The 110,242-nt window shown below is 39.4% G+C and overlaps 6 protein-coding genes and 1 long non-coding RNA gene across 11 annotated transcripts; 5 read left to right on the forward strand and 2 right to left on the reverse strand.

The window, feature by feature from the left end:
• The first annotated feature begins 1,069 nt into the window (after nucleotides 1–1,069).
• Nucleotides 1,070–1,963, forward strand: LOC144082036 (uncharacterized). The gene is made up of 3 exons (XR_013303122.1): nucleotides 1,070–1,211; nucleotides 1,364–1,505; nucleotides 1,679–1,963. It is a non-coding gene; the product is annotated as an uncharacterized LOC144082036 (long non-coding RNA).
• Nucleotides 1,964–14,876: 12,913 nt separating this feature from the next.
• Nucleotides 14,877–16,312, forward strand: LOC144082168 (POU domain, class 3, transcription factor 4-like). The gene has a single exon (XM_077609081.1). The coding sequence runs from the start codon at nucleotides 14,881–14,883 to the stop codon at nucleotides 15,970–15,972; it is 1,092 nt and encodes a 363-aa protein (XP_077465207.1). The 5' UTR covers nucleotides 14,877–14,880; the 3' UTR covers nucleotides 15,973–16,312.
• A 5,924-nt stretch (nucleotides 16,313–22,236) lies between these two features.
• Nucleotides 22,237–36,351, reverse strand: LOC144082165 (ribosomal protein S6 kinase alpha-6-like). Its single transcript, XM_077609079.1, has 22 exons — nucleotides 36,057–36,351; nucleotides 33,892–33,951; nucleotides 33,672–33,788; nucleotides 33,519–33,600; nucleotides 33,344–33,424; nucleotides 32,089–32,168; nucleotides 31,403–31,509; nucleotides 31,173–31,210; nucleotides 30,739–30,881; nucleotides 30,370–30,440; nucleotides 29,978–30,066; nucleotides 29,724–29,788; nucleotides 28,989–29,091; nucleotides 28,719–28,843; nucleotides 27,636–27,755; nucleotides 26,587–26,676; nucleotides 26,327–26,485; nucleotides 26,091–26,252; nucleotides 25,883–25,959; nucleotides 25,673–25,790; nucleotides 25,391–25,531; nucleotides 22,237–23,648 (listed from the first exon to the last, which is right to left on the reverse strand). The coding sequence occupies exons 1-22, from the start codon at nucleotides 36,282–36,284 to the stop codon at nucleotides 23,520–23,522; spliced, it is 2,385 nt and encodes a 794-aa protein (XP_077465205.1). The 5' UTR covers nucleotides 36,285–36,351; the 3' UTR covers nucleotides 22,237–23,519.
• Nucleotides 36,352–37,453: 1,102 nt separating this feature from the next.
• Nucleotides 37,454–42,537, reverse strand: LOC144082167 (highly divergent homeobox-like). Its single transcript, XM_077609080.1, has 11 exons — nucleotides 42,376–42,537; nucleotides 41,521–41,665; nucleotides 41,061–41,207; nucleotides 39,814–40,959; nucleotides 39,686–39,736; nucleotides 39,126–39,272; nucleotides 38,691–38,892; nucleotides 38,531–38,607; nucleotides 38,241–38,339; nucleotides 38,004–38,126; nucleotides 37,454–37,933 (listed from the first exon to the last, which is right to left on the reverse strand). Exons 2-11 carry the CDS (start codon nucleotides 41,584–41,586, stop codon nucleotides 37,679–37,681), a joined length of 2,313 nt encoding a protein of 770 aa, XP_077465206.1. The 5' UTR covers nucleotides 41,587–41,665; nucleotides 42,376–42,537; the 3' UTR covers nucleotides 37,454–37,678.
• A 1,577-nt stretch (nucleotides 42,538–44,114) lies between these two features.
• On the forward strand, nucleotides 44,115–88,177 carry LOC144082281 (connector enhancer of kinase suppressor of ras 2-like). 5 transcript variants are annotated; one of them, XM_077609317.1, is made up of 24 exons: nucleotides 44,115–44,398; nucleotides 52,435–52,598; nucleotides 57,625–57,827; nucleotides 58,827–58,914; nucleotides 60,254–60,295; nucleotides 64,339–64,458; nucleotides 65,249–65,308; nucleotides 65,417–65,485; nucleotides 67,590–67,736; nucleotides 71,060–71,178; nucleotides 71,256–71,467; nucleotides 72,916–73,002; nucleotides 73,763–73,971; nucleotides 77,102–77,139; nucleotides 77,217–77,259; nucleotides 78,263–78,311; nucleotides 78,933–79,105; nucleotides 79,507–79,580; nucleotides 79,704–79,775; nucleotides 82,158–82,228; nucleotides 82,318–82,418; nucleotides 83,314–84,070; nucleotides 84,763–85,025; nucleotides 85,499–88,177. In XM_077609317.1, exons 1-24 carry the CDS (start codon nucleotides 44,335–44,337, stop codon nucleotides 85,706–85,708), a joined length of 3,435 nt encoding a protein of 1,144 aa, XP_077465443.1. In that variant the 5' UTR covers nucleotides 44,115–44,334; the 3' UTR covers nucleotides 85,709–88,177. The 5 variants fall into 5 exon arrangements, with proteins under 5 accessions (XP_077465443.1, XP_077465447.1, XP_077465444.1 ...); XM_077609321.1 differs by having other exon boundaries at nucleotides 83,470–84,070; XM_077609319.1 differs by lacking the exon at nucleotides 44,115–44,398 and adding an exon at nucleotides 49,385–49,532.
• Nucleotides 88,178–88,542: 365 nt separating this feature from the next.
• Nucleotides 88,543–95,643, forward strand: LOC144082817 (uncharacterized). The gene is made up of 11 exons (XM_077610248.1): nucleotides 88,543–88,622; nucleotides 89,250–89,345; nucleotides 89,418–89,543; nucleotides 90,164–90,218; nucleotides 90,457–90,555; nucleotides 91,426–91,517; nucleotides 91,606–91,710; nucleotides 93,077–93,290; nucleotides 93,420–93,695; nucleotides 94,885–94,983; nucleotides 95,185–95,643. The coding sequence occupies exons 1-11, from the start codon at nucleotides 88,611–88,613 to the stop codon at nucleotides 95,268–95,270; spliced, it is 1,260 nt and encodes a 419-aa protein (XP_077466374.1). The 5' UTR covers nucleotides 88,543–88,610; the 3' UTR covers nucleotides 95,271–95,643.
• A 7,973-nt stretch (nucleotides 95,644–103,616) lies between these two features.
• LOC144082926 (type-2 angiotensin II receptor-like) lies at nucleotides 103,617–105,872 on the forward strand. Its single transcript, XM_077610427.1, has 2 exons — nucleotides 103,617–103,785; nucleotides 104,253–105,872. Exon 2 carries the CDS (start codon nucleotides 104,296–104,298, stop codon nucleotides 105,535–105,537), a length of 1,242 nt encoding a protein of 413 aa, XP_077466553.1. The 5' UTR covers nucleotides 103,617–103,785; nucleotides 104,253–104,295; the 3' UTR covers nucleotides 105,538–105,872.
• Nucleotides 105,873–110,242: the final 4,370 nt, after the last annotated feature.

Raw genomic sequence — 110,242 nt, forward strand, 5'->3', positions numbered from 1 at the left:
TCCCTAAATACAAACTGCGAATTACTATTTAGTCATACTTAATGCCCTAGTAATTATTAGGCTAAAGAAAAGCTCCAAATTTCCCGGAGTTTTATTGTTTTTTGTTGGAGAACTTGTTAAGACCCTGACTGACATAGCTTCTTAAAGGGACAACACATGTACATACAAACTGTTATACACTCACACGTCGGCTCAGTGAAACTGCTCATGGCCATTGTTGGCTTTTATTGATGCGTAGAACATGTTGTTTTACCTTGTTTTGTCGCCGGTCTTTTGGGCGTCGGTCTTTTGGTCGCCCGTCTTTTGGTCGCCCGTTGTTGCGGTCGGGGCGACCAAAAGACCGGCGACCAAAAGACTGCAACCAAAAGACCGGCGACCAATCGACCACACACGGCGGCCATCTCTGCTTCATTTCAGCAGGGGAGAATATCTGACTCCAAAATGCCTTGGTGTACTCAAATGTAGTACCCCTATCTAACAGTGTTGAATAAAACTTAATGTTTTAATCTTTGTAAAAATTTTGCTACAGTTTAACCTTCATTTTCGCTGATGTAGCAAATGATGTGGTTGCTAAGTGAACCTCATGTCTCCATTCATTCATTCCTGAAGTAATGAATGGAATGCGTAGAAAAGTTTCAGATGGACTCTACGAATTGCTTTTCGACACAATCACTGTAGGTCTTCAGAAGTCCTTGCACGCCACGCAGGCTAAGTGTTAATGAGGGGAAATGAGCCAATGAGGCAGCCAAAAGTAACCTGCTGTTACTGTAACTAGGGACCCCGATAACACAGTAATAACAGGCTAATCGTATTTGGGTTCAGAAACCACAACATGCTAATTCAATTATCTTAATAAGCCCCCGTAGATAAAGAGCTTGTTTCGGCTGTGGTGATTGGTTGGCTCCTCTGGGGCTGTGAAGCTCTTCATTAGTTACCACAAAAAGAGGGAAACATTAGAAAAGGTAGATGTATGTATATGTAACTTGGATGATAATATTATTGGACCTACATCTGATTATTTTTCATCCCACAGAATGAACGGGAGGTTACTGCAAACCTTGCATTCTTCGTCTGGCCAAATGTTTCAAAGTTTTTCCCCCCACACGAGAAAGTGATACGCAGTTGTGAGAACATTGAACATTTAGAAGCAACTTCTGGCCAACTCCTTTTTGTGCACATGGACAATCTTCTTAAAGAGACAACAAAGAGGAGTAAGTCACTCATCCTTCAGAAATTTCTTTATTCTTTGTCACTACAAACACCCGACACAATGCCACATAAAACCAGTCTCCGTCTATTGTCCTGCTGCTGTGTGTCAGTTCACTCTTAGCGTCTATCTCAGAGCCGCCGTCTTTGTGTGAAGGAGCACAGGAAGGATGGCGCCATTGTTTCACCAGCCAAGGAGGAGAATGGAAGTGTTACAGTGGAGAGAATTGGCAGCTGAGCCCAGCAAGGAGATTCTCCACACAATATTAGAGAGAGGAATCACCCTGCTCAACCGTCAGGTTGGCCTCTGCTCGCCCCCTCAAACACAAACACAAACACAAACACACTCACATACACACAAACACACACAAACACACACATACACACACGTACACTTGAAATGGAAACACAACCATAGCTTCTTCCCCTTCGCTGTGAAATCTGCATTCACTCTTAACCCTTTGTTTTTCAGCTGACGAGCTAATCTGTTTATGGGTGTTTGTGAGGGCGCTTTTGTTTGCACCATGTACATATGTGCGCGCACACACAAGCGTGCACACTTTTGCCCGGAGCCAGCTGACGCCAGCAGAATACTGGAAACATCTCTGAGAGCTCACTTCAGCTCAATTTCTTTCTTTTTTGACTTCTTCATTTCTTGTGATGTTCTCTATAGAAATGTGTTAAATTGCAACATACACTATGCAAACACAACGAAAATAAAAAGTTAAGCATTACGTTTTTTCAGGTACCTGTCCAAGTTTCAAGATGGGCTTCAAATGCAATATTAGGAGAGGGAAAAATATCTAGTTCTTGGTGGAAGGTTTTTAAACACTTAAAGCTCAATATTACAACTTGAAATTTGATTGTTTTTAGTTTGAGTTTAATGATAATACAAGACAAACAAGCTTTTGTTAAGAACAGTAACTTATTTTTTAATCAATTAAAAAATATTACTGATCTCAGCCTGATTTAATGGACAAGTTATTTTTTTTATTATCTCATATTTCATGACATTGTGGGAAGAGGGGTTTCCTCATTGTTTTTTGTATGCAAAAGAGTCTATTAAAGGTTGAAAGTCTATTTTATTTTTCTATTTTCTTGTTGTCAAAAAAAATAAGTGCATTTTGTTTTATGTCCAATGTTTTATTCAATTACAGGGATGGCAGCTATTTTTAGAATTCCATGACTTTAAATTAGGCGTGACTTATTAAAAAGTTCATACACATTAATTATGACCTTCAAACATTTAGTGGAATACCATTTAAGTTACATTATACACCAACTTGCATTGATAGCCTGACAAAAGTTTACAATTTGTAGTTAATAAAAAAAATTCAGATCAATCAGATAGACCAACTACACAAACGTTAAAGTAACTGATGTTATATATTTGAAAATACTACGTCTTATGGGATATTTTAATCAAGTTTAATTGAAATTCATTAGATATTACGTTTGATAGTCATTACTTTTCCTGTATAATCCAACTAAACTGGCTGACTGTCGTTTTTTTCCTTCTTTCTTCCCTGAAAGATTTATATACATAGCTGATGAACTGGCGTATATTTGCGCATGTGCATCTAGATTGCATATTGAAGACAAAGTGGGGGATGGTGTACGTGATCAGCAGCACACTAAGCAGATAAGAGAGAAGGCAAGTGTCAAATAAGACAGCGGCAACGTAGGCAGAGGTAGGACTGAAAAGTGGTGTAAACAACAGAGCTCAAATTTAAAGAAGATTTGTGGGGAGGCAAAGGCCACGGATACAACAGCAATGTACAAATAGGCAAGGCAAAAGCAAAATGCAAACACTAGGCCTGCTGGGGCCTGTTTTTCTCCCCACACCGGCTCAATCCTCTTCGTCGGCGTCACACTAATTTGAGAGATTAGACAGTGCGGCTTAGGCGTCGCGAGCTCGCCTCTCTGAAGCGTCGCTTGTCTTTGTGTACCATTCTTTACACTTCTTTGATTCCATAAAAACATTATTATATGGAGTGGTGGTAAGACTCTCACTTTCACAATAAGAGCGTCTCACTTGATTCACTTGCTATGGGATATCCTCAAGTAATTATCTAAGAAGTAAACACTCACAATTCACTGGCTGCTGCTACTGCACCTTGTGCCGGCATTGGCGTTTATTGGTTGGCCTTATTAGATTGCTGATGCCTCTACCGCTGCTCTGATTAATGTGCATAAACACACACAAACACACTCACACAGACACCAGGCACGTGCTCTGAACACCATCTACCCTCTCACCAACTTAGCAGCGCTATTAGTAATGATTGAACCTTATCCAGTGGATGTAATATATTAGCAGGAAGATTATTCTGACGTTAAAACATGTTCCCTGTGCTGACAGCATCATCAATCACCCTCACCCTGCCTGTAGAAGACTCACTGGACATAATTGCTTCAGCATGGGCCTGGAGAAGGCATGAGGTGGTGGTAGTGGTGATGGTGGGGCTGGTGAGGGGGGGAGTTTGTGAGATTGAGTTTGTATTTCCTTGTTTTGATGATGCGATGAACTGGGCGATCAAGAAACTAAGCAAGAATAGAAATAAATGATGCAATTGTTTTCCTATTTCACATTTTCAGCGGACATTTTTATTACAATGCAGTCGACTTTTTTAAGCCATTCTTCTTACCTGGATGGACAACACAGTCTCATTCCTGGGCTGTATTTTTCATTTGTTCTTTTTTACTCTTAATACAAATGTTCAGTACAAAATACAAAAATTTACTTTTACTTTCAAATCCTGTAATTTTTGGAATTTAAACCGCACCTAACTAAAACACAACCACAATTTTACAAGAAGACTGTATTTGTTCACATGTATAAGCCAAACTACGGCTAAACAACAGGTGTTGTTGACATTGAGTTATGGGATATCTACACCAAAACACATGTAGATCATTAGTTTTTAAAATCCATAATTAACTTGTAATAGACTTTAAACTGCACAGTTAAAAGCAGAAGGGGTGTAAAGAAGTGTTTTATAGTCTCAAAACTACAGTATACTTAAATTGTTAAACATAGCTTAAATTTAATATGTACCTCTCTCCATCCTCTACAGTTAATACAATGTGAATTGAATGCACAATGTTATGAAACAGTTGTCATTCTTTCATAAAACACCCACAGGAGTGTTACCAATGTATTATTCTAAGGAAGACCCTGAAATATACAATAAGGTATTTCTTGGGTGTTAGTTTGGAAAGGTAGAATCAAAAATCAAAAAGCCTTTATTGTCATTATACACAGCTGCGTATAATGAAATTGGTGGTGCTACTCCACAAAGTGGAGTACAGATTCATAAAATTTGAAGCACTTCAATTAGAAAATCTAGTCTGCAGGGTATCACTGATCGAAAAAGAACCATTACAGTTTACAGTTGACAACATTTTGTATTGCATCAGTTGTTTGGATTTGTATGTGGTTTTGCCCCAAAATGTCTTCATGTAAGAATAAATATGTCAATTGCAGAGCCTGTTGTTTTGTTATTTATTTATTTTCTTTTTCACATGAGTAGTTGCTGATGACATGTTCAATTGATTAGCACCGATGAAGCAACAGATGAAGTGGCCACATCATCAGTTTAGTTTCTTTTTTTTAAAATTTTGCTTTTTTTGCTTGCTGGCTCAGGATAATTCCATTTACCACATGAAGTTAATTATTGCAGGTTTGTTTCCAAGTTTTAAACATGCATTATACTCAGTTTATATTACATTACTAACATTTGAAGTGGACTATAATTGTGTCCTTCTCTCTCTTTGGGCATGAACAAAACTAGAATAAACATCCAAACAAAGAATAAAATCATTGAAAGAAAATGGAAATTGGTCTAGTAAGTTAATTAAGTCAAATTTCCAAATATCTTATACATCCCATTACATTAGTACTTTCTAGACCAAATCCTGCTAATTTCTCATGACTGACTGTGTCATGACTTCATTTTAATCATCTTAGCTACTCTTCACGCAGAATTCACCATGTGCTGCTTGCACAAAGGTGGAAGAAACAGTGCCCTAAAACCCCACTGTAATTGTTCTTTTATTTAATAGAATATAAGCTATTCTGTGATGTGTCTTCTTTTTGCAGAGCAGTGACCATCGCCCTCTTGTCTCTCCCTCCCTGGCTCTAATGTTATGTAGTGATTAGTATTCTGCTCAGGCGTTCGGATGGAAAGCAGAGTGGCTGCCGAGAGGTGTCCTGAATCACATCGCTCATATTCCGCTAAGTGTGTGTTCGCGTGTGCGTGGGGGTGCATGCGCGTGTGTCTGTTGTCTGCGGTTGGACGTACACTGGTTTGAAAGAGTGAGTAGGGATTGGCCCAAATCAATCTCATATCAGCACCCTAACTGTTTTCTGTGTGTAAGCGTCACCATGCATTGTTTAAACACACATTTGCCACCTAACAGAACTGCTGCACTGCCATTTGTCAGTTTCCCCCCGCAGGGAGAGTGTGTTGAGATTGTGTGCTTGTGTTTGCACACACATGTCAAGGTCACCCGCGCCATTCTCTCTCCTAGCTGGTAGGCAGAGGCTGTCCATCCTTGTATCGGAAATGGATCCTTTTCATTCAGTCCTGGTGAACAAATGAAGAAAAATAATCAAGCAAACTCCCCCTCCAAAAGAGTCATCTGAGCGGTTGATACTGTCTTGTAAATTACGTGTTTATTATTAGCAGCCAAACGATAACTTGGCACACAGTTTTCTGAAAGTCCAAGCCAAAGGAAAAATACGTAATCTGGCCAGTCAGAGTTTGTGGATGAAAAGTAGTGTAATCTTTTCAAGATTACAATCACTTTATATCATCAATTTTGGGGGTTTCTGGAAAAGTGTGAAAAACACAACAACACTTGTCACACAACACTATGGTCAACCTCATAACTGCTGATATCAATCAAGTTGATGTGAGACTGAGACCAAAACAGTAGGTACAGCTTTGTGAATGCATCTTGGGAGATTTCAGCCCCCCTCTCAAGACTGGAACTACAGTACTATATAATCATAATCCATCCATCTGATTTAAAAAAAAAAGACCTTGTACTGGTCACCAGCCAATCACAAACAAACCATTCACATCTACAACAATCGACAACTAAAGGGTTCAAAGAACCAAACATGCATGTTTTTGGTATATAAGGGGAATTGAAGTGACAAAGGGACAAAAAAATCAGATAGGACAACTTAAGCCACGATAAAAATGGTTTTATCAACTATGAGTCGTGCTTGAAACAACTAGTTCAACATGCTACCGCAATTAGAATCTTATTGTTAGATTAATCACGCTTGTGCAGAGTCAGTTAACAGTGTTTTTTTACTTCATATACATGTTTCAATCATAAATCATCTTTATTTTTGTATTGTTTCTCATTAATGTTCATTCGATTTTGTGGGGTATACCTGATGGTTTGATTGGTGAGTATGTCAGAGTAGGTATACAGTAAATATTACCCATAAACACCCCCGAGCAACTGTATAACAGAGCTACCAGAGCTGAAACACAGTGGTTTGCAGTGCACATTTTAATTAGCCTTTACAAAAAGGTTTGAACTTGACACTATTTAGTCGGCACATTACCCTGCTAAATGGAGCTATTGGTGAATCTAATATGGGGGTGTGGGTATAAAGTTAATGATTTACAATAAAAACATTGTATTTGGTGTAGGTTCATGCAACTTTCACGACACAGATTTTCAAAGGGGAAGGAAGATTCCTTGCACAGGTACTCGATAAATATGTAGGAAAGGGAAATATGGGTAAAACCAGAGGCGGGGGTGTTCCATTAAAAGACAGAGCGTGTGTGTATGCATTAAAATGGAGGATTTTCTTGTCAGAGTGGCAGAGGTGGGGATTAGTTTAGGATCTGACTGAGACAGAGGAGAGCATGGCTGATGACTTTTGCCACACGAAGAGATGACGGAGCAAATGTGGTAGCATATACATCAATATCAGCACCAAATACATTATAGATGTACCCAGCAGAAGAAAATACATACAATAAAAAGCCATGCTAGATTTTCTTTGTTTAATGCATGACTGAGAGAAGGAAATTAATATCAGTGGATTGAATCCGCTCCTATGGAAGATCTTCATGCTCACCCAAACCTCAGGCTAATGCGCCCAAATAGATGCACACATGCACACGCACGCACACATACACACCCCCCACACACACACCATGCTGACAGACAGGCACTAAAATAACCTCTGTTCCAGCTGGTGGACTGCTGAGGCTCCTGCTGGGTTCTTTTAATAGGGAAAATTAGCCAAGCAGAAAGGTGGATCCTGTTTGTTATGCTCCAATGTCCCCCTTCCACACTGTGGGCCAAGGAGGCATCCTCTGTTGTCTCTCTCTCTCTCTCTCTCTCTCTCTGCCTCTCTGCTCTCTTGATGCCCTGTCTTCAGCAAGCGCTGATGCCTCCGTGCATCCCTCTCATGCCCTTATTTCAGGTACTGATATGAATACAGCGACTTATCCATACACTTTCTTATTTATTGTCTATGTTAGTGTTTTAGAAAGCTTTATATGCACCTTCCAGAAAGGAGACACTTCTAACCTGAAAGAATGTCAAAGCTGAAGAGTCAGTTACGTTAGGCACAAACAAGCGTTTGCATGAGACACGAGTTAGGATGAAGAGAGTGAAGGATGCGAGAGGATGCAAAAGAATGAAAAGCACCTTTGTTCTAGATGCCCTTGAGACAGCTGACATCACCAAAATAAGACCTTCTTTCAGGGGGAATGAGCGAGAGGAAGAAAGCAGGATTTGGGATACTGAACTAAAAGAAATGCTCGAGATCGTTGTGTGTGCTGTAAAAGATTGAGAAGCAATCTGGATGAAGTAAATAATCTTAACCTCTTTCTTTCAATCCAGGAATAGGCTAAGATGAACATTTTTAGAAATAATTATCAATTTTAATTTTACATATTGAAGCTTCATAAAAATCTACATAGTTGTTATTCCCATGTCCGGTCAGATTCATTCCAAAACATAACTTGTTCAGGATTAGGCCTATAATCAAGAAATTATAATGAAAGTTTACCTCATTAATTCCATGCAAAAAAACACATTTCCCCTAAGTGCAGGCCATCAATCAATCAATCAATCAATCAATCAATCAATCAATCAATCAATCAATCAATCAATCAATCAATCAATCAATCAATCAATCAATCAATCAATCAATCAATCAATCAATCAATCAATCAATCAATCAATCAATCAATCAATCAATCAATCAATCAATCAATCAATCAATCAATCAATCAATCAATCAATCAATCAATCAATCAAAAATCAAAATCAAAAGCCTTTATTGTCATCATACACAGCTGCGTATAACGAAATTGGTGGTGCTACTCTAAGCTTTTCAAAGTGTGTTTTCCCAGCAAAAAAAACATAAATAGTATAAAAGTATAAAAAGGCACATCCCAGCTAGTTGAATTCTAAAATATTGCACAGAATTCTAAAATATTGCACAGATTCTGAAATAATGCACAGATTCTAAAATATTGCACAGATTTCTAAGATATTGCACATTGTTATTGCACACCCAGAAGCCATGCTATTTAACTCGCTTGCAGGTATAGAAAAAGGAGGTTAAGAATGTTAAATTCAGTTTATGAAACCAGCACAATATTTAATTGTCCTCCTCAATTTGCTGCACTGGGGAGACTTAGATGAGCACAAATGCCATTTGTAATAAGGTAATGTGAGAATGTTGCACCTATTTCCTTCCCCAAATACAGTTCCTGTCCACAGGGGGTAGAGGGTCTCTTCACCCGTCTTACACGTCCAACTAAAACACATCACCACCCACACATCACACCGTTCATGACCACAAAAAAATACACACATTGGCAGCAGAAGACATCAGAGGGGGTCCATTCATTCTAAATCAACATCTCAAAATAAACATATTCTTCTGGATTAAATGTTTCCGATATTTGTTGTTCTTCCCCTTTGAGACTCCAGGTGGAATTGCTTTGAAACCAAAAATGGTGTATGCATTTCTTTGAACGGGAGAGTGGATGGAGGAAACGCTCTGAAAAGGGAACGAGAATTCCCTTTCGAAAGTTGTAAAAACATTTCTGCAGATTCTTCGGCCAGTCTCTCCATCTAACAAAGAAAGTGCTGTGCTGGTGACGAGTGGTTTCTTCCTCAATTACAAAAATCCCACTGCTACCCGGCATCCCCTGCAACATCAGGAAGTGTGTGTGCTCAGCGGAGGTCCACTGCTGGCATCGAATCACATCCGATTGGTTCAAGAGGTACTGATGCAAGCAGGACATGTAGTGGTTTTTTTCGTATGCGGTTTGACCACAGACGGAAGAGAAACGGTACACTCCGCCTTCGGAGGCCTGAAGGGGAAGGGGATGATGGTCCATTCTTGTTCAATTATGCAATTAATGTCAACCTATCGCACCGGAGATTATAGCCTGAAGCCCGCCAACCATGTGAGAAACTACTTGCATGGGGAACACAACGAGGCCATCTTGCAAGTCACCATAGTAACATCCTTTGCGCCATAAAGGATGCAGGTGGAACTTACCTGAGAACAGTTAATGACACGTTTTAGTACATTACAAGTTAATGACCGAACACACTTCAAGAGCAAAGGATGCCCTTTCAAGCTTGGGATAGAGCACTCAAAATATTAGCAGTCAATACACCGCCAAGTCTGAGAATCCTGCGCAATCTGATACTCTTCGATGAGCCATGCGCCAGCCCCCTTGCATGCTAATGCCGGGCCGCACAATAGGATACTTTGCAGTGTGTTTATTTTAGTAAAATGTGTAGCCCTAACTTTGTGAGGCAGTGAGACATGTGTTGTGGACAGTATTTTCACTGCGGTGTATTAGCTTTCTCTCTACCTTCCCACCCATGAACCCCCCCTCCCATCTGTGTGTGTGTGTGTAGACCCAGGAGACATTGCTCATGCATAATCACTGTATGTCTTTCTGATCTGCCTGTACCACTGGTGCACACAGAAACACACAATTAAGCAATTGTAAGGCAAAGCACAACAGTAGGATTGCGGCAAATCAAGCAAACCAAAGCCAAGGAAGTGTTGGGGTGTGTTTATTATTGCAAAATGCAGAACCCAATCATCCTTTCCCCCCATCTCATACAGGTTAGGTAGCATTCACAGGCTGGTACTAAATATGTATCATACATACAGACTTGCAGATACTATATTTCACACTATAAAGGATGGACTTTCAATACAATAGATTTGCACTCGGATAAATATACACATCTGCAGAAATGTATCATCCTTTATCATTCACTAACTCGTGAATCAAGACAAGATTTGACGATGCAGTGTGAGTGAATGTGAGTGTGTGTTCATATCTTCAGCCCTCCAGGGCTCAGTGGGCTAATTAATAATGAATCCCAGAGAGTCTGTGTTTGAAATGCAGATGTGCAACTGTCGACTCCGCCTGCTCCTTCAGAGGGACTTGTGTGTGTGTGTGTGTGTGTGTGTGTGTGTGTGTGTGTGTGTGTGTGTGTGTGTGTGTGTGTGTGTGTGTGTGCGTGTGTGTGTGCGTGCGTGCACGTGTATATGTATATTTGAAGAGGGGGGGTTGAGTTGTTGGGGGTGGGTGGCGTGTATATAGCTAGGTAAGATTGGTAGTCATCTAGCAGTAGCAACAAACAAGCTAGTTTTTACATTTTGCTTTATGAAAAAGAAAGTTGATCAAACGTTTTCTTTTCATTACGTTGAGTTTTTCAGGTACTTTCGTGTCACTTTCATTGATCGGATAAATCCCCTGCTCTTCCTCACCGGTCCAAAACCTTTTCAGGTCTCACTGCAGACGAAGAAGAGGAGTGGTTGTATGAAAGAGGAGTTGGAGAGCCGCTCAAGAGCATACATTATATGCTTAAATAGACTCTCTACTCTTTTTCATTGCTTTGTCTTAAAGTGGGGCGTTTTAAAGTTAACGGACGGAAATGTTATGGAGGTTTTAACCAATTGACACTGCTTTACTCACATAGTAACAATGTACAGCAGCTTTGCAAACACCACCTGTAACACATGCACACGCGGGATAAATGCCGTGACAAACATGGAGGTTAAACGAGGATATGTTTCAATTGAATTTTATTTAGCAAAAACAATTATTCAAAATAATAATTTTGTGAGCTAGTCTTTTCTGAGAAAGGAGAAGACAATCTGTAAAAAGTCTGTTAAGTGTCCGTTACCTGGGGCTTGCTTATTGTTTTGACTCAATTCAATTTGTAATTAACCACATAGTCAAATAATTTTATGCTTGACTTTGCATCATAGTTGGAATACTAATGAAGAATACACATTCAGGTTAAAGGTCTTGATGTTCTCTCTTTGAAGCTCCTCTTTGCACTTGTTTGGGGAAATATAATTACATTTTGGTAGAACTTCAATTATTCAAAACAACATTATCTAATAATTGCTTGCATTTACTGTCACAGCAATAACACAAAATGTCACTTTGTTTACACCTGCATTTGTCACAATAATTGAAATATCTCCATGATCCGCAACCATAACTATTGCAACAACACTAATCGTTAAATGTTTTACATCCTCAACATAATGGAACATCCAATGATGAGATATTTGGAATAAATAACTCCAAAGTCACGAGGTATGCAAAAATTCCGATTCTGAGAATTAAAGATATAGTTCTAAGCACCTTTAACAGATTTCACATGAGTAAATCTCCTTTTTTTAAAGAAACGACTGACTTCATGTAATGTTTAAATAAATACATTGATATATTTCTGGTAATTTCAGGCGTAACACTAATGTCATAATTTGATTTTGGGGAGAAATTGAGAAAACCAGCACATTTTATACACACTCAAAACAAAACAAAAAAAACTTGGAACTTTTCAAACTCCAACTTTTACTTTTCCCTCCGAGGTAGAAAAAAAAGTAACAAACATTCGGGTTGTAAATTGATGATGAAAACTAACACCGTATCAGTAGTGTTATGCTAAAATTTGTTTGTTTTAGAGTCATGCTGTTTAAACATGTCGCTGTCCTCAACGAGCTGCCATGCATTGATGGGGTATATTAATTATGTGTGTTTTTTTATTATTATTTTTTTTTTGGGGGGGGGGGGGTTCTAGCATGTATGAGGATGTTTGTGCAATGTTTTTTATTATTAATAAACCTATTAATGCTAGATAATGCCACCTTACTAGAACACACTCATTTATTCTTATAGAGAAGTGTTTTATCTCATTAGCGTTCGACCAATAACAACTGACAATCATAAAACACAACCTTTTAATTAAGTAGAGAGCAAGAAAACGAGCTAAAATGGGGTTCATTTGCAAAGAGATTTTTCCATTTGAACGCATTAATACATATAGGGTTGCACTCACAAACTTGAGGGGGTCAGCACTGCTTGGGAAAAGTTTACAAGGGTCGTGACACCCGTGACTGGGTGCACCCTTAGGCCCATTGCTGCCTTAATAGCAGTTTAAACCTTATGCAGAACTATATATGGTACTCAAAATATATTTTTAAAAATGAAAAATAGTTATCTGATCGTGAGCAATCGCAATTTAGAACATTGTTTTGATTTGGCAATGTCAGAAAATAGAAATCATTTAACATTTACAGAGATTTAAAAAAAACGTGAGAAAAATACACACACAAAAATCAATATGAACAAATGCCCTCTCTAACTCCAACACTTCTATTAATGCAGCACACGCATGTTTTTAAAACACAAATATCCAATAAAATATTCGCTTGCAGAAATATAATTATTATCGCATGTTTAGATTTTTTCACAAAACTTGCGGTGGTGAACGTCGCTCAAACGCGCAAAACAAACAGTCATAAATAAATGATTAATTCCATGAAGAAAGAATAAACAGGAAAAATTACGACTCATTTGCTTGTCTTATTGAGCAGTAATGTGCACCTTGGTAGGAGAGAGGCAGTCAGTGTAGCAGGGCTGTCTCGGGTTATCTGTGAATGGGCTCTTTATTGGAGGCGCGGAGCGGGGATTTGCCTTTTATTCGCCTCACTATGGAAACGAGCTCGACGGCACAAAAATGTTGATGGGAATAAAAGGAATCAGCACGCGGAGCGTTTCTAGAGAAGCATCTGTTACACTTAGAAACTTAGACTATCGAGAGCAATACAACCCCCCTCTTAAAGCAGCACTCCTGCAACCACTTTAAGCCAACGAAATCCACACTTTAAAATCGTTGGAAGCAGGTGTTATACGCAAACAAAACCCGCATTCATTTCGGGGGGAAAAATATTGAAATGCCGTTTTTTGTTTTGTTTTTTGTTTCATCATCAATCTTGAACGTGCGTCCAAAAATAAGACCACTCTCTCGTTAAAGGAAATTATGAATTCACATTCAAATGGCGCATTAATTTTGGGGAAAACGGAAAATAAAATTGAACTTAGACACTGACTCACATTCTGAATACTGTTCCATTACATCACGTTTTTTTGTGAAACATCAAAGTTCGCCAAAATTTCTTTTTTTTCCAGTAGTATTGTTATTATTCCCAGTGCAATCGAGCTATAACGCATCTTACTCGGTGCCCCCGAGCAGTGATCAGTCAGTCAGTCAGTCATCAATGCCTTGCGTGTGTCCTCCGTTAGTGACCGTGAATTGTCCATGTCCAGCCGTCCTCGGCCCATGTCCTGTCCGCCAATCCCTCACCTGCTCCGGCCGTCCCCCTGCTCGTCTCCCCTTCTTAGCTCGGCTGTCTTCACTGACTTTCTGGTGGCTGCAGCCTTCTTTTTATTTCTCCTAAATATATGAAAATGTATGCAAATTTAAATCAAGCTTAACCTGGGAGCCCCATGCAATATATTTAATGCAATTGCAAAGCAATAAGGAAGCTGGCACACATTCTTCAAATGGAAATTACAGTCATCTGCTAAGTTAGCTCTGTGTAAAAAAATATCTTGCCGGGTTCTAACAAGAAAGAAAAATGTATATTTGCATCAGAACACACGTTATTGCGCGTTTAATGTGAGGATTTGATTGCTCCTGAGGTAGCAAAAATAGGGACTGTTTTGGGTGTAATTTTTGCAATTTATGACTGATGTAGATTTTTTTTTTGTAATGTGATGTATGACATGCTTGTAATCTAATAATTGTGAAAGGATCCATGTGGTGTGCCACCTTGTAGTCCCGAGGAAGTGTTTACTGAGAGTTAATGATTCTCAGCGCAAAAGGGGTGCAGGTTTGATTGCATCTTGGAAAATTAAGTGTTGGCACGTCTGGCAGATGCCGCTGGAGCTTTAAAACTCCTCCGCGAGCGCTCAAGGGTGACAGGAACGGCGTTAAATTCACCGCGTGGAGCAGTTGGAAAGTTGGATTATAATAAACAGGAAGTGTGCTCCACGCGCACATTGTTCCACAAACAGACTCGTTGGAGAAGCGCTTGGACTCACTTCCGGTTCGATTGCCCTTAACCCTTTCCTCCCCACGGCTCCGGCGGTGGGAGGTTGCGCGCCGTGCCGTCATTGGTGGGAAAGGTGTCGTCGCGGCGCCTTACTCGCCCCCTGAGTGGTGGGTCTCGCTGTCCGTCAACACCCGCTCGGTGCGCGGAGACTCCAGAGAGAGGGGTGGGGGGGAGATGTCAGAGGCTGAGCTGAAGCTCACTTTTAGTATCGCCAGTGGGGTTGAGCAGCCAGCATGGCCACAGCTGCCTCCAGCCCCTACACTTTGCTCGGCTCGAGTCCCATGATCCACCCGGACAGCCAGGCCATGCAGCCCGCCAGCCCCTACAGAGGCCACCAGAAACTCCTGCACAGCGACTACCTGCAGAACATCCAGAGCAACGGGCATCCTCTTGGGCACCAGTGGGCGAGCAACCTATCGGATAGCAGCCCGTGGTCGGCCTCGATGGAGCAGCAGGACGTCAAGCCGGGCAGGGAAGACCTGCAGCTGGGCATTATCCATCACCGCTCGCCGCACGTCGCTCATCACTCGCCACACCACAACAGCCATCCGGCAGCGTGGGGCACCCCGGTGTCGCACAACTCGTCCATCAGCGCCGGGCAGCAGATAAACATCTACTCGCAGACGGGGTTCAGCGTCAACGGCATGCTGGAGCACGGCGGGCTGACGCCTCCGCCCAACCCGTCGGGCCAAGGCATGCACCCGGGCCTCAGGGACACGCTCAGCCCCGAGCACGGCGACCTGGGCGGCCACCACTGCCACGACCACTCCGACGAGGAGACGCCGACTTCGGACGAGCTGGAGCACTTTGCCAAGCAGTTCAAGCAGCGGAGGATCAAGCTGGGCTTCACGCAGGCCGACGTAGGCTTGGCACTGGGCACTCTCTACGGTAATGTCTTTTCCCAAACCACCATCTGCAGGTTCGAGGCTCTGCAGCTGAGCTTTAAAAACATGTGCAAACTCAAGCCGCTGCTGAACAAGTGGCTGGAAGAGGCAGACTCGACCACGGGCAGCTCCAGCAGTATAGACAAGATAGCAGCTCAGGGGAGGAAGAGGAAGAAGAGGACTTCCATCGAGGTCAGCGTGAAGGGGGTCTTGGAGACACACTTTCTCAAGTGCCCCAAACCCTCTGCGCCAGAGATCACGTCGTTGGCGGACACGCTGCAGCTGGAGAAGGAGGTGGTCCGCGTCTGGTTCTGCAACCGGAGGCAGAAGGAGAAGCGGATGACGCCGCCAGGGGAACTGCCGCCGCCCCCGCCGACCCACGACGGGTCCTATTCCCACGGCGGGACCGCGGGGGACACGTCCTCGTGCCACGACCTTTGACCGATGCCCCCCATCCGGGAGGGATTAGGCCCGAGTCAGACTCCTCCAGAGCCAGAAGACCTCCCTCCTTCCAGCAGGACCGGAGATAAACCCCTCGGCCTTGGCCTCTTTTGAAAGCGCCACGAGGGCATCATTTCGCATTTCACGACACTGCGTGCAGGAGCCGGTCAAAAATGTTTGGATATAAAGATACAAAATGTGCCTAGAATCTACCAGCGCCTTTAGTTTTTTGTCTCCATAATCCGACAAATAGGACTGCTCTTTTGCTTCCTATTTTTCCTCCTTTTTATTGTGGCATGACACAAAAGATTTTCTTAGAATTGTTTTTTTCTATGACACTTCTTTTGGGCACCACGTATAATTAATTGTACCTTTCACTCGAGCTCACAATCTTCCGATGATATTATTTTGTAGCATACTCGTATCTGCGATTGATATTATTTTTGCAGTTGCAAATAGACCCTCAATCCAGTGGTATGTGCAACACAATAGCACTTCAAATCTTGTTTTTTTTTCTTTTGCCCCGCCATTGTGGCCTGTGTAGTTAATCAGGCCTCTCTCTCTAAAAAAACAAAAAACAGCTATTTATAAATGATTTGTTTGTTACTTTCATTCATCTTCGACCATTTAAACTGTGTAGACTCTGAACAAGAGCCGTGAATAGAAAAATGGGTTTGACGCTATACACCTGCCTATAATTTTATTGTACGTTCACTATCCAAATTTTATAATATTAAATACTCCTGTTATTGGTTTATTTCACAAGTATTTTTTCGAATATTGTACAGTTTTATATATCACCCTTTTGAAGTCGTTAATTTAAACAAATGCTCTTAGTTATTCCTGCACTTATAATTAGCAATGTAAAAAAATATTTTCAGTATAAGATTGAACTGTTTCGGCTGTTTTATTCCAAATTTCGATGACAGCTCAAGTAATTATTTATTTTCAGTATAAAGCTTGTATTATGTTTTGAAATAAACTATGTATGTTGTAATAAACAATTCCTTGCTACAATTGTTCCCTGTCCAAAAATAATGTCAATAATAATACATTATTTTTATCATAGTATTACCACCATCCTCCTCATTATTATTATAATTCACAATTACAATATAAAATGTACTTCTAAGTAAACTTAGTGAACACTACTAATTAGTCGTTATTTCAAGTAATGAGTTAAATAAACAATTAAAACCCCAATGTAAAATTCTACATCAACAGCAGCGTCTCCCTTTGCCTGTTATGCATGTTCAAATTATGATTTCCTTTTAAGATTTTGATGTCCCTCACTGCTGTAAAATTTTGAGTGGCTCGATGGATTTTTGGCCTTAGGCTGGTCACAAAAAAAAGAGAGAGCAAGAGAGAGAGAGAGAGAGAGAATTCATTCTGCATGCAGTTCCTCTGAAATGTTATTGTCAAGGCCCTCTGCCCTCCTTGATCGGACATGCGTGATGTATCGGCTGGGCCAGTGGGCCTGACAGCGCGTGCGTAGACACGCGGTGACACACGCACAATCACGCACGCACAGACGCGCGCGCGCATAGAAGCAGATGAATCTCATTTCAAAGACTACAGCTCCGTATAATTGGCCATGCGAAAGCAAAATAAAGCTATATTCCTGAAAAAAAAAACTGATGCCGGAAAATAAATTAGGAATGGTTTTGAAATAAGTAAATGCAGCACTGTTTAAATGATTCAAAAATAGAGCTGGGGAGGGAGGGTAAAGGAGGGGAAGGGGGGAAAGGGTGCTAGGCCTTGCCTTGAAAACAGAGAGCCTGACTGGAATACTAATGTGTCTTGAATTTATGCATCTCCTCAGTCTGCGGCCCTGGGAGGGGGTTGGGGGACACAGCATAAGAGAGGGTGAGGATGGAGGTAAAAGGGACGACTGTGACAATATAAAAGAAAAAAAAAATAGAAAAAAACAGTGGCTAAATGTTTTGGTTGTAAATGCTGAGTACAGTAGGGCGGTTTGGATGCGTCTGGGGTGGAGAACAAGCAAATGAGCAGAAAATCCAAAGTTTTGAAAAGAAACTATATCTTTGCTCCTTTGGAAGGAGAAAACATCGAAATTCTGTAAGGAAGCACATTTTTAAAGATTAACTCAATATCTCACTAGTGTGGAAATGATTGACTTTGGGAACAGGTCAAGGGCAAAAAATCAGGTGCATTTCAGTTAAAAAAATATATCAAAATATGTATCTGTGTGTGTGTTAGCCAAAAGTCATGAATTTATAGTTTTTAACAGTATAAATGTGTCATCCAATATGTTTGATTTTCGATTAGCTTAGACTTTCGATAAGATACTTCAGATTGAAGTGATGACTTCTTGATAGGATGGAACAAATCATTGATTCTTTTTTTTGTCATTGCTTTAATTAAGCACAGACCCATTTTGATCTCTTTTTAAAGTCAGTATTTTTCTACCTCAGTTAAAGGTTAAAATCATGGAAACCAAAACCTATTCCAAATATTTTTTGTTTGTAATGTTTATCTAATATAGACCACTGACTAAATAGGGCCAAGGTAGGTCAAATCCAGTAAATCATAGACTTCACATTTGCAAAGTGAGATTTAAGTTATTTTAAAATTAGAACACTTTCCAGTATCGCATATAGTCAGGAAAAAAACACACACACACATGCACACACACTTACATATATGCATATATTACTAGTAAATTATATGTAACACTGCTCACTTTTTAGAATTTGGGGAAAATCTAACAGAAATGCAAATTGATAATCAGTGGAAATTAATGTAGTTTGTGCATCTGGTTTCACCTAAACATTTCCATTCCACTCTATAGTGTGCATTACTATATATAGTGCTAGCACAGGCTCCATGCGTGTCAATGTGTAAGCATGCATGCATATGTGAGTGTATTGTCCCAGTAGAAACTAAATGATTGGGTGTTGAAGGGACTTCTAAGCATCCAAATTCTGTTTCTGATTCTGAAAACTGCTTTGGGTTGTTTTGGACTTGTTGCGCAGAAATCATTGACCCATTTAGGCAGCTTGTCCGAACAGTCTGCACTCCCTTTTGCCTGTGAGCCATACAACTACTGTTATTTTGTCAATTAAAGAACATCAAAAATATGAAAGAGTGCACAAAACTGCACCAAACCACTAAAATCTCTTTTGGATGATACAAATTGTACCCATTATTCCATTTAAAGTATCTTAATAACTCTGAGTTACCAATTTGAGTGGAACAAGCTGCTGCTGCTACCACAGTGTAATAGAGTTTTATAGTAGTAGCTATGTAAATAATCCCCCAAGCAGCTATTTACTATTTAGTTTGAATTGTTTCTATTCGTATTAAGGGAAATAGTGGTTTTAAATTAGTCTCTGTGGTCATTTTATTCCTAAACTATGGTGCATGATCAGTTTCTTAAAATCTTATATTTGGGCGCGTGATACTTGGGCTGTGTAATACAAAATATTCGGCCATTTTTTAAAACAAATAGTGTATTCCTGCAATACACAAATGTTGTGTTTAAGGCAACAACTGTTACATGATATGGGCTAAGGACTTCTGCCCATTGCATTTTTACAGTATATGGATATTCCTTTGTGCACTGAGATACATTGGGGTTCAATATAATCAGAGTACATCATCAACTCCTAATGAATCCAGATAAAAAAAAACAGCAACTTTAACCACAAATCCTTGGTACTGAGTATTTTGAAAATCCTTTGTGCAGACTCCAACGAACCGTTGCTGTCATACTACAGCAGAGTAGCAATTAAAGGGCACAATTCCGATACCTTCAAAGTCAAGCAACATCTCTGCACTTAAAGGGGAGTTTTCGCCATCCCATTTACAGCATGTTTAACAAACACCATGCACGTCGTAACGTACACAAAACACAGGATACACACAGATAAGTGAGGTCAGAAAGGCCTGTTTATGGTTGTGGGAGAGTAAATCACAGTATGTGATATCTTCATTTGAGACAAGAGGGCTGATCACTGCTTGTCCTGCTTGTTCCACATTAACTCATTATCACACACGCTCGCTCCATTAATTCTCTTGCTTTTATTAGCAGCAAGAATGAATGCACCCGCACGCACGCAGGCAGCCGACCAGTATCTACCTCTACCTCATGTGACAGCTAATGGCTTCATTTGGAGCAGTGTGTTAATTGGCTGAGTTTGGAGAGACTCTTGTTAATGAGGATAAATAGATTCACACCTGAGTGGGGCGCTACCATTCACAGCATCACTGTGGGAAATGTGAATGACGTATCCAAAAGTGGGCTGCAACACTACATCATGCAGTCGAAGTGACGTAGCCTGTCCCTTTTTACTTCCTCCCAGTCTGAACTCCGTTATGTTTCCTTGCCAGCCAGACTTATTAGCAGAGTGCTTGATTAGCACCAGGAGGCCAAAACAAAGAGCAGTGTGTCAAAGCAATTAGCCTCACTGTTTACCTCTCAGCTCCCAGGCTGCAGATGCATTATCCAGGAGAGAGAGGAGGGACATGGAGTCAACTCATATGGCCACAGAGAGAGAGGACAACAGCTGGTCCATGGGCAAGTGTGTTTGCGTGCATGTGTGTGTGTGTGTGTGTGTGTGTGTGTGTGTGTGTGTGTGTGTGTGTGTATGTGTGTGTGTGTGTATGTGTGTGCTCACTTGCATATATAATGATGGTAGCATTTCCTCATGCCTCTATCCATCTGCTTTCCAGCCCAGATCCCAATCTTCTGCTGTCTATTCAGGCCACAAACACACAGATTTGGTCAGACAAAAGAGCAGAAAGTGGTCATTTACATAACATACAGGATGCAGAGTAAAATATGAAGGGGCCGTAAGAGACATTATTCAGGATTAGTCTACATCTCACAGGCGCTATTGAGGCGATCGTAAAGCTTGAGGGAGCGGGGATTCAAATGGCAATACTATTACTGAAGGGTGAAAAGGTCATAATTCAACACATTTTAAAAATAAATAATTAAAATGAGCAAGGAGTAAAAAAAAGGGAGCTTTAGATGCCTCTATGGTCAGAATTAAATTTGTATTTATTTGTTTGAGTTGATAACTCAACCAGAATCCCTCAAATTATGCATTCACAATTTTTTTTTTAAAAATGGCACCTATCTATAATGCCCAAACTAAGAACACCTGGTTTAATACCCATGAAACAGTCTCCCATCTGCTTAACTGAGAAGGCCACACACCTTAATTGAACTCTTGAAAATGTATATAGTAGTATCGTAAAGATGAAGAGGGATCCAAAACCCTAAAATGCAGATTATCAGAAAGCTGGTATAAAAACTGTAATTAATACAAAAAGGGGCCACATAAGGGCATTTTACTATAATAAACTTTTTTTTAAAGCTCTTTGTTTGAAATATTTGATGTCCGATCAGATGAATGTAAGATTCAACTTAAAAAAAAAAAAAAAACTGTAATTAATACAAAAAGGGCCACATAAGGGCATTTTACTATAATAAACTTAAAATAAAATAAAACTATCCTATCAGATGAATGTAACATTAAACTTTTATTTTTTTAAATTGTCATTTAATTCAAATTGTAGAAATAATTGGATTTTACTTCAATTTTGTCTTATCTTTTTATTCTCACAGACTAATCAAGTGTCCAGTGATCTATTTCAGAATCTCAACGAAATTATATCTCAGATGGCACTTCTGCAAAAAATGCCAGTCATGTACTGAACAGTGTTACCACCTAGTGGCGTATTCAACTGTGTGCATATCTTGAGGAAAAAACTGAAAAAAATATTCAACAGTACATTTTAACAACTAATTAACATTTGATAATGCCCAACCTCATTAGGTCACATTGTAGGTGGAGCCCATCCCAGGTGACTTTGGCATAAAGACTGTATTCAAATCATTTTTGAGTTTTGAAGATAAACTCTGTGGGAAAGCCCAAACTACACACACAAGGCTTTATGCATGCATGCTCTGAAGTGTGTGACAGATTTGCTGACCAGTTCCATGCTATTTTGAAATGATACTTTGCAGACAAGTATATATTTTAGTGACTATGTATACATTCGTTATACTTGAGAAGTACCAGACATGTCACTGAAATTGCTGGAATTTTTTAATAACTGGGGGGTCTGGGGAGGAATAGATATTATGTTGGGCTGGTAGCCTAACTTCCACAACTGTGTTTGGAAAAATGGGCAGTTTTTCTACACTCTGACCAGCAAGTCTTCCTGTTGGGGTGTACTTGGCACATCGACTTGTATTTTGGAATACTACAATGAATGTAAGATCACCGTGAATGCATGTCAATAATGATCTTTAATGCCAATATATACAGAACTTGAAAGAAAAATAGAATCTTAAAAATCAAATAAAATAAATACAATATGATACAATTTTCAGAATGTTTTTTTAAAGAGATATCTATGGAATTTGTTTTTTTGATTCAGCCTCTCTGGTTTGAATGGGTGCATTTCATTCCCGCCAGAGAATTCCCAACAGCTCCCACACATGCTCTTCATCTTTAGAATATTCACTGTACATTAAGATATTATATACAATCATTTGCGAATGAACTCGGTACACACGGACAAAACTAAAAAAATAAGTATAAGCACCATATGATCCTATTTTTTCTTTCCATCCAGAAAGGTTTGTTTTAAATCTAGTGCTGATATTTTGCACGCTATTCACTTTTCATCAATCAAGCATTAAAGAAAAAAAAAAAAGAAAACCGATGCAGTAAAAGCCTCATTAATAGGGGCCACTGTATTAGTTTAATCCAGGCGTACCAAATAAATTAGCAAGTAATATATATGTCTGTGTGCAATTCAGAACTTCTGTCATAGTCACCACAATGTATCACATTCATTTCAAGACATTTTGTCTCTCCACAGCGTCTTTAGACCACTTTTGATACGTACATGGTTAGCACCACAAACAAAGTAAAGGTTAAGGAAATACAGCATCTGTCCACACATGCATTTATACTGCCAAAAGTGCTTGAAGATGATTTATATCATTGGAATTCATCACCACCTCAAAAAATTAATCAAATTGATTCTTGTCAGCTTTGAGTATGGAAACTATTTGTGACTCTCATTTACTAGTCATCTAGCACTCTCATACCTTTTTATTTCATAATGGTGGAGAAAAGAAAAGTGGAAACTCAATCAAGGAAGGAGAAAGAACTGCAGTGGGAAGGATGGCAGAACAGAGATGAAGAGCAGTGGGAGGCCTGGGGTGGGCACAGTTTACCGAAGCAGCTTTATATCAGCCAATCACAGTGAAGTAGAACGTCAGCTGGTGCATTTCTTCCCGGGGAAGAAAGAATGAAAGGCGAGGAGGGCAAGTGCATATGAAAGTTGTGGAAATAAATACAGGTCTGTCTCCAACAGTAACAGATGCAATTGTCTGGTCTTGCTTTTGAACTGATCTTTGCAATTGAGCCTTGTCAAGTGGGCATGTGCATGGAGCCACGTGTGTTGGTTTGGTTAAATAAATACATTAAAATGGGAGACTGTAGAATTGAATGATTGAGGTCTGTATGGTACCATGGGGGTCCGTGTGTGTGTGTGTATTTCTACATATCCGTTGAGGTGAGTTTCTTCATGCTGCGTCGTTGGGCTAAACTGGATGCAGCTACGGGCTCGAGAACAGGCTCCTGGCTTGTCTTCTGGCTCAGCGCTGAATAAGTGGCAGCCATAGCTCCCTAGAGCAAGGAAAGGAGGCTAAAAATGAACTAACTCATCTAATATTTGTTTTATGAATTCACAAAACCCCCAACATGGTTGTCAATACATTGTTCGATATTTACAGCGTTAATGTACTTTTTTGTAGAAAACAAATACAGTGGTACCTCGTCATACGACCGCTCGTCATACAAAATTCTCGTCTTACGGCGGAAATTTCGATCGAATAATTCGCCCGTCATGCGATCAAAATTTCGTGATGCAACCAAGCCAGGTCTTTTTTGCATATCTTTCGTGTATAACAATATTTACGAGCACGGAACGATTAATTCAGACGAGTTTCTCCTAAGACCAGGAAACGCGCAACACGCATGCAAAAAGAGGGCTTTCTGGGTAATGAAGTACACTCGTGCACACAACACCCATAGGCAATGGCAACCTTTCTCAGAATAAAACTTCATTACCCACAATCAATACGGGGGTAAGCTCAACTATTGTATTTCCTGTTATTCTTTCTAAGGAAAGAAGCTCCCGCGATCGTTCTTTAAAGACTATTTCTCGTTCGCAAGTGGTCGTGCGTTATCCTATTGGGAGGACATTTGTGTGCATCATTTTGGGAATATTTTGAAGGCAATACAACAGCAAACAGTTCATCGATAGCGAACGTGAGGGTGGAGGCGTGGTAAACCGCCAACCCGGAAAACAAAGGTAACAAAAGATTACAACAAAATTAGAATTCAGTTTTGTGTAAAGTTACATTCAACGTATGTTTGAGTGTCTGTATATATTAATCCAAGTTAATTTAAATTTGTTTGTTCCGTTTACGAGTGCGTTGTCGTGGAAAAAAAAACGACCCCCCCACGCCCCCAAACGTCTCTGTCTCCCGTCGGCAAAATCTGCCCAATTTTAGTTAGATTAAACACATTTTATTACTATTAAACCACTAGTTATGTGTTACTTTGTTAATAGATGGCGAATTAGAAGAAATAAAACATTTTTTCAAATCCAATATCCTGTTTTTGGTGTTTTTTCAGAGGGCTGGAACAAATTAATTTGTTTTCCATTCATTTCAATGGAAAACGTCCGCTCGAGTTACGAGAATCTCGTCATACGAGCTCAGTTCCGGAACGGATTAAGCTTGTATCTCGAGGTACATGTACAGACTATTGCAGAAGATATTACTCATTAGATTCCCAACTCAATTTTCCTGTCTCTAGGTTCCATCTAAGTGGCGGCCCGGGGGCCAAATCTGGCTCGCCGCATCATTTTGTGTGGCCCGGGAAAGTAAATCATGAGTGCTGGCGTTCTGTTTTAGGATCAAATTAAAATGAAGAGTATAGATGTATATTAAATGTCCTGATTTTCCCTCTTTTAAATCAATAATTCTAATTTTCTAATCATTTTTTTCTGTGTTTTTAGTTCAAAAATCATTTTGTAAAATCTAAAAAAATATGAAAAAAAGCTAAAATAAACATTGTTTTAAATCTATAAAAAACGGAATATTCAGGGCTTTTAATCCAGTTCTTTTAATCCATTTATTAAAAAAAGTCTAAATATTATAGCTAAAATGGTCTGGCCCACGTGAAATCAAGTTGACGTTAAAGCGGCCCGCGAACCAACCCGAGTCTGACACCCTTGATCTAGAGGTACAGTACACAAAATAGGTGGAACTGTAAGTATAAAACTATTCAAATCCAATGCTTGACTGTGATAAGTAAAGACATTGCACAGAAATTTACAATGAGAGGGTTGGACCACTCACCTTGACTAGGTGCGGTGCATCATGGCGCGTAAGCTGGAAGTGTGGCAGTGCATCTCTGCAAGAAATCCAGGAATGCTTTAGAACCTGCTCTGCTGTGTATCGCTGGTGAGGATCCACATGGAGCATGTGGGACAGGAGGTCCTGCAACATTTAAGAAAAGTGGTATGTTTTCCTTCACAATGAGCATGTTATTACTTTTAGTAGCAACTTTTAGACACACCACATAAGATATTAACACGTGAAAATATTTACAAATGTGGATGCCAATTAAGACTCTTATACCTTTGAGCTGTCTGATACCGAATCCCAGTTACCACCTGTCAAAGAAAACTTGCCAGAGCCTATTCGAAGAAGAATCTCCTCTGGTGTGTCATTTGGGCCATTTGCAAATGGGGTATACCTTAACACGAAAGAATAAAAATTACCAACTTGCTCAAATGTGAAGTTAAAAGCACAATTGTCATGTTAAAGTTTGTCCTGTTTTAGTCTTACCCAGCCAACATTGTGTATAGCAGAACCCCAAGACTCCATATATCACAAGCTGCATCATAACCTTGCCGCATTAGTACCTGAATATGAAGACGTGAAAAAGACAGTCCAAGATGAAGTACTGCCAATGTAAATGACTGACTTCATCATGCAGGCTGACCTATTACCTCAAGTGGTACTGGTATTGTCACTTTTCTAAGTAATGGCTCACCTCTGGTGCCACAAAGTTGGCGGTATAACAAGGTGTAAGGAGCAGGCCGTTGCCTCCTCGAAGTTGCTTTGCAAAACCAAAGTCACAGATCCTGATTGAGTCTGGATTTCCAGAGTCATCCATGTACAGGATGTTGCTGGGCTTCAGGTCTCGATGTACTACCTGACAAAAGATGATGTAAACATATTGGACCATCGCTGACCTCCTAGTGTGCTTCTGTGGATGCATGTCCTCACCCCTTGGCAATGGAGGTAGTCAACTGTCTTGGTGATGGTGTAAAGCACAGCACTGGCCTCTCGCTCTGAGAAGAACTTCTGCCTGAGGATCTTGTCTAGAAGCTCTCCCCCTTTCATCAGCTCCGTCACCAGGTAAACATACCTGCCCTCATCATATACCTGGCACATTTGCATGCAACAATTGCCTGTCAGCATATTTGACAAAGTATTCCACCCTTAATAAAATAAGGAAACGCCATCCAAACAAATACTGTACTGACATCCTTTAGCGTAATGATGTTGGGATGCTGGCCGTATCGCATCAGGATCTCAGTCTCCTCAGAAGGGTCCCTCTTACTTTTGTCTATAATCTGTGACATTAAGAAACAAATTGCTTGCATCATGTACGTTTTTGACCAATCCTTCTCAGTTGGCGTGAAAAACTGACATCAATGGCTGTGCTGCCCTCTACTGGAAATCCACATCACTAAACATATTTTCAAAACAGAAATATGAAAGCAACTAGTTTTGCATGTATATGCTTTGGTTCTCAACTGACAGCAAAAAAATTACTGAATTCCAATATTAATGCGACTCCCAAAGGAAAATAAATGACATCCCTCACATACACAAAAATGGATTTGAATTAGAGTTTTGGTCATGTGCAGGGTCCTATTTCCTTCACCCAGGACAGAAGGTCTTAAGTATGAACAGCGTAGTATTATAAAATTTCAGGGATCAAACTGTGCAGTCCTAGTGGCCATGTCATTGGTCCTTAAACAGGATAATGGCCCAAAACAAGGTTCTATGAACAAAACATTAAACTATAATGGCATAATCCTCCATGAGCCACAATGAAACGCAAATACAGTTGAATATCAGTGTAATATATTATATCGCGGGCAAAAATATCTATAAACAGTGGCAGTGGGATTTAGAAAAATCATACTTTTGTACAGCTAAATATTAACTTAATAAAAACGGTGCCTAGTTTTCCTTCACTGCTCAGCAAGTTTAATTTTCTATTTAGTCAGTGACCATTTAAGGGTATTCTTTCTTGGCCAAGTTGTGTTGATGGTGAATTGGGTAAGCACATTGCAGAATAAAATAACACAGATTTGAGTCTGAAGGGGGTTAATGACTCCTCTAGCTGTCAATATGCCACATGCTTACTATGGTCATGCACTTTAGCACTACACTGCTGTGAAACATGACAGGTGCCAAATCAAACTGTGGTATGTTTGAAAACATGTGCCAATATGTGTAGCAATGTGGAAGTGAGTCTTTTTACTAAAAAGCATTTTAACATTCATTGGCAGCAACTGGTCACCTTCACAGCATAGTCCACGGCAGAGACTCTGTGAACACAGCGTTTACAAATTGAGTAGGAGCCAACTCCAATGTCCTCCTGCAGTTCATAGAGATCCAAAAATTTGGATCCCCCATGCATCTGAGAGGACAGAAAAAAAACACGATTACTTAGAAAGCATGAAGTTGCTTCTTTTTATAAAGAGTACATATTATTATTTTTTTCTCTTATATATATTTATTTAAAAAAAAAATGTGTTTGGAGTTCCTGGATCCCCATCGTGTACACTTAGTAACCAAGTGAATCTTTAATAAGCTGCCTATATATGAAAATATATCTGTGAGCAGGCTGTTCTGCACTCCCTACACTGTCACAAAACAGTGATTCTAATTAATCCTATAACCTCCCACACAGAGTGCAGTTCTTCAGCAGTGTCGTGCTAAAATCAAAAGGAGTTGTCATGAATAGAGCAGTGTTTGTTTGCAGGTTTAACATTAAACTCTGAAAATCCTATGGTAAATTTTGTCTAGGTTGTCGACAGGAATCGTTTTTTGCAATTTATTGATGGAATGTTTGCCGATGATCCAAGTTTATTCTGTGGATGAAATTTTGCATAATAACTTGATTGTTTTAAAGGAATCTGAATGAGAGATAATCAAAGAATAATTCAGTTAGAGGCATGAGTGACAAATTATGATGCCAAACATGATTGACCATAAAAAAAAATGGAATTGGGAGTAACGTGATCAATGTATGCCTTTGAAATGTCCAAACAGCCCTCAGATGATGGTGCTTTGTTAGTTATTACAAGGCAAAACTCCAAGTACCAATTTACTCAGAATCCAAAGGAGCCCAAGTTCCTCTAAACTTTGACGGGGAAAAAAACCTCAGATTTCATGTAAAAGGATTTCATGATTCAAGCAATGTACCATTATAGTGAAATATTGTTTTAACCTAATCGCTGTGCTATAAACAGCATGCAATTAGATTAACGAATGTATGTGTTGTTGTTGTTGTTGTTTTGGACATTTTATGGATAGGTAGATTTGGGTAGTGCATGTGCACACACACACACACACACAAGAAGGGAATGAGTAAGTTTACCTGCACTATTGGGAGTATACTGAGAAGCGGGGAACTTTTGTTTTCATCCATTGGCGTTGGAGCAACAAAACTGAAGCCTTTGAAGAGCTGGTGGGCATTTGCACTGGGGGGGATACCTGGGGAGTCTAAACCAAACAGCGATGCTGTATAATACAAGACGACGAATACACAACCACCCAATAAATTATGTAGTGACAGGTATGCACACACAGCAGGATCGTTTTCAAGCTTACAAGCTTGAACCGAGAAGGAGTGTATAGGAATACTTACCCTTCGGCGTCTTTGCAGTGAACTCGGGATCGAAACAGAACGTGTCGTCTGGTTTACCAGCCGCAGGCTTGAATGGGGGTTGCAACTCTCTCCTGTATAGTTTCTGAGAAAGGACACATTTTAGTATTTCAGGGAATTAAGGATCAGAACCTACCACTGGCTGCCTCTAATCTGTAAAGATAATGTGTCAGAAAAGTTACAGTACAGGTGTCACAATACCTACAGCATATTTAAGTGTCTAACTAATCCAATTTTCTGGGCTTTCAGACAGGTTAATCCAGGTTTTTTTTACTATTGGACTAAATTATCAAGAGATCCCCAAGGGCTCAGACAAACAGCAGTTGCCATTAAAATGTTACAAACTCCTAATTACCGTCACAGTAAAGATTCATTGTTTTGTGTCCACAGAGTAGAAAGAGCGTGTGAGACAAATCCTGGACCTTTTCTGATATATTATGAGAGGTAGAAAGGCCAGACTGCTCTTTAAAAGAACCCATTCCTTTTCCGCTACCATGATGCATGGCCAATAGCGGTCTGCTGGCTGATGAACACTCACACAGTGCTATTAGTGCACACAGCCAGAACTGGCCATCTGCCTAGATGCGGACATACAGGGTTGGCAAAGACAAAGTCCTGGGCAAACTGAACATTTGTGAGGTGTGAATCTTCAGCAGAAGCCAGTTACATGTGTGTTTGTGTGGGTGGGAAATTAAAAGTGATTGTGTGTGTGCCTACATTCCAGTCAATGGTGGAGAAGAAAGCATGGCGTTTGATCTCTTCCACACCGTCGGGTCCAGCCCCTGAAGACAATGATCAAATAATTGGCACGGTCAGGTTGTATCGCGAAAGGGGATCAACGCTTTCACACGTTTCTTTTTTTCTCTGCGGTACGCCGGATGCATTTTAATGAACTGCCATGCAGTTAACAGGTTCATGTTTGAAAACATCCAGGTTACAGGTGATTCACCAGTAACTGGATTACTACTTGCCTAGTCTGTTCGTGGGGTTTCGCTTGAACAGCATCCTTAGCAAACTCTGGGCTTCCAGACTAAGGAACTGAGGCATTCCTAGCTTTGCTCTAGAATGGAAGAAATAGAAAAAGGAAAATATGTACCATAATGCAACTGGTCAATGAAACCTGAAGCTATTTTTTGTCACCTAAATTTCCCTTCCTTGAAAAAATAAGAAACAATCAAGAACAGTAATTAAAAAATTGCATTATTTAAAGATTAAATAAACCATTATTGGGCCAAGTAATTATACATGCAATACACAGACCCACACGTATATATACACAAAAAAACTCTAGTATATTTATAGATATAGTCTCTCATTTTTCATGCACTGATACTATTGTTAATGGTTCTAGTTCACTACTCACTTGAGAATCATGTTCATAGTCTCATTACGGTCTTTCCCTTGGAATGGTAATGTTCCTGTTAGCATCTCAAACTGCAAAAAATATGGGAAAGCAAAAGTAATACAATAACTATAAAATGAACTAGTCAGTTAAAATAAATAAGATTGCGATATGTCTCAGCTTTAAGCAGTTTGATTGAAGATATCGAGGTGAATTTATTGGCTTTCCACTACCACAATTTCTTGAAATAAGGCATTTTTATTATTATTATTTGTTATAAACTATCTCCAGCAGTAGAAATTATTATTAACCAGGTGCATGTCCAAAAAAAATCAGTTTAAAAGACTAAAATGTTTTACTTGATAATGATGAGCTAATATTCCTGCATACCATTAGTACACCCAGCGACCACCAGTCAGCACTCTGTGTGTGTCCTCTCCTATTGACCACCTCAGGGGACATATACTCCACTGTACCACAGAAAGAATAAGCCTTCTTGTCAGCATCCACTGACTCCTTGCTCAGGCCAAAGTCTGTACACAATGACATCCGATTATGTGTCATCTGGGCAAACAAAAAAACATGACAGTCCCATCCAGAGGTTGTAGATCAAATTAAACTGTACATCTTTTGAATATCTCCTTTCCAGTCATACTAAGTTAAGCTGCTTAAAAACAAACAAACAAATGAATAAACCCTACATTATATTCCGAACATTTTTATTTGAGGATATTCAAGAATTGAAAGAAATGTGTATATTTTAACAAAATACAGATGGTTACTAAATTTGCAATAGAACATTTTACACAGTGTAAAAAACATACCTGTTAACTTTACATGTCCAGCTTCGTCAAGCAAGATACTGGGGAGAAAGCAGGACATTTTTTGTGATGGAAAGAATCATTTAGACAAACAAAAATGCAAACGATTAAATGAGATTTTTTTTTTTAAACTCAAAGTTCATTCAAAAAAAAGTGTAAGTGTGTGACACTTTGTGAAGGGTTTCAGGTAGTGTTTATGTGTGTAGATCAGAGAATAAAGTGGGATCGCATACTTCTCTGGTTTGAGATCTCTGTAAACTATCCCCAAGTTGTGCAGGTGGTCAAGGGCCAGGGCCAGTTCTGCAAGGTAGAATTTCACATCTTCCTCTGTAAACATAACCTGTTAAGAACTGGACAGAATTACTCTCTGAACAATTCAAAGTGCAAAATACGTCAGAAACGACAAATAGTGTGGTTACTATATGTTCTCAGAGACTCAACATTTCAAGAAGGTAACTACATTCTTTATGCCATTGATCTGATAGGCAAAAACTTTTGTTTTGCTCCTGAGACAAGCTTTAAAAAATCTCATTCAAACACGCAACCGCACATCACTTGCATTCTTTTAGTGAAACCACAGAAAGCACTTGGTGAGGGCCACAAAGTGATATGCAATTAAGACTTAAAAAGCTGAAAGCACTTGTCGGAAATGCACTCATAATTTGATTAAATCTGAACACAAAAGAGATGTGAATTGACAAGAGCTGATGTTTACAAAAACCCTTTAAACCATTAAATAATGACTTTACACCAAATTCATGTCCAACTTTCATTTTAACAATTCCTTTGTGTTTGAATAACATTCATCTTTCGCCCTTAAAATAAACGTGAGCTCTTGTTGCCTTTCAAACTAAGAAAGAAATAAAGATAGGAGGGCTTAAAGTACAATCACGCAAAGGGTAGCAGGACATGGGCTCACCTCTTTGGATAAGCGAGTGAATACATCTCCACCCCTGAGAAAGTCCAGTATTAAATACAGTTTCCCTTCCGTCTGAAAGGCTGTAATGCAAAGAAATGATGTAAACCACCATTACAATGTTAAACTATGATTTACAAAGAAGATGCTGGATGTTGAGCACATCCTGCTCAATTGCATCAACCTAAGCAAGACAATCAATACGTAAAGTACTTACAAAGGTATAAGGCCATGCAATTTGGAAATATTTATATCATAATATTTAACTCAAAACGCACATTGTCAAATGTAGCTTTAACATTTCAGAACGCTTTGCGCAGCGGTCCAACTGTATCATCATCAATGCAACTTATTGGAGAAAAATGACCGCAACATTGGATGGAAAATAAATCTCGCGACGTTGCAGAAGCATATTGAAACAATGCCACAGCGAATGCGTGCCGTGATCAAAGCTAAAGGCGATCCAACAAAATATTAGAGCACATGATCTTTTTATGTTAGTGACTTTGTTTTGGGCAGGGCAGGATATAAACAACAACAATGGAATATTTCTTAAAAAGTTTAAAATCAAGTGTTAACTAAATCTGGTGAGAGAAAAATAGAAGGCTTTAGCCTTACTCTGATAGGTTTTCAATATATTATGCAGCATTACTTAAGATATATGCATTGTCTTGAAAAATATTAAATGGACTCAATAACTCTATATTATGTGTCAAAGTGGCGGTCCAGGGGCCAAATCTGGCCCGCCGCATCATTTTGTGTGGCCCGGGAAAGTAAATCATGAGTGCCAACTTTCTGTTTTAGGATCAAATTAAAATGAAGAGTATAGATGTATATTAAATTTCCTGATTTTCCCCCTTTTAAAGAAATAATTGTAATTTTGTAATCATTTTTTTTCTGTGTTTTTAGTTCAAAAATCATTTAGTAAAATCTAAAAATATATATAAAAAGCTCAAAAAAACATTGTTTTAGATCTATAAAAAACTGAATATTCAGGGCTTTTAATCCAGTTCTTTTAATCCATTTATTTAAAAAATCTAAATATTATATCTAAAATGGTCCGTCCGTGAAATCAAGTTGACGTTAAAGCGGCTCGCAAACCAACCCGACCGAGTCTGACACCACTGCTCTACATCATTAACATTTATTTTATAGAGCAAGACTTGAAAATGTTACCAAATTAAATAAATTTACAAAAAAAATGTCTGCAGAGCTCTACTGATATATATTCAAACTTTTAAGTTCTCACTTTTCTTACCGTAGTGCAACTTCACTATGAAGGGATGATTGACCTCCACTAAGATGTCTCTCTCCATCTTAGTGCGAACTCTGTCCCTGACTGGACATAAACACAGGAGTGCCATCATAGATTAAAATGTTCAATTGCAAGGAACCATACACTTTGTGATCAGGATTTTGTGAAGTCATCTTACCTTTCAATGATGCCTTTTTTAGAACTTTCATTGCATATAACTGACTGGCATCCGGACCCACAATTTTTCTTACCAGAAATACCTTATGAAGAAACAACAATTTAGGATGATTAAAAAAAAGAGAGAGATCGATTTGATTACTTTTGTCATCACCTTGCCAAAAGAGCCCTGGCCCAGAACCTTGAGGAGTTCAAACTGCGAAGGATCTGCTTTCTCACAGCCCTCTTTCACATGGTGTGTGATAGGAATCTCCTTGTAGGTCCCTTCATCCTGCAAGCACATGCAGTCAAGTTAATACATTGAAATCCTCACTTGTTGTAAGGAGGTGGCGGTATACCAGTGTCCATGTATTTAAATCTCAAATCTGACTTACACAGTGTGTGTAACACTCTCCCTCCTCCATGGGCTCATCGATGAGCTGATGTCCATTGACCTACAACCGCAAAAACAAATGACATCATAGAAGTCGGGAAAAACAAAGCTCAAGGAAAGCTTGTGCATGCAAGCTTTCAGCTCAACAAGACTTCAGCTCCTGCACGCCCACGGTGTACAAATCAACAGATGAATATGATGAGTCACATGCAATAACAGCATTTTCAGCTGCATGCAGTTATGTTTGTTGACAAATAGAATAGAATCCATGCTTTAAAAGTGTATAACTAAACAGCAGCAAAGCAAAGAACCTGCACTAGGGTGGAGAAATATCTAATGCCTTAAGTGATGTTCCTAGCATTTAGCCTCCTAAAGATAATATCACCCTGATTCATGGTATTAACAATGAGTTAATCAATTCTGATAGACAAAATGCAGTTCTGCAGTGCAATTATAATAATAATAATAAAATTACAAAAAAACAACAATACAAGTCAAGCAAAAAATATACAAACGTGCAATGTGCATGCAAATTACATCAGTACCAATTGTCCTGGACTGCAGAGGTTTTCACGTTCATATGATGAAATTTATTTTACTGCATGATGTATTTAATCTGTGTGTATTTGTGTGTGCTGAATTCCATCAAGCCTCTGAAGAGAGGGGATGAGTCATAGCACTACGTAAGCCCACTCTCAGTGGGTGGAGCAACTGACATACACTCACTCACACCCACCCACAGAACCGAGGCCAACAAATCACTTTCCAATACGACCGAGTGACAGAAATCTGTAAGAGTATTAGCTTTGAAAATGCCAAAAACGAAAGAATTCCAACACAAGACACAATTCCGTGAAATCAAAACGTGTGACATGCGGGCTAGAGCTAAAGCCAGGACATCATTCACATATGCATCCTCACTCCCACCTCTGCTGCGACTCATCACAGCTTGTAAAAAGAGTGCAGCCTACACTTGCAGGATGGCAGGCCTTTTTCTGCCATTCTCAACAATTAATGCTTTTTGGAAAGCCCTAATGCTCTTTGAACATGGCTTTCTTTAAGTGATTTTAAAGTTCTGAAGCTGATGCAAAGTGGATTAAAAGGCAACTCCAGTTTGAGTGGCTAATCTACATGTTTACTTCTGTGCTGTCAATGCGCTGCTTGCAGGATATGTGAAATCTGTGTTATTTGGAGTAAGATATGAACAAAAAACATTAACATGTGGAAGAAAGACATGTCTGTAGTCGATACAGAGATGTGCTGCATAATGACAGACACTGTCACTGGTGTTTTCATATCTGTGAGGCTGCATGTAACCGCATAAATGCAATTTAACATTGACTACCATTTAGGGTGATTGATGCCAAATCCATTTGAACTGGATATGCTGACAGTGAAGTTTGATGTTTGAGTGGCCTTGACGGCGATAGACGTCCGACCCATTTGAACTGGGTCCATACCATCAAAATGAATTAAACGTCTTTTGCGGGCAACGGAAAAGTTAATTTAGCAGTACTATTTTACTGATGTTTCAAATGAATAACAGAAGTAAATATTGGCTTTGTTAAACATGAAAACTATTAGAATTTGCTTTCCCCCAGGGACAATAAATTTATATTCAACAGCATCACTTTATATCTATTGACTGTGTTTACTTATGTCTTATAAAATGTGTTGCAGACAACCCAGCCATTTGTATTAACTACGGAAATATAAACGTCTCGTGCTGCCAAGTAAAAAAATTAAAATAAATAAATAAATATCAGACGTGTTTAATCGATCATGGAGTTTAAAAAGTTCCCTGATCTGAGAGCTGTCACTAGACACACCAACTCTATGCTAATGTTTAGGCTACGCGCGCTAAGCTAGCAAAGCACCAAACTCCACATGAGAAGTATAAATGACAACAAACGCTGCAAGAAAGCAAGGTGTAAATGTACAGGCGATTCCGACGTGCTGATGTCCGGACCGTTTTGGAAGTGATAAAGACAGGCGATTAAAAAATATATAAACATCTAATCAGCTGATAGCATTAGGTAGCTATTAGCATGCTTTGCAACGCGCTGGAAGTCGTGACGCGAATCGAACTAACCTTTCACCGCCACAGGATACCTAAAATCTGTGGAAAAAGCTAAAAGAATACCGAGTAACAATACACAAACCCACCTCAGTACTGACGTTGTTTATCTCCATGTTGTGCCAGGATTCTTCTTTAAATCTAAGGCATCCTCGTCCACCTAGACCCCGACTCCAAAATACATGTTCCCCCCACTTCAGAATCCTGGCTGATCTGCTCGATCGTTCGGTGAGGAGATGCGTGGATGACTGTGCTCCACGATCCGCGTGGTTTTTGGGTGTCAGTGCGCCAGTATTTGATGTCAGTGATTGGACCATGCGCTCTGCCACGGAATCGCTACCCTGCCATTGCTGCGAATATGGCGGCTACTGAGGCAACTGCATTGTAAATGAGTTTATTGACGTATTAGTGACGCAACTCAGCAAAGGATTTCCCCCTTCCCCACCAGAGCACCGCGTCTCGACAGAGAAAATGGCATGCTTAAAAAGGCGATGTATATTGGTAATCGATGCAATAAAAATGATCAGATGACATCAGATTCCTGTTGCCATCATCACATGTCTCCGATCCTAAAGCCGAATGTTCAAGCCTGACCATCTCTTGTCCTGGTGGAAATAAGAGGCTTAACCCTTGTGCTGTATTGCGGATCAAAAGTGACCCACTACGATGTTTAGCTGGAGAAAAACATAAAAATAAAAAAATTCAACTACCCTTTTCCAAATTGAAATGGTAAGACTAACAAAAATGACTTATTAATTTTATAAGAAAAAAATACAGACAAAAAAGCTTTTGTTCATGCTTTCTTATATGCTGTAGTACTACACCACTGGCCTACAAAGATTGTCTTTTGGGTCTGTTGTTATATTTGCTCATACTTTCAATACTATTTATATAAAACCTGCATTTGAAATCATATTTACATTTCTTCTTTTGTAATCTTCCACTAGTTTCATTAGTATTACGCTACTATTCTTTTCACAACAAAATTAAATTGTTGCGATTTTACAGAATATTCTTGTGTGCATTGCATGCACTTGAGTAGCAGGTTAGGAGGAACAAATAGATATAGCTAGCAAAGATGGGGAGGAATGCAATCGAGATTTTTCATCTTCAGATTAAGAGGATATCCCTCAAGCTGACAAAGAGAAGTATTTGTCAAAATTCCATGGGTCTAATCAAAGTGTGGTATCAGCCAGGGAAGAACAGCAGCGAAATACATTAGGATGATCCCAGGGTCAACATGGTAGCCATCTCTTCCCATTCTGGACATTCTCCTGTTTATCACACCAAATTGAGAAACAATCCTCCTTGATAACACAACCATTCAGACGGTTGTCTGAAATATGGAGGAAATTGAAGCATGAGGTTGAGATTCACTTTTGTGGCTAAGAGGACAATCCTTTGTCAGGGAAAGAAAACTAGAACCGCATTTGACACTAAAGTTACTCCACTGTACATTATTTATAAGTAGGAAACAAGTCACAAACCATTTGTATGTTTTGTATTCTTTTTTCAAGACTTGACCGATACAAGGCAGTTACCTTAAATGCAATAAAAATGAACTGAGTGAGCCAAACAGTCATAGTGAAACTTCAATCCACAGGCACCAGGCACAGAGTATTTTTAAAATGACGATGAGCTAGTAAATCCTATTTCAAAAATGTTTTGAATAGCATCTGGAAACATTGTGCATAAGAGTTGGTAATAGTCACTAATGTTGTTGCACTCCTTGCATTTGCTCCTCTGATGCAGAGTGCTCAATAACTTTAATGTAATTGTCTTCTTTAATGTTCATCTGTAGCGGACCTTCGTTTGTTAGCTTCTGTGCATGTTCAACATTGCGTTTTGTCATGGTAATGTGGCAAGTGGAGGACTTGTCTTCAGACACAACATCAGGCAGAGTTCCTCTGTCCTTGGTCATGTCCAACACCTGGTCCAAAGGCTGAGGTAGATGGGCAATGAGTTCCTGAACATAGAAAAATAAATACTTATCAAGTTGAGGTTAATATTAAAATGCATCCTATCGTCAAGGGCACCTGCTGTTTCTCCATATCTTTATTTCTCACAGCACACAGCAGCCTCTTTGTGAAGCTTACAAGGTCCAGGTATTTTTGTTTTTGGTTCCCTAGCTCCATCTCCAAGAACTGCACTTCTTCATGCTGAAAGGGTTCAAAATAAAATCATTTCTTTTAGTAGAAGTGTTTTCAGTAAGAAGGACAAGGATTCTTCAGAGACTATAACAAGACATACTAAGGCAAGTGTGTGTTCGTCACCTTGAATTCAAGCAGACTTTGCATCTGCTCTAGATCCAAGGGCATTACTTCATCCTGATCGTCACCTTGTTCGACGTCCTCATCAACTACTTCAACCTTCTATAAAAACATGTTACAGTCAAAGTCATTGCTATTCCCATTTAATGACGTAAAATAATTGTCCAAAATCTAAAAGTGACTCATTAAGTATTCCTTGACCATACCATGGTTAAACGTACAAGATAATGTAATAATGTAGTATCTCTGAAGATGCTAAATGTTTCAAACCTGAACATAGGAGGGACACGTACCACATTATTAGCCAATTGTGCAGCACTGGTCACATCTGTTCCATTTTCATCTCTATGGTGCGAGTCCATGGTTCTGTCTGGAGATGAAAGCGCTGAATTAACACTGAGTTACACCATCCTAGAGTGTTAAATATTGATGCGAGTGGAGCAGTGACCCCACCTTCAGATAGGCACATAGATGCCCTATTATTCGGGTCATCTCCAAGTTCGGGTGTTCTCAGACACTTTTCCTCAGGGCTAAACTCCACTGGAGATTCACCTCTGGGGGAGCTTGTGTTTGTGAATACAGCAGGCCCACCTTTTGGCAGTGGTATTTCAATACACATGAGACGGTACTTTCTTCGCATGTTGCTGATCCAGGTCTGTAAACCAGGAACAAAAGAAAAATGCAGTGCACAAAAAGTCAGTTTAGGCTTAATCTCAATTTAAAAGCAATTATTAGCTCACTTCTCTCAAAATTCCAAATGTTCTATAATTTTCCACACTAGCATTTTATATACAGTTGTGCAGTTGGCACTCACATCCGAAAATGTGTCCTGTAGATGGCGTCAAAGTCCATTTTTCTTGAGAAGCAGATATTATATATTGTTTTTACCTTAACTATTTCAGTATCCACATGGAGGTGGTTTGCTGCAGCAGTGATCTTTTCTCTGCACAAAGAGGCTAGGCTGGTCATGCCCATTTCCCAGTAGCGTTTCAGTTGAATGATATCATCATCACTGAATTGAGTCCGATCCTGGAACTGAACCCACAACATGCACAAAGATGATAAGCACCATTTATTCTGGGACATTATTACCTCACAAAAAAATGTTAAGGATGGGTATGGAGAAGTCAAGCAACCACAGTACACTCTAAAATTAGCATGTGTAGTAGTTCAGTGAGTCAAACCTGAATAATAATATTTATTATCCAGCTCTCTTTTCCTTCTAAATCTCATTAGATTTCTGTGTTTTCGCAAATAGTGGCCACAGGGCATTTTTCAAATGAAGTTAAGAAATAAATTAATTGCAGTGTTTTATTTTTGGTTGCAATGGCAGTAATCTGTTGTTAATGGCCACTATTTGAGGAACTACTATATGCTGGTATACCTAGTGAAGTGTCCATTGAGTGTGTGTTGCATTCTTGCACTGGAATTGGCAGAATGAGACTCACTGTTCTTTTTCTGGAGCTGCTGATATAACAAGTGGCAGCACTGGCTGAACTCTACAAACAGAGAAATCACGATTAGGTTCAGTGGTTCAATTCAATCAGGTGGACAACTTCAGAAAATACATTCCTACCTGTGAATTGGCTTCCATAGAAAGCGAGGTTTGTGTGAAGGAATAGTTGCCCTGATGAGTAGAGTCGCTATTGAGCGGAACGTTTGGGGAGCAGGCTGTGGCCAATGAGGGACTCCCTTTCACCAGAGATGTTGCCTCCTCCTGATTGATGATATTCTGAGCAGCCATGAATGACAGTTCTTCTTCCCTTTGCCACTCATCTTCTTCATCTCCGGTTTCCATAGCAATCGAGAAGTTATGACTGGTATCCAAAGAGTGTGAAACTGGCTTCTGAATCTCCTTGACTTTTAAGGTAGAACCTATTCCATCCTTGATTTTGGTGCCCTCAATTCTTTCTGCTGAGTTGAACACCTGCTGCTTGCGAGGTGTCTGCTCTGAGGTAGAACTCGAGTTTTTAAGAGTGAGGGACAAACTGCCTTTCTGGTGACCAGGCGGTGGTGATTGCAAATTGGTCTCAGAGTTAGGCTGAAGCGGAGTTTGGGAATGAGAAGAGGACCATGGCTGAGTTAATGACGTTCCAGGTCGAGTCCAGCTGGGAGGTAGGCCTTCTATCCCTGCAGTCAATCCTACATCCCTGAGGGGCAAACTTGTCTTAATATCTCTTGCCGCAGTGTAGACCAGTGATGTGGAGGGAGATATGAGGGATGGCAGATTCTGTGACGATGACACCTGCTTTGAGTGAAGAGATGAGGCGCTAGCGTGTGTCCTGCTCTGGATGGCCTGCCTGATTAGGGGGGTGGGAGAGAGTGCGGAGAGTTCAGACTCTGACTTCATAGGTCCTGTGGGTTTTGGCCAGGGGCGAGGGTTGGAGTTCAGGGAGTACATACTGGTGTTTATGACGTCATTATCGTTGTTCCCACTGTTAAGAGGCGACGAAGAAGACGTGGAGGAAGACGATGACGAGAAAGAAGGAAAGGAGGATGATGTGGGAAGAAGGTGTACACGATTATGAATATTCCGCACGGCAGCGATTTCAGATGGGAGCAATGCTGCTGCGGAGAGCCCATGATTGGCTAGACCTCCTCCACCTAGTGTGTGATTGGACAACAGTGCCCCAGCAAGTCCGTGAGTAGGTAAGGGATGGGACACGCCTCCATTCTGGTCTTCCCTAGAGGCAAGTTTCCGTCTTTTGTTACCGACCCAGGTCTAGTGAGGGAAGATTTAATCAGTAAAACTAAAGATCATCACAGCGACTGAGTGATACGAAGTCACCAAAAGGAAATTTGCTGCTGTTTTGTTATGCTCACCCGGACAACGCTGAAATCTAGTTTGGTCTCTTGAGCACATTGCAGTATTAGCTGGAAGCATGCCTTGCTTTGATTTGTCATCCCATTGTCGTAGTAACGTTCCAGGATGATCTGCTGTTCCAATGTGAATACTGACCGCAGGTTCATCTACAAAGTAATCAAAAGCAGTAATGTAACACAGTAACTAAGGTTTGCAATCAGTAATTACAGATTGCAAACATTATATGAAGTTTAACAATACAATCCGTTTGCTGACAAAACGGATTAAGGATTTTTATTGGCACTATTCAGCAATCCATTTGTCAAAGCAGTGTGATTCCAAGAAAATGTCTGTAGTGGGAGCTCCAAAATATAGCAGCCTTAGGAACATCTTTTTTTGTTTGTTTGTTTTATTTTCCTTAAAACAAGTAAATACAATACCATGGTTAAACGTATAGGATAATGTGACTGCTATACTCACAGTCTGGAAACCACGCCTCTGTGGCCATGAATCCATGCCACTACCGGAGGGGAATGAGGATTCCATGCTGATCACAGCAAAACATCCATGATCTTATGTGGTCCCCATCTTTCTTCACTTACATATGCTCAGTGCACCTGACCCACTGTTGGCAAACGTAAGAAAAACAGAACAGTGAGTGTTGAAGGCTTAAAATTATTTTCTTCTAAAATAACAAGTAGTATATTCATCCACAGGGGGTCAAAAGCAGTTGTTGCCATGCGACAATAATGGGTATTTATATCAGTAGCAACCAGCAGATTCATTAACGGTAAAAATAATAATAATGATGATGATAAAAAATAACGACAAACTGTAGTGACCAACTTTGTAAAACCCTCTCAGGAGGATTAAGAAGAACATACACACAAATCACGGGGTGTCGTACGACCAATAAGCATCCAGTTGCTTTATTTTGGAAAGCTCAGTGCGCATGGCCACTGTCGGCAATGATAAACCAACAGAGATAATTAGCAAAGCCACTTGCGTGACGACTGATAAATAAATCTACCACTCAAACCGCGTCTACTTTTAGTTTGCAGCTGACAGGCACACGGCAAAGAATTCCGGCAATCGGCACAACAGAACACTCGCTTTCAACGTAGTTAGCTTGCAGGCCCAATCGGCCGTGTCCGTAAGCAAACGTGTGTTAGCATTAGCATAGCTTTCCTAAAAGGACAGCCGCAGCTAAACTTTTCCTACAAACGCGATATTTCCCGAGCACCGCATGCCATTCTAGTGATCCGGGCTTCCTGCGGTGACATTCAATGGGCTAACAGGAAACAACTCAAATGGAAAATGAGATGACGTCCGTACTTGCTGAGTCCAATTCAGACGAAGACCCAAAATTCAAGCAGATTTCTTCCCCACGGTCCCCGTTGCTAGACAATGAAATCAGACTGTCCGATCATCAATTCTAATCATGATTGTGACGTGTGACGGACATGAGCCAATGGGAACGCGCCATCAAGTGATAGGAGAGAGCTGAAAACTGAGCAGTCAGGCCACGCCCCTCGGAAGGAGGAAGTGGAACATGCACCATATTGCGCTTATCTTGCTTCCACTGAATAATATCAATAACAACTAAGTATCGTAATTTATGAAAGCTTGGCGCAAGACAAAACTTTTCTGTTGACATTGCTTTAACATTTGGCACAAGTTTCCTTTTTAGTGAATGCTTCAAGTGTGTGCGTTTTTATTTTAATATTTATCATTTTTTATGTATGTATGTAAATAAAAATATGTACAGTACCAGTGATGGAACAAAGCAAATCTGGATCTGGGGTGAGAAACGAGACTCCCCTAAACCCAAATAATGAAGATGATCATTTTTACAACGTAAACATGCCCTACACAGCAGGGGTTACTAATTTTAGCACCACGCAGAGCAAGTGTGTCATTTTGAAGACCATTATATGGACATGGAAGGACATAAATAGTGCCAGTGCACAAAGGGTGTCTGGAAAATCATTGTCTATGTTAGAGGGCGGCTTCTCGGCAAAAGTGAGCATTGACGACTGTTTTGGACGGAACAGCATTTCTTGAGTCAAGTTTTGTTGAAGGACAGGGCCAAAAATATGAAGTACTCTATTTTTATAGTGTTGCCAAGCTGACTTAAAAAAAGAAACACAAGTAACGGCTGAGAAAACTTTGCTAAATGCACCTTATTTAAGTTTCCTGAGTGCTGGGACACTCGAAAAATGGCTCAAGGTGTACAAAAGCAGACAGGAATTGACTCCAGAGGGTGATCAACACAGCTCAAAAGATCATCAGATACCCCCTACCTGCCCTGTCCACCATATTCAACTCCTAGTGCCTAGGAAGGGCAAAGAGATTTAAAAAAAATACACATCCCAGCTTCCACCTTTACAACCTGCTGCCCTCTGACAGGCGCTAAAGGACCAGGAACTAGTTGCTTTTGATCAACTCTCCCACCTGGCCCAAATGGAGGCCCGGCTACAAAAGCACCTCCAGCACCCCCTTCGTTCTGCCCCTGCGCAGTACATCATATTCTACTCTGCATGATTCTAACTTTTAACCCCTTTAAAATGTGTGCGTGTGTGAGTGCTTTTCATAAGTGACGCGTTACCCTATGACGTCACCCGCCTCTCAGGTGCACGACAGGGGGCGCTGTACCTCGCAGTTGATCGATAACTTTGAAGTGCAGATGCAAACGACTGCTGCGGATTTCCCCCTAGAAGCATTGCGTGTCACAATTGTCTGTTGCAGGCAAGACAAGAAGCCACAGACTGTCCTGTTGTGTTGTGTACTTTTTACCCGAATATCCTAAAAGGGGTCTAACTCTTCTCTAAACGTTATCTGAGTCGTTGAAGATCATCTCAAATGTGCGTTGCACCATTCCCCGGTCTTTATTGTGAGAGGTGGCCGTTATGATGCTGCAGCGAGGTGGGCAGGGGGAGAGGGGGGGGGGCGGGGTCGCTCTCATCCATTCGCTCCCACCGAATCCCCTTCTCACATTGCGCGAGCTGCTGGCGGGGAGGCACGAGAAAGAAAGAGAGGGAGAGGGGAGGGTAAGGGGGCAGGGAAAAAGCGCGTGCGCGCGTGTGTTTGTGCGTGCACGTAGATTGCACCACCGCATCCCGTTCACCGTTTCTGCAGGAGCCCATGCTCTGATGGAGGGACTAAAACCGACAACCTTCAATTTACATTGCGAATGATCATCCGGCGTCACGTCACTCCAGATGTGACTGACAAGTCATTCTATGTCGCCTGATTTCACTCTTCGGCTGTTCAACGCGGAGAGGCTGTGACATCATGGCTTTGGTGATGGAACCTATAAGTAAATGGACACCAAAGCAAGTGCTGGATTGGATGAAAGGTGAGTTAGGATCTTTTCTCTGCATCGCTAGCACCCGGCCTGGTATGTGATCTGCCTGAGGATTATGGGGTGGTGGTGGTGGTGGTGGTGGTGAAGTGAGACTCCATGCATGGAACGTCTCTTACTATGAACGAGCGAGTGGTTTTAACTCCAAAGGATATGTGGTGGTACAGTGAGATGAGTTCCCCCACTCGTGATATCACATTTGGTGGAGAATGAATGAGCCTTGCATGGAAAGCCTCCAGACAGATGCTGCTGGTGCTGATGCGGTTGGAGTAAGCATGCGGTGCTCTCATCAATGAAGGTGGAGGATCTGTCATCTGCTCTTTTCACTGACACGCTCCAGGCTTATATCACCACTCATAGTGTGTGTGTGCTAGTGTGTACGTGTGTATGTGTGTGTGGCTATGTAATCTTGTGTTCTGTGTTTAGCTCACACCTTTGATTAATGGTGTTAACTGCCCCCCTACACACATGCACACACACACACACACACACACACACACACACACACACACACACACACACACACACACACACACACACACACACACACACACACACACACTTCAATTCAAACCAACCTCAATTTCCCCATAAAGTTAACCTGTTCACTGACATTCACAAAGGAATGAGATTTCCTTATTCAGCAAGCAGTCAATAAGTGGCCATTAATCATACATCTGTATATCCATGACAGTGCTTTAACTGGTGGAGGGCTGCTGGTAGGTGGTACGGATACTCACACACTGATTAGCTGGAGAGAGCAGTGTGGCAGTCCTATATGGACAGTGAAGGAAAAAGAGGGGAGGAAATGAGGGTGTCCGCAAACCTGTGTGATCAGACAGCTTAAATGTGTGTGTGCATGCAGTGTTATTACATTATCTCTAATAGTGGAATCGTGATTCGGGATGATTACACGCTGAGAAATGAAATAAATGCAAAGCATTCTCACAATTGTATTTTGCACATTTTGAAAAGAGTACCTGATAGGATCAGTGGCTAACACTGTTAACTCACAGCAAGAGAGCTCCAGGTTTGGAAAATGAGATTTCCTGTCCTTTTTTTTTGTTCATGTTCTGCTGACGTTGTCTGGGTCCTCCTTTGGTTTCAAAACCCACTTCCCATGGTCCAAAATGTGTGTTCGATTAAAGGAATAAGTACTAGTTCACGATTTAAATGCTGATGAGCTCGGACCAGACCAGGGTGTATTATATTGATCAAGTCAGCAAAAAGGCTTCCATGCTTCCTTGGCCATAGCTATTCAGTTTAAACGTCCTTTGACATTTTTTTTATTAAAAATTATCAGTGATTTGTTTTGTATATTTAGAGTTTGCCATTATGATTTGCTCATACATAATTAACCACTTTAGGGTCTAAAAAGTTTGATGAAGAAATTGGAGAAAAAGGCAAAGTATGTCTAGGAATGGGGAATTGATACATGAATGATCTCAGTGATATGTTTTCATTTAAAAAAAAAACGTTGTCCCTGTATCTTTTCAATATCTTCCGTTGGGAACATTAAACCTGTTCTCGGGTTAAAAATCCATTCTTTCCCCCGTTACACTTTCTCAAACAATATGCCGTCACTTTTATGTGGATGTGAATGTGACATTAGAACCATTTCCAGAATATATATTTATAAATAATACTGTTTGTATATAATACTTTATAACAAAACATAATTTAGAGTAGAAAGATCATCTTTAAACATTGAATGAAACCTGGATAATGGAATGAGCAACTAGGTCGTTTTACCTTTCAGTGACAGTTTAAATGTTAGTGGAAATGATTACCTTGTCACTGACTAGCAACCAGTCCATGGTGTATTCAGCCTTTTGCCCAATGTGACCTGCGATAGGTTCCAGCACTAGGCGACCCTTATACGCAATGTTGTAAATGGTTGAAAGTCAATGAATAAGTAAATGGATGAAAATAAATAAGAGAAAATAAAGGTCCAAACTTAAGGTATGACGAGGTACACTCATGACTAGATACAACTGAAATAGTAGCTAAAAAGTAAGATCTAAATTCATCCATTATCACAGGAGCTTGGTTCTAATATTGGGTGCCCCATCACACCTGGTCCACACCCTTCAGTTTGAGATGTCTCTCTCCTCTTGTCTTCAGTTTACTGGGTGTATTTTGCCCTGACATGTTTTCCTCTGGTAAGAATGGTCATATATTGCGATTGCCTCACTACTTGCACTATGTAGCTCATGTTTTTAATCATGTTTTATGTATCACAATTGTTAATTCTTTCTGTTTATCCCCCATAACCTCTTTTTGTTATGCTGCTACATTCTTTGAGTAAAAAACTAATTAATTTTTCGCTTTTGCTAAGCATGTTTTCAGACTGGCATAGATTGAGGGTCCAATCCCCGTGTTGGTTTTGATTTTTCTGTCAAAGTGCTTTGTCCTTAAGCAACATACTGGAATTGAATTGTGTTCTAAAAGCATGACAAGATTTAGGTCGTTCATATTCCATTTATCTATCAATAATAATGTATTTTTCAAGAAAGTGAGCCATTTTCACATATTAATGGTAATTGCATTAATTATAATGCATAAATTCCTTCAGCATCATCTAAGTACACATTTTTAGTTTTGTACTTTTTAGGAATTTTTTTACTGCAAGGTTAATCTATTAAAGCAGAAGACCAGACTTGGTGTGCAGCTGAAAGACTTCAAGCAGCACAACGCAGGCAAAGCTCATTGAAAGATGAGTCATCAGCATTTATTTTGAACACCCACACCGGAGGAGTTTCCTCTGCGTGTACAGTATTTGTGTTTAACTGAAATGGAATGTGTCAGGATGTGTTCCAAGACCACTCAATGCACCAATGCTGCTTATTTGTCCCATTTTATTTTAACAGGAATGGGATATTTTTTTTAAATTAAAATAAAACAAATGTGACTAAACTTATAATTTGAAAAGGCAGTTGATGTATTGATTGTTTGTTTGATTAAAACATGACAAAAACATACAACATTTTTTCAAATAAAATTAAAAGAAAATTCTAAATTGAATATCGGTCCAAAATTCTAAGTTTTAGAACATGATGACTTTCAATTTCTGTGAAATCCAAAGATGCCCAATCATTTGCAATGTACGTATTTGTAGCAAATCCCATTAGCGGAGGAACCAATGTCAGATTCCTTTCAGATATCACCAATCCTCTTTGGCTTTAAGTCTTTGGTTGAAATGAATGACAGTGAGTTAGACCTTGTTTTTGAATGACTAAGAAAACATGCGCAGTTATAAGTCAAACGGCTACTTTCAAGCTTTCTGCCTCAGCAAGTGCGAGTGTAAAATACGAGAGCGACTGCATAATTAAAAAAAAAAAAAGGCTTCAATTTGACTGACTTTCCATTTAAACAAAGTCACTAAAGCAATGTACTGACCAAATGTTGTGTGCCTTAAAAGACTCTTTCATAACTATGTCACATTTAGTGGGGTGTATAAAGTTTATCTATCTTGGAAATTATAGATAAACTCCCACTTAGCAATTTACAAGTTTTTATATGACTTTTCAACATTTTATGGTCTCTGAAACGCTGGAATTAATCCCAACAAACGTTGGCCAAAGGGCAGGGCGCACCCTAAATTGGTGACCAGTTAATCACAGTGCATGCATATGAAATATATCGAACAGTGCGTTCATTTTCAACACCTTTTATCCCTTGTCAAGATCGCGGGGTGCAGCATTCTATCTCAGCTGACCTTGTGCGTAAGTCTAACTATACCCTAAACAGGTCACCCGTCAGTCGGAGGGCACGCAAAGAGACAGACAACCATTCATACTCACAATTACACACCCACTGATTGGGAATCGACTCTACTCTGCTCACACCGAAGTCAGGCGAATGAACCACTACACCTTCAGTGACATCTGTATACAAATATAAGCAAAAAAATGGTAAATTCTCCATCACACCTGTGCATAATTATTTTTCCAAAAGTTATCCATAAATGTCCTAATAATGCATTTGGGTGAACTCCAATACAAGGCGTGTGACAAGTGCAGGCAACTACAAATGAGAGATACACACAGTTCCTACACTGGGTAAACAATGAATACAGCTTACAACATGAATTGCACTAAAATAGGTTTGCATTATGACATCATGTGATACTTTTATATATAAGTGTAGTACATTTTCTCTGGACCTTTTTTCCTGTTTAGTTGAACTTCATTTACGCATTCATGGATACACACGCATCCATATACACACAAACTACGGAGTACGGGCTTTAAGTGGGGCATTGGTAACCATGGAAACCAAATCTGATCTTGTTGGAGTCACAACACGTCATAAGACAGAGCGACTGAAACCACACACAGATGTCCACCACATATGCCTGGATTACATATATTGACACAGAGTATGACACGTATGAATTTAGAACTGCTAACGAATAAATAAACACAAACAGTCCGACCTGTATAACGACCCAGAACAGCGAGAGAGGATCAAGAAATTTAGAAATGGGAAAGCGTGCTGCAAATTGAAAAAGCTTCTCTGAGATGGGGGAGGAAATGAGGGCATGACGGTGAAATGGGGAGAACACAGTTGATGGCTGTACTGTGCATAGAATGAAAGATGCAGTGGGCATCATATCAAAGTAGCAGCTCTATCCGGACATTGACACAGAGGGTCCTGTGTTTGTGTGAGTGTGTTTTCTTTTTGCACCTGTTGTTCCGGGAGCAGCACTTTACCAATCCAGGTTGATTTTATACGAACACCCTTTGGTCTGTCTTGATCTAATAAAAAAAGAGAACAAAGCAAAAACTGAAAAGGTCAGTATCTCCCTCTGTGTTTTTTATTATTATTTTTCTATTCTGGTGTCAACATTAATTAACTCCTCTATTATCCGTTCCCCTTGTAGCACAGGTGGGCAAACCGGTCCTCGAGGGCCACTGTGGGTGCAGGTTCTTGTTCCAACCGATCCAGCACAGACACTTTAACCAATAAGATTTCTGCAGGAAACAAGAAACACCTGACTGCAATCCACTGATTGCACTTGTAGGAGACCAGATTGGGGAAAAGGTGTCCTCTTTATTAGTTGGAATAATAACCTGCACCCTTTGTGGATAGTTTGCCCACCCCTGCCTTACAGGAACCACATTAGGTGAGAACTAAACAAACTACTTCCAACTTAGACTGCTTGAGTTTTGGAAGGGTAATAGCTAATCTCTCCCAACTACATTTATTCAATCATTACTTTCTGATAATGTCCTCACCTCAGACAGCAGCTGGATTTAGAATTTCCCTCAATTGAAGGATTTCACTGAATAACATTACTCATTTCTAACATGAATTTGTATAAATATTAATGCTTTTAATGTGGAAGAGCCATCATTTAAGATTGCATCAATTGTCAGCAAGATGTGTCTGAGAGAGCAGGCTGAAGTGCATTTCAAAGCTCACATACAGATGGGCTAAAATGCCACCTTAAGAATATTCTGCACGATGTGATGAATATTTCACGGTAGGCACATTTTAGTGAGTTTTGAGACGCTTCATTTTTACTTGTACTTTCTCCCGTTGAAAACTAAAAGATAGAGTGTGAAGCTATACGAGAGAAGCCAGCGCTGCCTGTCGCTGCTCTTTGCACAAGTTCCACACTAACCCTAGCATGGTCTCAAAGGAAAAGCTAAAAACAGATTTGACGTTCTGATTTGAAAAATGTTAATGGGCAGGTCACATATGCTCATCTGTTACTTCTACTGGTGGAAGCCATGTTGCTTTTTTAAACACAGCATAATTTATTGTCTTTGTTTCATACAGTAGTCCGGCATCAAGCTTCAGTTATGTGTGTCAAAATAACCTTAGGCCTGTTTATTGCATTTCATTTCAACTCAGTGTCAATAAACAAAGCAGTATTTGTATTTTTGCTAAATATTAAGGTCACCTAACTGTACTGAAAGGGTTCCATATTACTAGTGATTTAATCTAGGGAGAATCATTTAGTTAGTTTTATCCCGAAAGTTCCCTACAGAGAGGAACAAACATAAAACCATGTCAAAATCAGCCAATGACAAAAACCTACAACACAAAAGAAAGATAACGAACAACTTGAAAAATAACTAAACAATAAAGAGACATATATACCAAAATAGACAGATGTATTATACATAATTAAAAAAGATGTATTATAGAATTTATTCCCATGCGAGCTCCTACTAAGGAAGAGATTGTACAACATGGCCAGTTGGACACAATTCATTAATGAAATGTAAAATAACAAATATCTCTCTCTTATATGGTAATGTTTGGAGTCATGAGTTCATATTCGTAGTTACTTGCTGCAGGGTCTGCTTTTCCACCATCTTTTCAGTGTGGCTGTATCTGCTCGCTTGCATTGCTGCCAGCTCCATGAAGAAATCTGCTCATGCAGTCAACTTGCAGATATCTCTGCCACTATTGGCCATGATTTATTGGAATACACTGGACTATTTCTACACCGCAGTAAATAATCTAAAAGAAATCCATTTGAAATGGAATCCTGCATGGTATACATTCTATTTTTTTTTACAAGCTATAAATATATAGTGTAAATCAAATGATGAAGCACTATTTTTGAATGAAACACCATTTTCTGTACGCAAGAATACTTTTTGGGGGGACATTAAGATTATTAATTTACATGGTTTGGGGGAATAATACCTTTGTTTCTCATAGTTCACTTCAATGGACACAATCAGAAAGTGCTGGCTTTTTTAAAAAGGAAAACAAACAAAATCTCATATACTTATCATAAAACTTTTTTATAAGCTTGTCACTTCAGTGTGCAGTTTCTCTAAATTTAACCTTTATATGGGTGAAGCTCTCTACCTTTTTTTTCACAAAAGATGGTGCCGTGTCGGCAACTATTAAATCATTTTGAAGCTTGGAAAGATGAATCTTTAGGATTACATGCACATAATATTGGCTGGTTGAATTAGAATATCATTGATATTTGTATTGGAAAATATGTTGCAATTACCATTACCTAGGTGCTGTAAAACATTGTGCTGTTTGTGCTGTTAGCTATGTTGATATAGACATTGTTCATATGTAGCTTTCATGAACAAAAAAAATGATGTTATCATCTTGTAGCTTTCATAAAATAATATCAGATTGTCACCTCCGAGGCAGACAAAATGAATCATATTCAATTCAATTACTGTAGTGGTACTACTGTGTAGACACGTGTAAGATTAAAATTCACTCTCCTATCCTGTATGTAACAAGATTGTGATTCTTTATGAACAACACTTGGATTATATTTTGCTGTCTGTGTCCCATGATATTCTGATTGCAAGATTCCTAACACTCATTTTTGCTATTAGTGTGTATATGTGTGTGTGCTGATTGTGTGAAGGTGCTACCACACTGTCTGTGTCGTTCTCGTTTCCCTGGGGCATCAGTGTTTTCCTCACGACTCCACTCAGTTTTATCAACATGCCACATGCTCCACAGAAAGCCAATCCAAGAATAACAATAGCAATAAATGTTCTGTAAGTGCCATGTTTGAAGCAAACATCCACAGGCGGACTCTAGTGCAAGGCTGTAGTGCTTTGTAATGGGCGCTCTCCTGCTTTTTCGCCTAATGTGTTCAGATTTTTTTCATTGGGTCTGTAGGGAGGCGTTCTTTTTGCTGACTTTGCTAATACAAACCCTAAAGCTCTGAACTGATCGATGGTATCCCCAGACCCCATTTATAGGCTGCATGGCAAGTAGCCATGGCTTAACAGCAAAAAGAGTCAAAAAGCCAATATGTTGCTTCCAAATCTTGATGCAGGTTTGGGACATCATCTTAATTGAATAACTTGTAACTGTGAATCACAAAATAAAAGTGGAACAAATTAAAAACTGCAGCAACTGGACCCAAAGTATTCCGGTTGGTTTGTGTGATTCAACATTTTGTGAATATGACATATTTGGAGACATTTTCTTGATTCATGGTTTGTGTTCATCAGCCAAAAATATTATAATAGTTGTCACCTATGTTTCATTTTGATGCATTTTCAACCTTTTTTTTTACTTAGGTCTGGATGACTGCCTCCAGCAATATGTGAAGAGTTTTGAGCGGGAGCAAATGGGCGGGGAGCAGCTTCTACATATCACCCATCAGGAGCTGGAGGAGTTGGGGGTTACAAGAATAGGACATCAGGAGCTCATCCTAGAAGCAGTTGATCTCCTCTGTGCCCTGGTCAGTCACACTCTTCACCTCTACACTTCTTTGAATGTCTTTTGCTTGCGGAAAGTGGCTGAAAATGATTACCGTGCATGCACACAGTTCACTTTGTTGGGCACCTTTCAAGCATTTTTTTCCTTTATTTTTTCCCTGTATAGGATTGTTGAGCCAAAGAAAGCAAACTTATCTTAATTTTTTAAAGAGTTCTCAAGGCTATTTCATACAAAAACTATTGTTTAAAAATAAATATAAGAAAAAGACATTAGTACCAAATGTCGCTCTCAGAAATATGTTTTTCTACAATTATACATCAAATGACCTCTTTCTGCACTTTCTGCATTCCATATCCTATCACACGTCACACAGTCTTAGACATTGGCTACAAAGAAGAACTGGACCTTACATCATTGTCTTCCCTTTGAAGCTCGCATTTTAATGGTTGGGCGACCATCATGACAACTCACATTTTTCGCTCAGCGTTCGGGCTTTACATGTTCTCTATATAAGTCTATGTGTGGGAAACTGAACACAAACTTTAAATTAATATTAAAATTCAGCATTGCCAGAAATTTATGTCTAAAATGCCTTTCCTATTTCTGCATCCTCACCCTCTTGTTACTGTGACAACGAAATTTCCCGAATACGAGATGAATAAAGTTATCCAATCCAATCCAAACCATCATTTCAAAAAGCAAACAGGCCCACACAAGCACGACCACTACCCCTTTTTAAACATAAAATTGAAATCATTAAAAAATAGCAGGGATTAAAATGTTTCTCAATTAACATTAATTATGGGTAGTGATTGTTCATAACACTCTTTCTGAAACTTGAATATTAAAATTAAAACTGCCACGTCCACAAGGCTGACATCTGATTGCCAAATTGCATGAGGAATGTGTTATATTTGAACACAGCTGGATTCACGCTTATAAAAAGGACTATGGACACTTGTGAAATTATTTCAGTTGCTATTTTTTCTTCTCATATTAACATTCTTCTTGTTAAATTGATGCAATTAATTGTTGTTAAACTACGTTTTTACTTCCAAAAACACCTGACGTTGGACACTTATTTTTTGTCCTTTGAGTATGTGTACTGCATGCACATTTTATCCAACCTGTTTTTTGTATTGATTATGAGATGGTTAAGTTATTTTCGACCTGATTTGTGTGTCTTGACAGGCAGCCGATTTAGTGGCCCTGCTTGGGATTAGAGAATTTAGGGGGAATTAGGTGCTACCCTCCAAGAGATGGAATGAGTAAAGTGAATGGGGAGGTGTGAGAGGGAAAAGGAAATAGTGTATGTGGAAAAAAAAACATGATGCACCTTATCTCTTAGACACACATTGCTGGATTTGCCAAGGTTGTTTGAATGTGTGCACATGTGCACGTGTGCACACGTCTACATGCTTATGGCTGTTAATAATCTTCAAATTTCATAACATGGTAATAAGGCATCATATGTCTATGCACACATACAAAATTCAGCACCGTTTATTTTCTTTGGTATAACCACTCTCCGCTTTACCTAATTCCTTGGCTAACTCGAGACAAAATTGGATATTTGGAGACCAAGTTATGGTCAACCAAAAGATAGTGGCTATATTTGAAGCAAAGTTTGTGCTGTTGTAAGACCACTTCATTTTAATTCCTTAACTCTAGGTAAAGGATTTTAAATACAAAGCTGAATCCCAAAACTTAACCATCTCTGTAAATGTGATATTCTTTATGTTAATCTTAAAGATGTTATCTCATTACCTACCATTGACGGCCAATTAAATCCAGGGGGCTGCCAGCTTTTCCCTTCCAGCCCTTTCAGTTCGAATGGATTCGACATCTATCACTGTTAACTGTGTTAACTGTTAACTGTAACCGTAACTATCACTTATTTAGGTCTTTTGCCGAGTAAACGCAGCTTATGGAGAAGCACCACCAATTTCGTCACACGCAGTTTCTGTGTGTGATGACAAGTAGGCTTTTTTGTTGTTGATAATGACGACAGGGCCTATGTCCGATTATAATGCCAATGGCAGCCTGATCATTTCCTGTAGCTTATATTATTAAATATAAATGTGTATATTTTTTCGTTTTTTTTTTCAAATTTAATTACATTTTCTGTAGGACCCAGGTTTTTTGGTGGCAATATAGAAGAGTAGTAAGCATGCTCGCATTGTGGTCGCCGGGGTTTTCTCTGGTTATTTAGTTTTTCTCCCATCCCAAAATACCCATGGTAGTCCGATTGGACAATCTAAATTGTCTGCAAGTATGACTGTCATGCAATTGGCTGGCAACCAATTTCGGGGTACCCTGCCTACTTCTCATAGTCAGGTGGGATAGGCTCCAGGATCCCTGCAACACTTGTGAAGATAAGCGGCATGGAATATGTCTCTTTTTTGGTGATTCAGCAGTCCTCGAAACCCAGCTTTGTGAATGGAAAATCATGAATTTCTGGTGTCTACTTTTTTCTTTTAAATGAATTTGGATATTTTTTTCTATATATGGCATATATTAAAAGGCTGTTTGCCTCAGTTGAATTTTGGATTTGGTTCTTGGATCAGGCCTTTTAGGGGGGGAGTTAGCATTTTCTCCATAAGCTGGCGTGGGTTTTCTCTCTATACAGTATTCTTGCTTTCTCCATATGAAGACACAAAAATGCCTGTAGATTTGAATGTGCATTTAAGTACTTCGCTATGTTTTTTGTGCTTTTTTTTAAAGACTATCACTATTTCAACTATTGGACAAACCTATTTAGTCTTTTTCCTATTTTATATATACTTACCTCATGTATGTATGGTAGATGTATCTGTTTTATATCTCGTACTTATTTGTTGAAGAAAATCTATCAGTGCCAATATGTATTGCTCGTGATGAATAGGGTTGTGAACTGGAATGAATGGAGCGAAAATAGATGAGAGTGAAGAGAAAAAATGACGACCGTAGAGTAATTTGTATATCAAAAATAATGTCTGATTGTGGTTACATAGCAATGATTAAATTCCAGCATGGAAAAAGGCTTTACCGCACACTGCTGCTATGGTAACCAGATCGACATGAAGGTAGTGGGGGGCTGCTCTAATGGCATCGCCCTTGTATTGTATTGATTGACACACAGAGGCACATAGGCACGCTCAAATTCTTTTTCTCTTCTTCAGAGCTAAACACACACGCAGATACACAAAATCTTGTTTTTAATTTTCCTCTTTGTTTGTGCACTAGGTCCCCAGGAGGGAGACACAAGTGCCATACTGAATCATAGGAAAGCCTAATTGGAGCGTGTACAAACACACATTTCAAATTCACATGTACATTCCCATTTTCATACACTAGATTATAAACACCATAACATATGCATGACCCAAATACAGCATGATGCACAGCTAGTTGCTCCCTGTTCCTTATTTTCTGCTTCTTTAGCTTCTTTTATTTGCTCTTTCACTTCTCTTGCTGCCACTGTTCGACTCTCTCCATTGTGTAGTCACTGTGATCGTGACTGTGTTAAATAGATCTACAGGCAGAGTGGGAATAGATTCTACTTTTCTGTATATAAGCGTGCGCAGTCGTTGTGTCAGCAGGAATCAGCATCTTTTTGGAAAGATGTTTCCAGAGGTGCCTTGGATGAGTGTGTATAATGCGACTCAATGGATCTGACTGTTTATTTATAAAGGTTGAAGTGCAGGGTTAAGATGTATAATTGGCTACATAAGACTGTAGTCATAAATGAGGGTCTTTCATAAAAGGCAATGTAAAATTGTTGGAGAGCTAATGGACTGGCCAGTAATAATTCTCTGCCACAGTGAGAGAGGTATTCATTTCTTGATCTATCAGATTATTGTTGTGGTTGGGTAGCACAGGATTTTATGGCCTGAGTGGTTATTATGCAGCACAGTCATGACATCTTGGTTTACTTCACTGCTGTAACAAATGATTGTGTAGTTTGTATTCCCTCATTGGTCACATTTTTATAAAACAATTTTAAATGTCTATTCAGCCACTCTTCTCTATCCTTCCAAGATATTTTTTAAGGATATAAATAAAGTTGGGAGGAGGTGTTATACATTTAATGACATAGCATGATTGCCAAAAAAAAAGCAGATTGGCCTGGCCACACTGTATTTATATTATAGTGATACAAACAAAATAAATGGGAAAGAACTTAAACGAGAAGATATAGATACCTTTGGAGGTTGTTGGCTCCAGTCATCGACTCTTTTCATGCATTTTCCCTCCAGAGCCGATGCAAGCTGTTGGGTCTGTAAAACAGCTTCAGGAACAGGTACAAAGAGTGAGACCAATTTAAAGGAAATAGGTTTATTACCAGACTACAGGATGGGGAGAGAGCTCTAACAGTTGTGAACCGCACAGCCTGTTGTCCTTGCAACTCTCTCCAAATGAACAGTGGTTGGGTCTTACATATATGCGGACAGAGCATAGTCTCTATGACAACGGCCAAACTTGCAGGGCAAAGTCTGATTAATCAGTGTCAAGTCTCTGACAATGACCAAACTTTGGGCAAAGTCTGATTAATCAGTGTCAAGTCTCTATGGCAACGACCAAACTTTGGGCAAAGTCTGATTAATCAGTGTCAAGTCTCTATGACAATGATGTTTTTATACTTACAAATACTGATACAATATGAACAAGCAATTGCAAAGTGACTTTGTCATCTTAGCTTGCAATCTTATCTGACACAAGCGTTGCTGATTTTTCCATGGATAAGTTCTATTGTCCAAAAAATAATAAAAAATAAACAACAACTGTAGGGTAATTACTTCCTTGGTGCTTTCTCGGCTGAACCTCACCTTTACTTGAGAAAAAAAAGAATAATTTTGGTCGCAAAAGCTCACCTGATTTAACATTGGATTTTTGATTGACCATGACAATTGAAATATGAATTGAGGGATTTTTTAGAACATAATGAAAAGAAGTTGCAATGCCTCACACACTGCTCAACAGTTCATTCAGGTTTGGCTGTTTTGACAACTTTGGGTTTATTGCATATACACATTTAATAACAGCCAAAATGATTTCGTCCCCTCCAGAATTACGGCTTAGAAACGGAAAACCTCCGGACTCTGTCTCACAAGCTCAATGCTTCGGCCAAGAACCTTCAGAACTTCATCCTTGGCAGACGGAGGGGAGGACATTATGATGGAAGAGCTTCCCGGAGGCTACCCAATGATTTCCTCACATCAGTGGTGGATTTGATTGGTGCGGCAAAAAACTTACTTGCCTGGCTCGACAGGTGTGAACGACACTCACGAATGAATTTGTGGAGTGATTGTATTATTATTATTTTTTTTAAATCTTTTTCTTTTGCTCAGTGATCAAAAATCTAAATTGTCTAAATAATTCATCTAAATGTTACTACAATACTACAAGACCTATACATCTTTGAATGACTGGAGGTTAATTTAAAACCTGAATCAGAACTAATATAGCTACATTAGCAAGAATTAAGCAGCACATTGATGTAGTGTTTGGTATGTTGGATTAAAGTCAGGTGAATCTTTGCTTAATTTATTTAGCAACACAAACTGTTTGATGTATTACAAATACAAATACATTCAGTATGATCTAGTCAATATGCAGTACTTACTAGCGTAGTATTTCAGAGGGTATAAGGTATATTCTTGTCGTTTCAAAGTCCGCAGAAAATATTTCAGCTCTGAAAACCTGGGTTCAAATCCAGGTTGGTCCACCTGTGTGGAGTTTGCATGTTCTCCCCAGGCCTGCGTGGGTTTTCTCTGGGTACTCTGGTTTCCTCCCACATTCCAAAGACATGCATGGTAGGCTCATTGGACACTCTGAATTGCCCCTAGGTATGAGTGTCAGCATCAATGATTGTTTGTCTCCTTGTGCCCTGCGATTGGCTGGCCACCAATTCAGGGTGTCCCCTGAAGTCAGCTGAGATTGGCTCCAGCACCCTTCGCGACCCTACTGAGGATAAAGCGGTTCAGAAATAAGATGAAAAACACATTAGAAGGATCAAATATTAAAAGAAATATAAAAATACTGCTGCAGAGTTATAACCTTACAGGCCTTTTGTAGTTGAGGGACCACGGAAAATGAATAAATAAAAAAAAATCAGGCATGCAGCATGCTGGTTTTGATCCTGAAACAAATATTGTTGTTTGTGCTGAATCTTTGCTACTGAGTATTTGAGAGAGGAAAATGTGTTTACCTTTTTCTTTTACTGCCTGTACTGCATTTAAAATCTCACTGGTTTTGTCTTTGATTCCAGGTCTCCATTCGCCAGCGTGACAGAGTATTCATTACTGAAGAACAATATTGTGCAGCTATGCCTAGAATTAACTACAATCGTACAACAGGTGACCTTACACTCATACCTAGGGGTTTAGGTAATATTCCTTCACACACATGCAGATGTTGAATTTTTCCTTCCTCTTCTGGACCTTTGTTTTTCATATGCAAATCTCTTTAAAAAACATGCCATAACAATCAAGTCAAAATAAGACTTTTTTAGGGTCAAATTTCTCAAACAACAATTTATAGTTTACAGAGCATGCAGGATGACATTTAAGAGATTACTCCATGCATATCAACAATACAGTTGAAATGCCAGGGAACATTTGATTTGTTGTCTGTGTCATCAAGGATAGGCACTGCTAGGGAGCAAGGACAACCATTTGCGTATGTTATCTACACAACAAGTTTAGCTTACATCATATCTTCCATGTAGTTTTATTTTTATTTTTTAACGGGGACGCTGTAATTTCATAAAACTCATAATTACATATCGATATGAAAGCCATAATTAGCTAGAAGGCTAGATTCTATCTGTAGTCCTGGATTCATAATGTAAAAGAAAAGTAATAAAATATATTAGGGCAGTCTAGGCTGATGGGACAAGCGTGCTCCATCACAGATGCTCTCCCCATTTTCCTCGACTCACTGTCAGGCCCAGTCTTTAGCTCCACTTATATGAGTTTATGAAGAATGATCAACTCATTTTTCATTCTTTCAATTCCCATCATGCAGATTTCTAACATTTAAAATTGTCCCTTTTCTAAGAGTGATTGCTAGTGGAACAATCTTATTGTTTGAATGGAGACTGTATTGCTGCTCTATTGAACTTCTTCCATTCACTGTATTTACTTAAAGATCCTGTTTGGACTTGGTGCCCACAGTTACTCATGGAGCCTCGCAGATAAGACAAATCCACACTAATATGAGTCATAGTAGCAGCATAGCAGAGAGGACCCCGCTAGTCCACAATGGTCCAAATGGACTCATCGCTGCCAGTGTGCAGCGTTACACACAATGGGGGTAAAACAGCCTGTACTAATGGATCAGGAAGATGTATTCGCTACTGCCGTGTGGGTCTGGTAGGGTCCGCTGGCTGCTTTCCCAGAAATAGATGAACAATCAGCAATTGTTAAATACCAGGTCTGTCAGGTTCACACATTAGAATTGATAGTATTCCAAATGCTAAAGAGACTTCTCTCTGCCTACCATTGAGCAATATGCATAATCTGGGTGTCTACAAATAGAAATATTGCTTTCTAGTGAAATAGCATTCAATGTATCTCCCTTGATTTTGATCCTATCAATACTCTAAATTTCCTTAGCAAGATTGTTATATTTGGTACAGAACGATAGCTTCTTTGCAGGAGCTAAAATAAATGTTTTTTTCCTCTCTTTTCACAGGATTGTACTGTATATGAGACGGAGAATAAGATTTTGCATGTGGTAAGTTTATTCACCAGACAACCTTTTTTCAAAACGCAATTTAAACCATGTATACACCATATTTCATTTTGCATTTATGTTTAAATATAGCGTGATGAGCTTTTTAATGCCACAAAATCTTGAATTTATTTGACAGATTTGAGCTGTATGTTTCCTAATGTAATGGATGACGAGAGTATTTAGCAAATTTTGTGTTTATTTTGGGATATAAAGCTCGTACACTGAGACTAAGACGTGAGAAGTGTTGTTTTACTTGTGTGTTAAATAGTCGGGAGCAATTAACTGGTTGTTGAATGAGGGAACTTTCTTATTACATTCATGGTCAGGGGGAGGAAAGAAGAAATTGATTATATTGCTGTCAAGAAGAGATCACAGAAACACGTTTGACACTAAACTGAATTATACACAAAGTTTTCATCATTTTTGTCGTTAGTATTGGATAAGTATGTTACTGTATCATTTATTACTATTAGCACTATCAAACAAAATATTTCAATTTGACATGCTTGTCCTGATGTGGCTCAACATAGTCCTTCCTGATAACTTGTGGTTAGGTTGATTTAACTTTACCTCAATTGTGACAGAGCTATCAGACTCCTTGCTGACAGCGGATGCAAGTTCATGCTCGCATACCCTTCTACACACTGTATACACCAGGACACATGCACACACACACTCCAGGGGTGACAGACTAGGAGCTACATATGACTCTCGGTTATGAGTGGGAGGTTTGTGCATGAAATTGGAAGACAGCATGAAAGAGGAAAGAGGGGGAGGTGTTTATAGGCGCTGCATTCTGATACCTTTTACTAAAAATGACATAAAGCCGGGGTGAAGTGACACAGCCCACTAAACTCTTCCCTTGATATAAACTTATGAAGAAAGGAACACGGGGGACATCGCAGATAAAAATAAAAAAATAAAAATCACACTAGATTCATAGGGTGCTAACTTGACTGTGGACAGGAGGCAGAGTATATTGCTATTCCAAGTTAGTTGCTGGACATGAATACAAAGTATATTTAAAAAAAACAGTCTTATGAAAAATAGTTTAAAAAAAATACATGTAAAGATTTAAATTAACGCATGGTACCGCCTTTAATTTGTCTTGAATGGTGGGAGAAAATCTTTTTCAATCTGTAATTATGTTTTTTATTCTAGCTGTCAGCCTCAACATCTGTTCTTATCGGGAAAACATTTGTATATACTCATTACAACAGATGGTTTACCGAAGTTGAACTCCACACTGAGTGAGGCCACATTTGAACAGTCACGCACCAATTGCATATATATAGCATTGCTTGATGAGTTTGATTTCTTTAGTACTTACCATTTGAATGACGGAGTAAGAATTTGCTGTAAAACCACAATATTCTTCAATTATTTACTCTAGTTTTTTTGTTTTCATGCTATGTTGTTCTTTGTCATAGCCAAACACTCACAACTAGTCAAAACAGATTTTTTCATCCCATTTAAAAGTTGGAACCCACAGAGACTTGGTGTGGCAAGACAAGATCAGATTTCACAAGTGATTTAATTTAAATCAAGAAATAAAATAATTTACAAAACTGTAAGAATATTTTTGTTTAAATTCAAAATTACCAGTACCCTCCCAAAATCACCTCATAACTTGACGTAGACCTGCGCTGAATGTGAAAATTAAGGTCAATATTTGCAACTGCTAGCCAGCTGGTAGCTTGCTCGCTTTAGTTGTTTTAGGTAATTCGATAACGGTCCTGATTGTCAATATCTCTATATCTTTCTGTGGGTATTGCATGTCTTTGGGCAGCACATTTTGAGATTCTATTGTCAAACCAAATAATCTGAATTTCAAATCAAAATGCATGATCTACAACTGGAGGTGAGTGCATATTATAATACAATATGCGACAGTGAGCTTCCTGCTCTCATGTGGTTCAGTCTTAAGCTCCGGTCAGCTCTTGTGTACTGTGACTTGTACATTTGTCAGCTTCTCCTCAATAATGCAAAACTCATTGCTCCTTTGCTCTGCTGTAGACTACAGCCTACAGCAATCAGATGGACAAAGATTTTGTGTATGGGAGGAAGAACGTAGCGCGCAAGTCTTGCGCCTGATGGAGCAGAAGTGTGTATAAGTGTATGTGTTTTTATGTGCATTCATGCATAAGGATGAGTACTATTACGTAACGGTGTCCTAGTTGTGTTTTTCCCTTTCTCTTTATTTCTACACTGGATTCTCACTTTTTACCTCTTGCCCTTTTCTTGCCTTCCCTCTACCGTCCTCATTTTTCCCCCCTGATTGTGATTGTGGTGAGCCACATATGCACAATTTATGCACTGATGATGGCGATGCCTGTGTATGTTAGATCCAAGAATAGGGAAGAGAGTGAGGGAGGAGGGTGAAAGCATGAAGCCAGAGATTAATCCATTTGGCAGTGTACTATGTCTGCCTTTCTATTTGACTGCGCTTAAATCTCACGCCAGCGAAGCACATAAGTGAACTTCTCCATAACCTGTGTTCAGATTGTCCAGAGGCGTGTCAGATCAAGGTGGGGTGTGTCAGTGCAAGGCAAGTAGCAATTTCACTCTGGTGATTTGCCTTTCTGTGTCTTGTTCCTTGTTAATCCCAGGTCAGAACTGTTAGTCCGATGATCACAGAAGAGGACAAGCAGAGCCGTGACATTATACTTTGTTTCAGTTTGTAGTTGGAGGCCATTAAAGATCCACAAGCATAAAAGCATACACTTACAAATTCCACCCTGATTTTTGGACCACAATTACTTTCTTCCTCTGGTTTGAACCCTATGTTTATAATCCAGTATGGATTATATTGGTATATGGATTTTCAAAAGCTAATGATTTGCATGTCATTTAGTTCGATTATCCCTGCAGCCTATCGACCACTGTAGTTTATAATAAAATATTTTTTGGGGGCAAAATGTGGTGGTTGCATTTCATAATGAGGGCCATAGTATAGTCCAAAGAATACACTAATGTCAAACTAAAAATTCCCTTTGTGCTTTACACTTTCATTTTTATTTCATTTTGTGTAGAGAAAAGATTCAGAATGCTTCAATTTTATGTAATTCACCCAAAAGGAGTGACACGAGTCAAACTGAGATAGCCAAAAATAGCAAAACCATTATCTCTACTTTTTCTATCATGAATGAATCAGATAAATGGCTATCAAATGTGTTTGAGCACCTCTCTATCTGTGTATTTGTGTGTTTGGCTGCATGTATGTGTGTTACTGAGATCTGCTCTCTTCGTTCCAGAGCTATAATCCTGTAATTGCTCATTAAGATTGAGATCAGAAGATTATTTTATGTAGGGGTTATCGGTGTGTGCACTGCAAGGCATCGTGCAACACCACTTAATGTGAATATCAATTTTATTTGAAGCCTTTTTAACTTTCATATCAGGATTCTGGCTTGTGTATTTCTGTGTGGATGTTTGTCACAAAGCTTATGGGAAAAGGAAAAATACATGTGTGAACCCATTTGCAGTCAGTCAGAAAAGATTAGAAAGCACTGATGTGGCTGATAATTTATTCAGGAACGCATGACCTAACACATAAATAGTCCCCTATACAGTCAATGTTTATTTAGGACACAAGCAAAGAAAATGACTTTCATTTCTCAATGTATTTGTACGGCATGCCAAAAATGGCATTCACATTTGACTGTCTATTACTCGTGCATCTTTTGAGTTGACCTTCGTCTATTTTTGATCGGTGTGCCTTCAAATGATCACGTTTGTGTATATAAAACATGAGGATGGCAATTATGCTTTGTAAATCATGGTAAATTATGTAACAAATATGGGTTTGTTGTAGAGGCATATTAGGGTTGGCTATTCATCCTGTTGACTGTTCTGAGAAACTGTTACAGGCATGCCCATGGATACATAGGAAACATTTGTGTGTTGAAATGTTAAAGCAGTGACCTGGAACAACCTCAATTCATTTGGGTTTAATATCTTCCAGCGAGGTTACAACTGTATCCCTACTGTGCATAAAGCAATCTCGATAACTTTGTTCTTTCATTGTTTCACACTATCTTCAGTGTAAGACCTTAGCGGGGATATGCGACCACATCATCTCTCTGTCATCGGATTCACTGGTCTCTCAGTCAGCCCATCTTGAGGTTGTCCACCTGACAAGCATCATGCCCAGTGAAGGCTTGGTAAAAAAACACAAACATTGCTAGGTGTAACATATAATAAACAAGTTAATAACCATTAATCAAATTGCAGGATACTTTTATACAATTTCCACACAAATTAATGCTCTGTATTCCCAAAGAAGCACTGATTAGCACAGAGAAAGCAAAGGAAATATGATGAACTCTTTCTGAGTAGCTAGGTGAAAAATTGACAGACGTGTTTTTGACTCATGTTTTATCTAGGAAACGGTATAATAGAAATTCTAAATGTGCTTGTCCAGAATCAATGATGAGGGACCACATCCTTTGTTAATCACATAGCCTGTTGAACAGAACTTTTGGAAGGAGATCACAGAAAAGACAGCTGGTTGATGATCAACTCATGGAAAAGGACTACTACTACTAATAGCTGTAATTTATAACTTTGAAGGCTTGCTGGACAGATATTTCTAGCATAGGCCGTGAAGCAGTTATTCAAGAAAAATACGTAATGAGTCAGAAGGACTTATAACATTAGCACTGGGTCAAACTTTATTTTTTCACACTTTTTCTTTAAAGTCCCAAGCCAGTCTTAGATGATTCTTAGATAAATGGATGACAACTTAAAGGAGAACCCAAAATAGAAGAATGTGACTAATGTAAATCAAACCCAGTTGGGACAAAGAACAATTTTTGGAAAATGTTTTCATAACTATAAATATGGAGTTGGCATTGAATTTCAAATTACCTAAATTCAAAAGATAATCAAATATGAATGAAATGTACTGTGACTTGCGTTACTAATTACCACCTCCCTTGATTTTCCTCACAGGGAATGTACATTAAATCAACATATGATGGACTTCATGTTATTACCGGGACCACAGAAAATGTAGGTTTGATCATAACTCAGACATATCAAGACTGTTTTCTGATTTGATCTATTGTAACAGTTTATTCTATACTTTAATTCCCTTGTTCACAATTTCTCCCGTTGCAGTCTCCAGCAGATCAGTGCAAAAAGATACATGCAGGGGACGAAGTCATCCAAGTCAACCATCAGACAGTGGTAAGTCAAATGAGTCTACATCAATACTAATACCCAAACAAAAACTAAAAGTACTACTAGCTCCAATGTGTTTTTCCTGTGAATTCATACTGAACATAAGTGTTTGTTGTCCATTCAAAACGACTATCACCATGAAGCTTGATGCTCTCCTCTATTGCTATGGAGGGAAATTAATTTTGCAAGCCCAGGGGAGTGTTGAACACATTCTCTGAAGGCCTAAATGGACCACGCCTGTGACTGACCTTCGATCGACTGCCTGGTCAAGCTAAATATCAGAATCATGTTGCCATACCTAAGTAAATTATTTTGTCGTGTGGGGTTTTCAATTCATGCGTAATTGCTCGGTAGCTGGTTTTGCCATGTACATAGTTGTGCTTTGTAGTGTTGTTTGTTGTTAGCTGTGGTATGAGTTAACGGACATTTATTGAGAAGAATGATTGTTTTTGGATTTAAGGTCTCTCTGTTATGTGGCTTCTATCTGACATACTCTTCAGGGATGTTTTCCTTTAGTTCCTGGTTTCTCCTTCGGTTTTTCATTGACTTTTTGAGGGAGCTCCATACTACGCCTCCCCAGCACTCGCCCCTTGGGTGATGGTGCCGACTGCTCCCTGCCGGGCGCTTAGTTCCAACTGCTCGTTACTCCCTCTGTGAGCCCCTCATCTCTCTGATCTCTCACCCTGGGGGTAGGAGATAAGTAGAGGAAGGCATAGGTGTGGGGCAGGCAATCGGAGCATACTGGTGTGAGGCAAAGCTGGAAGGGTATGGAGAGAGGAGGAGGTAACGAGGAGCTTGGGGGAGAAAAACAAAGGTGAAATTATGGAAATATGTCCTTCACATTCCTAGCACCTTGAAAAAAAGGAATAATATATATAAAAAAGGAGATCTCCAGGTTATATAGTTATGTATAGAATATACTATAAATTTAAGATCTTTTATTGCTGCGAAACTTGTTTCCAAACAAGACTGGCAGCTTTGTTTTTGAGGTAAGATTTAGAAATTGCTCAGATACCAAATGGATTGTTTGAAAAGGTAACATAATTATGTGTTAGTAATAGCATTTGGGAAAATAATGAAGACTCCCGGGAGTTGAAAAAACATCCCAGCAGCAGTTTATGTGGTGCTGTTATTTTGGTGTGTCTCTCTTTGTAGCCATCTGCTCTGTTTGCATATTTGCAAAGTGAACACTTTTTAACTGGCATGGTTAATAGTATGCTTTGTGTGTTTTGGGTGTCTGTGTGGCTACTGTGTCTGCATGCTGTCCACCATGAACATCTCATGCTTTTCTGGACAGGAGGTCAAAGCCAAATTCCCTGTCAGTACTCTGACTGAGGGAGCCAATTAAGGAAAACGAAGATTCGGTTACAACCTTTGCCAATCATACCTTTTTTTAAATTATATAGTATGGAAAATAGGTTAAACCTCCAAGGGCATCTGTGTGGCTCTCACCAAAATGGAAATTCCCTATGCAGTTGCCCTAGGGCCACAAAATCTTATCAGCAACAATGGACTTGCTACAGGAAAGAACCTGAGAGCTCCTATTCATATCTTATCCAAATAGAGACACAGGTTACATACATACAGACACTTGGTGAATAAGACAAACAAGGAAATCTATATATTAAGTAAAATAAACAAATCGTGAACATTTCTTAATAAGAGAACTAACCCTATCACATTAAAGACAGTTTGAAGTGATAACTCGGGTTTTCATAAATCAAGGATATGATCTCTGCTGTATATGTGTTCTGTCAACAGGCATTTTATGCCTTTTGATATCAGTGCGTTGTTGCAGTGTGGGTTGCAAAGTGATTCGATGAATATAATTGTTGTAAAGTAAAACCTGGGAATGTGATTCCGTTCGCAATTTGCGACTGTTTCTTTGAAGAATTATGGATTGTTGCTAGCAATATGTGAGTTAGTCTTTTTGGGGACATGGAAAGACCATGCAGTTAACCTAACTTTTCTGCATGACCATTACTTTTGTATTTTGCTTCTGTCTTTCATATGAACTCTTTGACGTTGTTGACCTTTAACGAAACATGTTTTCATTTATAACTAATATAATATAGATTTTTTTACGCATTATGGATTGTGTCCTCTTCAGGTGGGCTGGCAGTTGAAGAACCTGGTCAACGCTTTAAGAGAAGATCCATGTGGTGTCATCCTGACGCTGAAGAAACGACCACAAAACACACTGAGTTCCACTCCAGCTCTGCTGAGGAATGTGCGCTGGAAACCACTGGGCTTGCAGGTACATATCAGTAACAACACTTGCATTGTGTCATTTTTTACACTCCATTTTAAGCCTCCATGACATGATTAATGACCTTGTTGTTGAGTGTTCAGTGGTATTCACTGCTAACTCTCTTACAGCCAGCAACAAAATCAATTCCTGATCAATATATGTGAATTTTATTGTCAACGGTTGTTTCTTTTGATTTAGGCATGGCAGGATATAAGGTGTCCACCTTGAGTCGGAATGGGAAAAACATATAACGAATCAATGCAGGGGTGGATACATAGATGAATTGAGTGAAAGAAAGAATGTCCCCTGTCATCTCTTTGACATTGCAATGTTTCTGTTCAGCTCCTTAAAGTGATTGCTGTCTTCTAATCTTGCTCAAAATATTTCCTCTACCGTAGACCAGATGATTAAATGCATATGATCTGTGTTTTGGCATTTTTTTTTTCATATCCTTTCTTATCCCTTCTGTCCTATCTGTTTTCTCTTTTTAATCTACTATTTGTGTATATATAGTGGGATGAATAGGCTTAGGCACCACTGATAACTTTCAAGATTGTCTTTTAAAAATCATCTTTTGTGTGGTTCAGTTAAATATACCCTATAGTAGATAATCACAGTTAAGGAAAGTGCTTTTTTTAAATTAAAGAAATCAGCCATATGAATGAATTTGGGGACAGTTGTTGTTTCTTTATTTAAATACCTTTTGCAAAAATTATGGGAACACACAATTTTTTTAATCAGGTCATTGACCCTTGACCTATAAACAAAATCTAAGCCAATCCTAAGAATGTTTTTTTAAGGTGGCCATTTGTAAGTTGTTTCTCCTCTTAACATCTTCTATGAAGAGTGGCACTCTGGGAGCTTCTTAGCAACTCTCAAATTACCTAAGTACAAAGACTGTTCAACTTCATGGATGTAAGTTTCCACTGAGAGGAACATCATGAAAAAATGGAAGCCTACGGGCAGAGTTCTAGCTAAGGCCCAAAATGGCAGGCCAATAAATATCTCTGAGAACAGTCAAACTCATACACTCTAAACCTGCAGAATAGCTTCAAAGACCTTAAACAAGACATTGCAGCAGATGGTCTCATTGGGCATTGTTCTACTACTCAGCACTCTTCGCACAAGTCCATAGATGCTGTATGGAAGAATAATTTGTAAGAAGCCTTTTCTGAAAAACAGAGTCGCTTGCGGCATGCTGAAAGACATTTTGACAGGCCAGCTTCATTTTGGAATGAAACAAAAATGTAGTTATTTCGACATAACAAGGGGCAGTATGCATGGAGGATGAAGAACATGGCATTCCAAGACAAACACTTGCTACCCTCAGGAATACTGTAATAATACTGTATTGTATTATTCATTGTTTAAAAACAGGATTTTAAGAAGAACCAAATATTCTACCTGACTAACCGGAGGGAAATAAACACATCAGTGAATATTTGGCAAAACTGAAATATTTGTGTTTTCGCCCTTAGACAGACTTGAGCTGTTAATTATTCATGAGGAAGTACAGGCTATGAAACAAGATCTTCTACTCAGCAGTTTCTGGAGATAATCCACTGACTCCAAAATGCTTTACTGCGTCTTTACACATTTCTTAGCAAAGCAAGATGCATGTTCATATTGTCGAGCAAAATGTTATGTATCATTCACGTGTACCAATGTAGAGCAACGTAAACAAACCTTTTGCTCTCCTCTTACTTTGTACAACACATAAGCCTGCTGTTGTAGGATGAATTGAGCAGCTTTGAAGTTGATCCGATGTGGCAAATATTCGGATGGATTATGACTAAATCCAAAAAAGAAACAATTTGTCTCTGAATGATCATGCGATTCAAGGCCCAAATCCCTCCATGGCTGTCTTTTCCATTCCTGTGTGCGTGTCCCCCTCTTTTCTGTACATTTTCCAGTCCCTGTGCTGTGTAAAAGAACAGGGTTATCATCCATTTTAATTAACAAAATGCAATCTTTTCTTTTTTTATGCCAACACTAAACAATTTGTCACATTGCTCACATGGGTGCTACTCATGGTGCCCTTTTTCATAAATGTGTAATATGTGTAGGTGTATAAATAATTACTGGTTGAAAATGCCTGCTATTTTAGGCCACATGTGTTTGTGAGTTATGTATTGTTAATAAGAAGACTCAGTTATGGCTTTGTTAACATCTCAGTGGAAGGTTTTTTTTTTGGTCTATTTTGTGGTACTGGACAAAATAAATCCTTGACAGCTTTTTAATTATTCATTATTCTGTTTTGGCTTGCTCTCATTTTACTTTATACTTTACTCAGTTTGACTGATGACTGTGTTTATACTTTTCAATTGTGAAAACAGGACCCTGTCCCTTGGGAAATAGATGCTTTTAGTACTGGAAGCTATTTTTTTACATAGGTAATGTTAAGATTGCAATAACAACATCCTTGTGTGAAGTATTTTGGGTATAAGATATGTTAGATATAAGATGTGAGGAATTCATTGCTAATGCAGCAGGGGTCAAATGGTTAAAATGATGTATGGAATGTTACCTGCTGTGGAAGTCCCACTCTGCTCAGTTTGCACTCCGAGCACCCATTCTGCTCTTCCTAAGGCCGGACTGTAATCACTAAATGACTATTTAATTCTCACAGCCCAGCACCCTGTCTCACTCTCCCTTTCCACCACTCTCTTCTTGTTTTCTGGCTCTTTTTGACCTATTTCCTCATTTTGGCTTCATAACAATCCTCATTTCTTTTTCCAACCAGCTTTTTCTTTTTCATGTACCACGTTTGTTTATTATTATTATTTTTGACAATTTATCGGAAAACTTTGAAGTATCATACGGAGATAATGGCTGCTCCTAAAAACAGTATGTATGATTCTTGATATGGCAGAAAATATATTTCACTTATTGGTTCCCATGACATCAGCAAAGCATCCTGTTCAAATGGCAGACCCAAAAGACAAATGACATGTTCTTGAGTCATGGCGCGGTACGAGGCCACGCTAGCTCTCCTCTGCCCTAAGTGAGAGCAGGGGTTGTCATGGAAACAGACACGGAGAACCCTGTGTGTAAAGAGGCTTGAAACAAAATGACAGAATAGTGAATGTGGGAAAGGCTGCACAGTCATTCTATACAACATGGCAGTGACTATTTGGAGAATTACCTTATTTGTTTGTGTTGCCATTCACTATCTAGCAAGCTCCCTGCTTTTATACTTCAGGGATTTAGTTTGTCCCTTTCATTGTTTTCTGTCAAGGTACTTTTGCACAGCATGCTATTAAACTGGAAAATAATCATGTTTGCGAGAGACTCATTAAAAACAAATGTGTTAATTTTTGCTTTTTCAGCCTGTCTCTACCAGCCCTACCAGCACCTCCCCTACACCTGGAGGTACTTTAGGTATGTCTAAAATGGATGCCCAGGATGTCTACATCCTTTCACCCGTCTCTGGACTCTACAGCCCCAGGTGAGGGCCCGGGAACCTTATGATCTCTCGGTAGACCTTCATGCTTTCTATGACTAAAATGCCAACTGTGCTCTCAGGGAGGAGTTGGGGTTGATGTCATGTGATGACGTCACTCGATACAGCGTGACCTCACAATCTGGGTCGAAAGGGTCCGAGGCTATCAGCTATTACTTGGACCAGGATAGTGGTCAGTACTTCTCTCTTTTGGAGGGTGACGGCCCCCCGGGCTCTGAATATGACAGAGGCCGTAATACAGGCGTACGCAGGCGCGACAAGACCCCCACACATGGTAAGGAGGATATTTTATTTTTTGTTAATTAAGTGCTTCCAAACCTGTTTTTTTTTCAGTAAAACAGCATGTTCAACCACAAATGTTTTCACCTTTTTGTTATCGACATTTCCTCATCATGTGTTCATTTATTGCTTTAATGGCTGTGTAACACCTCTGCTAACAATGCATCTAATGTTTTCTGCCTGTCAGCATGATGCAGCATTACGCCAAAATATCTGCGCCAATTCAAATGGTTAGATGCGTGGAGTATGGACCACCTTTCCGGTGATTTTCTCACACTGGGGTTACAAAGACTTTATCTCTGAATAGAGACACTGAGCAGTCATGGCCTGAAATCAAACACAAATCCATGAGCACAGTTTAAAGCTTCCTTGCCACCTAGGGCCCTCTCCCACTATCCCAGACAGCTTTCAAGACATCCTCTTCCTTCATGAGAGACTCTCAAGGGGCCGTTGTGATGTGAAAGGCCAGGGTCAGACAACAAACAACTGCATTAATATGCATTCACAGGAGTTGTGAGTCTGGACTAACAATGAAGGCAGGGATCTGTTTGATATTCCTCTTCTTGGATAAAAAAATAAAAAGTAGAAATAAGCAGTTTAATATAGGAAAAAATGTATTTTGCTATAGAAGACTCCTATGTGTTATATTCTATTTCACATTTCATGATCACACACTATATTATCTTAAATGAACAGATTAGTTTTCTGACCCACTGCTGTGCCGGACTTTTTCAATAGCACCAAACTGCTGAATCTTATCGTTAGAATGATGCTGAGCCCTCCAAATCACCAAAGTGCTGAGCTCATTGGTTTTGCTGGCAACATCGAACAACTAAAAATGAATGTGCTGTATGGAAAAAAAAAATATTTAAACTTAAATGGAAAATGCAAGATGTCTGGATACCAAAAACTATATTTTCACAGAAAATGCCTTGATTTATTTTCATTTTTATTTGTTTTAACCCAGTGATTAAACAAATACACAGGCCTCTACTTTATGAAGATATCAACATGAAATGCCAACATTAAAAGAGCATAGAATACTTGGATAGAGACTTTATTCAGTTTTTTTTCAACGATTGGACTGAATCCATCATAACGAGGAGTAGGCGGAAAATAACAGTCACTGCCAAATGCGAGTTTAGACTCCAATTTAAAATACCTGGTACTATTTACGTAATATATGGGGGCAAGTGTTTGGAGGGAGCTCATCTAATATCAAGGAGAAGATGAAGTAATTTCACCCCCCCCCCCAAAAATGTGGGTCATGTGGCCCTTGTCCTGCATGTCATTCCTGTACCTCACCTGCACACACCTTGTCTACCTCTACCTTGTCCACCCACCAGCTGTCTCTCAGTCACTCTCGATCGCTGCTTGCCCACAACCCGAATACCCACGTTCCCCCTTTAGCCGACTCTCTGATCGCTGGTTGGATTGTTCCAGGTGACCTCAGACCTGTATCCATGCCTCCCGAATATAACTGGATGGCCGAGGCCAAGGAACCCAGCATGGGCAAGAGAGGGAGTCGAGGTACACGCATACTATCACATACTATATTATACAATACATACAAACGCTCCCTCTGACACAGTACAAAGTGACGGGAATGGACCAGTGCTTGCTTTGCTTCCAACTTGGCTCAAAACATCCCATCCTCAGGTTGTTCGTGGTGGTGTGGTTGTGCAAAGATACATATCTGCCATGTATATGTGTCTGACATGGTGACAAGAACTCATAAATGCAAGGGCATTGCATTTATACAACTGAAGAAATTAAGGCATTTCAATGTTACTAACATTTTTCAATAGCACTTGATCTGTATTCACCTCCACTCTACCACTAGAAACTCTATGAATAACATTAAAACACAATACTACGGATTGAGTCAAATGCCTATGTTCCTTCACATTCTCATTCTTTTGTCAGGAGAATGGTATTCACGCTGAAATACATGAACAGCAAAGAAATGATCAGATTCTAACTTTTTGTAACAGTTTGCAGCTTAGTACTGGGTTTTTCTAAATCTGTATAATCGTTGTGACTCAGATAAGCAGGCTGTCCCAAGTTGGCGAGTCATACTCTTCCTGATAATGCAGCTTTGGAGAAAAGTTATCTGTTTCTGTTTATTTTATCAATGGGTATTTCCAGGTCTCAATGGGCCTATGTCACCTTCCTCCTCGTATTTCTCTCTTGGCTCTATCCTATCTGCAAAGCCTCTTTCACTTTTCTCTCCCTCCCATCCATTCAGTTGAACTTTGCTAATCATCTAACTTCTGTCTTCCAAACACAGATTCGGATAACTCCTTATTGCGTTACCTCAGCGATGACAAAATTCTAGTCATTGAGGAGGAGCCCGAAGGTCTGGGTCGAGAGAGCCGCAGGGACTCCACCAGACGTTCCCGGCGCAAGAGCCGCAATCCCAGCAGCCCAAGTTTTCCTCTCAGTCCGTCTATGCTGTCCTCCACACTTCGTTTGGACCAGCCACCCGATCCTGTGCCTGTATGTATATTTTATGTGTGTCTGCGTGTTGGGAAGTTATTTGCACTATAACAATTTAGCTGTTGTTTCTTAGATTAAGTCCTTGTCCATATCCTTAAAGAAATGAACAGAAACATTGGTCAGTAACGGGATTACTGTCAAGCTTAGTTTCCCATTGAATGAATGTGTGTGGTTTACTTTGCCTGGCATTGTGTCCAAGGCAAATGAATCTAAGCACACTCCTATTCAATGATTTATCGACAGAATTTCTTACCTTGTTTTTCTTAGAAAATGAGGGTTAGCCTTTTATACATAACAAACATGACACAAGGTAAACATTCGAACTGTGCTTTGTCTCAAGATTCTGGCCCTGTACTTTGCAAGATATTTTGTATGTTTAATTTTAACATAGCTACCTGATGGTGTAACCTGTAGCGGTTCACTCGCCTGATTTCTATGTGGGCAGGTGTGAGTTCGATTCCCGCTAGTGGTTTGATTCTGAGTGTGAATTGTCGTCTTTCTCTCTGTGTACCCTAAGGGGATAGTCTCCAGCAACCCTTTTGAGGATGCATGGTATGGAAAATGAATGAATGAATACATGTTTACATGGTGGCCCTGTGGATGAGTGGTTAGCACATCAGCGTCAAAGCTCTGGGGTCAAGGTTTACGATCCCAGGTCGGTCCTCAGTGAGGAGTTTGTGTGGGTTTTCTCTGGGCACTCTGGTTTCCTCTCTCATTCCCAAAACATGCAGGAAAGGCAGGTTTAACACTCTGAATTTCCCCTAGGTGTGAGTGTGAGCATGAATCGTAGTTCATCTCCTTGTGCCCTGAGATTGGCTGGCCACTAATTCAGGGTTTTCCCTGACTGGTGCTGTATTTAGCTAGGATAGGCTCCAGTACCCTTGTGACCCTTGTGAGGATAAACGGTTTGAAAACCTTTGAAAGATACTGTCTAGCTGGCATGATATAATGTCACACATTTTGTCTACTCCTGCCTAAACACTGTGAGGTGGAATCACAGGCCTTATTTAATGACTTAAACAGTATTCTGTAAAACCTCAAGAGAACATAGGAATAATGTGTTTCATATGTGGCCAATAACGATGATTATGCTTCAAAATGTCATAGTTATATAAAATGATAAGGGTTTGGCATAACGCATGCATAATCATTTAAACAATCTGAATTCTGTACAACGTGCAGATGGAAAACTTTTTTCTAAACTCCAAGTACAGCTACTTATTTTTGGCACCATATGATAGTTGGCAGATGGCTGATTTTTAGTCTACTTTTAAGTCTGAAAAGCAAGCACAGGGAAGAAAGTTAAAATATGCTGTTTTGATGTTCACCATCAAAACAAAATTCTATTTCCCAGCATTATACTTCATTTCCACTGTGTTTAGACTTTCAGACATGAATAATATTGAATGCATTGATTTTTTGGTGAGTTATATTAACTAAGTTACAGTTCATATGGTTAGATCAATACTAAATATGTGGGATGTATTGTATTGTCGTGGCATAATATTTTTCTTATTTTAAATTTTTCAAGTCAGCATTTTAGCTCTCACATTAAAAAAATAATGCACAACTTCGGGAGTATGTATAGTATATAAACCACTATAGATTCTAGATTTTCAAAATTGTGCTACTTGTAAATCTTTTGGATAAGTCTAAGTGTTCACCTTAGCTGTACCTGTAGTGGTGTCTGCAGTGGTGTCTGACAGCTTTTTGGATTATAAGAACTACAGTGACACTTTCTTATTGGTCCAAGTTATACAAATGCATGCCCATAGACTAGATGCATCTGCACAACCGAGCTCACACAAATTAATGTGCATGCCATCACCACAGACACGCCTGATTCTAAATAGGAATTTATTCTGGGCAAACACACACATTTGAGTGCAAGCACGCGAATGTGCATCATCGTAGGTGACCAGGCGTATGACTCAGCATCATCTCGAACAATTATGAATGTGCTTAAATACAAACACACAGAAAACACAATACGCTAACATGATAGTATACGTTGTGCTCTCTCTGTAACCCTCTAAATTGCGTGTTTCCTATGGTGACTCAATTCCAAACTAAAGCAAATTACTGCCCTAATAAACTCATTACAATTCTATCTGCGCTCCCACAATGTGCAAATAACACCATTCAAATGTTTGGGGTCACCCAGAGAATTTTGTACTGTCCATGAAAAGTTATATCATGAGTTGCAAAGTTAATAATAGACATGGTCAACACATAACATGATGGCGCATCTGTGGAGGTGATGTGATGGTTTTGGGTTGGTTTGGTGCTAGTAAAATCAGAGATTTTGATTAGATTATAATTTTATTTCATCCCGAATTTTCAATAAAGAAGGTTATCATTCCATACTCTGTCGACAGCACTTGTTTGGAGCCGATTTCATCCGACAACATGACAGTGACCCAAAGAACATCGCCAAGTTATCCAACAGTTTTTTAAAGAAAAGGCAGTATTTAGGGAGCAGTATGATAGTAGAGTATTGCAGAGTAGGCAGCTTGTATTTTATCTGTAATGGATTGGCCAGCACAGTCCCCAGATCTCAACACCATTAATCTTTTGTGGGAGAAGAAGACGGTATCAAATCAATCCATGTTATGGGAGTGGCTTCTGGAAGCGTGTGGTGAAATATCTCAAGATAATAGCTAGAATGCCAAAAGCCGCCAATGCTTTCATTTCTGCAAATGCACCTTCCTTTGCCGAAATCAGATTTTCAAGGAGAGAGAAACAAAGTCATAATTTCTTACCAGCTTTTCGTTCTCTTGCCTATATTTTCTTCTCATTTTGCAACACAGTTGAGTGAGCAACCTTTTTTGCTCACTTCTTTTTTCTCTACATAAAACCATCTAGTTAACCCTAAACCTTTGAATGGTAGTGGGTTGTATTTGTTTTTGCAACCTTAAGCTTGGCAAATAAAATTTTGTGGGGGAATTAGTTAAATTAAGTCAATGTAATGTTTAATTGTTTAATGTTGATTGACAAAATATTGCATGTACTAATTTATATATAATATTAAAAATTGCATACACATTCTGATTGACTACTGGTCAAATATATACCGAAATACTAGAATCTATTAGCAGATATTTAAGGAGTTTTGTTCTCACTCTTTTAGCGATGTGCGGACACACTGCGAGCCGACACAACAGATAGGTAGGTTTATAGTTTTTGTCAAAATGTATGAATAGAAGAAACTGAGTAGTGATTGGATATGTTTTTTCTTTTTACAGGTACTCTGGTTCTGGAAGCTCAGGAGCAGCCTCCATGAAGAAAGTAAATGGATTTGCACTACTTTACGTTATAACCTTTCCCTTATTACTTTATTGATACTAACTCCTACAATTTTTTTAAAACTTGGTTTTAAATTGACACAAAATAAAACAGTGCCCCGCAATCGTCTGGCAACTAATTCAGAGTCTGCTCTGCCTACAGCCCGTTGTCAGCTTTGATAAGCTTCATCTAGCCCCTGTGACCCTTGTGAGGATAAGCGGCTCGGATAATGAATAAATGAACTAAATGAATCAGATCTTTTTAAATATTGCAAAGCCAGAAAGACTTCACTCTCACGTCAGCTGTCTCCTAACAACCACATCCGATGTGAAAATTAGATTATCTGTGCTTAAAAATCAACTCACCATACCCAGGAATAAAATCTATTGCCGCCATGTATTAACCCCAACAATTGAGTTCTACATCAAATTGAAGTGAGCTAAATTTATTTTCCACCTGAGTGTTATAATCATACTGGCAGCATTAGTCATCAGTGCTTGCTCGTTGTAGCATTCAGTGAGCCAGACTGGTTCTCTGTGAATTAATGTCTCTTAAAATGGCCAGTTGGCAATGTTAAAGTGGTACTCTGCTTTTTGCTATAATTTTTAGAATCCTAAAATTTAATTTACATATTGAGTAAAAAAACAAATAGTAATGGCCCATGACTTTTTTCTTCTCGGAATAACTTGAAATGTTAGGATGCCAATACCTTCCATTTTAATAGAATCAAAATGTAATATTTACCTTAATTTTATTAATATTAACTGATACAATTAAATACCGTGCTTCTACTCTGCAATGTGCCTGTTAAGTAGGAATTTTGTAACGTTTTACGCCATTTGTATATTGTATATATTATACACTATATGGTAAAGTTGACATACTACTGTTGTCTTAATTTCCGAATGAAAATAATTGTGTTTTTTCTGCTTTTATTTCCTTTATTAGAACAAAACTTATAAAAAAAAATAATGCGCTAATTATTTTCTTCTCCTTTGCCTTGCAGTCTTTCCATTACACGTCACTGAGAACAAAACCCAAAAAGCGAAGTAAAGGTAGGCTGTAGAGTATTACATTTGAAGGTATTCTTAGTAAGATTCTCTATTCTATGTTATACAGGATCATCCCAAATGGGATAAAAGAAAATTTTACACCTAGCATCCCAAAAAAAAAGATTATAAATATATATATATATATATATATATATATATATATATATATGTATATATATATATATATATATATATATATATATATATATATAAACTTTTTTTTAATTGACGCTCAATCCTTTGGTGATGCATCATTGGCAGAAATGTAGCTTTTAAATCTTTTTGTTTGTTTAATATGATGCTATTAGTTGTTGTTTTACCCAGTGCTCTTGGCAGTACTTCTTGAATTGGGAGCATCAGTACATTTTATTGGCTTTGTGTGAATTCTGCATCAAAATATGGCTGGAAGACCCTTCAATTAGTGGTACCAATTGAATATTCTGGTTTCTTGTATGACACCATGTACAATATTATTTAAAAATAATAGAACTTGTGTCAGTACCTTGGTTAATAAAGCTGACTGGAAAACTAAAATACAATTGGTCAAGAGTTCACTTAAAACACATTTCACTGCACTAGTACTAGTTGCCAGTTGCCACGTAAAAATGTTTCTCCTAACCTCAGGTTCGCTAACTAGCGCCAGTCGACGGAGAATTTCCTGTAAGGATCTCGGCCATGGTGACTGTGAAGGCTGGCTGTGGAAAAAGAAGGACGCTAAAGGATACTTTACCCAGAAATGGAGGAAATACTGGTTTATCCTGAAAGAATCCTGCCTCTATTGGTACACCAATCAGAATGTAAGTCGATTTCCTGTAAAATATATGGCTAATGATCACACATACGAATGAAAAGAATGAGGTAAAGTACCCCCAAGAAAATGTGTGAGATTGAGTCAGAATCATTTCACTGATCAGTTTGGCAAACGTTTATGCAACATTTTATGTTCCGTGTCCTTTTAACAAAAAGCCTAGCCCGTAACTGTTCTCCCATTGATTTTGCAAATGGCAAATGTAGCAACTTTGGCAGAAAATGGTGCTTTGTTTAATGTAAAGTGTTGAAAGGCTTGACCAAGCCAATGTAAACAGCACGTTTAGTTTGGAGAGCGGCTCCAAAATGGTCTATCAGTTTGTGTGACAGTTTGTTCCCTGATGGTGATGATAATAATGTACCATCGGTCTCCATCTGTCTCTGCCTGCAGGATGAGAAAGCTGAGGGCTTCATCAGCCTCCCTGAGTTCAGAATAGACCGAGCCATAGAGTGCAGACGGAAATTGTGAGTGCCGAAATTATTAATCAAGCACATTTGCTCTCGCCCGAACAACATGGGTTCATACAAACCTACTGTTCGCTCACAGAGGCACTAATCAGTCTTTTTCTCTCTTCTGACTCACTGCAGTGCCTTCAAAGCCTGCCATCCCAAAATCAAGAGCTTCTTCTTTGCTACAGACTGTCTTGAGGAAATGAATAGGTGAATATGTGTTTGTTGTTTCACGAACTGACGGACTATCACATGAGAACACATGATTACTAACGGATGCCCCCTAGCCATGGTCTTAAATTTACAGTACTGGTCCAAATAGTTTCTAAAGCAATTGAAAAAATCTAATTGTGCAGTATTTCAACAAGGAAAAGCAATCAAATATTCTATCCAATTGAGAAGCATGATACAATCAACTTTATAATTTCCTGTCTTTGAAGCATTTAATCTGTCCACGACTTGCAGTACAAGAGAGAACTCCTATCGAAGCATCTAAGATATTTACAGTGACTTCACCACTGTTATTAGTCATTGTTTAAGGTCATTGAGGTTAATTCCTAGAACTTGATCGGAAATGTTTTGTAAATCCAGGGCTTGGAATCCTGTGGGACAATCACAAAAAAACAAGGTCTTAGAATCCCTTTAGACATTACTTCTGCTATTAAAATAATTGAAAAATCCAATTTTAATGAATCACAACAGCCGATGATGCTCGAAAACTGAACCATGCATCATGAAACAGGTTCCTTCTTTTTCAATAACACTGTAGGGTACTTAAATTAGCTTGTTGGTCAGATCACGTGGACAGTGTAATATTTGCAGCAATGCTATCTAATCAGATTTAACTATGCCATGATGACATTGGAAGATAATTTGGAGAAACTCATTAACGAGCTCTATTAAGAAGCGTGGTAGGCCTACATTCTGTTAAGACCTGCTAATTTCCACCTTTGCTCATGCATTGTGCTATATTAGTAACAACAAATCCTGATACGACAAACATCATTTTTTAGGTTCTATGAATTATTCATTCAATACTCCTATTTCTTGGGTGCCGTATATACCCATTGTTGTAAAATGCGGCATATATGGACTTTTGTGCCAATGCGTCATCCGGCATACGTGTTTCAGAATTTATCAGACTGCCCTGCAGTAAAATAGGCATAACGGCGCATCGAGGGTGCAGACACACCTAGCGTGATTGACAATTTGGTGGACAGAACAGCATGTTTGCAGCACTGCTGGAATGATGCTGTAAATTTCAACAGGCTAGGCCATTGGTCTGAGCATGAAAGAAATTCGCAGTGTTCGCTGTTCATGCCAGTAGCAGCGCAGAATGGCAGAGAAACATTCTGTCACGTCTGCTCAACTAGGAGATGTCTAAACCTGTACACCTCGATGCAAAAATTGCCTTCCATGTTATCATCCCTCTTGTTGGTCAGATCGCCGCCAAGTGTTTGGCCGAAAATTGGGACACAAGCTCCAGTATCAATTTCTGGAACAATAGTCTTCATTAAGCAGCTTTTGTGCTAGAGTAATAGATGGTCTCATATTGTATTTTTTGGACATTATTATTTTGGACACCAAGACAATGTATGTGAAGAAAAGAATACTGTGATGGATACTAGTATTGTAAATGAGTTCTGGCTATATTCATCAATTCATTCATTGGCGTACCGAATCCTCACAAGGGTCACGGGGGGTGCTGGAGTCTATCCTAGCCAACTACTGGCAGTAGGTGAGGAACACCCTGAATTGTTTGCCAGCTAATTGCAGGGCACACTAAAACAAACAATCATTCACGCTCACGCACATGCCTGGGACAATTTGGAGAGTTTAACCAGCCTACCCTGCATGTTTTGGGGATATGGGAGAAAAACCGGAGTACCCGTATAAAAACCCAAACAGGCCCGGAGAAAACATGCAAACTCTACAGAGGAAGGTCGGACCCCACCGGGGAATGAACCTTCAATCTCAGAACTGTGAGGCGGATGTACTAACCACTCAGTCACCGAGACGCCCTGCTGCCAATATACGTACACTGGTAAATTTGTGTTGGTTCAGGATGATTTTTTTCCACACAATTTATTGACGTCAGCATCACAATATGAATATGACGAGTTTCCTGGCCCTCGTATTCAGACAAGGTTTCTATTCTTGGTTGCAGCCTGATTACGCAGAATCTGCAGGGATACAGGGCTCACTTTAATCTGCCATGGAGATAGAGATACGTACTATAGAAGAGAGGTAGACAGTCGATCTGGTTGAGGACATGATGTGTGGTTGTAGATAAAAAGCCATCTGTGAATCATAGTTCACAGACTGGGAAAGGATGCAGTCAGCTCTCTTTTTATGCATCCATTGCTCTAATTTACTTTCTGCTTTTGTCTCCTCATCAAGGGGATGAAGTCAGTTTGAAAGATCTCAACTGTTGAGAGACGTGACTTTAATAATTTAAAGTGAATCTTTTTTTATTCATCAACTTCCAATTACCCGGAATAACCCTACATATCCCATCTCTGCCTTTTTCCTATTCATGTTTTCTTCTCTAAGGACTTGTTTTGAATATGTCTCATTTCTATCTTTATGAAGGTGGATGAACCGGCTTGGTCTGGCTGCTATTGGCTACACACCAGATGACAAAGTTGCACGTCCTGATGAAGGTAGGACAACTTGCTTGAATTGTAAAATGTTTGATTCTCCCCAAAGCCTGTAGACATCAAATGTTAAGATGTACCTTTCTCAACTGTAGACTACTGGAGTGAGAGTGATCAAGATGAGGTCGATGGTTCCATGACACTCAAACAAGAAGGACCATCTTCCCTCTGTGATACTTACCATCGCACACCATCAGTGAGTACAAACTTGACAACCTCACTACCGTGTCCCATTCTGGTTGAATATTTTATTTAGAATGGGCTGCAGTTTTAAGTGCTCTCAAAATTAATAAAACACGAGATTATCTGGTTCGAGAAGCAGCCAAACCCTTCTCGTCTGTGTTATTCTGCCAGGTCGTAGTATGACCAAGAGATGGCAGCAACTAACCCAAATTCTGAGACAAGGCACTACATTGTTTTGTTTTTTTGCATTTGTAATGTTTATGATTATTGATCATTAAAATTCACCGCTTTTGGAACCCTATTATTGGATTCTTACAAGTGGTTTATGGTACCTAAATGGTGGAATGTATACAAATGGACTACTCTGATCATCAGGGAATCATTTGTAATGTATGGGTGGATAGATGAAAATGTAATGGGAATAATGCAAACATGCTTCTACTCAGTCCCTTTTTGGAAAGTAACCATAGTAGCATGGACGGAAGATCAAAACATGCCAAATGCTGTCCGTTGTTGACCTTTGCAATAGTATATGCTTCTTCTTTGGTCATGTCTCATTACATTTGGTCTAATACTAACTAGTAAATTGAAAAAAAAACACAGATAATAGCTGATATAGCTGATTCTAAGGGAAAATAAGTCTTTTAAGAGGATGCCTAGACATGTACATTGAGTTGAATTATTGTTCTAAGTTTAGCCACATAACAGCCATGTCCGCCATTTTTTTGGAGTTACTCATCTGACATCTCATTGCTTTTTTGCGCTCATCTTTTTCTCTCTTTGCCCTCTGCTTTTTTCTGTTCCCTCCTTCCACTCCCCCTCTTAATATCCCTCTTGTTTATACACCCACCACCCTTACGTTTTTCCCCTACCTGTCCCTCATACCTTACTTACCTATACCCACAAAGTCTAACCTCCTCTACACTTATGACCAATTGCCCCGTTCAGTGAGCTCCATGAGCCTCATGCGTTCCACTCCGTCACCTCATCCTCTACCAATGAGTGCCTCCACCTCCCCAGTCCCTCCACAGATGGTCTCTTCCACCTCCCCTCTTCCTCCACAGGTGAATTCCTCCAGTCCCTTCCCAGAGCCAAAGCATGGGCGGCATTTTTCTAGCGAGTCGACCCACTCCCACTCGTCTGCTGAAGACCAGCGCGGAGAGGGACTGGGCATGGGCACCGGAACTGGCAGCACCAGTACCCACTCCTCAGGCTGCCGGTCTTCCCATCGTGAGCGACGCTCCTGGCAGGACCTCATTGAAACCCCCCTCACCAGCGCAGGGCTGCATTTTCTCCAGACAGCGCCAGGGGAAGGCGATTATGGTGGCCTAATGGGGAGCATGGCTGGTGAGATGGGGCTCTATGCAGGACTTGGCAGACAGGGCATGTCGCCGGAGAGACGCAGGCAGGCTACGCTGCCGGTACGGAGACATCACGCCGCAGACAGAGACAGGGATCGGGATGGGCCTTTTCCCCTGGAGCGTGGTCCACATACACACAGCTACACACACCGGCGCTCCCATAAGCAGCGCAGCCAGAGTCTCCCCAGGAATAGGGACCCATTTGGAGGAAAGTTGATACACTCATCACCTCACATGGAGGAGAGAAGTGAAGAAGATGAGGAAGCAGAGAGACAGGCTGCAGATATACTTGAGGATGAGGAGGGTAAGGAAGTTGTCTGTTTACTATTCTGTAAGTAAGGAAAAAGAGTGATATTATCTGGTACTCGGCCGTTTGGTCGCCCGGAAGGTTATTGATAATTACCATTTAAAATTGTTGCTCAAATTCCCTAAATACAAACTGCGAATTATTATTTAGTCATACTTAATCCCCTATTAATTATTAGGCTAAAGAAATGCTCCAAATTTCCCGTAATTTTATTGTGTTTTGTTGGAGAACTTGTTAAGACCCTGACTGACGTCCCTTCCTAAGGGGACAACTCATGTACATACAAACTCTTATACACTCACACGTCCGCTCAGTGAAACTGCTCATGGCCATTGTTGGCTTTTATTGATGCATAGACCGTGTTGTTTTACCTTGTTTTGTCGACGGACTTTTGGTCGCCGGACGTTTGGGTCCGGGCGACCAAACAACCGGCGACCAAAAGCCCGGCGACCAAACGTCCGCTGACGATATTATCTAAGGTTTTTCATGGGATAAAAGTACTGTCCAAGAGGACAGGCTTAATAATCTTTATTCTTTATTTTCCCCAACTAAAAGAAACACCAGCTGTGCATGAATGTGTTTCATTCAAAATTTACATTGAAACCTATGACCGGAGGTGCTATTAAAATAACACAAAAGTCAAATGTAACAGGAATATCTTATTTTTTGCCTCCTCCTGGCTACCTCAGACCTGCAAGAGTTGAGAGTTGACAGCAGAGAGAGGAAGGTCTCAGACGGAAGGGAGCGACGGGTGTCTGATGGACGTGAAGCCGAGCCTCTGGATGGACTTGAACAACTGTATCGGGCCCTCGAACAGGCCAACGTTACAGCGTTTGGTGATCCAAGACCCTGCAGCAGGCAGGAACTCCGACGAGGTTTCAATCAGAGAGTCAGGGACCCCCTTCTGAATGACAGACTGCACCGTGTCAGAGCACTACGCAGCACCTTGAAGGTAGCTGGGACTAAGAATTTAGTTTCTAAACAAATTAAATAGAGAGTAGATCCTCACCAAGGAGGAGGAATCCAAATTTCAATCAACACAAATATTTAATCACTTTATCATGTTAAACAAATGTGAGGCGGAGACCTACGGTCGCATATTTATCTGCATATTCACCAAACTCCTCCCTTATGAAAAATCAAGGAAATAATATCTTTATACGGTGATTCTAGCTATAAGAACTTTCAAGAATGTTCATGCCAATCTTTGACTTGCTTTTTGACAGAACAAAATGTTTAATGTTTACTAAGCTTACAGTTGCACTCTTTTTGACATAGTTTAAATTTGATGAACCTTGTTCTTGTATTATTTAGTATAACAAAGAAAATATCTTATTGGTAAGAAAAATGTTGAAAAACCAGGCCAGCAATTGAAACAATAACTCATTGGAAACCTGATTGCGATGGTAATGTCTCCTTCTCCAGGCCAAAGAGTCTGAGCTGGCGGTCATCTGCACCCTCTTGGAGGACCCTGGCCTATGCTCCCAGACCTTCAGGGAATGGAAACAGTGGCATAGTGAGCTCTATTCTGACATCTGTCAGCTCAGCCCTGGCACCAACGGCCAGGACGATCTCTCCCCTCTCAGCGCTCCCATCATGACCCACACACACTCCTTTATTGAAACCCATGTGTGAGAAAGAGGACAGGCCTGGATCGCTATCGCTCTATCAAAACTCTCACACATACCGACAGGCAGTCACATGTGCACACGCAGTAACATGTTATAAGGTGTAAATATAGAAGGAACTATCTGAGATACGAGTGTATGAACTTTTGATATTTCTGAGGACCTGGCAGGGAGCCTGTTGCATGCCCGAAGAGAAACCATTAATCTTATTTTGTCTGTGGAACTCAGCATAAAGTCCACATGCCTGTAAAGAAGGAAATGGGGTATAATGGAGATGTTTGGACATGTTGCGTGTCCTTTGTATACCACTCCTTTGTTTTTGCTATAATTCTGATTGATTTTAGGGGGAGGTGCACCTATGTAGCAGCAATACAGAGGAATTCTTTTCACCACAGCACTGTACTTTTGTACTGATAAACTTGCACCCAGAGTCACCACTCCTTCTCCCTCACTCTTTCTCTGTTAATTCTTCACTGCATATCATGCTGACAGCCCTGTTATTTTCCAAGTTGATCTGACAGGGCAGTGTGGGAAAACTAAGCTCAGTGACTTTATTTGAAGACTGTAATAGGTTGCCATTAAAATGGTTAACCTCTCTTTACCAATGAAAACAACAATTTCAGCCAACAACAGCATTATCCACTACACACAATCTCAAACTGTGAAAGAGTTTATGTGCGAACTACACCTATTTTTTTTATCACTTTCACTCCATCTCTGGTCTCTGTCATTTTATGCTAACTTTTATTTTGCTTTTGTTTAGTTTGTTACATTGTTGTAGTTCTAAGATCATGTGTATGTTTATACTACTGTGTATACTAATGTAAATGTTTGTGTTCCACAACCACTGTGAATTGCTTTTAGAAAGGAACACAGTATTTGTTACCCCGCTGTTTTTTGTTTGAGTGTGATAGCAAGAGTGATTATAAAAAAGTCAGATATTAAAAAATGCACTTTCTATATATTTTTCAGCTCATTGGCAACATCACAGGGTCTGTGTCATTGGGCTCTTTTACCTTTGCTATTCAAAATATCAGGTAAAGTCATCTCATTTCCCCCAGATTTATGTACAGTGGACTAATGTATTTAAATATAGAAAAATATATAACTCTATTTATGTTTCGTGTCATGAATTATAATGTACAATAAGTATTGTATGCCAAGGTTTCGCATTGTACCCCTCTTTATTCTGTTGTATTTGATCGAACTCAGCAAATCTGTCATCACTTGAGTTTTTTTAAAAATTGTTATTCATTACGGGTTAGTTACCCATTGGCATTTTTTGATGTGCTGCATGAGAACAAGGCTTGGACTGATTTGATTGGACAGGGTAAACCATTGTAGATCTTTTCTTTTCTTTCTTTTTTTAATACTCCTTGAGTGCAGCATTATTTTATTCCCCAATGAAACACATAAAAAGCATCACTTAAAATGATATTAGACTTTTAAATTATGTCCAGAAATTTGAAGAACTCTTGTGTTAGGACATGCACTGTAAACACAAACTGTAAAATGGGGAAGGACAGTGTATTAATCAGAATTTGACAAGGCTCCTTCATCAGTGACAGTAATTTGGTTTATGCACCACACACTGAGCCCAAGTTACAAACATGCAGTCAAATTACAAAGAAAATCTCATTTGTTTTTTTAAGGCAATATCAGGCAGTAGTTATGCCGATCCAACATCAGCCCAAGGACTCCCCTAGAACGAACAACAAGTGTAGCACCTACTGCATTAAACACTGTCTTTACATATATTCTTCACCTTCTACTGTAAATCTTTAGTATAGCTTCAGTTTGTATCATTATGTTACACGCCTGTCAAATATCAAACAGATAGCGTTTTGGTTTCTTTTCTTTTTCTTTTTTGAACGATTTCTTTGAGAGTATCACAAAGAAACTAAATGATGCAAGCACTTTCCCTGTGCCTCCCACCCCTCTTTTTGGCAACAGTAGGCTGACTATACTGGACTTCCTACATACACAGAGCTGTAGAAGAGTGGGAATGCAGTCTTGGTCTGCAGATGTCTATTTGGTCGTTATTATTTGGTGTGTTGCCTTTTTTCCACCCCTTCAAGCAACCTGTCTGTAAACATACAAGGCACATTTTGATTTGTGGCCACAGACTGTGTTGTCACCCCCTCATCTTTGCGTGTGTAGACCTGCAGAACCAGCCCGAAAAGGGAGATTCCACTGTGTGTCTCTTCAGGGGCGTGCACCTCATGGTACATTGCACAGGTGTGTAAGATGTAAGTTGCACTGCGACATATAAAAGGAACATATTGCTCTTTTTCAATGATGATATTAGCTTACTGTAATTCTGTACAATGAACTGACAAAAGATGATATTAAAAAAAGACAACTACATTTATTCTTCCTAAAGTAGCCTTTTTTTGCTTTCATATATATGAATATATATTACAAAAAAATGTGAGTTGTTAAAATTTGACTCCAATAAACTGAATCCTCTGCACTACGAGCTTTGTTTTGTCTGTGACTTGACCCTTTTATATATTTGTTTTGCCTAATTTTCTAATTTTTGCCTAATTCTGGGTAATTATATGGCTCTCCAGCGGCCCTTAACCGTTCAATTAGAATCCAGATCCAAAATTAGTGTCATTACTTAAAAAACAAAACTAAAAAACAAACTTAATTTGTAATCCAACTCGGATGTGACCTGAAGCAGATATATACAAATGAATAAGCAAAGAAATTGGAACAGAATACAAGATATGTATGCATGAGTGAATTTTTTTTCAATCATTTCTTATGATGCACACTATAAGCCTCCTGACACTAAACTGCAATACCATTTTAGACTGCTAGATGTCAGTAAATGATCGTGAATTGGAGATCCCGAAGATGCAGACTAGAATATTTACAGAAGAAGAGTAAGGAGACGCTCTGTCATGGCGGCCAAGGTGAATTGTTGTTGTTTTCTTCTCTGCGAATTTCCCGTTATATTAATGGTTAATATCAATGAATGTGTATACGACGGGATTATTGTTATTTTCCAGGTGTAACACATACTCATTAATCCCCATAAAGATACATCTGTCATTCTGCCTGGCAGAATGAAGCTCATGCTAACGATATCCAGCGTACTGTACATAATTACGTGTACTGCTGACAAAACTATAGCCCTCACCTACCCATTAGTTAAACGGTTTAATTATTCCAATCGAAGTTCCAAACTGTGGTATTTTAAGTTCTTAAAATATCTAAATGTCTATACTGATTATTTTCCCTGCCATTTAATTGCACCTAGACATATTCAATAAACGAATAACCTTGCTGGCGTAAGGCAGACCCCTTGCATTTCCAAATTCACCATTTCAAGAAATCCCTAAAACAACACAATTAGCACGCCATTTCTGTTCCTGGCAATAATTATTAGAAACAATGTACCCACAATATGATTGACCAATAGTATATAGAATTCTTTGGAAAAAATATATAAAAATGACCACATCTGAACGTAGGTCCGCCGGCAACATATCTCTTACTACTGAAAGGCAGATGCAGAATTGCAATATTTATTTTCTCAGGTGGCTATGGTGGCCATCCCAGCGGTGCTGGGAATAGCCTCCATCAGAGTGTACACCATTAGTGAAGTGCCTACTGAAGGTCTCACTCGAGAGAAGGTACCCCTTCCCCAATCCACTCTATCTCTTTTGAGACTATTGAACCATAAAATAATGCCTTCTTATCCCTAGCTGAACATCTACACCCCAGTGACAAAGTCTGCTCAGGCCGAGCTTATTTGTCATCAGCCTGGTCTGGTAGAGAGTTGCCTGAGCACAGCAAGAGAAGGCCTACTACCCGTTGTCCATGTTGTTAAGGTACTGATTCCTTTAGAATTTCAGTTTACTGGTACATACCTGTCGACCTCTGCCGATAACTGCCCTTATAAATGATTATGATTCCCCTTACAAACCCCCAAAAAACCTTACAAACACCGTACGACGCATGTTTACTCGCGGTAACCAGACAGTGTAATTTACTCTATGTATATCTACGCATGCGCATGTCATCCTTTATCGATATTGCCGTACGCACCGCTAAAAAAATACATACGATTGAGGATAATTTTTGCTGGTATACCGTGACAATAGTAACGATCGATGACAGTAGCGTCGTTGGCTACCAGCCTACGAGACTATCTGGATTTTAGCCAAAACGGTCTTGTTGAGATCGGTTTTCATAAATATTGGCGATTAAAAAAAAAAAAAAAAAATTCCCCGTACAAAAGTCGGTGTACGGGGTACATGATTTGAAATGGTAAAAAAACGTATAAAATACGTATAAAACGTACAAGTTGACAGGTATGCTGGTAACATGACATTGTTTAATAAGGGTTGAGGTTTGCTCTAGTTAATATAGGGTGGAGGAAAGTACTTGGATTTCAATGTTTTTTTTACCTTTTAAAAAAATATATACTTCTGTCCCATTGTTCCCATAGGGTGCCTGCATCTCTGTGAAAAGAGGAAGTGTAAATATATACCACGCGGGAGAGGGTGAGTTTACTGTAGGTACCCGAAACTTTTTGTGAACACCACACTTACTGCCATGATTTAATTAATTGTATGCATGTTCATTAGTTCTTTTTTCTAGATAAAGTAAATCTATCAAAGAGATGAATGTAAATGTACTGTATGTACTTTCATTCTTATTGAAAAGAGAGTGGCGCTATTCAGAAGAGTTAAAAGAATACTCTCAACCTCATTTTATTTCATGTGCCTGTTTTTGTCTTAGATGTGTACTATTACCTGAAAGATCCACCCCCGAGTTTCCTACCCAGGTTTGGCACTATCACCATGGCTGGCCTAGTTGGCATGTTTTTGGCACGCAAAGGTAACATGATCACACACACTCATAGTTTGTGCAGTACGTGTGCATGGGAAGACATTTTGGAAGATTATTATTATTTGTATTTATAGTATACAAGCAGACTTGGGCGACAAAGCCTCTCTACTTTCAAAGCAAATATTTATATAATTTTTATTTTGATGCGTATTGCACATCTTCCATTATTACGCCAATAAAGCTAGTTTCACTTCTGAAATATAATTGCATGCATGCAATAAATCAAACGGAAATAATGTAAGACATTAAGGGCATTCTTTTAATCTATTTGTGTCTACGCACGCACGTCCTAACCGAGTTAAAATCTTGAGGCAACCAATAACATTTTGCTGAAAAGTTTGAAACGAAGCGGAACTGACCAATCAAACGCTGTCGCGCCTTTCCGCTCGCCAGTGGCTTCCGTTGAGAGAGCGGGCAAAAGGCGCCTATGTCAAATGTCATCTGATTTGTCATTTGTAAATATTGACATTGATTTTCATAGGTCCTTCCTTACTTGCTGGAATTTTTTAAAAGGTGTTTTGTCATAGTCGGAGGTTAGTGCAACTGTCTCTTGGGCACGTCTGCGATGCAATTGATGAACGCTTCCCGTTTCTCCTCGATTAAAAAAAAAAAAACGGGCCCAAATTAAAAAATCAAGCACGGTAACACCCTAGAGCCGTCCATTTGCAATTGTTTGTTCAAAACCGCATTCAAATCGGATGTACTACAGTGTTGTCTCCATTTTGTCCGATGTTAACGGAGAAACACATTAACACACACACATACACATTCTCAGAAATAATAATATGTATATATTTTTGTCTTTAACTACTATTTTACTGGAAAATCACAAAAACCTGATTTAAACATGTATTTTAGGTTCTCGTTTGAAGAGGATCGCAGTTCCAGTAGGTCTTATGACTGCTGGAGCATCAGTATGCTACCCAGCCCAGGCTGTGGCTGTCTTTAAGGTGAGGACATTGTCAGACTAACACTGTGACCAACTATTGTTGTTGTAGTATTCATGTGGTAAGACACGGATATTTTCTTGTTACCAAGGTGACCGGTAAGAAGATGTATGCTGCAGGCCGATGGAGCCATGCTGCTGTGTCTTCTTTGCTCTCCAATAAGCCCACAGAGTCTGATGCTGCTCCACAGCCACAGGTTACTTATGCTTTTGATCATTAAAACTGAGGCAATATGTTCATGGTTATGGATGAATATACATTCGTGAATTCAACCAAGAGTACGAGGGAGCTTTATCTAGTTCCGCACGGCGTGTTTTAGCGGATAACATTTGAACAGTGTACACAACTCTATTTCATTGTTCTCAATTATTGTTATTAGGATTTGTTTCTATTTTCTTTTGCAGTGGTAACAATAGATCAGGGTTTACGCGGGATTGGCAGACGGGTTCATTTCCACATTTCTTTTTTTTTTGCGTGCCGAAGAACTGCCCAATGTGACTATCTAAAAATGATTTTTCTATCGACTTTAGGCAGTAAAAACTGGAAAGCTAGTTTTTTGCCACAATTTTTTTTTATCAGACTGCACACCATCTAATAGTGAGAATCTTTTCAACTTTGATAACTACAAACTCCTTTAAATATCAATAGGAAAATCTAGACAGGTGTTTATTATTTAAACTTTTATTTGCAAGTTTACTTTTTATGTAAGCACATGAGACACTCAAGATTTGAAATCATCCTGAACAAAGCATTTTGATTTGATAGTTAGATTTTATATTTGATTAATTCATTTCTGACAATTTTAGGAGTATTATTGTCAATTGTCATTACATTTAACAGAAAATTGCATTCATGTGTGTGCACATTTACAAGCTAGGTGGCTCTACTTGAGATTTTAAAAGGTATATTCCATCATCTCATTCCTGTTTAAAACAAGAATTCACTGGAATTTCAAGACTGCACTTAAGCTTTCCATTAATGTTTCAGGTCTCATTATGACAGGTTGATTAATACATTTGCCAAGTACTACTTAAATCTCTTTAGAAACCAATTTAAAAACATAGTAAGTATAATACAATTTTTAACCACAATATTTTTTTAACAATGCAGTTGTAGATAAGGAACGGGAGCAATTTCCTGTATTCTCAGTTTTATTCTAGTGTTATACCGAGCGGTATAATCTAAACTACTTTGAAATGCACAATGATGATCGCAGCTAAGCAGGGGAATTCATCTTTTTTTCTCCATTTGCTCCAGAGTCCAGTTCCACACAGTGTTCAGAATTTTTAATGAACAATTGTTTGATGATTTTTTTCCAATGCCTGTGAATCATCAGTAATGCTACAAGCTTAATGCAAATCATATGGCAATACATCTAAAATATTAGCTCTGGCACTATTTAAAAAACAAAACAAAGAAAAAGGCAAAACAATGTTTTGTGAAGTTGCTTCTGCCGTTGTGAATCGGAGAGAGTGGTTGGTTGAGCAGATTGCATAAAAAAGGGAAACCTATTTAACATTTTTTTCTCATTTTGATTGCTGTCCATCACGAATACTTGACAGGCTGTGCCATCTCCAGAGGCTGCGGTGGTTGACGAGCCTCGTCACGGCTCAGAACCAAGCTCGACGCAGCACGCCACCATCTCAGACACCGAGGCGGGTTCAGTGGAGTGTGTTCCAACCGCTGATAATCTCATCACTGCTATCGCTGCGGAAGAGTTGTCAGTCACGCGCACGGAGACCTCAACCGAGCAGGTCTCTGCAGAGATAAACTCAGGTATAAAAAATACTATATTGATCTCTGTCTTCCAGTTTCTATGTGTTTATTTCTTGATGTCAACTCTATCAAATATGTCTTCGAGTGTTACCACACTAATGTTTTAATGCCGTGCTTTGCCCACCACAGCTCCTAAAGAATCACTTCAGTGTGGTCAAAATGAGGTGCTTCAAGCCTCAGAGGAAGCAGTAGAGGGCGCCGTTGCTCCATCTGAAGATGCAGTGAAAACATCAGATGTCTTCTCTCCGGCTCCAGATAGCCTCCCCGCTGAGTCCCTTCCTGCTGAGCCCACAGCAAGTTCAGAACCCCAGACCAAGGAGTGTGCTCAAGTTCAACCGGCTCCATCTAAGGTTCCTGCTTGCATAGAGGAGCCGCCTACGCCAAAAACCTCAAATGAACCAGCAGGTAGCACTAATATTCTTCATGTCAGCATGAATTACTCGCTTCACTTGATGCCCCCCGCACTTGATCTAAACACAAAATATTGAATAGAACAGGTAACAGGCCAACTTAATCACGCTTCCACAATCATTTATTGTAAACAAGAATAACGACAGTGCGGTAATGGGCCTGTCATTTTATGCTATTTTGTGCTTAAGACAATACATTTGTAATTTAAAAAAAATAGTTTGTGGAATTTGCTTTAAACAGGGAGTTAGATGGCATTTACAGTAAATCAGTATTCACATACGTTTTCATACAGAAATGACAAACATCTGGGATAACCAAAATGTGTGTCTTCTAACAAAGGGGAAAGACTGCTTGACAGGATTTATTTTTTCATCAAACCATTAATTCCTCTTACATCCACCAACTCGATCCACGGGAGCAGCTGTGGGCCGTCAATTGTGACGTCTGACTCACAAAGCATTCGTGCTTCACATTGTGGAAGTGATTGTTCACTTTGGGACATCTCAAATAAGACTTCTGGTTCAAGGATTTTGTTTGTGCCTTTTTAATGGCTTCTTCTAATCTTTTTCTTCTTCTTCAATTCATTGCAAATTACTCATTTGCATACATTTGTATGAATCCTATCTTTCGCTTCGCTTCACTTCAGTCACATTTATTCCTGTAAAAGATGTTCATTTTCCTGCAGCTGATTTAATCCTAAAGCAATCCAATGAACTCTCACTAATTACTGCATACTACTTTTCAGACAATTGGACTTGAGTCAAAATGAATGACTTTCAACTTCAGGTAAAAGGACAAAGCTAGAGTTTTAATTCCCATTCTTTAACTAACCAATTGCTTTAGCTTTTCGTGAAAAACACGAGTTTGCGTTGGTTGTCACAATTTGAATGGTCAAATTGTGGAAATTATTTAATCTGCCACTAGAGGACAGTGCTTCCCTTCGCGAGTTAAGTAATAGTACATAGGGGGTTTTAAAAGTCCAAATTACATTAATAGACACCATAGAAACACTGTCCCTACATCGTAGTTATTCACCTATTGCGGCCGGTCTTGGAACCTATTAATCGCACTAAATGAGATATTACTGTAAACGGAAATACCCGTTTTAAGTGTTATCCATTAGTTAGAGAAATATACAGTACAGATAACCATCGACCACACTCTTATGTATTCTCTCTACCAGTGCCAGGTGTGGAGTCCAAAGAACCAGTGACGTCTGCTTTGGTTGAGGATGAATTAAAGACACACACACCTGATGACCAGCCAATCAAAGACAGCAAAGGTATCTTGTCACAGGTCATTGCGTCATTAGATTATAGGTAGATTCGGTATAACTTGATTGAGAGGTTGCAGCTTCCAATTTTCTAGAGCTCGAAAAGAATAGCCTAGTGGAAAAGAAGATTACTTTCAGTTACTTAAAAAGTTGTTGTCAATACCAAACAAAATCTTACTCTGTTGTTGGATTTCTCTTGGTGGCCACCAGGAGGATCTGGGTTTACATCAGATTCTGCACTCTTGGACTTTGGCCAGTCTAATCCTGAGGACGAAGACCTGTACAGCACTCGCTGATAAGACCAACTACCACACAGCTCGTCCAGATTGGCACACGCTAACATCACAGTATTGAAGGTACATTAAAAAAGGCTTAATTCCTGACATTATATTTTTAGACCCAGCACAAAATGGCTAGAAGTTGGTAAAAAAAACACAGGAGTGCATTTGTCCTACAGATGGCTGACTGTGTACTTGTCTCTCTTTGAGTTTTTGCTACTACTTGCTGTTATGTTGCAGTTCCTTCTGTCCTAATGCGGTGGTTCACATTCGAAACACTGTATGCCAAATCATGAAAGTATGGAGATGTAAAATTGTGCAATTTAATTCTCACCAGAATTGTCTTCACTTATTGTTTGAAGAAGTCAAATAAATCTCTATTTTTCACGAATTTCCATTCGATTGCTTCATCTGCCTAAATAAATGTGATTTCTTTTACAGGTTTCGACTTATTTCAGTTGCCCTTGTAGGTTTTCTTTTCATTTTTTCACGCCTCTGACCTGAAGTCAGCTGGGATAGGCTGCAGCACCTCACGCAACCCTAGTGAGGATAAAGCGGTTCAGAAAATGAGATTAGATGGGATGAGATGAGATAAAATGAGATTAGATTAGGTAACTTTATACATCCTGTACTCGGGAAATTCACTGTCGCAGTAGCAAGAGGGTGAGAATACAGATACAGGAAAATACATTTTAGACATAAGTAAATAAGTAAATCTATGTGTAAATATGTGCATATGTATGTATGTGGCGGTCTGTGAATTTCCTAGCGACGCCTTTAGCTGTCGGAATCAATCCAACCCTCAAAAACTATTTTATGGCTATAAAACCTCTACTGCAGCTACAGCTGCGACACATAAAACATCATCAATAATAACCTCATACAATTGAAATATTATTTAGGAATATAGCCATATTTTACTCACCAAAATCCATCCGAATTGGCCACACTTTACTTTGTCATTATTGGAAAGTCTTGACTACAAATATATAGAAACAATTAAGGGAAAATGTTTCCCAACTGAGATTCGAACCCAAGCCTCCTACATGGCAGTCAGGTGAGTGAACCTCTACGCCACGAATTGGCCACACTTTACTTTGTCAATATTGGAAAGTCTTGACTACAAATATATAGAAACAATTAAGGGAAAATGTTTCCCAACTGAGATTCGAACACCAGCCTCCTACATGGCAGTCAGGTGAGTGAACCTCTACGCCACAATTTGGCCACACTTTCCTTTGTCATTATTGTCAAACAATTCTCAAATTGTTTATTGAGGTAATTAAAAGGATAAATATAACTTCCAATCACATAGTTTCAGAAGACACTGTGGTCCAGTGGCAAGAACAATGGGTTGAAATTGAAGTTGGACACAAGTTCAAATCTGGAGTGAGTTCAAGTCCACTCTTTGCAAATCTCAAATTGTTTATTGAGGTGATGAAAATGATAAATATAACTTCCAATCATCTCATCAGAAGTCACTGTGGTCCAGTGGCAAAGACAATGGGTCAGACAGACCTCAAGTTAGTGGATTTGACTGCCATGTGGGAGATGGGGTTCGAATCCCGCTCTCGTTTGACTAATCACTACACTAGTAGTTCAGTAAAGGTAATCCTTTTTTCATTCAAATAAAGACTTAGTCATTTTTTTCAGCAAAACAATATTTCCGGTCAGCCTTCGGCTGACCGGAAGACAGTTGGGAGGGGGGGGTTCCTGGTGGTGTTCGACAGTCGGCCTGCGGCCGACTGCCGACACCATACAGTCGTTGACTGGCGACACCGGGACGTGAACCCTCGACACCCACGTCGCAGGCAGGTGACTTACCCACTACACCACGAGGCGGCCCGCCTATACCTGATTGGAAGTTATATTTATCCTTTTCATTACCCAAATAAACAATTTGAGAATTGCAAAGAGTGGAATTGAACTCACTCCTGATTTGAACTTGAGTCCACCTGGAGTTCTGACCCATTGTCTTTGCCACTGGACCACAGTGACTTCTGAAATGGTGTGATTGGAAGTTATATCTATCCTTTTCATTACCTCAATAAACAATTTGAGAATTGCAAAGAGTGGAATTGAACTCACTCCTGATTTGAACTTGAGTCCACCTGGAGTTCTGACCCATTGTCTTTGCCACTGGACCACAGTGACTTCTGAAATGATGTGATTGGAAGTTATATCTATCATTTTCATTACCTCAATAAACAATTTGAGAATTGCAAAGAGTGGAATTGAACTCACTCCTGATTTGAACTTGAGTCCACCTGGAGTTCTGACCCATTGTCTTTGCCACTGGACCACAGTGACTTCTGAAATGATGTGATTGGAAGTTATATCTATCCTTTTCATTACCTCAATAAACAATTTGAGAATTGCAAAGAGTGGAATTGAACTCACTCCTGATTTGAACTTGAGTCCACCAGAAGTTCTGACCGTTTGTCTTTGCAACTGGACCACAGTGACTTCTGAAATGAAGTGATTGGAAGTTATATTTATCCTTTTCATTACCTCAATAAACAATTTGTGAATTGCAAAGAGTGGAATTGAACTCATTCCTGATTTGAACTTGAGTTCACCTGAAGTTCTGACCCATTGTCTTTGCCACTGGACCACAGTGACTTCTGAAATGATATGATTGGAAGTTATATATATCCTTTTCATTACCTCAATAAACAATTTGAGAATTGCAAAGAGTGGAATTGAACTCATGAATCATTTTCCCCTTAAATAGAAACAACCATGTGTAGTCATTACTTTCCAATAAAGACAAAGTATAGTGTGGCCACTTCATAGTGTAGAGGTTTGTTCACCTGACTGCCATTTCGGCAGGTGTGGAGCGGCCATTTGAACTTTGACCTGGGTCATGCATATTTACAGAAAAAAAAGACAAAAAAGTACATTGTTTTCATAATAATGTATATTAGACTAAAACACATCTACGCCTTTAATATTGCTACGTCTGAATCAATCCAACCCTCTAAGTATTTTATGGCAGCTCGCTACAGATACATTTTGGTAGCTGTGGCTAGTCCACTCTATCACTAGCGAATCATAGTTTGTGAAAGCGATGACGTAGGACGTATCCCTATGCCTGCGAGAAGGCCTTGATATCGCCACCTCGAAAACTGATTGGTTAAAGCAACAGTTTCATCGATGTTTATTTTATGCTGCAGCGCCTGCCTTCTTACTCTGACAACAAATAATGGCTAAAATGTGATTGGTTAAATACTTAAATATGAAAACACACATCTGGAAGCTGCACAACCAGGGGAAACTCAATGGAAGGAAGATGACAGATAATTTGGTATTCATGGCTGAAATATAATTAACATCAGTCTGTGATTTTTTTTTAGGCCAGCAGAGAAGGCCTTGCAGGCCCTGACAGTCCACCACTGGATTGGATTTTTGTTTCTGGCCTGTAATTGTGGTTATGACTATAACGCTGAATTATAATTCTTCCCTCATCCTCAACTAATTCTAGTGCAAATAATCTCCCATCATGCGCTTAAGCACCAAGCTGATGGAACTAATATAAGCCCCATCAATCAGATCTCAGTGACTGCAACAGTGAACATTGCTATCAGCCTCATTCTGTGTTGGTCCTGTCGTCGCTGTCAGTCAAACCAATCTTAAATGCCCCTTATCAACAACAGAGGCAGTGTTACTCTGCAACATTGATGCGAGCCTTCACTAACATTTCAAATCTTTCATTCTTCTTAATATCAACCTCCTGTGATTTTACCTTGGAAAAAAATCTGATAAAAAAACTTCCAGTATTATTTTCAAATCACGTGTCGTTTCATTGAGTATGTTTCATTAATAATTTAAGATTTTTTTTTAAATTGCTGCCAAAACTTTCATTCCGATCCTTACTTACTTGAACTTTAGTTGTAGTATGATGCTTCCACCTTTGCGTCACTCTATGAATAAAACATAAGAATAAAAATAATGCAAAATTGCCCCTAACATTTTACTACAGCCTAACCTAATTCAGAATCATGCAGTGTGTTAATAGCTGCTTGATACTGAGGCATTGTCTTAAATGTATTTATTGATTTGATTTAACGTGACTTTATACAGCATATAGATCCCAAGATGCACCACTTCTGTGGTCTTTTAGTGTTCCTTAAACCAAATGGTATGTTGGTAGTAATTCATGACCAAGAAACAAAACTGCAATTTGGGCTTCTCATCTACACTTTAGCAAACCTTGTTGGTGCTACATGTGCAATCTGTTAACATCATTTTTAGGGCTCCTTTGAGGAATTGAACCTCCTAAAATCAGTTGGAGGTTAACCAGCGTAGTGACCTGTTGGTCACGCTGTCCTTGTTGGTGTGTGAGAGGGAACAAATGAGAGCACAAGATGTCGAATGAAGAGCTCTGGTGATCTTTTTTTTCTTCCTGTATGGTTACACAACCATCTGGGAACCAAATAGCCCGTGGCATCTTTTTGTGCTACTGGCTTCCACTGAGGGAACAACTTATTCATTTTCATTTATTTTTAAATCAACTGCCAGATGTCACAATGAACACGAACACGTTTATCCACCAGCCGCGTGTGTAAAGTGAAACCACATGTAACATAACGTATGGACCATTACTCCAATAAGTGACTTACATAACATTTTTCTAGTTAGGCATACAAGGATAATTAATTTTCTGGATTTGGCCACTTAACATTTGCACTTGGTACGTTTATGTCGGGCAATTACTGTGAAGGTAACATAGTGTTTGGACTAGTGAATATATATTTTATTAACTGCCACATCCTCTAGTATTTTGTTACTATTTGCTTTATTATTACATATAACAACAAAGTTTTGAAAAACCTTTGTTGTGTTGTTTGTAAGACAAATTCAAAAGGAACTGTTGGGCTTCTTACAAACTGGAACACTGGCTGAAATTATAAGTCTACATGTTTTCACCATGACAGATACACTGATGGATGTTTGTAAGCCCAGACCAAAAAAAAAGGGATGTTTTCTAGCCAATCTTTAGGGACCGTGCTTGTACTGTACCCTACATGCACTCCCAACCCTCCATCCGTGGCTAAAAAATAGTAGCAGCCATAATGTTCTGAGAACTTTATGTTCTACTGGACTGTGATGTTGTTCGCTATGCTCTCAGATTTTTCTTGCATACAGAGGAAGTGGATTTTACAATGTTGACATCTCACCTCTCACCCAAGAAGCCACATTTTCCACCGGGGGGACAGTGTGAAGGGTCCAGTTTGTGGTCACAGTCTTCCCAGGGTCAGACCAGCTAGAAGAGACCTCTTCTAAAAAATAAACATTTAGTAAATTTATCACCAAAACAAATGTGTACGAAATATAAGGTTGGAAACATCATCGGTGGATGTGTCTTCATTAGTATGCATGGTTTATCTGTTTCCCCCTGAAGAGATGAAAAGGGACTTGAATACAAATAAAAGAAAATTGGCTCATTTTCGGGAATAGCAGAAGAGATTAGAAATGTTGAATTGCAGCAAGACTCCACAGCAATGACCTTTAATGAGTGCAAAGAGTGGAATGTGGGATGAGCTGCAAAATGATAAATGAAATGAGAAAAAAATGCCTGTTTGATAAATGTTCATTAAGGGTTTAAGTTTGAGTTCACTACTCTCTGCTCTATTGCTCTCCTTATCTGCAGCAGTTGCTTCAACTATACTACACAGTCACGCCACGCTGTTTATCACCGAGCCTAACGGTTGGAGCCCAAGCGGAGTGAACCCAATTATACTATCTGTTTACAGGAGTAAACTCATGCTGCAATGAGTGAAAGTCTCTACATACTAGTGAACTCCTTCCAACAGATCAATTGTCTGCGGATAGGAGAAAGTCAGTCCCTGCAAATATTGACAAAGGTCAAAGAAGCACGTTGAGTTAAAAACAAATGTGCAGAAGGACAAATGAGCACATCATTGCAAAATGTATTGGAATATTATACACCGATCAGGCAATTTCTGGCAACCTAAGGGACAAAATAATAATAGAAGCTGTATCAAATAGTATGCTGTTCCAAAGGCAGAAATATTCAGTTTTGATTGATGCCGTCAGTGAAGTATGACTACAACAATATTTTTGTTATTCTACTTGTAGATAAGTGCAGTTTCGACTGGCTATCACAACCCCTGGTTGTGTAATATACCGTATATTAGGACTGGTTGGATGTGTCTTTTTAATAAATTTAGGAAATGGCCACAAATAATGTTGAAACTATAACAAATAATATCCCAAACACACACACACAATAGCCTATTCTTAAGGTTCTCATTCCGGTTTTAGTGTGTATAAAACAGCAAAACCTGGTAGACATTCATTTTCTGAGCTGCTTATCCTCACAAGGGTCGCGGGGGCTGCTGTAAAGGACTACTTTGCAACATACTTTATATTTTAGATTGGGCTAGAGCATACGTTTCGGTGTTAACACACCAAGCCAAATACTATTGTTTAAGATGTTAAATTGTATTTGTTTTCTAAGTCTATCTTTGAGAGGATGGCCTGCACCACTATGGGAACAGTTATCGCTAAATTCAATCATGGCCAATCATAGTAACTCTTTTCATTATCTTTTAAAAGCGCAATACATATGTAAGACTGGTGATAAAAATGGTATTATGATCAGGATAAAATATTTAAACACATAAAATTCCTACTGCTTTGTGTTGCCAGATAAGCATTTTCCACAAGTGAATCATGCTGCAATATCTAACCAATGCTGCATTTCAATCACAATTGAAAGAGATTAGGTAAACCAGACATCAACGTTAGCAGAGATCATGTGAACATAGACCATGTGTAGTCTACAACCTAAGTATATTACATATCAAAATTAAATGAGTATATGATGCTAAACTCTTCTAAGTAAGGGTTTCAAATTGGACCTTTGCACACATAGAAAAATCATTTTTTGCACAGTAGGTTAACACAAATGACAAGGCGTTTGGCTGATGTTGTAGGGCGACACATCTGTGGAAAAAATAGAATCAAAACAATAACAATTTTTAGGCTGACAGTCAACTTCTAGATGGAGAAATCTCAGTTTAACAATTGAAAAGTGTTTTAGAACTTTTACCCCCCAAAAATATCATTAATATCTATCAAAATATAAGGGCCACATAATGAATAATTGAAACACAAATTGCTCCTTTTAATGTGACTGACTGACTTTAACAGACTTTTCTGCCACTAAATTGTCATGCTAGGCGCATCTCCACAGACACACCTTCCCATCCCTGGATTTGTAACCAGTGGTCATACCATCTAAGTTATATGACCATTTTGAAAATCAACATTCTGTTAAGAGCCCACCAAGCCTTCATCTGTTCTCCTCAGAGTCAGCTTTCTCACAGCTATTTGGACACGTCACAATCTGATAGATAGTCAATGGAGCAGAGTGCACACACATCTGAGCAGGCATGTAAACAGAGGCATGCATGGCAGTGTTAGATTAAGTGTATCAGGTTGAGCAGGTACTGTATTGAAGCAGACATGCAGAATGCTCACACCATTGATCATAGAAGCAGTGATGTAATCAGTCATAGGGCTTTACGTGCATCCCTCATTAACTTGCACCCTAGGCTTTAATGAAAAAGCACTGGAGAGAATCCCGTCTTTCTCCCCTTTTCCTCTTCCATCCCCATATTCACTCCTTGTAATGTATGTCCATCCCCGTTCCTCGTTCATCTCCCTCCCACGCTTCCCCAAATGCCCCAGCGGCTGGCTTGACTTCCGCTGAGACAAAGTAAATATTTCCCATGGCTTATCTGACCACTGGCAAAGGAAGACAGTGCAGGGATAATTAACAAGTAGCCTCCATTTCTCAAATCACAGGTCCTAGTTGGGTTTAAGGCCATTTGGCTACCTTAAACCCCAGCAGGGCTTCATTAGAGAAAACAGTGAAATTGGGTTGCTTCCTTTTTTTCATTACAACGTGCAATGCCTGTTGTATAACACGGAAACACGCAATCGAACCATGAGAATGTGTGATTTATTAAAGCTTGGAACTTTACTGCATCACGACTAACTAAAAATAAAAAAATACACTGTAATAATAAACACAACATAACTGCAATAAACAAAGAATTGTCCCTCTTTGGTGATCAGTGAAATAGTGTTGACGTGGCTGGATGTGTGTAAAAATGCCATGTTTACTTTATTATCTCGTTCATGGTCAATTCTGGAAAAACAAAAAAAACAAAAACAGATGGGGTGGTGGGGCGGATTAAATGAAAACAATTTATTAGTACACCCTGGCCTGTGTCCAGGTACAGTCCCACCCCTCTGATGATGAAAATGTGACGTATGTGCACCTTCCCCTGTTGTGCAATCATCACGGGGGTTATGCGACCCCCCCACAGCCTCATCTGGTTTCTCAGAGGCACCAGGCCGTGTCCAGCTCTTAAACGCTCGGAGGCATGATACGGTCCGTAACTTTTAAATGAGAAGGGGCCAGGGCATAGACATGGACTTTCGTCAAATGAGGCACTAAGGCACCTCGAATATTGGACTTGACACACAATCTCTTGAGGTAAAAATATCTTTTTCTTTAAGTTTATGAAATGACTTTCTGGGGTTTGTTTTATATGTCATAGCATGAAAACAAGTTTGCTGATGTAATCCCTCCTGTCCGCATGCCTGACAGCCTTCTTTGAATTGGATTATTTTTTTGATTAATAATATATTTTCTGTCACCACTAAACCAGCTGCTTTCGCCAATGTCAAATTAAACTTGACATACTGTTTGTATTTGGTATGAATGTTTCAAACCTTACTTTCAGGCATTAATATGGAATACATGTTTTGAGACAAATCCAATAAGCAGCTAAGATATTTTCATTTGGAATTCATTAAAATGCGACTGTAAAAGTAGTTTTTTACCGGGATATATTCTTGACACAAATGCTGAGCAAATGGGGCATAAAAAAACGTATTTGTTTATTTTTCTTCATCTATAGAAGGCAGCTAACTTTTTTTCATTTTTTACTTTCGTTACAGACAACCTTGGAACAACTAAAAGACGGAAGTGGATTTTTTTTTCATGATGGCCGTCCCAAATGACAGCACCACCTTGAACTCTACCTTCTTTCCACATACAAGCGAAAACATTGAGAACCAGACTTGCACAGATTGGCCTCGTGTGCCTATGATCACAATCATCCCCTCTATCTACACCGTCATTTGCATTCTGGGTATCATTGGCAACACTCTGGCTGTTTGTGTATTGGCCCACACCAGTACCTCGAGGAGAACTGTCGCCAACATGTTCATGCTAAACCTTTGCGTATCAGACCTTCTTTTCCTGCTGTCACTTCCACTTTGGGCTGTGTATTATTCACGAGGCTACAACTGGCCCTTTGGACAAGTAGCATGCAAGATCTCTGGAAGTCTCCATAATCTTAACCTGTATGCATCAATATTCTTCATCACTTGCATGAGCGTGGACCGGTACCTTGCTTTGGTACACCCGTTACGCTCCCAGAGCGTTCGAGACCCGAAACGTGCCAAACTCATCTGTATCCTGGTGTGGATCCTGGCATGTGCGTGCACGGCGCCAACTATAGCTCTGAGGGACACTCACTACATCAAGGAGTATGATGTGGAAGCCTGCGCGATTATTTATCCGGATCACACCTGGTATCAGAGCCTGGCCTGGATGAAAGTACTTCTGGGATTTTTGCTGCCAATGATCATCATCTCTTGTTGCTACTGCGCAATTGGCTGCCACCTCTTGGCTGGTTTTGGAGACATAGGCCTGCGGAAGCCATCACATTTTGGCAGTACATTTAAATCCTCGGGCTCACAGGAAAGCAGCAGTAGAACAGAGAGACCCCCGACCCCATGCGTGAACCCCAGCTCAAGTGGAAGCAGACCCAAGGAGGGAAGAGGGCTGGAAAGGGTGTTATGGACTGTGGCTGCTGTTGTCTTGGCTTTCTTCCTTTGCTGGTTCCCATTCCATTGTGTGACATTTATAGATATACTGCAGAGTGATGGCTGGTTGGATGGCTGCTGGGTAAATTGGACCATCAGCAACCTCACCCCCCTCACCCTCTGCCTGGGCTTCTCTAACTCTGCCATTAACCCCGTGCTATACTGTTTCATGGGGAATCATTTCCGGGGTCGACTAGGTGCCCTTAGCAAGGGTCTGTGTGCACGTTTGAAGGCGCCTGATGAGGATAACAGTCAGAAGAGGGGTTCATTCAGTACGAGGCTAAGCTCTTTTTCCCGAAAGCTCAGTGACCTGAAAGATCTGGCAATTGTTGAAGCCCCTGCCCAAACCTAGGGAACTGACGGGGTATTTAAGGAAGAATAATGAGGGGGAAATAACGTAACCGGAAGATTGAAAATGCTTATTAATAGCTAATTAAAGTAGGAAGATTAAAATCTGTTCATGCAAAGGAGCAAGGAAATAAAGTTTGCTTTTTTTCTTGAAGACATACAAATGAAGGTGTCAGAGTTATTACTGTTCCAACACCTTCAATATTATATTTTTCCATATCTGACCTGGAATGAATACAATATGGTCACGAAGTTTGAGCTGAGCTGAAAAACCCGTTGCTGTACAAATGGATTTTTCTGCACATCCTTGAAAAGAAGTAAAATATATATAAAACATAACTAGCATAAAGTGACAATAATCACTACTGGTTTTGGACTGGCTCATTTGCAGACAAACTATGATTCAAAGCTAATTGCAACTAATTGACAAACTGCCATGCTACTAAACTTTAACAACGTTACTCAGCCGACAAATGCTGTGGATGAAATAGAAGGTCCGTCCGTACATCAATCAATCTAGCGTGTGTTTTTAACACTGCTTTGCTTTTTAAACTTGGACTGTTAGTTATTTATCTCCATCATTGTTATTCTCTGAAGTACACCTAAAAACTTGGGACTCCCCAAAAATGATTGAGATCTTCAAATCCTGTTTTATATTCCTTGTGTTACTAAAGATTTTTGACATTCACCAACACCTCTTTTGTCTCATCTCATCTCATCTCATTTTCTGAACCGCTTTATCCTCATTAGGGTCTCAGGGGGTGCTGGAGCCAATCCCAGCTGTCTCCGGGCCAGAGGCGGGGGACACCGTGAATCGGTGGCCATCCGATCGCAGGGCATAAGGAGATGGACAACCATATACACTAACACCCATACCTAGGGGCAATTTAGAGTGTCCAATCAGCCTACCATGCATGTTTTTGGAATGTGGGAGGAAACCGGAGTACCCAGAGGAAACCTACGCAGGCCCGGGGAGAACATGCAAGCTCCACACAGGTGGACGTGACCTGGATTTAAACCCAGGACCCCCAGAGCTGTGAGACCGACGCGCTAACCACAGCTGGGATTTGCTACAGCACCCCCCGCGACCCTAATGAGGATAAAGCGGTTCAGAAAACGAGATGAGATGTATATTCTAAAAAAAGCTTGTTCATGTGTGTTATTTGTTCTCACTACTCTACAGATTGTTCAACCACTAGGCGGCGCTAGTGTCCTACAGATAGTAGATGCATTGACAGACAGGTGAGACTGCTGGCTCCAAACCCAGAAGCCCCACGCTCATGATCTTTGCAAGCTGAGGGAAAGGGGGCTAAGACACAGACTGATGACTCGGAAGCTACACTTGTAAATTATACCAAATCCAGATCAAAAGATTCTCCAACTCGCCAAGCAATCTTCTGTAGGAGCAATCCAGTGATTTGAACAAAGGACAGATTGTGGCACCTCATCGCCTCTAATCATACACACATCAATGTGACACAACAGATGCCTTCGCACCCACTAGAAGAAAATGTGCACAAAAATGCCATATTTGAATCACCAGCTCCTGTTTCTAGCAATATTTGACACAACAGCAACTCTGCACGTAACATGACAGATTGCAAGTAGGGTTTGGATCAGCTCTGCAGTATGTTGAGACACACAGCTTCATTAGCCGCTTCCTTACTGTTCGGCATGTCAAGTCTATGCGTCTTTGACACACAATCAATAGAAGACACTGGTGAACAAGACATGAGAAAATACGAGCTGAAGTTAAAGGCTCTTTTTTGATTTCTGCCTGCAAATTTGAAAAAAAAATAACCCACCACAATTAAGTGTCTTTTGAATTAAGCATGTCAAAACTGTACAATGTAATACAAATGAGTTCATTTTGATTGTGTGGCTGATGATGACGTGCTGTTTGATCGTATTTTTTTGTTCTTATTATAATGATTTACAGAGATAATCTGCAAATATATTGCAAATGGAATGACATTCTTGAATACCTCATAATTTCTGTACTTTATTTGGTAGATTAAGCCAAAGTCATCAATGCTGAGTAGATCACAACCAGAGGTGGGAGGTGGATGGTATCTTTTTTCTATGCATAAACAGACTAAAACAGGGATGCCAATGAAAGCAGTAAGTACCTTTTTTCCCACCACCAAACAACTGAATGAACGTCCTGCTCATTTTCACGACACGTGAAACTAGTAAACTAAATGTTATGGAAAAACTATTAAAAATGAGTTAATGACAGCTCAAATTAATAGCATAACGACATTAGCCAAGGCGGCATGATGGAATAATCATCCGCCTCACAGTTCTGAGATCGAGGGTTCAATCCCTAGGGGTTCCAACCTTTCGGTGTCGAGTTTGCATGTTCTCAAAATTCATGCGTGGGTTTTCTCCAGGTAATCTGGCTTCCTCTCACATCCCAGAAAGCATGCATAGTAATCTGGTCGAACATTTTAAATTGTCACTAAGTATTAGAGTGAGTATGAATAGTTGTTTCTCTCACGGTACTCTAGCCAACCAATTCATGGTGTCCCCCGCCTACTGCCCATTGTTGGTTCGCTTGGGCTCCAGCACCCTTTCTGAGGATAAGCAGAAAGTGGTTGAATGAATAAGCCAACAATTTCTTTTGTTGCAATGTTATTTAGCTGATTATACACAATTTGGGGATGTTCATTTAACATTTACTAACATTCCTATATTAGTGGTGTAGTAATATTTTTTTCCACCTAATATCAGCTTAAGTTTTTAGTCTTTGCACTGTTCTATACATTTTTCGGGCTCGTCCATATTTGGTTGCAATAGTGTCAAATTGTCTTCATCTCTAGTCTGCAGTTGTCTATAATATGACATAAGTATTATTTTGTTACATATTGTTACTTTTAGGCTAGTATATATAGAGCCAGATATTTGTGTCCTGTTTTTCTTAAAATATGACTTTGCACTGCACAGTGAAAAAAATCAATCTTGTTTTGCAAAAAAACCAAAAAGAACAAAAGAAAGAAAATGTAGGTGCAGACCGGCTTAAGCAGTACAATATTACATTAGAAGTGTTTGCACCAATTTATTTTGTTGAGCAATGTAATGCAGAAAAAAAACAGTATTGTTACTGTTGTTGCTGGGTTTGTTTGATTTATTTGATGGACATTTCAAACAATTCATTTATTTTAAGTGCTGCAGAAATTGCTCAAATTATGAAAATGTCGACACCTTGGCATATTTGTAAACTTTCAAAGGAAAATTAGCTACAGTAGAAAAAATTAGCAGTTATTTCAAATGACAAACAGCTATGTTTGTGGTTCATGTGATTGGAAACAAAATGCTGCTTTGCATTCTAGTGTTAAATTATGTCAGTGATGTGAGTTATTTTTACTTTCTCATGTAGAGGAAGTTGGTGCCTTGGTGGTTTGAAGATAAAACCTGTCAACTATATACATAGAATGTATAAAAATCAGTCCCAATTTGATGAATACACAAAATCTACATGATATCATCATACATATATACACGGGTATGCATTTTTGAAAGACATGACTGATGAGAAGTACGCTGGCAGCCGTCAGCGTGTGATAAGAGGAAGTCAGATTCGGAAAGCTTGTTACGCACCAAAACAGACATTTGTAAGAGTCAGAATGAACAAGACAAAACGAAACTCTGCCTCATTGCCTTTCAGTCTGTGTCATACAGCCTAACAACCGAAAATCTTTCAGCAAGAGCTCTGCATTTGAGAAAGAGTGGTTTATTTTCAGTGGTGGAGAACAACAACAAAGCGGTTGTGGCATACAAACCTTTAAAGGGTAAAATGGAGAAATTGTCTGTTTACCATGGAACAATTGGTATGAAGGAGGGAGAGAGGTGCAGCACAACAATTTTTTGTTTCTACCAACAGCACTAATCCCATCAAAAGCACAATATAGTCTGTACGTACTTTCATGCCAATTGGAAGAAACAAAAAAGCAAAACAGACAGGAATAAGTAACCCATAACTACTGTCATGTCTTGTGGCCCTAGATATTAGCAGAAATAGAAGTCAAATCTGTTACGAACAAACTGTTTGTGTCCGTAGGTGCCAAGGACTTGTCTATATTTACAGACTTTACAAGCATGATGGGGGCTTATGGGTAGTAGAGGTAACATTTTTACGAGGGTTTTAAATCACCAATTGAATGGTGATACAATATTTGCCAATCTTACAAAGTCTGCCACGATTCAAGGGGCTTTAATAGAATTAATGTGAGATTATGCACAGATTTAACTGGGATGAATTTTACTTAAGGCAAAATAAAAAATACCAGCACAAAGCGAGTTTGATGGTTTTTTTGACAATTTTGTTGCTAAAACAATTTTGTCATTTGAAGGAAAGCCATTCTTTTTAACAAAACTGTGTATCTAAAATGTTGCCCGTTTACTTTTTTTAAATTACAGTAGTCGTCCAATGCAGTGGTCCCCAACGACCAGTCCGTGGACCGGTCTGCGAGCCACCTGGTGCCAGTCCATCAGAGTAATAAATATCAATGTTATCAATCTCGCCCTCCTACTTGAAATGAGAAAAGTTGTTATAATAATAATAATAAATAATTGCTATTATGCTTGGGTCTAGTTTTTTTGTTGTTGCAGTTGTGGACGTCGTTTATGCACCTACCGCAAACCCCCCACACCATTTTATTTTAAGTTGTCGCCCTCCCCATTATCCGGTCCGCGAGAAAACGGAAAGA

This window comes from Stigmatopora argus, chromosome 9 (assembly GCF_051989625.1).
Source record: "Stigmatopora argus isolate UIUO_Sarg chromosome 9, RoL_Sarg_1.0, whole genome shotgun sequence".
Lineage (NCBI taxonomy): Eukaryota > Metazoa > Chordata > Actinopteri > Syngnathiformes > Syngnathidae > Stigmatopora > Stigmatopora argus.

What these genes read in the sequence shown, in the direction of transcription:
- LOC144082926 (XM_077610427.1), top strand. Translation starts at nt 104,296, where the DNA reads ATGATGGCCGTCCCAAATGACAGCACCACCTTGAACTCTACCTTCTTT.
- LOC144082167 (XM_077609080.1), bottom strand. Translation starts at nt 41,586, where the DNA reads ATGGAATCCTCATTCCCCTCCGGTAGTGGCATGGATTCATGGCCACAG. An exon ending in TGGATACTGAAATAGTTAAG is followed by an intron (nt 38,893 to 39,125) that starts GTAAAAACAATA and finishes CCTGGTTTACAG; the next exon opens with ACCTGGATCAGCAACATGCG. An exon ending in AAGATATGGAGAAACAGCAG is followed by an intron (nt 37,934 to 38,003) that starts GTGCCCTTGACG and finishes TTCTATGTTCAG; the next exon opens with GAACTCATTGCCCATCTACC.
- LOC144082281 (XM_077609317.1), top strand. Translation starts at nt 44,335, where the DNA reads ATGGCTTTGGTGATGGAACCTATAAGTAAATGGACACCAAAGCAAGTG. An exon ending in CGACAAGACCCCCACACATG is followed by an intron (nt 71,468 to 72,915) that starts GTAAGGAGGATA and finishes GGATTGTTCCAG; the next exon opens with GTGACCTCAGACCTGTATCC. An exon ending in ATTGGTACACCAATCAGAAT is followed by an intron (nt 79,106 to 79,506) that starts GTAAGTCGATTT and finishes CTCTGCCTGCAG; the next exon opens with GATGAGAAAGCTGAGGGCTT.
- LOC144082165 (XM_077609079.1), bottom strand. Translation starts at nt 36,284, where the DNA reads ATGGTCCAATCACTGACATCAAATACTGGCGCACTGACACCCAAAAAC. An exon ending in CCGTGGACTATGCTGTGAAG is followed by an intron (nt 26,677 to 27,635) that starts GTGACCAGTTGC and finishes TTAATGTCACAG; the next exon opens with ATTATAGACAAAAGTAAGAG. An exon ending in ACATCATTACGCTAAAGGAT is followed by an intron (nt 26,486 to 26,586) that starts GTCAGTACAGTA and finishes CAAATGTGCCAG; the next exon opens with GTATATGATGAGGGCAGGTA.
- LOC144082817 (XM_077610248.1), top strand. An exon ending in AGGCTGTGGCTGTCTTTAAG is followed by an intron (nt 91,518 to 91,605) that starts GTGAGGACATTG and finishes CTTGTTACCAAG; the next exon opens with GTGACCGGTAAGAAGATGTA. An exon ending in AACCTCAAATGAACCAGCAG is followed by an intron (nt 93,696 to 94,884) that starts GTAGCACTAATA and finishes TCTCTCTACCAG; the next exon opens with TGCCAGGTGTGGAGTCCAAA.
- LOC144082168 (XM_077609081.1), top strand. Translation starts at nt 14,881, where the DNA reads ATGGCCACAGCTGCCTCCAGCCCCTACACTTTGCTCGGCTCGAGTCCC.